The 144,179-nt window shown below is 34.5% G+C and overlaps 1 protein-coding gene across 1 annotated transcript; it reads right to left on the bottom strand.

The window, feature by feature from the left end:
* Positions 1-40,202: 40,202 nt before the first annotated feature.
* On the bottom strand, positions 40,203-104,063 carry LOC132945156 (homeotic protein proboscipedia-like). Its single transcript, XM_061014817.1, has 4 exons — positions 102,844-104,063; positions 61,868-61,903; positions 45,134-45,276; positions 40,203-43,491 (listed from the first exon to the last, which is right to left on the bottom strand). The coding sequence occupies exons 1-4, from the start codon at positions 103,415-103,417 to the stop codon at positions 41,551-41,553; spliced, it is 2,694 nt and encodes an 897-aa protein (XP_060870800.1). The 5' UTR covers positions 103,418-104,063; the 3' UTR covers positions 40,203-41,550.
* Positions 104,064-144,179: the final 40,116 nt, after the last annotated feature.

The raw sequence follows: 144,179 nt of genomic DNA, 5'->3' as shown, positions 1-144,179 counted from the left end.
TTTGAGCCAGTAAGTGGGGGCAACCTCGGAAATTTGCGGTATGTGATCCGCCGCAGTTGCAGCATGTGGGGGCTTGTTCGTGGGTTTTTTGGCAGTCGCTAGCCAAGTGGTTACCTGCACATTTCACACATCTGGGCGGGTGACCGCAGTTGCGTGAACCGTGGCCGAAGCGTTGGCACGAAAAGCATTGGGCTGGGCTGGAGGGTTTGAGGGGTTCGACCGAGATTTCCAAGTAGAACAAGTTGGTAAGGAGAAATATATCCTTGGCAGTCGGGTTGGCAGCGATATGCACGAGACATAAAGGCATTGGTTTATCTGGGGTGCCAAAGCGGCGGACGAATTTTATGGAATAACCCAGGGACTCAAGTTCGTCCTTGAGTTCGTCAGAAGTTATGTCATTAGGTATTCCCTTCAGAACTACCTTGATGGATCGTTCTTCGGGGAGTGAAAAGGTGTGGAATTCGATACCATGATGCAGTAGGGTTTTTTGGATTAGCCGGAAAAGGGTCGCGTCAGAAGTTTGGACGGTGACTTGGCCGTTGGAGGACGATTTGGCGGTTAGAGAGGTAGGGGCAAGGTTTGGGAGGGCGTAGATCACGGGAGCGATCTTCCGCCAGGAGCCGGAGCTTAGCATGATTGGTGGTGGTCTAGCGGATGTAGGTTTAGTCGGAGTTTTTGGTGTGTTTGGTGCGGAAGTAGATTGTTTAGATGCGGAGGTGGTTTGATTTGGTGTGGAGGTTATTTGGTTTAGTGTGGAGGAGGTTTGGTTTTGTACGGAGGTGGTCTGATTTTGTGCGGAGCTATTTGTTTGGTTTGGTTTAGGTACGGAAGTTAATGTATCTGTAGATTGTACGGAAGTTAGTGAGGATCGAGAGTGTTGTGTCGAGGCGCTTGAGTCAGAGAAGGAGTCTAACGTTTCGGAGTCGGAAGTTTTTGATGGTGTTGGAGAGGGAGGAGCAGAACGCTGACGTGCGAATTTTAGTAGGTGGTTGGTAGGGGGGTTACCCCCTTTGCGTTTTTTGCCCATGTTTGATGGGCGTGGGTTTGTTTAGGGAGGGGATGGGTTGCTGTGGCTATGTGAGGGCGCGGCCCCACGACAGCTATAACGGAGGGACGTCGCTTCCGCGACGGCTTACTTGTGGGCGCTGGTGCCCTGTTGGAGAGCGGTGAAAACGGCTGTTTGAGTTGAAGGTTCGTGGTGTGAACCGTGGGCGCTGGAGCCCTGTTGAAGCACTGAGAACGGCTGTTTTGAGGTTGTAGGTTCGTGGTGTGAACCGTGGGCGCTGTTGCCCTGTTGAAGCGGTGAGAACGGCTGACTGAAGGAGCTGCTAATGAACGCTGGCTGCAGAGTATAGTTTGCAGAGGACGTCTTAACAGGATAACTGTTGGCTGGAGATGATGATGTGGATATGGCTTTGCTTTGCTTTGGGAGGGGTGGCTATGCCGTTTACTATTCCAGGCTTGTGCCTCTACTAGTGGATGGATTTTGGGGTTGATTGGTAGGTTCAGTTATGTTAGTCAGTCCAATTTAATGGGTATGGTTTGAGTAAACGTTTGGTGGTTGGAGGGGAGTGGGTTTTACCTAAGAGGCGGATATGATCGTATTCGGAAAAAGAGTTTTTGTAGAACATTGTTTTTGATTGAGAGCAAATGGAATTTTGAATAGATTTGAAGTTGGCTGATTTTAAAAGGGCCGAGTTTCTAACGATAGTGGGCATACCGGTTATCGTGCGTATGCCGATGTTTTGGACGGATTCAATACGTCTCCAATGGGAGGGGCCGATAAAGGGTGCCCAGGAAGAGCCAGCATATGTAAGTATAGGGGTCACGTAGAGTTTAAGTATGTTAAGTTTTGTTTTCAGCGGAACGGGACTGGTACGGTTAAGTAAGGGGTAAAGCATACCACGGACGCGGGTAGCTTTTTTGGTTACGTCTTGAATGTGTTGGTTGAATGTAAGTTTACGTCCAATCGTGACGCCTAAGTATTTGGCCTGTTTTGACCAGTTAACGGGTTGGTTATCGATGGTTAGAGGTGGAATGTGGGTTGTATTAGAACGCCCGAAGAGGACTCCTACTGTTTTGGTCGGGTTTATTTTGATTCGCCACCTGTGGAACCAGTTGGACGCGAGGTTGAGTTGGTGTTGTAGTTGTATGGTTGCACGTTTGGGGTTTTTGTTACTAGTAAAGAACATCGTGTCGTCAGCGAAGAGTGAGAGGTTGGATTTAGGAGTCGTTTGAATGTCGTTAATGTACGTCAAGTATAGCGTCGGTGAGAGACAGGAGCCCTGAGGGACTCCTGCGAGTACGTGTCTGGTAGTAGAGAAGGAGTGTTCGATTTTAGTGGTAAAAGTACGGTCGGTGAGAAAGGATTGGATGATTTTTACGATTTCTAACGAGATGTTGAGTTTGGAGAGTTTTTAGAGTAGGCCTTCGTGCCAGACGCGGTCGAAGGCTTTCTCCACGTCGAGGAAGACGGAAGCAGTGTTTAAGTCGTTGTTAAGGTTTTCGCTCAGTTGGTGGGTGAGTTTGGTCAGTTGCAGTGTGGTCGAGTGTTCGGGTCTGAAGGCGAACTGTTCGGGACGCATTTTGTTTTTGAGTTTGTCTTGTAGGTGGGTGAGGATGAGTCGTTCGTAAATTTTGGACAGGGAGGAGAGGAGGGCGATTGGTCTATAGTTTTCGGGTTGTTTATGGTCTTTTCCAGGTTTGGGAATGGAGATGATGACTGCTTTTTTCCAGGCAAGGGGAAAGTAGCAGATTCTGAAGGCGCTGTTGATGATCCGAGTAAGGGACAGTATAATGTTGTTTGGTAGGAATTTAAGAGCCGTGTTGGTGATGAGGTCGTCACCTGGGGCTTTCTTTTTGCGAAGGTTGCGAATTATGTCTTGTATCTGGCCGGGAGTGGTAAAGAGGTTAGATCGGGTGATGTCAAGGCCTTGTAGGTACTGGGAGTGAGCGGTTACGTCTGGTAAGTCGGGGCCGGGGTTTGTTTGAAATTGACGTTCGAGCGAGTCGGCTATCAGCTCTGCTCGTTCGTTGGCCGGAAAAACTAGGCCGTCGGGGCCGGTTAGTGGGTGAGATGCTGGACGTTTGTGTAAGAGACATTTGTTGAGTTTGTATATTGAACCGTCTTGGTGGTCTAGTGAGTTAAGAAAGATGTCCCCCATTGGTCAGTGTTGTGCGTTGCGAGTAAGGTACGTATGAGAGATATTTTGGCGTTTAGTTGTCGTTTAATTGTCGGGTCGCGGTTTATTTGCCATTCGCGGCGTATACGGTTTTTGTCTTGTATTTCCAGTTTAATGTAGTCTGGTACTACAGTGGACGGGTGTTTGCGTGTCGGTACGTATACGCTGGATTCAACCGCTTGTTGGATATGTTTTGTGAGGTTTTCGATTGCCAGGTCGATAGACTCGCGGTCGTTGGTCGGTTGAGTGGTTGAGTTCGGTAAGTTCGTGAGAGTTGTCGTGTATTTTTTCCAGTTAATAAACCGATTCGTAACCGGTGGAGAAGAAGAGATCGGAGTGCAGAGTGTATCTAGAAGAATGGGGTTGTGGTCGGAAGATAGTTCGTTGAGGTTAGTGATTTGGGTTTGATAGGGTAGTCGTACGAGGGCGATGTCGAGTATGTCAGGTCTGTATCGTGTGCATGTCGGGAAATGTGTGGGAGAAGAGGGAGCAGTTACAGAGTAGTCCGATTGTTGTGCGTAGTCAAAGAGGACACGGCCGGCAGCGTTAGTCGTGTGGCTATACCACAGCGGATGTTTGGCGTTGAAGTCGCCTGCCGAAATTTGCCATTCGGCACTCTTTGTCAAAAGGTCGAGGTCGTTTGTCGTTAGTAGGGTTCCGGGTGGTTTGTATACGGCTGAAATAAGTACTTCGTGGCCGTTGAGTTGTACGAGGATGGAAGAGGTTTGGATGGTTGTGTTTAGGGTAACTGGTTGGTGAACGATACGTCGGTTGACGAGAACGGCCGTGCCTCCGTGGGCGGGCGAGCCCCGCACGGGCGGCAGGTCGTTCCTGTACGTAAAAAAGTTAGGAATGTGAAGTCTGGCCGAGGGTTTTAGGTGGGTTTCGTTAAGTAGGATTATGTCGGTTTTCAGTTTTAGTGCTAAAGAGCGCAGTTCGTCAAGTTTGTGGTTAATGCCGTTTGAGTTCCAAAATAGAATTTTTAAGTTATCCATTTTGGGGGGATAGTATGGTTAAGAATGATTGTATTGCTGTTTGTATCAGGGTTTTGGGGTCCTGGTTGTTTACGATGGCTGTTAAGAGGTTGGTCAGGAGGTTTAAAATGAGGGACAGGTTAATTTGTGGGGCTTCGGGACTGGTCGGTTTTGGTGGTGGTGGTGGTGGGGGCGCTTGGCCGGTGGTGGCTGCAGCGTACGAGCGGGTTTGGGGTTTTATTGTAGTTGTTGGTGGGGGCGGGGGTGGTGTAAAAGATTGAGTTGTCGGTGGCAGGGTTTGAGGTTTGGTTGTTGGTGGTGCGATTTTGGGTTTTATCGTCAAGAGATGTGGGCATCCGCGGAAATTAGCCGTATGAGGCCCGCCGCAATTGCAGCATGTCGGGGTTTGGTCGGGAGTTTTTTGGCATTTAGATTGCAAGTGATTTCCTGCGCACTTGACGCATCTGGGTGGGTGGCCACAGTTACGGGAACCGTGTCCAAAACGTTGGCACGAAAAACATTGTGCCGGGCCGGAAGGTTTAAGGGCTTCTACCGAAATCGTAAGATAAAATAGGGAGTTGAGAAGGAAGATATCCTTGGCGTTCGGGGTTGCCGCAATGTGTACGAGGCACATGGGCATCGGTTTTTCGGGAGTACCGAAACGGCGGATGTATTTTGTTTGGAAGTTTAGGGTTTCTAGTTCGGATTTTAGATCGTCAGTGGTGATGTCGATCGGTATGCCCTTTAGAACGACCTTAAGGGAACGATCTTCAGGGAGGCTGAAGGTATGGAATTCAGTTTTGCTGTCAACTAGGACTTTCTGAATTTGTCGGAAGTGGGTGGGGTCGGTAGTTTGGACGGTTATTTGTCCATTGGATGTGGTTTTGGCTGTAATTGCCGATGGAGTGAAGTTCGGAAGTTTGTAAATGGTTGGTGCGATTTTTCGCCAGGACGCAGAGTTTAAGATTAAGGGGGGTGGCCTGATTTGCTTGGGTTTGGCTGATGTCGGGGTTTGTTGTTCGGATGTTTTGGCTGGTGGAGGTTTCGTAGTCGGGGCGGAGTGTTGGGCGGATTTGTTTGACTCGGTGTCGGAAGTGGAGCAGTTTGACGACATTGATATTGATGAGTCGGTCGACGGAGTTGGAGAGGGTGGGGAATCCCTCTGTGGACCTTTTAGGAAGGTGGACGGTGGGGATGGCGAGGCACGTGGACGTCCCTTCTTGGAACTCCCGGGTGTTTGCGCGGGGCCCTTCCGCTTGTTAGCTGTCTTGCCCATGGCAAGACCGTAACAAACTCAGGGTTTAACACTGTAGCTCTGAAAAGAGCGATTTTCTGGTGGTGTGACGGGTGGGTTTTAGGGGGGTTTGGTTTGGTCAGGGATGGGATTCTGCGGCAATGAGAGGGCGCGGCCCCTCGACAGATAAACGGTGGGAGGTGGATACCCATCGCTTTCGCGACGGCTTACCTTGGGCGCTGGTGCCCTGTCGGAGTAGCGGTGAAAACGGCTGTTTTGAGTTGAAGGTTCGTGGTGTGAACCGTGGGCGCTGGAGCCCTGTTGAAGCAGTAAGAACGGCTGTTTTGTGGTTGAAGGTTCGTGGTGTGAACCGTGGGCGCTGTTGCCCTGTTGAAGCGTTGAGAACGGCTGGCTGTAGAGTAGTTGGCAGAGGACGTCTTGCTCGGATGTGAACTGAACGTGAACTAATGATAAGGTGTGGATATGGTATTGCTATTGCTATGGGTGACGGCCTGTGGCCTAATGGGAAGTACCAGACTTATGTCTTTGTCTTCCTGTATGATGTAATTCTCGGAGTTTTGGCTTGTTTATTTAGGTGTTATTTTTTGAAGTAGAAAGGTCTTGATTTACATATAGGGTCTTCTGGGTCTGGTACTCCTAATTTTTGAATGTGTGGGTAGAGGGATCTTGTGTTTTTATTAAACATTATCGTAGTGGCTTTCCTGGCATCTTCCTCTATTGACGGGATTTTAGTTATTGCGAGTAAGGATTTGTTTGACTGGTATGGTGGAATGGCTGTTATTGATCTTAGTCCTACGTTTTGCACGGCTTCGATCTTCTTCCAGTTTGACCTACTAATTTTAGGCCCCCATGCAGGTGCGGCGTAGAGGAGGATGGGCCTTATATATATTTTAAATAGAGATAGTCTTGCATTAATTGGGATATGGCTTTTGCTATTTAGCAGCGGATAGAGTGCCGCTCTTGATCGTTTGGCCTTGTTAATTATGTCCTCAACATGATTGTGGAGACTTAGGGACTTGTTTAATGTTACTCCTAAATATTTTGCATCTCTTGACCAGTTGATTTCCGTGTTGTGGATCGTAATTTTCTTTAATTTAGTTGTTGCTTTCGTTCCAAAGAGAATTGCAACTGTTTTGGAAACATTTAGTCGTAATCTCCACTGAGTGAGCCATCTCGTTGTTATGTTTATTTGCCGTTGTAGTCTTAGTATAGCGTAGGTAGCGTTTTTGTTGCTAGTGTGAAACATAGTGTCATCCGCAAACAGAGATGTTGATACCTGTGGTTCGGAAGGTAGGTCGTTGATGAACACGGTATACAATAGTGGGGATAAGCATGAACCCTGCGGAACGCCTGCTTCGATTTGCCTTGTTGTTGACTGGTGGTGGGATATCTTGATAAAGAATTGTCTATTGGTCAGGAATGATTTGATGAGTTTTACCAAGTTAATGGGTGTTCTCGTACCGAGGAGTTTGTGTATAAGACCGTTGTGCCATACCCTGTCGAATGCTTTTTCCATATCTAAGAATAGTGCTGCAGTACGCTGTTTTCGGCCTTGGCTGACAGATAGGTCGTCAATTAGTTTTGTTAGTTGTAGTGTGGTGGAGTGTCCTGTTCTGAAGGCATGTTGTTCTGGACGAGGTTCAATATATTTTTTCAGTCGGAACAAGATTAATTTTTCGAGAATTTTTGACATTGTATTGAGTAACGATATTGGACGATAGTTTTCTGGAGCCGAGTGGAGTTTTCCTGGTTTAGGAATCATAATTACAGCTGCGGTTTTCCAGTATTTCGGAAAGTATGAGTATCTTAGACATGCAGTGTATATTCTGGCAAGAGTTATAATTGATGAGCTGGGCAAGTTTTTAAGGGTGGTATTGGTTATTTGATCCATGCCTGGAGCTTTGGCTTTTGGTAATTTCTTGATGATATCTAGGACTTCATTTGGAGTGATATAGTCGTTGTTTGGTGTTTGGTCGTCGTTGATTATTTGGATGGAGTGTTCCACTTCTTTGTTTGGAGGACCTGGATTATTTGAAAATTGAGTACTCATCGTGTCCGCAAAAAGTTCAGCTTTCAGTTTTTCGTCAAAGATACGTATTCCACTTGTTGTTTTCAGTGGAGCGCATGCCGGTTTTTTCCGTAGTAACCTGCGGTTTAGCTTATAAATTGATTTGTCTTCGAAATTTAAAGTCTGAGTAAAGGTATCCCATTCTTCTTGCCTGTGGGTCTGTAATAGTTTTTTAACATAGTTGATTTGTGCGTTGTACATTTTCTTGTATGTTGGGTCATGGGTTTGTTGCCACCGTTTCCTTAGGATGCGTTTAGTTTCTATTTCTAATAATATTTCCGGTGAGATGGGTGTCCTGTTTGGTTGATTTAATAAGGAGGAATTGTTTGAAAGAGCTTTTTGTATGGATTTTGTTAGTTTCTCGATATTGTCTTCAATCTCCTTTGGATTAGTGATGGCTTGGTGTTTGAGTGGGTGCATTGTCATTTCAGCCTTAAACTTCTTCCAGTTTATTCTACGATTTGCTAGAGGAGGTGTGTTTGTTTTAGGTGATTTGTTGATAGTAATTAGGATTGGGTTGTGATCTGAAGAGAGATCGTTGAAATTTGATATTGTCATATCTTGTTGCAGGTTTGTTAGTGTAATATCCAGTACATCAGGGTTGTGGTGTGGTATAAATGGAAAATGGGTTGGTGAGTCTGGAGCGCAAATGGTGTATTGACCGTTCCTTTCCATATGGTCCAGTAGAATTTTCCCCGTCTGGTTTGTTCGTCTGCTGTGCCATGATGGGTGTTTTGCGTTTAAGTCGCCTGCTATAATAAAGGATTCGGTACCATTGGTTAGGGCATCGATGTCTTTGATTTCAATCTTATCTCCTGGACTTTTATATACTGCCGATACACGTACGGTTTTTGCGCCTATTGCCATGGCGATAGTGGTGGAGTCTAGTTTTGTTTTAATGATGATTTCTTCATGAATTATGTTATTTTTTACTAGTATTGCTGTGCCACCAGATGAGGGGCACTCAGGTTTGGGTGGACGGTCTGTTCGATATGTGTAGTAGTTTGGTAATTTGAGAGGGGCTGTTTTGTTTAGGCAGGTTTCCCCGAGTAGTATGATGTCAATTTTGTTTTTCCGAGTGAATTCTGCAAGTTCGTAAGTTTTGTTTGTTATACCATTGCAGTTCCATTGTAGTATTCTCAGTTCATCCATCTTGGTTTAGGGAAACTGAGTCTATTATTGACATTATTGTAGATAGGATGGTTTCCTTGGCAAAGTTGTCTACACAGTCTTGGATGGTAGAAAGGAGTTGTTTAATGATCTTTAGTATTTGGGTAGCGGATATCGTAGGTTCTTTTGCTGTAGTTGGGTTTAGTGTGTTTCTAATGTTATCTGGATTGTGACTTCCTGTTGTATTTTTGGTGACAGCTGAGTATGTTTTGTGAGACGCAGGTTGTTGGCTGGTGTTCAGGTCGTAGGTTTTTGATAGGATTTCAGTGGGTTTATTCTTCTTAAACGAGTTTTGTATTTGAGTGGATTTTTGTTTGACGATCTCTGTATATGAAGGACAGCCTCGGTAGTTGGCCGTGTGGTCTCCATTGCAGTTGCAGCAGGTGGCTTTTGTATCTTTATCTTTAGTGCATGCGCTACTAGCGTGATTGTTGCCACATTTAACACAGCGAGGTGTGTGGCCGCATTGTAGAGAAGAGTGTCCGAATCGCTGGCACGAAAAGCACTGTGCTGGGCCGGATGATCTGTACGGTTCTACTATGACTTTAACGTAAAATAGGTTGCTAATAGTGAAAATGTCTTTAACATTTGGTGAGCGTTTTAAGGATACCATATGTATTGGGATTCTTTTGTCGCCTTTTTGGAAAGCACGTATAAAATTAGGTTCAAATCCGATATCAAAAAGTTCTTTAGAGAGCTCGTCTTCGGTTACGTCGATAGGGATGCCTTTAATTGCTATTTTAAGAGACTTTTCTTGGGGAAGAGCGAAGGTGTGGTAGTCAATCTTGTTTTCGGTCAGGAATTTTTGAACTAGGCGGAATGAGGTTTCTTCGGGACAGTTTAGTTGGATTTGCCAAGGAATTGATGTGGTTTTTGCAGATACTTTGTCAAGGCCTTGTATTGAATACAAGTTTTTCGCAATTTTCCGCCATGGGTTTTCCTCGCATGTTTGAATAAGGATCGGTGGTATGCGGAGAGTTTTAATATCATTAGCAGAGTTGTTCGTAGGTTTGTTTTCACAAAGTTCGGGTGTTGGAGAGCGTGTAGTTGATGATTCGCTTGAGCTACTATGCCAGCTATCCACGGAGTTTACTGATTCAGATGAAGGTGTTGGCGATTTAGGTTGCGTTCGTTGAGGACCTCTTTTCGTCGATGGTGGGTTTGACGATCTCTTTTTCCTCTTGGTCATTGCGCGAGGGGGACCGATTTCGTGTTAGAATGATGTTTTGGGTTTGCCTTCGCTCCGGGGCGAGACCCGGCCACGTGACCTCTCAGGTACACTTGCCTCGTGGTCAGAGGGGGGGGGACTAGTAAAAGTAGTACTTACGTAATATAGTGTCTGGGTTTGAAGTTGGTACAGCCGAAGCAGTGCCGTGTTCAACGCTGAGCGTCACTTGAGTTGGTGACTTGAGTGTTATCGATGTTGTGTTGTGATGTTACATAAATGATACATGATGATTGTGTTGATGGTTGTGTTGATGGTTGTGTTGATGTTGTGATGATGATTTTTTTTTGATGTGTGTGTGGATATGGACCGGTATATACCGGTATATATATACTCTCTGGGTAATCTATGCCGGAGCTGATTGGTCGGGGTATGTGTTATGACATAATAACCACATCGTTGTTTGTTCGTTGCCGTCTAATTGGTGTGTTTTTCATCCGTCATAACGTTGAAATTTATTAGCTTAGATTCTATTTTTTTCAATGTGTCCCCCTTATTATGTGTGCGCTAGTTGTTTGTCATACTATGTGTTTTGTTGGTCTTGAGAGACACCTGTTCCGTAACAATTATTTTATTAAAAATTTAAATTTAGCCATAAAATAATTATATTATTACAAAAGGTGGCAAAAAATTATTTAAGCTAATAAATTGTAGTAATCCCTATAGGATATACATTCGTTAATATCCATATTATATAACTACTTTTTTCGAACTGTGTTTATATTGTATCTATATTCTATATGCTATCATATTATATACATATTCCAGCACTGTCGATTATTCATCTGTAACTTTATACTATATGTATAGTCCAACTATATAGTACGTTGCAATAATATTATGTGTATAATTCAGTTCTTAATTCGCGTATAAAGAGAACAATGCAATATTTTGTTTGGATGCGTCCTAGTGTTTGTCAACTATATACAATAATACACAATAATATTTTAATGCGTGTACTATGTGTATGCTGATCAGGGTATACATACAGTACAGAAAACGTATATTTATGTATACATAATAATAAAACAAAATCGGTCGAACAATGGCACAATACAAAACTTCAAGACATCCAATGTCATTAAATTAATGTGCTCGCTCAGTTTCAGCGAATGGCAACACACTCGCAGAGGGTTCGTCGTAATAATAGTATTTCCTTAACGAATTTCGTGACAGCCCATTCACCGAAAACATACTCTAACGCTTCGAATAAACGGGGTAGTTTTCCTCGAGTACACGAACTAACTTTATAATATTACACGTCTCTACCTATATTGTATACAATATATATTCATATACTAATTTATATTGACATTCGTTTCGCTTGAAGAATAATTTTATTTATATAAAAAAAGTTATCCAAAAACCTTAGCTTAACTTATTTCGTAAAATTTCTATATTATATGACACGGTATTACTATATATATATTATATACATTTAAGGTGTAACTTAAAATTCGCATCGACCCTTAAAAGGCCATTTAACTTCTATTGCGTCCTCAGCGATATATTTTATTTAAGCCATCGCCCTTCAAAAGCATTTGTGACTTTTGAACTTACGCCAAATTGTACATCAGCTGATTTTTATCTGTGATAGATTGATTCAACAATGTATAATGTATAAACATAATTACTAGCCATTTTAAAACTGCTAACAAATTTATACATACATAATATATGTATATGAACCTACTGTAAATTGTATCTAATAATAATATAATATGGTGCAATACAATGTAGGTATACATGATGGTTAAATTCCAGTAAAGAGATCTCCAGGCATTGACCAAATATTATAAATGTTATAGGTACTTTTTTTGACGTTTTATTTAATTTTTTGTCGTAGGTATTACCAATATATTGTGTTGAATGCATATTGCATATAGTATATAGTATACCATACCTATGTGGCATTCATACAGTGTTTGTTTAACGTAGGGCCGTCCACTACGGAGGAAGATGGTACATTAAATTATTTGAAAAAAGATAATGATTGTTATAGTCATTATTTCAACAATCGTTTTTATTTCAAGAATTGCTAAACAAAAATCAAAATAACTACCTATAAGTATTAGATAGACTAATGCATACAAAATACTGACAATGTAGGTACGTTAATATATATGTTATTGTTATAGTAGGTATCTGGTATGTAAATAACTGTATACCTATTATATTATTATATTACAATCGTAGTATTCAAATTAAAAATTAAATACATTGTTATACTGTCTATTCAATTATGATGTCACTCGACACCTACTATTTAGCAGTGTGATGTCCCATATTTTAGATTCTGAGCGAAGTGATGAATGTATTGATTTTACAATGATGTGTGTTTTTTTTTTTTTTTGTGTCTGTCATTTTGTGTCTTTTAGGACAGTAAAAGTGCTTGGATTTTCTTCAACAGTAACTTTTCTGATAGGGAAGTGAATTTAGTTGGTACTTTGGGGGGTAAAAAGTAAAAATTTCCCAGTAGTTTTCAAAAACGACGTGAAAAACAAAAGAAAAATTAAGGAAAAACGGGAATTTTTACGCAAAATCTGTTTTCGAGAAAATCGAATTTGGTTTTTGGTGTAACTCTAAAACAAATGATCTTAAGGACATGAAATTTTGACTGAATGTTTATATTAGCATTTTCTATACACCATAAAATTTTGAAAATATTTTGACATTTTTTGAGCTGTTTACGGACATTGTCAGTTTTCAATTTTTTTAGTTTTTTTTCTATAAATATCAATAAAAATTTTTTTGTTGGGTAAAAAAGAAGGCTCCTGATATATCGTTCTAATAGCAGTTGAAAAATATTAAAAATACATAGGCACAATTTTTTTTTATAAGCATTTAAAGTTCAAATTTTGACAACATTTATCAAATTTATAATTTATTAATTATTTTGTAGTTAAAAATGTATAAAATGTTTAACTTTTATGGCTAAGGATTGAAAATTTAAAACAAGGCTCCACGTAAATAGGTTATATATAAATTACTTTATTCACAATAATATCATCAAATATACTTGGTAATATCATAGGCTGACTGACCGTTTTCACTCAGAATCGTTTTTCTTATACAATGATTTTATATCATTGAATTCAAATTTAACACCATCCATTACAGTAGCACTTGTAACCTACTGTACAGGAGAGCGACATCCACTTATCCACCTTTTTTATAATGTATTTATGTATTATTTTGAATATTTATTTGCTTAAAGTTTCTGCTTATTTTTATGTATTGTATAATAATATATTTATCTTATAGTCTCATATGGGGTTATTAAAATATAAAGTTACACTTTTATTTTAACATACACATTTGAAATATGAAAATATAACGTTTAATAATTTAACATACAAATTTAAACCAATTTGACTTATAGTATTTAGTTATTACTATTATTATATTAAGTATTTTTGAAGCATGTATTGTGGAAAAGTCATAAAAGATGAAAGTAACTGGTGTATATAAGAATATATTAAATACTAAATAGTAAATACCTATATTTTGTTGCCACGTTCGGGAGTTAAGTTTAGTGTTAAAATGTTAAATGTAGTGAAATTAAAATATAACAAGACATTTTTCATCTAGAAATTTAATTTGTCTTATGATCAGTTATTTATTAAACACGTTATGTAACATACTATAGATATGTATCTAGTTTATAGACATTTAGTACCTACTATATTTTACTTGAATAATTATTTTTCTAGACATTTTAATTGGATTATTTCCAAAACGCATTTTTCTGCAGTGTATAAACACATTACTGTAGCAGGAAACACTTAATAATATTTAGTCATATTTTAACAGTCTTTACTTCGCGATTACTGTCCGTACTGTGTAAGGGTACTGCTTTATTAGGGTGTATAACTCAAACGAGTTAATTTATTTTATATCATATAATAAGTAGTATACGTGACGGGTCTTCTATTTCAAAGGGTTGAATTTATCATAATAATGTTAATGTTATTATATTAACCGTTTTAAATAGTTTGGGTATTAGGCCTGCCTATAGTTAGGTTTTTTGTTGGGATCGTTAAAGCGCGACGATAAAATTAACCTGCAGACAAGATTTATCATAATAATATAATAATATACAAATTGTATTCAAATTCAGATTTTTTTTCTTGCCATGCAACCACAATAAGACTATTACGAAAGGCGATATGTCATAAATACATAAATACGAGTCTACATAGATGTAAATAAAATAAATGATTAAGTTAGTGAACGTGATGAATACAATTTGAAAGAAAATAACTTTATGGTAACATAATTGTCAAAGTTGTTTGATACTTTGAATATTTCTACTATTAGATTACCCTTGACCAGAATCTTGGCACTTCGATATAGCAGTAGCAAAGTAGTAGATCTTTCTTTTTCGTTTGTTCGTTTCTGCTTTGGTCCTTTCCCGGTGGATGTTCGGAGGGGCAATGTCCACGAGTTCGTAGATTTTAGGAAGTGGATTATTCTTGAGACAGTCTGTTACTATTGTTACTAATCGAAAAAGATTCGTTCAGTACGGTACTACGGTGTCTATTTGTTTTGCATGTGCAGACCTCTTCCACACAGAACTGGCGAATTCTTCAGCAGAGAAACAAAGTGATAAGGCAGATGTATTCGTAATGTATGAATCAAATATTGATTCTAGTTGTGTAGGCACACATAGGGTTGCCAACTTTGGAATTAAAAAATACCGGCCCAAGTGTACAAAAAAAAAAAAAAAAAGGTCATCATTTTTTAATATTAATATAATAAAATGACGAATAATATAATTAATTACATACGTTAAAATAAAAAAATTAATAATATTAGTATTACATTATGTTAAACTTTAATATTATAAACTTATAAATTATTATAATAACTATTATAAATAAACTATTGTAAACTTTTAAATTTATATTTAGCGGCATTTTTCACGGCGTTTAATAAATGTTTTTCATTTTGTATTTGATCAAAAAACTCTGAACAATTGTATGTTATGTTATTTCTTATGACTAGTTCGGCTTTAACTGTATCAATTCCTAATCGATTGCGCTCATCTGTCCACAAACTATTCATGTGGCTAAAAACGCGTTCAACAAATGCATTGCTACACGGCACCGAGAATACATACTGTACAATTTGTTTAATATTTTTTAATTGTGCAGTAGATGATTGGAAAAATTTTACCCATTTTTCCGAACTAGTGAATTCTGTGTTATTTAGGATATCATTTGGTAATAACTTTATCAAATTAAGCTCTTCATACAGTTCATCTCCATTGACATGAACCTTAATTAATTTGGCCAGATCGAGTAAATCTGTTAATTTAGGTAATTCACTTAATTTCAAACACGAAAACATTTTGAATGGAGAGTTTTCATAATCAAACCATTTTTCGAGGTATTCTAATGCACGTTTGTAAGTATGTAGAGCATCAGATTTAAATGCATCGTTTTCTTTGCTAGTAAGATTAGGTAATCGTGTAGTTACTGCAATTCCAAAGAAATTATCATTTTTACGATTTAAAATTTGAGATCTTAAACTTAACATTACATCATAGACTTCTGGAGCGTTTAAATTATTTTTTTCTAATATTAAAATATGTTTTTGAAAAATGGACAACACATGATGAACAAACCAAATGTAACATTCTCTTAAAGTTAACTGTTCAGAAAGTTCATTTTTCTGATCTTCAATAAATGTCCATATGATTTTATCACATTCATTTTTTCCTTTTTTTATAAAATAAGTTTTAATTGCATTCCAATTTAAAATTAATCGGTCCACGGCATTAAACAAACTCAGCCATCTCACCGGAATATGTCGCAATACATTATGATAGTCCTGTTGTACAAATTCGAAACATTCTTTAAGTTCATCTACTCTTTTGGAGCTCATAGAAAATTCATTAAAAACTTTTAATACCAACGTTTCTACATCGTATTTTATAACTTTCATGGAATGCTTTGCTGCGTTATGAATCACATGACAGTTACAATTAGCTTTAATTATATTGGATTTTTTATTTTTTAATTTTTCGAAGACCGAACAATGTTTTCCATAATTAACAGAGGCATTATCGGCACCAAAAGCTGTTATATTTTTTATATCTAAGCCAAGAGATTCAATTGCAGAAGTAATCGTGTCAAAAATTGACTGTGAAGATTCGTTTGGTTCCTCGTAAAAGTCTAAAAGGTAATCTTTCACTCCGTCTTCAAAATTAAATAACCTAACCGCTAATGGAAAAAATTTTCTATTTCCCTTATTTGAAGCGTCTGTAGATATAGAAAAGGGAATAGGAGTAGGACATTTGAGTTTTATTACTGCTTTTTCAATAGCGAACGGACATAGTACATTTTTGACGATAGCTTCCATTTTCGTTCTACCCAGGTGGACTTTATTAGCTATCGTTGAATCTGAGAAATGTTTCGACTCTAATTTTACTCCACAATCGCTGGAAAGATAGCTATGATGGTGTTTAACTACATGAAAACACTTACTCAGTTCAACGGCTGCTATTTTGTCTTCATCTTTATCATTCTTTGTAGGAAAAAACTTTTTTATAGTGGACGATTTATTTATAGAATTGACGGATTCTTCATGTTTTTTTGATTCTTGATGTGTTTTTACAGCTTTAACGCCATCATACTTAACACTAAAAACTGTCTGACATAATATACATCGTGCTTTATTAGGGTTATTGTGTTTAGCGATCCAATCAGAAAATATTTGATCTTTTAACCATTCATCGTTAAAAACACAATTACGAATTCTTTTTTTCGTTTCATTTTCGTTCATTTTAAAAATGCGTATAATTTTTCAATCAAGTATATACAATGTAAAATTAATAGGTACTACCGAACAGTCCGAACAGAATAACGAAACTAAACTCTATTATGAATCGTCTATCACATATTCACCAACGAGAACGGCATAATAGGAACAACTAACAAGGTACATACTAATCATAGTACTCATAAAAATGTCAAAAAGGACGATAGATATCTGAAGTCATTAAGATAGGTATACGATTTATTGACAGTAACATGTGATAATCAATTTCATAAAAATGATAAAATATTAATATATAATATCAAAACTCTCGATCAGGTGGAATTACTGGGTTTTTATAATTTTACAATATTATTACTTTGAAAATACCGGCTTTTTATAGGTCAATACCGGCAACCGGCTTTTTAAGTCTAAATATGTGAAATACCGGCCGGGCCGGGAAAATACCGGCCGGTTGGCAACCCTAGGCACACATGATACGTGACGTAGATGACGTATCGCTGTTTCTGTATCTATTACCAGCTAGATCTGGATCTTTAACTATGGGTATTAATTTAAAATTTAATCTTTTTAGTATCTTTTACAGCTCTGTGTGCATTATAAATTATAATACTTACAAATGTATTGAATTAGATGGAAACATATATTATTTTTATTGTAAAACCCGCGGCTCTCATTGGGCCGCTATGTTCAGATTATATTCTGATTACCATCTAAATTGTAAATTCTATATAAACATGCAATGAGGATGTAAATTTACTATTTCGGTATTGGTAATAGGTACCTGTTTATTTTATTAGATAAAATATGAATATAATGTACTTCATTACACTTTATAGAAATACTTAGTAATTTAGAACGTCATTTAACTAATAATTAGACAAATAAATATAACTACTAACTATACAAACATTAAGTACCTAAATAATAGACAATATGTTCATTTTATAATAGATAAGTACCTTCTGAGATTCGATGAGGTACTGGTATTATAAAATAATATGTTCATTACGTAATTCAATTATAACTACTAAATCAACAATTACCTATTTAAACTGAATCAAAACATCTATTATACTAATATTGTGGGCTGCATCGAACATTTTTAGATTTTCATATATTTGAAGTTTTGTGTTTTTATTATCAGGTACTTGATTGCCAGGAGAGTACAATAATTTATTATATTACATGTCCATCCGTCAACCCTTGAGTCCTAAGAAAGTGTGTAAATTACAATTATTTGTTATTATATACATATAGTATATAGATTATTTTATTATATATTATATAGGTTTAATCACTTTTAAGTTTTATCGTAGGAGTTCTGGTTCTTAAAATTAAACTAAGGAAAAATTGAGTTTTTACTTTTTACCGTTAAACATTATCGTTAGGACGAAACGCGCACAGTTTAGTGCCTAAATACAGCTAGCTATTATATAGAAGTTCGCTAAATCCTTGAATTATCCAATACTTTAATAACTAATAGTGATGAGTAAAAACAAAAACGCGTGTGTGTGGCATATTTAAAATAAATTCGTAATCGCCTTATGTATTCTAATTTATTATGAAACAAAGCTATTAAGTAACATGCAATAGCTCAATGCTATAATAAAACTTGAGTATAATATACGATATTGTAGAATGGAATTTGTCCATACAAATATATACCTGAGAAATATTTTAGAATTAAAAGAAATGTAAGTAGATTGTCGTCATAATACTATGAGAATTAAAAAAAAACGAGATTCAAATATTCTAAGCCAACCCTAACGTCCCTAACTACCTTATAAATGTCGACTGACGGAAAAATACGATAACAACCCGCTATCGACGCGTGGACACATGGTGAGAAATAAATTACGTTATTTAATTATTATTTTAGAACGATTTTCACGTAATGAAAAAGCGTTTTGAAAACTTCTTGGGTCCACTTTAGAACCTCCCGGTTACACTATATATATATATAGAGCACAGCATGAATAAATAACATACAATCCGTATCCTAGACATACCTCTTATAGATACGACAGCGGAAAGTCTTAATCACGTTCGTGTAACATTAATTATTATTATAAACGCTGCGGCCATCGTGTATATTCTACTTAATAGTATTATTATGTTTGTTAACAGTTTAATTACAATTTACAGGTGACTCCCGGCAGCGCTGACGACGGCTATATCGTAGACACCTTATGGTAATAGTACTCAAGCGAATTACTATAATTTTTTTTTTTTTTTTTATAGACACTATGGCGGCGGCCACAGACGCGAAGCGGACGACCGCACAAGACGAGCGGCGGCGGTGCCTACCTAAATACGTATAGGTATATTCGTCCATAATTATGAGGCATTAAATTAATTTGAAATTAAACTATATGAAAACATTTAATACGATTACTATGATCTACATTGCGGTTAGCAGCAGATTATTTTTTTGTTTATAATTATTGAAAATAAAGGCTTGAAGGCTCAGGCTCATTAGCCTACATTTACAGTACACGTCTTATTTTAACATAGCTGATTGGGACTAATGATCGCATTACATTAAACTGAATATATGATATTATATATTTTACAATGGTTATATCATAATATTATATTTTTATAACATTTTCGTTAACATAAATTCAGCAAGATCCGTAGTGTCTATAGGCTACTTTTTACTTTTCAACACATATAAATGTTGACTCGCGAATCACGAAAAGCCATGTATTAGAATGGTTTAAAAACCATTTATTTTTTTTAGAAATTGCTGCCCTTGGTTATCGAAAATACAATTGTTATTATGATTTGATATGATTTTACACCTGTATTTTTACATTGGTCAAAACAACACAAACTGTGTTAAAAATTTGTGCAGTTTACATTTATCGGGGTTTAAAATGGGATAAAGCCACGGACATTTAATGTGTCGCGACTCATGAGCAACGTCATGCAAGATTAGTTGATATATTTATATTTTTTATTATTATTAACCATTAGAGTAATATTTGTTAAATATATATTTTATGTTAAACGTTTAGTAAATAACTAAAAAAAAATACATCTCATTCACTGTAGGACTGCACATCACAATATATTTTGTGACTGTAGAGTTGTGTGATAGGTTAATACACGGAAGCCGTGTTTTTCAATTTATAGTCGGTAGTTAAATACCTACCTATAGGTAGGTAGTTTAAAAGGAATTTACATGAAATACTGTAGTATGAATAATTTCCATGATTAGCATAATAATTAGGGCTTGGAACTTCTATAAGTTTTGAATATTCGTGACCAATTTTACCATATTATAAGACATCAAGTGAATACCTATAATAGGTGAATAGCAAATGTTATAACTTATAAGTACCTAGTGGCCTTAATGTAATACATATATGGTATTTTTCATTGTGTTCAAGTTTATACACTACACAGCTGTATCTGGTTTGTGTTAAAATGACTATCGACGTTTTGGATAGTTTTGAAACGCATCTGTAGATATGTAAGGGTGATAAATTATAAATTATAAATAAAAATAAATAATATTATAAGAATCCATAATTATTACGTCGAACATATGGTTACTACTTACTACTTATATTAATTTCAGTTTTAGGTTTAAAAATATACAAAATCTTGTTGGGTATACTTAATGATTACTGCAAGGTTTAAAGATTATAGTTACATTTGTTTGTGTTTTTTTATTGACATGTGCATTAATATCCCAGATCTATTAACAAGTAATAATGATTCTAAAAAATCCAAGGTCTTGTGAATTATAACTTGATATATAATCATCAACTACATAAAACGTATAGGAATAGTGATGTAGTTTAATAGTATAGACACTGCAGTAAATACTGACGGTATTGTGAAGTATAGTTAATTAAATATTTAAAATAATTATGACATTATAAAATTCATTAAAGATAATATAGTCTTATTATAAAATGTTAAAATCTATTTGTTTTAAGAATATGAATGTTATTTAATATGTCTTTATTGATTAATGCATATTGTTCACAGAGATGAGGGTAGGAAGCATCATGATATAACTTATGTTCAGAAATTATAAATCATAAGCATGAGGGAAAAATGCAATAGTTTCTCAGAATTCGGATAACAATATTTCCAAGAATCTCCATAATATTTGCATAATTTGCATTTTGGATAAGACCAAATTGATATTTTAGGATATTTCTTAAAGAGGCATATCAAATGCATATTTTAATATGGGCTTACAACCAAGGTCACCAGGCCCCTATATAGCTTTTAATCCAATCTTGGCTCAATGTTGCTGTTTCCATATCAATTTTGTAAATTAACAATATAAATTTTATATGTCCAAGTATTTTTCCATACCTACATCTAAGGTATAGTTAATAGCAGTTATAGTATAATATTCAATACAAATCGTATGTAGGTAATCCCAAATATCATACTATAAAATCATAATAATAATAATAATAATAATAATAATAAAACTACACTACGAATTACAATGTTTGTGAAATTGTCGTTTATCAAAAGTAAAAATTAAATTTAAATTATATCCCAACAAATTAAATTAATATCCAATCTTATTAATATTGTATCAACGCGTATACTTGTTAATAGTGTGAACAAAACGCATATTAGATCCCTATGATATGAAAATGTGTGGTCTCACCAAATCGGCGTGTTCTACCTATATATTATACTTGTATAATGTATTAAAATAATGTATAGTTACGCACAAACAACAGCCGCGATAATAAGACCATATTATTTCGTATTATTATATCGTCCGCGAGGCTACAACAGTAAAATAGCTAGGTAGGTGCTCACTATATTCAAGTAAATTACAATTGCGCGTGTTAAAACTATTTTAAATATTTGTTTTGGCAATTGCATTACGCTTAGTAACCACGGGTCAGACATTTCACGAAACTAAAAACAAAAGTATAATCGTTAGAAGGATCGGGGAAATATATTGTTACATTGTTAACTACTTCACCAATAATCACCATCGAGTTATTTTTCTAATGAATTCGGAAGTACGCATGTACATATACGTAACTTAAAATTTGTATATGAATAAGAATTTGAGTGTAAAAATCTATTCATAATATTAACAGATGCAAATATGCAGTTCTTATGTATTATAGTATTATACTATTGTTTGAATATTGCATTATTGTGTAAGACGATCACTTCTGAACAAAATCATACTAATTACAAAACTCTTGTGCGCTAATCCTCTCACGACTCTATCGATTTATTTCCTATTGAGTATTGGTACAGTTGATACCATATTTTTTAATTTGGTAATTTGGGACTACAATTTATGATATAATAATATAAGCATAAATTCCATAGCCGAATCAAACATCAAATGTGCTCTTACCTGACAATCATGGTGGGTAATATAATAATGTATTAAGTTTCTTATAGTCACAATCCAAGGAGAAATTAAAACGTTCTGATCATAATAAAAGTTGAGTTTATCACGAAATTCCTTTTTTTAAAACTAATACTTTTCTTTCCGCCCCAAGGTGGAATTATCCCTATATAGTATATACATAATATGCGGTACTACCGATATGATTTTTTGGCCCGGCAGAAATATTATTCTGTCATCATGTACTTCACGTTGGAAATATTTCCATACTGCACGTGTATTATACATTACTACTATTTGTGCGTAGAAATTGGATAGGACACGACCCCTGCACTGTTAAACGGCCGTTACAAGCAGTTTCTGCTGTCGTAGTTGTGTGAACCGCGCTTTCCAGCATCCGTCGTCGACGTCGAAACCGTAAGAAAATACTGCGCGGCGGCCTACTACACACGCACGGCGAGTCTGCCGGCACAGATCCCGCGCGACGACCGTTTGACGTTGATTGATCGATCGCCGCCGCCTCTGCTGCCGCCGCCGCCGCCGCCTGCTCATCGCGGCATAGCCGGACGGACGACCGTACGACGACGGTCCGAGCCTATATACATTATCTATACTCGGTCACATTATTATCGAACAATATCGAGCCCGATTGTAGTGCGTTTTAAGGGAACGATTATTGCAAACGCCGCTGTTTCGGATCGAAGATGTGCTCACGGTTGTGGGATCGAAACAATATATTGTAATAGTAGAATCAGGGCCGTCCTTGGGGGGGAGGGGGCCTCGCGCTTTTTACTTACATTTGGAGGCCTCGCGTTTGAAAAAAGTGGTAAAATTGGTTCAAACTTAGTTTTCGCCCTTGGCCTCGAAATTCCTAAGGACGGCCCTGATTGACGAACGCACAGCCCCGAATCAGGTGTGCTCGTATAGAGGGCCCGAGGACATCCGATACTCTTTCGTGGGGCTCCAACGATGATCGAATCAAATACATAATATCAATATGCTGCTATTATATAGGTATCGTGGAATATTTCAACGTTGCGGCGCGACATTTGAGTACCTTCAATTAACCTTTAAGTACGGGTACGATATGTATACATTTATAATAATTTAACCGAACCACTTTCGTTATTAAAATTTCGTATTTACAATATATAGGTAACAGTTATTAACAATTATTAAGGTACAAAAATATCATCATGTTTTGTAATGGATCAAATTATTACACTTACCGATTATGTTCCAAACTAATTACTATTATTATAGTCTTATATCAAATTATAAAATAATATGTCTTTCACTAAAGTGTCCCACTTCAAGTTTTAGCTAAATGAAAGTTTTGACAAATTTGTTTGCCCGGAAACTGCATGGAATGACAAACGTCGTGTTGCGTCTTCGACATAAATATCATATTATGGCTTTTATAAGTACTTACATGCTATACTATATTCATAGTAGTTAGCACGATTACCTCAAGTCGTTATTTCGTGACCATGCGTATACATTCATATTTTTATAACGCGTTTAATACACCATTTAAATATTTTACTGTTAATAATTAATAATATGTAATATAATGTATGACATGCGTTTAAAAATCGAACACTGCACTGTAAGTATGATATATTGATGTATAGGTATCTAATATCTGTATGTCTAAATATTATAATATTATTGTTAGTCCATTATTATAAACTTATAACATAAACTTTGGAAAATATACAACAAGACAGCTTGTGTGCTACAACATATATAATATATTGCCAAGTAAACGCCCAATCACGAAAATGCCATTTGTTATATATTGGTAAAAACAGATTATAAGTGTAATTTTCCCGTCAGATAGCGTGAATACAATATACCATATTCTGTTTTGTTTTCATTACTTATATAATTTAGATTTTAGAATAAAGTTATATACAAAATGATTCACCAATCACTAAGTACCTACCTACTTCACAATATTTTCAAATTCTTTACAATTTACTACTTGTGTTTTGTCAGACACAATCTTCTGTTTTTCAAATGATAACCCTCCATTTAACTGTAAATTATTTAGTTGATAATTTTTCTGAATATATGGGGCTGTTATGATAGTTTGAAAATGTTAGTAATTTATATTAATAAACCAATATTTATGGAGCTTGAAAAATGTATGTTACCTCATCAATCGAGGCGGGTTCGATTTGGCTCAGATTTTTTTAAGGTGTTCGTAATTGCCAGGAGAAGGTTTTTACGAAAGAAAATTTTAGGAAAATCCACCAGAAAAGCAGGAAATTGGGATGTCAAAAATACAACAGTGGGGCCCATCTGCTCAGAAAAAAATAAACTAAATAATAAAAATTTAGTTTATTGTTGCAGATTAAAATAATAATAGTGTATTATATTATATTGGTTTCTATTGGTTAATCGGGCATGTTTGTTGATTTGTATTATTATTTTTTGTCAATTTATAAAAACAGCTGTTCTCGATTTATGAGGTAACATACATTTTTCACGCTCCATTTTTATATATATAGGTGATTTTTTGTGTGTAGATTAGACCTGTAGGAAGAAAATAGGCTAATTAAAAAAAGTTTAAATTTGGTTTTTTTTTGTTCATCGGATTTTAGTACGGTTAGATTTTGTCTTAATTGATTATATTAATCCACCGTAGGTGGAATTAAGTAAAAATGACAAACTTGGTATAACTTTGATACTCCAGAGTTAAATCATAAACTTACATACAAACAGCACGGGTTCTACCTGATAATAATATACCTACTGCTACGAACCAGAATTTTTATTCCGGGCAATGGAAAAGTTAAGATAAGTTTTGAACACCATACGCCGAATATTAAATAACGAATTGAACAATGTTTGAGTCATATAGAGTTATAGTAAATTTAACGGACATACTTTATAAAAATGGTCCGAGTATAATAAATACTAGATCTAATATTACATATATTTTATATTTTTGTTAGGTCATTTAAATGATTATTATCTTTGGTATAAACATTAACATTTTATAACTGAAAAACTACACGTTCAAATTTTAAATTTGGTAGGAACATCAACATTTTCCAATAAATTGTTCGCTGAATAAATTACAGTAAAAAGTGGTGGTTCTCATGTACAAAAAATAGAAGTTTGTATTGGCACATGATGATACTCTTGAAGTAGTATACACATCTCAAGAATTTTAAAATATGATCCAAGTAAGTAGGTACTTAGATTATATAATTAGATATATATTATTAGAATAATATGAAAATTTGAAAATACGGTCAAGTAGGTACATAGATTATTTATAGATTATATTGAAAAATTTGAAAAATCAGAAGTTGAATAAATTAATCATCAAATGGAAAATTGGATACGTTTGTGTCGTGTGTGTGGTATGATGTGTTCGATACCTATGAATATAGGCTTATTATTATTCGATTTATACCCCTTCGAACATATAATTCCCAGCCCCAACCAAAGTCCAAGATTAGTATCTATAAAAACTCTCACATTTTTTAATAATATAATAAACCCTATGTACAGCTGATATGTATTGGATATAAAACATTTTAATTTTATAAACTACCTACAGTATACATACACATAACAGTATAACACATTATAACAATATAGTGACGGGCGGTCTTCAAGAGAGTTTATTTTGTAATACGAAATCCCACTGCATGAACGGCTCGGCGGTAGTGGTGGCATTATGATTGACAACTTGTCAACCTCAAAATAATCGGAAAAGTTAAACGAATTTATTTTGTGTCGGAACCGATAAAAAAAATATAGCAAATAATATCACGCTGTACCTGCTGCTGTAGGTATAATGTGGTATATTATGCCTGCCGGTTCGATACAAACGCACGTGATGTGTATAATACTAATAATAATATAGTACAATGTAAGTTGTAACTATGCATCATATAGACCATATAGTATATACCGCGGCCGACACACTACGTATAGTGTACGTATCGAAATTATATCATTTTTATTATCACAGTTTCGTTTGCGAAGTATAGTACACGTTTTTAATGGTACATTGTATTCCGATATGGTTTCGTAAATCCATAACGTTATACAAACTTGCAACTAGGTAATGATAGGTAATAATAATGACAATGATTTTCATCAAAGAGCGCGCGCGCGCGCGCGCACACACACACACACACACACACACACACACACACACACACACACACACACACACACACACACACACACACACACACACACACACACACACACACATACACACTTATTACATCGCACATATTATAGGTGTATAAAAAATATCAGGACGACAAGACTATACAAGAGTCCATAATAGCAATATATTATTATACTATTACAATGAAATATTAAAAATCACCGCCGCCGCGGACTTCATTCATGTCGTTGTTATTTCCATTCAACAAAACGTCGACCGCGCCGCATGCATTCTTTGCTTTTTATCATCGCCGTCGTATAATATTACTATCGTCTCACCTTCATTCCACCGCCGCAACAGTAGTCCTCCGGAGTCTTCCTGTAATGGTTCGGCATAACTACGATGGCACGACTCGTATTACGAGCATAATATAGTATACTACATCGAGCCATGGGTGGTCAGATGGGGGGATGAATGGATCGGGATACAATATATTATTTTACCTATATACTACCCTCGTGGAATTATTTTTAAGTGTTGAATGTCTTACACACGTTAGATGGATCTTTATTGATAATATTTCTCATAAGTCATTGACGGAGGAACTACACAAACGAAATATACGTGAAATTTTCCACGGCACTCAAATGGCTTACGGCTAAAATTAATTTTTCTACACGCAACTCGTCTCATATCAACATACCCTGATTACCTGATGTATGAACTGCATTTATTTTATACCTAACATCATATCTGCAGTAGCAGAAAGATCATTCAAAACAATAAAACAAATATAAATAAATATTTATAACCTCGATGGCAGAAGATCGTTTGAGTGGTTTATCAGTTACCATTATAGTTTCCACTTAAAAGCAGTCGGTATGGCTTAGAGAAATTCCTTGACAAGCTCGCTCAATTGAAAGCCCGAAAAATTACATCTTAACAAAACCAAACATACATAATATAATATGTTTATTGTGTTTAATATTTTTTCAGTAATAAAACATATATTATTATTATTATTATTATTTTATTAGCTTCTACTATGAGACTATACGCACTGTAATATAACTTATAAGTTATAAGTATCTATTTATTTTCATAATTAAATTTGCATATTTGAGGGGGTCTCCCCTTTTCATATACCCTATGATAAATAACAAGTTCCACGATATGCCACTGTTATGTGATCGAAGAATTTATGGTATACTGTGTATCTGACGACTGACAACCTAGGTAAGTAAATACACGTCTCCGGCCCTTCCTTCACGACACGATGGTAACAATTTGAGGTTCAACTGGTTCAAGTATGAAGGTGTGCTCAAAAAAAATAATTTAACAATAATAACGTCAACGAAAAAAACAAATATATATATTTTGTATGTAAATAATAATACAATACCTATTATATATATTTATTAATTTAATGCGTCGATGAGCTGGTTTGTGATACGAGATGGTCGCGGTGCTCACTTGACCGGTTAATACTTTTGGGCGTTTTTAAATATTTTTTTTTTTCTTTTCACACAAATCTCACACCTCGACGCGTCGACGTCCGCTCCCGCGGCTCTTCGGCGTCCATTAAAATCATTATCGTCGCGGGCATTATTATTATTATTGTACGCATGTATATCTATAATAATAATATAATATACGCGTTCCGTCTGTGTAATCTCAAACATTTTCATATAAACGCGCGTCCTATAACCTATATGACCAACGCTTCGCGGGTTTTCTTTTCCACCGCGCCGCTCTGATGAATAATTGAGCAGTACACTGCACGAATATAGGTACGCGTACCCATATACATATACTGACGTAGCTGCGAGCTCCATGTACACGAAGCGCAGTGTAGGTGTACCCATATTACTAGTGCAAGCTAGGTATATATATATATATATACATCGACAAATTGAATTATTGTTGACCCGCCGAAGTACCCACTCCATGTTCCTATGCGTGTGTGTGAAACAATGAGCCCATTAGCAGTCCGCGTCGTACCGGTGTGTATATACATGTATACAATATTATACCTGCGTATGTAATAACTTACATTATATAGGTATATTATATCGTTATAATATATAAGTACCTAATATAGTGCGCGCGTTGCTTCCATGCCCGTCGGTACCGCCGACAACTTCACCCGGCGACGTGCCCGTCTGTATAATATTATTATTATTATTATTATGGTTATAATATATTTTATAATATACCTACCTAGCTGCGCTCTTTGAACCGGACCGCCTCGTGTATTATTATTTATATTATTATATTTTCGTACACCTTTATACGTATGGATAGGTGCCCGACATATTATATGCGTATGGACTCGACGCGGTTTTCGTGGACGCCGTCGCTTTTTTTTTTTTTTTAGTAGCGGCGTGAGATTTCTGGTTTTCCTCTCGCATGCTCCATTACAAGTATTATTATTAAGTACATAGGGCACCTGTGTAATACACTACGCACCATGGCGTGTACCACTCTCCCGGTGCTCTTCCACTACCTTCGGTGCAGCGGTACACAACATTATTATACACGTTTCCGTCGTAGAATATCACGGACTTACGCGTATATAGATACCTATACCCACCTTGTGTGTACAGAGTTGTATATTACATTGCAGATACGCACCACACATTATATATACATACTATATAGGGTGGAGCCCTGAAAAATGATAGCCCGTGTCCACGTCCCGTTTCACATGACGATAATAATAATTACGCACACGCACGCACCACAACTACTTGCTATGGTGTGTCTGTGTTTTCGGTCGTGTATAGGCGTACATATAGGTACCTATATATATATACATAACAGTTGCCGGGTCGTGTGACGCCATTTTAGATATCTCGTTTCCTCTTGGCCGCCCACACACGTGCATGGTACGCAACACACATGCACACAATATAGTTACCTGTGGTAATATTATACAGCATAGAACTACATGGTGTATGCGCGTATATACGGTACAGCACGATGCCATGCTAATATTATGACGTGAATGTGTAATATATAATATACTGTATATTGTGTGTGCACGTAGTGGCAGCGTGTTGTGCACATAATAATATATATATATTGCAGGCGTAATACGACCCAGTGAACGCGTGGCGAATTAATTGCAAAAAGAGTCATTCGTATATAACGCCCATACTATGCAATATTATATTGTTGTCTATTGGCCAACAGCTATAACATGCGTGTCTATATCTGACTGGACAACTTGACGCTTGAAATACATAAAAGGGGTTTGCAGCAGAAACTCAGAACCACCCAGCATTATAATAACCGTGTGTAAACATTATTTCTCATTAAAAATATAAAGATCGATACCAGTCGATACCAGGCAAACTGCGCGTAATAAGGGTTATTCCGTACGCGTTTTAATTTTTTCAACGGAACACTTAGATTGCGTCGTGTCGCTTCGAATGTCATCGAACACTATTATAATACGCGTGTTATGTATATTATTATTTTGCCACTGAGGATTTGACTTGTGTACATATTTTGTTATTATATAATATCTACATTCGGCACTGACGACGTATATGAATAAACCAATAAGACCGCGCGAGAATAAATATGACAGTTGTTATTATCCTAAAAACGTGAAAGTTTTCGACTGTACGCCGCAACTTTGACGGTATGTTTAAAAAGTTTTGCGAGAGGTTTCATATAACGTCCCAGTGCGCCGTGCAGTATGAATATATCCCCACACTATGTATAATATAAGTATATTAAGCACGCGGTCAATATATTATACTCAGTGTATAAAACACGGTACGAGTGTTCTTCTCACGTGCACTTGCACGTCATATTATTATATAAAATAATGATATTATATTCTATAATTTTTTCTATCAGACATCGCGGTATTAGCGTGCTACAAACTAAAATCAGATAGTAAAAGTATATTATAATATTATGCATATTATCATAGAAAAAGTCCAATACTTAATGAGTACTTCATATTATAGTCATAAATCGTCATAAAACCTTTTTTCCGCGTGTGTGTGTGTGTGTGTAACTGTCTGACTGTCTAACTGAGTAATATTGTTTTAGTTATTTTATTATTATTATTTTTTTTGCACATTGTACACTATTACCACACTTTGTATTTTCTTTCTTTGACTACTGTACTAGGAAGGTACAGGTAGGTAACTCATTAGAGTTTATACTATAATGCAGCTCTACATGATTTTCAGAAAGTTATTTTATTAGGTAGGTACCTATTACCTATACGTACATCAAAATACGCCGCAAACATTTATTAATAATTGTATTGCAAAATATTTTTTCGTCGACAACATTGTAAGAGTTATGTTTATAAATTACTGCAGCAAGTACGTAATGTTTTGCGCTCACAAGGCCTTCTTGACCACGTTTCACTCAGATGTATATTGCCCGAAAACTGTAAAAATAAAATTACACAACGCTGCAATGTATTGGTATATATATAGAGGTGGTACGCGCGTGTACCCGATTTATATAAGTATACAATATATGGGTCACAACTTTGGTGTACGTTGAAAATATCACAAATTACTTTTCAAAGTATCATATCTGCAACCCTGACATATTTATGGTATATAGTATATACACACGGGAAAAAAGTTTTGTTATTCAATATTTATTAGAAATAATTATTTTTTCTAACTCCAATGTTATGTGTATTACGAGGTTATCTATTATTTGAAAATATAAGATATTATACACGCGTTTGCAATTTGCAGTGTTTAATCAATAAATCTGGAATACTATGAATTTAAAATTTAATTAAATTCTAATAATTATTTTAATGTAGGTATACCTTTAAAATAATATAGTGTTTTTTATTTTTTTAATGAAATGTGTGGTTAAAATCAATCAATTGGCGTTATCCACATAGTATATATTATAAAACAACAGTTTCCAAGAAAAGCCATATATTATAGAAAAAAGAAATAGTTAACCCATAAATTATAACAAACAAAATAATTTGAATCCGAGCGTGCAGTTCTTGCCGATCATATTAACGCTGAAATGTTTACAAACAATATTATATCATACTAAATAAGAAGTCTTAATTTTTTTAGGGAATACAAACAAAATAAAACACGTACGATTTGTATACTGCTAGAACACGTGAAAACGTATCGGAATCATATTCACGTGAATAATTTTAATTGATATTGGTGTCAACTAAAAATGTAGGCATATAATTTATTATTTATATAAAAAATAGTTATTCATTTTACAACAAGGAATTATTGTGAACTAATGGTTTATAAATTTTGGAAGGCAGTTTGTAGATATTATACTACCTAATCTATAAATATATAGTTATATTAATTGTGTTATTGGTTATTACATATTAATCAGTTCATATTTATTTCTTATGATATATGAGTAAAATCCACTTTGACCTACGAACAAAAATGAAGAAATATGTAAGTGAAGACGTAAACACGTGAATACACAAATTCGCGGAGAATTTTAAGAAGCGGGTCTCATAAATGAAATTTTACAAAAATTTCACGTGAATACTATTGAAAGTGTAAAGGAGCACTGCACTAAATGTTTTGCTGTGAAATATGGACGGCGCATTGGACATTGTAAAATAATATTAAAATAATATTAAACGAGTATTTTAGTGTGTACATTTAACCAGGAAAAAAAAATCACACACACACACATGTGGTGTCGCGGGGTCGTGAGTAGAAGGCATCCACACGAAAACTTACTGTATGGGTGGGTATACACACGAGAATAACGTGCACGTAAAATGACGTAGCATTTTAGGAAAAACGTGTGACGAAAACGGTTGTCGTTGTGAGGCGGCGGTGACGTATATTATATAATATATTTTATGGTCCCACGCATATAATGGAAGAATAAGACGCGAAAAGTGTGTTTTAATGCTTTTATCGTGCGCGCGATCAGTGCGACCTTTTACCGTGCGCTTTACGCGTGTATCAATGGCGTACGTATGTGCCTACGATAAAAGCGAAAGATAGTGTGAAAATATAAAACAAATGCATCCATGTTCCAATCCTGTGTAATCGAAGCAGGTACACGCCGAAAAGGAGGGTTGCCAGAGGTTGTTGCATTCGAGTATAGGCGAAAATTCGAATATATTGGGCCCGTCACATATTACGAAACGTTGATCAGTGAATATTCCAAGGCCGCCCACGCACATGCTCTTGTCGGCGTAAACCGTAAGATATTTTATATATTATATTTATCCGTTCGTCTTTGCTATTTGAATCAAAATTCTCATTTATGTACCAGCGACTGGAGCAACTATTATACGTTAGGTAAAACTATAATTATATGGTACTTACTCAATTCTATGGGTCAAATAAACAAAACTGCGACGTATAACTAAACAATTTTTTCTGCAATCAATACATCTGGGGCCTTTGTCTTTGAATTAACATTAAATACATCTTTTATATTGACCTATTCAATATTTCAATGATGACAATAAATTGTCATTAGTATCATAAAACCTATACTTTATAGCAGTGCGACAATTATCTATAACAATAGATAAAAAAAAGTACTGATTTACCTAAATGAATTACCTAAAGTAAATTGTCTATAGGCTTTGTTGGGTGCACGTATAGAGAGCAAATATAATAATAGTTATATCGGAATGCAAAATACTATTAATTACCGCTAGTTTGTATATATATGAGTTTTAACTGTATATGTGTAGTTCACTGTATGGTTAAGGAGTTAGGTAGGATCTAAAAAAGATATAAAAATGTGCAAGAACGATTCCAAGATAGGAAGCAAGCATGCGTATTTTTCTGCATTGCTTTCCAAATTCATCTATAAATTAATATCCCTATAAAATTTGGCTGAACATAAAACGTTGACAACTTGTTTAAGTTAAATATAGGTACAACACTTTTGATATAACAACAAACTTATAGTGCTGATCTAAAATTAATTCGTGTATAGATTTTATGGCTAATTTAATAATGGATCTCACTACATAATATTTTATTTGATATAACCTGCAATCATTGTTATTTTAACTTTATTTGATAGTCAATAAGACATTGGTGGCATGTTATTCAGAGGGATGATGAAATGTAATATTTGTTGTTGAAACTACTACAATTTTTTATTCAGTCTTACAGTATAATTTGTATCTAAACCAGTTTTTTTGCTATACAAATAATTAAGGTGGTAAAGAGATAGTGATAAAAATCACCTATAGCTAGACCATCGCTCACTTATTCATAATATCTATAACATCGCATCAACCCTAAATCCACTGCTTAAAAATAAACTTGCTTGTATTAAAGAAAAACTGTAAACCATATACAATATACAAGTTATAATATTTTATGCCTATTACATATTATATTAATTCGTATTTATTTATATTGATCACAAGTAAGTATTGTACTATTGCTAAAATTTAGTCGAAACCAAATTTCTCAAAAGTACATTAAATATACCTATATTATTATATACCTATCATACTTATTGTTACTTAGGTACCTTTATATTATATTATATTATATTATAATATGGGTACCATTATTTTACACCCATTATCCTGGGTATAGAGACATTTATATAGATATGATATACCTACTGAGCGTGTATATATATATAAACATTTATATATTGTATACATCAGTTATACGGTCAATATGCACTCTCGGGTATTTTAACGTTGGTTGTTTCTGCAAAACGATTCGCCGTGCTTCCGAAGACATCGTCTTGACAAGAGGGGGTCGGATGGCGATGGACAGTGAGCTAGAACGAGCGTGCGTGCGTGTGCAGACCTGACGTGCACTAGTGGAGAGAAGAGATGAGATATGTCTCGGTATCTCGATGTGCGAGACGGAGTGGCGATAGCGATGTGTCGATGACGGAGGGGGAAGGGTTGATGGGAGAAGAATAAAAAAAAAAAAACGTATACTATAGTTTCGACTGAAGATATATGTATATATATATATACAGCTAGTACGCTCCTCTATACGCGCGTGGCGATTATATAAAGCGAGGGAAACGGAAAAAGAAATTAGAACTGTAATCCTGCTGACTATATATATAAACTATATAGTATATATATATATATATCGTAGCGGATATAGCGGCAGTGTAAAGGTATATGATATATACCCGTGGGTATATATAGCAGTGCGTTTCTAAAAGTCTCCCGTTCGGAAAGACCCGTCGATCGAATACTATAGTGTATATATATATATATATGTGTGTGTGCGATCGGTGGATAGGGACGTAGACTGCGACGCACGCGGGTGACCGTTTTTTCTTTTCTTTTTTCCCGATTTCACCCCCCCCCCCCCCCCCCCCCTCCCCCCTTTACCATGACACCGCTACCGCCCACCACTTCGAATCTACTCGACGACGCATCCACGTTGTTCTCCTCGTGCATCCCGACTGGGTAGAACGTCGCGGAGACGAGGAAGCGAGGAAGAGAACTGGAAGACATTGTTTTCCACTCTTACAGATTTCCCCTCAGACTTGATTGACAACCGAGATACCGTTTACATATTATAACGTATACCTATGTAGTGTATGTATATAGTACCCACATTGTATATATATATATATTCGAACGCTCTGTGTACTCTTTGTAAAATATATATATATATATAATATAATATAATATGTATGCGTGTGTGTTGTATGTGTGTCACTCGTATACATCTAGTATACCACGTTTACCGCGTTAACCACAGTACCTATACTATATTATGCTGCATTGCTGTATGCCTGTACAAGAATATATAGCGTATATAATACACGAATTGTGTGTGCGACACCCAAAAAACGTTTTCATTACCTACTGAGATTCGATGAAAGTATAATATTTGTATTTATTATGTTTTATAATATTGGTCTTGAATAATTATTTATTATATTCATGTTCATAGTTTATGTAGGCATACCAAATAGGTGGTTGTTATAAAAAAAGTAGTATATAGTACGCAAAAGAAAAAAGTTCTAAAAATAAAACATTTACATTATCGTACACATGTTCATCACACCCCATTGCCGTCACTAAAATAATAACAAAATTCATAGCAAACTACTCGATATTTTTCGTCTACAAGGAGAATGTTTCAATGATAAATATGTTTTTGTCAATATAAGTAACCATGATAACGAAAACCTTACGAAAAATTGGTCAGAAACAAAACATCTTGCCCGAAAACACAATATATATTATTATGTTGAAAACAATGCATTATTAAGCGTATCTATTTAATAGTCGTATTTTTACGTGTAACTTTGGAGCTTCTTAGTCCTCAGACAAACAATTTTAACAAACGTGTTATTGTAAATAACATATATAGATATTATGATGTATTAATATTATTTTTATTTTATATTATCGCATTTCTATTGTACGGTGAATAATACGAGTATTTATATGTTTATATATACCTACGCAAAGAAAGAGGGATTGAAAAAAAAAACGAAATAAACATCGTTTAAAAAAAACCCTTAAAAGTTATATATAAGTATAAGTGGCAGAAATAACGTGCGGCGGTGGAGTGACGACGAAGACGCGACGCTGTGAAACGGGATAAAATTACTTTTTGTCCGTTTTGAACGGACGCCAAGGGAGTCGGAAACTTTTCTTTTCTTTTTTTTCATACTTCGACGGTTTGCAGTTTATTCGTTTTTAACTGATCCGTATTGTACACATTATTATTGGCCCGGTTCGAGATAACATGATGTACAAATTCGATGAAGGTATAATCTAACATATAAATAATTTATAATATAATAAGCTTGTACCTATAATACAATACGGTTAGATAGGTACATCGAATGATAATAAAAAATAAAAACAATGCACGCGGGCATCATGCAGCTATATACTGCCGCATAGACTTCTAATAATTAATATATTTTCATGTATATGTATAATAAATACATACAACGATTTTTTTTTTCAATTCAACACTATTTTGAAATATTTTATTTTATACAAATTGAGGTGAAAATAAAACAACATTTGACCGCGGGCGGCATTTTTCTTGGGGCAAGTCACGGTGTCCGGAGAGAAGTGCCGCCATCCGCCACCCGGGCACGGCAGATACCTACGCGGGTGCCCACTAAAAAAATTTACCAAACTGTGTAAACGTTCTTAAAACCTACAGTACCCTCCCCACAGTTAAAAACCACCCAATTTTGCGGGTTAATTAATAAATAAAAAAAAAAACAATATTTATGAAAAAGTATAGATTTCACTACTTTATCGCAATAATTTTTTTTTAAATATAACAATATACGATTTTAATTTCCAATTCCTAAGCACAATACTTTTCTGAAAATTCTGATTTATAAAAATCATCGAATATGAACTATTAGTTATTATTATTATGATGTAAGCGTTTAAAGTTTAGATGAGTGTAGTGTTGTGATCGTGGATCAATTTACTTGGTACCCGTCTACCACTCAACTTCGATCATATGAATTTTAATGACTTATAAGTTATAACTAAGTAACTAAAGTGACTACTCGTTTGAAATTCGATTATTGTACATTGAAATTCTCAGTAATATTATATTCTGCTTTGGAAAATGGAATTAAAAATATATATTAATCAAAAAAGAAAATAAACTTAAAGAAACATCATTATGGTTAAAAATGCATATTATGTAATGGAAGCTTAAATATTTAAAATAATATACCATATATGAATTTGTATTATATACTGTACTACCCCAATCACGTAAAAACACAAAATAATAAATATAATATTATTATATACCCACAGTCGTTATGTATTTGTTATTCAGATATTTAATAGACACATATTTACACATTATTCGAATATCCTCTATTTTAAAATATTAAAGACTGAACACTGTGGATCATTAGACCATAATATTAAATAATTTGGAATATTCATACATGATTCGAATTAGTTTCAATTTTATTTATTTTTCTAATGATTTACTGAATTAAAAACCAGTAACTTTAGTCTTTAAAGCCATCGTAGCCATTTGATTTATAGTGTAACACCACTATATTACGATGCTATATGCTATTAATTATCATAAGAAAATATAAATTGAATTAAATATTAAAATACGATACAAAAAGTACCGAACACATTGAATTGTATTATTTCCTAATTTCCTATACAGAATCGCTGATGTTTCGGTGTAACAATTGTTTATGTCTAATGTGAAAACAATACAAGAATCGCTTACTCATAGTCTATATACATAGTGATAAATAATATACTTACTGTATTTTGTACAGTATAATGCTATTACTGTGAATTGCTTTTCTTCGGGGTTAATAGTTTCCGAAAAACTGGCGAGGAATTAAATTTTATAAATAATTTGGAAATGGTCCATACTATATTTCTGTGCATATCATAGACGCATAAAATTATTAAAAATAGATAATTACTCGTGAGTGTATTGTTCTAGTTACGTTCAATGGACGTGCGTCTATGCTGACTGTGACCGGAATACGAAGTGGATGTTTTTGAAACACAACAATATGAGATTTTCACAATGTGCAGCTAAACTGTTGAGAACGAGGAACAAAAATAGTCATAGTGAATAATTCTAAACACTACGAATTCAAGTATTATTCTGGAGGTAAACCATCTATATTTCTGATAATACCACATGTTTCTATTTACTATGATTGGTTTCCGACGAGGGTTAAAATGACTATAAACGGAGTTCGATAACCGAAAACATAGCGCGATGCTAGTGATCTTCAGGCAACACCGGTTCATATTTTGGTCGCGTTTTAAACAGTGACCAATGTTTAGACACCTATTGATATACTTATTTTAATATTTAGTCATATTATATCTTTTCTAATTGAAGTAAACAATGTATATTATAATATGATAATCCCAACACTAGCAGTGACGGACAAAAGACGTAGGTATTATAAAGATAATAATAATAACTTAATTTTATTAAAAAACAATATAATCATTGGTATCAAATGTTATTAGAAGAGGTACTATGTGCATGATCAACTCGTGCGCACACGCGGTCGTACCCTTTGCACGCAATAATTGGATCTACACCAGTCATATGTGCGAGGTTCTTAAATTTATTACATTGTTTTCTGCGTCTTCTGCGGCGTGAGTGTAAGATGTGGATATCACCGGAAAGCATTTGATCTGTGCCTAATTTTGTGATACGCGGTTAAATCCTATCATTTCACTATAGTCGCATTTCGCGTACACGACTACCGTGTCTGGAGTGACGACTGCCGATGGCACGCCGTCTCACGCTCAGCACATAGTACAATACAATATTTTACGTGCTGTACCATAATAAAATTATATAGCCCGCAAAATACTACGCACAAACGCGGTCACTGCGGCACGAATAATGATATACTCACTCTTGGATCGCGGGTGTGTGGGTTTGCGTTTAAGACGACAAGCGTTTGTATTTCTATTTCGTCGCGTCGAGTCCTGCACGGGAGGAGCCACAGCTATAACTATTGGATGCGCCTCTGCGTACGGCGAAAGTGTACGTCCGCACGCACTCGCACCGAAGTGTCGGACCGAAATTGACGGCGGAACGATGCGGCCGCTCGGCGTGATCCGGAAAAAAAAAAGACCCTCCGGCCGGCGGCGTGTGTGTGTGTGTGCGCGCTGCAGACTGCAGAGGGGTTGGAATATAGAAAGAGCGAGAATGAGAGAGAGACAGAGAATGAGAGAGGGAGAGAGAGAGGAAAAAGAGTCAAGGGTGAAACGGGGCCGGCCGACGGCCATTAATCAAAATCTCGTGACATATTGCTGTGTGTTACACCACTACTATAATATACGCGTGCAGTGTTTACTATTTGCGCGATACGCACACGCACAGCCTCCTGCCACACGTCTGTATACATCCACAATGCATTGGGCACACTCGTCCGTGTGTGTGTGTGTGTGTGTGTGCCAAAACCCATTGACCTAATCTCCGATAACTCTGTCGATCGATACCTATATATGGGCACGACAATGTATCGTATGATATATATTGTTATGTCCGACCGAACGCGTCGGCCCGAAGACGTGTCGTCGCAACGACGGAAAATGACAACAGTAATATGATATCATTATAATGTATAGTAACGCGTGACGTATTACTTGGGTCGGTAAGAATGCGCGTGCACCGCTGCTACGGCCTTATATCATGATAATATTGTCATCATTACTACGCGCACACGCGATTCCTCAGTTTCCCCGATTTCGTATAAATATTAAAATTATTATTATTATTATTATTACGGTTAGGTTCACGCCACGCGAGATCAGATTATCGTAATGTTTATTATTATTGTCGTGCGCGAACATTTTGTGACCGTTTCTGCCGAGACGGGTCACGCGTATTAACAACAATTATTATAATATTTTGTTACTTTTTTCGGTCGGCGCTTACACGCAGAGACGCGGCGAACGGTCGACGACGACGAATCTTACGACATTTGGCTAAAATTATGACCGTAATAATATGATATATTGGGGGGACGGAGTGGCCGAGCGGACTAAGGTGTCGGCAGCGACGCAGCCGATCCGAGTTCGATACCTTTGCCGCGGGCGGCATTTTTCTTCGGGCAAGTCACGGTGTCCGGAGAACAAGTGCCGCCATCCCCCCCCCCCCCCGGGGCACGGCAGAAACCTACGGGTGCCCCATTAGAAATTCTGCCAAAACACAACACACACGTGTACCAACCTACCCAATTTAAAAACCTACGGTGACCTCCCCCACAGACAATGGCCTATGTTGCTGCGGGTTATCCAATAAAAAAAAAATATATATAATATATTAATGTATTAACGTACCATGCTATAGACTACGGCGGCGTCGGGTGATGTGCTGATGTCACGTGGAAAAATATCGATCGTTACCGTTTCCGCGCCGAGGTGTGAGGGACACGCGCTCGATCTGCTCGAATCGTTAAAGATCGGTAGGTAGGTACAATACGTATTGATGTTTAATGACCGTCAATACTGTAGAACAATAATTTTGACTTGTCGGGTATTCATTATTATAATTTTTTATTTTTTTTGTATAATTTAATCATAAGTTTTAACTACAATTTATTACAATCGTTAGGTAGTAATAATAATAGCAGCAATAATATATTTAAATACATAATTAATAGAAATAAAAAAAAAAAAATGAAAAGAAAAACGTATTGCAATCGTGTCCGTTATTTTGAACCCTTTATACAACTTTTCTTTTTATTTTGTCCTTTGCGGCGTTACAATAAGACGATTGTTTTCTACTATATAATATAAACATTAAACATTAGGCATTAATTTATTCCCCTTCTCAACATATTTCTTAGCGATTCAATTGAAACTAAATAATAATAATAATAATAATAATAGTAATAATATCATAAAATAAAACGCGACAATAATAATAATTTTATATAAGACAACAATTTCTAATAATGTATAATATAATTTAGTAATAATAATTTTTGTACAAGAAATATTTAACACGACCAAAAGGAAACAGTTATTATATTATTTAGTTACAATATTTCATCTATAATGTGTATGTAATGTACAAAGTTGCAATGCAATGCGACACACGGTTTCAAGTGCAACATCTACATCACTGTTATTTTACAACGAACATTTTCTAATCTAGAAAATTAACGGCAAAAAGAATATACAAAACAACAAAAATAATAAATAATAAATCGTCGAAGATAATATTATTTGTTTTTCGTTTAAAATAATATGGTATACAAATGAAACGTAACGGTTGAATAAAAAAATATACTTAACATAAAAACAATAATATTTTAATGAGCTTGGACATGATCGAACTTTGTACAGAAACGAAAATAAATATTTTGTGGCCGACAGTTTTCCGAGTGGACATCCGCTGAGAACCTGTTATAGAATCTATTGTATTCGAAAACCGTTGAAGATCGACGGTTTTTAGATATTTTAGTTTAGTTAAAAACAAAAAACAAATTTAATTGTTAAATGTCGTGATATAAAACACCACTTATTATGTGATGAGATGTGAGTTTTGGGTAGGAAATTGTACGACGGTTTCGATGTATACAATCGATAGGTACGCGATGGCTTGAAAACAATTCCGGTGCTAATTACTATAATTTTGATCGGACGCTAAATTTAAAAAAAAAAAAAAAGGAAATCGTTCGATGGTAGATGGAGAACAAGGCCAATCTGGACGAAAAAACCAAATAAAAATTTGGTGTACAATGAAACAAATAAACTCGAAAAATCGATCAATTCGCCAACGGTCCAGAAAAAACCTGTATCGTGATCACGAAAAACGAAATCGTCGTAGTTTATACGGAAACCGAAACCGATGAGTACAGGGAGTGGTATACTATAAACTTGTAAGTTACACGTACAACGAGGGGTTAATAGTAAAGCGAATCTCAGCTGAGCTGATAGTATTCTGGTACGAACTCGTTGGCCAGGTTGCTGAGAAAGTTGAAATCGGACGAGCTGTTGCTGTTGTCGTGGACGCCGCTGCCGCCGTGGTGATGGTGGTGGTGCGGCGGTTGCGGGTGATGCGCCATCACGGCGGCAGTGGCCGCGGCCGTAGCGCTGCCGGTGATGGGAGCGACGACTGCCGCGGTGACGGCGTTCGGCTGGTGGTGGTGCTGCTGGTGCAACGGCGGTTGCTGGTGCTGACAGTGCGGGTCACCGACCACCGGGCCGGCCGACGTGACTGCTCCTGTGCCGTTGTAGAAGTGATGAAAACTGTTAAAGTGATCGCCGGATGAATCGGCGGCCGCTGCCGCCCGGACGCTGTTCGGTGGTGTCATGGCCACAGACGAGCCATGCGCGTGGAACTGGTCAGCGAACGCGGCCTCCAGTTCCGGTACGGCGGCCACGGCAGTGCCGGTGCCACCGCCACCACCTGCCACAGGATCCACGTAATACTGGCCAGCCGACACCTGCACGGCAGCCGCCGCGGCTGATTTGTTGTACCTGAGCTGCTGCTGCTGCTGTTGCTGCTGATGGTGTTGCGGCTGGTGGTGTTGTTGCTGCTGTTGGAGTTGCTGCTGCTGCTGATGGTGTGTTTGGTGGTGGTAGTCCATGTTGTACAGCTGCGAACCCGAGTGGTGGTCCTGTTGCTGTTGGTGGTGTTGCTGTTGATGATGTACACCACCGCCGCCTCCCATATGATGGCCGTTGGTCGCGTATCCCTGGCTGGTAGCTTGGTACGTGCCGGCGTAACTCAAATGGTGGTGGTGATAATCGTCACCGACACTACCTCCACCACCACTACCAGCGGTACCGCCGCCGTAACCACTGACACCGGTCTGTTGCTGTTGGTATGCTTGACGGTGGTGGTAACCGACAGCAGACGGAACGGTTGCGGTCTGCTGGTACGAGTCACTTCCGCCGCCTGTCTGATAACTGTTATTATTATAACCGTTACAGTATTGCTGTTGTGGTCCATAACCCGCTCCCTGCAAGTACTGTTGACGACAGTGGCCCGGACCGGACTGTTGCTGTACCCTTCCGGGGCTCTGAACGGCCACGGCCGCTCCGGACTTCGACTTGTAAGACGAAGATGACGATGGGGGTGAAGAAGTTTCCGGTGACATGTACCACCGGCTTTGCGTAGTTGGCGGATACTGTGACAGATAGCAGTCCTTGCCGGTGCCGCCAAAATTGTTTTGCTTGTTGTACTGCTGCTGCTGTTGTCTGTAGGCATCAGCGACCCTCGAGTACGGTGACTTGGCCACCGGTCCGCCATTGGACGGAGTCGGTGGTGTAGAAACCGAGTGATCGAGTTGTTGTTGTTGCTGCTGTTGGTACATGACCGCCGCGGTTCCCAGAGGACTGGAGAGAGCGGTGGACGGCGTGTCCGGCGTGGATGGCGTCAAACTTCCCACGGACGTGCCACCTCCCTTCAACGACTTACCGACTTCTGGCGATATATCCGGCATTAGCCTCATCGAGTCTTTCGGGCACATCGCCGCTGCCGATTTTTTGTTCGTCTGCGGCTGTTCCGGTTTGCCCGAGGGCTCCCTCTTGACAGCCATGTGCATTATGCCCTCGTTGGACCTTGAGTCGTCTTCCATTTTCGTATCAAACGAGCTGACGCTGCCAGCACTACTTCCGGCCCCGCTGCTGTTCCGGGTCACGTGCTCCATCATTATGCCGGGTGGCAAGTCGCAGTTCTGACAACTCTTCTTATCGTCCATCTGTTTGTCACCGCCGCCACCTCCGCCTGATGACTTGCCATGTTTGCCGGTCGTCGTACCCGAACTCTGCGAGTCCTTGTCGTCGCCGTCCTCGCCCTGTTTGTTGATGGTTTGCCGCTTGTGCTTCATCCGTCTGTTCTGGAACCATACTTTGACCTGAAACACGTATATTTGACCAAATACAATCACACGTTTTCATTTTTTCCCTCCAGAGTATATATTATAATATAGTATAATCGAAATAGAAGAGACACACATTCATATTATATATTGTTGTCATTATTATTATAATATTATTATATTCTTCCTATTGTTGTGATCAACGCGCGCGGTATTATAATACGTATAGGTATAATATATATACACATTTACCCACACGTACGATCTACTCACCGTGCAGCCCATGGGAGCATGACACGTTTTATTTTTTCCGTTTCGTGTCTGTCCAAATTACAATTTAATAGGACCACAAATCGCATGTATATATATACATAAGTATGTCGTGTATATATATAAGTATATATGTATATACAGACAGGTACATGGTGTATAAAATATTATATTATATGCCTTCTATAGTGTTCGGCGTTTCACCCGAACACTATATGGCCGTTTCCGTTGCGTTTGCACGACATACACGAGCCGTTTACAACATTGTGTTTCGTTGTCGTTCACGCGACACGGTCGGATGACTTGAAACGTGAAATGTTTTTAGTTTTTGAATCCGCGTCAAAAGTCCGACAACAATCGGGTACAATCGCTCTGCCCCACCCACGTTGTCCACTCAATTTAAACGGTACCTTTATGTATGGCTTTGTGCATCTAACGGTATACTGCGGTTAAATGAAAAACACGACTGCTCTTCGATGTTGGACAGAACGCATCGATCGCGTGTTGTAAACAGCCACGTTCAAGTCACAACCAAACGCGCATATTATAATAATTGTATGCACTATAATATAATCGATTAATATAATATTTTTATTTTTCCGACTATTCTAATATAAAGAGTTTTTTTCGTTACCAGTGCAACACCTATATTTATAGCATCTACGATATTTTAAATAGCGATCCATTCGCCACGCACATTATAAACGTTCGAAACATTTGAAAAATACATTTTATTTGAATTCTGTATAATGTTTTAATAACGCTGACAACGAACGTAATATTGTATCTTAATGGCGCAAATATTTCAAAACCGCCTGAAGTCATACCAGAATTGTTTTCCCTTGAGAACTGCCTTCTTATAATGTACTGTACAAAACCATGTCATTTTATTTTTATTTTTGGAAAATATTATTATTATCATCTTGTTCAAGGTCCGAGTTCATTGAAATACAACTGCATTATACATTAAACGCGGTAATCGCTGGGAAACCGATTTTTATAACTCCGAAGAGCATAACATAATAACAACAGTGGTCATATTATATGTTCCGGTACGATTTTACAATGCGAACACACTACACTGGCCGAGACCTATAATTTAATGTCATTTAATTTTTTCTGATGAACACAGTCCTATGTTTTTTTTTTTTATTGCGATTATGCAATAAAAACCCGAATAATTATTTACCAGATGGAAATATTATATTATCCCTGGACATTTCTTGATGGTAATTATTATTATTGTAGGTACATCAATTATATTGTTTAATTTGCATAACACACCGTTTCTTTTTTCAATTATTTTTTGTCTGCTACGATTTGACATATGTAATATTTTTAAACTATGATGAGCAATTGCATTAATTAGTGATACATTATATACAATACAATAATATGTCGTGTATACCTGTCTCTCGGTGAGGTCCAGAGATGCGGCGATTTCTATTCTCCTGGGCCGACACAGATACTTGCTGAAATGGAATTCCTTCTCGAGCTCCAGGAGCTGAGTGTTGGTGTACGCGGTCCGAAGTCTCCTGGGCAAACCGTTTTCTGAAACAAACAGACGAAACGAATAACATAAACGATTGCCGGAATATGGGATAATGCGGGTCATGGAAAAATAAAAATCCGTGTCAACCTCGAAGTTATTAATTATACGAAACCCTATTGGCGGCGCGGTGTTGTTTTCGCCTTCGCATCTGACAAATGACATTATTAACATTATTATAAGAATACGAAAACACAAGACGAGAAAAAAAGAAACATATTGGCCTGAACGTCCCTAATGACCGGCGGCGGCGGCGGCGGCGTAAGAGATAAATTTTGACCCAATGACGAGGCATCCGAAGCGGACGAGGGAAGGCCGACCGCATTTGTTTCCGTCAAACGAACAACGAAACGTGTTTGTTTTTCTTTTTAAAAAATAGCGTGGCTCGCCGACAGCAGCTGGAGTTCGGTTTTGAAACGCGTCATTTCCGTTTCGCAATTTGTACATATCACGTGACGAAATGACATCAAGAAAAAAACATTAAGTGGCGTCGACTGCCAGAAATACATCCACAACAATAACCTCTGAGATTTTATTGATTATTTTGAAATCCGAAATGACGATCGCTGCAAAAGATCGCCTGGACAAAGAAATCGGCGCGCGCGTTCTATATATTATAGATGTTTATGGCGGGCGTAGGTATACGAATATAGGTTAGTCGCACATCTGCGAAGACGTGACTGTAATATATTATGTGATAAAATATTGTATAGTATGACTTTGATATTGGGCGTTCGTTTTCGTATTAGGTTTGTGATATTTAAAATATTTTATTCGTGTGCAACATAATAAAGGTATACGGGTACAACATTTCATTTGAAGAAAAACACTATATATAGTTGAAAGCGGAAAAACGTTTTGTATTGCCATTCGATAAAATGTTCAATTTTTCACCGAATCCGGCGAAAACCGAAACGGCATCTTTCCGAGTGATTTGTGAAGCTCGCGAGCGTGCACGCGGGAGACGTCATCAACATTCAACGAATAGCGGAAATACTTGTGGAGGGACCCCGAGCGTTTCCGAGCGAAGAGAAACCGATCGAACCCGCGGGATATTTTAATAATGAGAATTCAAATCGAGCATACACGACGCCACTCTTCGCCGGAATATAGGTATACGCTCGTACGTGTGTGTGTGTCTCCTCTGAATGTCATATATTATATCATAGGTATATACAAGGTATATACGGTCCGTTGGGGCGGAATTTGATTTTCGGAAGTCACTTCTACCACCCCGTCAACCACCGTCGGTATATAAACTGCAGTGGGTATTGCGAACGACGGTATAAGATATAGAGACGGTCGCGGCGGCGGCGGCGGAATCGAAGGCGCGGGCTGCAAACGAAATATTATATATTATATAGGACGCACATCTCCGGACGAGGGTTGTCGAGACGAGAGGAGCTGCAGGAGAGTGCGTGTGCTGCTGCGCTCGTACTCGTTTATATATAATATAACGGTCGGCTGCGACGAGAAATCGACTGGAGGGCGGTGGGCGGCCGTCGTTCATCAGTCATCGTCAAATCTCATATATACGATATGATATGATATGATATGATATGATATATATTATTATATACGCGGCCATGTGTCGCCAGGTAAAATTTAATATCGCCCGACCGGCAAACGCGCGAGAGTTTGACTGGATGACAATAAGCGGGCGAGGACCGGCGTCACTGCTCCGACTTAAACTGCGTATATATATAATATGCGTGTGTAACATTACTGTTGTTGTTGTTGTTGTTATTATTATTATGTATATGTATATACGGGTGCACGAATATCTTTTACTCGAGCGCGAGAGGGGTTATTGCTGACATCATTTGTTGGGGTTCCGTTTCGGGTTTCGTCCGTCAGTCTCCCGCCGCATACATCACCCGGTGTGTATATATATATATATATAAATATAATATCTATATAGGTATCGCCGACGAGGTTACGACGGCCTGGTTATTGTGGTGGGTCGTCGGTGGGTCGTCGGTGGCGAGCGGGGACGGGGGTGGTTGAGCATTTTTGTTTCTGTCTCGCGAACAAACATTTTTTTTTCTCTTCTTTTCGCTTTTCCAATATAAAACATCCGAAAGTCATCCCGCACCCCTTTCCACGCTCATGTACCCTCCTTCCATTCCACCGACAACCCCCGACACCACATAAAGTTAAGAAAAGTTACCGTATTCCTTTTTTTTTGTTTTTTCCATACGAAACGCTCCCCCTTTACCCCGCCGACCCTTTTTACGCGTTGTGTTTTTTTTTTTACAGACCGGTAAAAGAATTTTTGATTAATGATATTACATTGATTTTTCGTTGTGCTCATTCCCCCTCTTGCGCACGGTTTTTACTTACTTATTATTATTTTTTTTTTTTTAAGTTTTTGTTTTGCATATTTCTCTCGGTTATGGGCGCGCGCGCATCATAACCTTAAGAATTTATGCGTTTGACATGACTGCAGTATATATATACTGTACCTATTCCCCACCAAATACGTATTTAATATATATATATAAACATACAAATAACCCGAACAAACAAATGACTTTTTTTCCTCCGTATTTTAATCGTTCATTATATTATACAGTCAGACAAACCAATGTTTATACTAATCGTATTATATTGTTGTATACCCGCGATGATTCAGTATAGTTCTAGGGGTGTTTCGCACACTGTATGGTACATATAGTGATAACGACTATAGGGTAAGTCGATCCTCAATACATAACATATAATATATGTACAGCCATACAAGGCGTAACAAAAATATTTGAAATTGAACATTGAAATAATTTCATTAAAATGGTTCGGTTCTACCTTATACATAATATAATATCTGTCTTCTGTATAGACGCCTCAGTAACCAGTTAATCCCATACAGCAATATTTACGATGAGTGATTTATCAAAATAACCGCATGCGTACATATTATTATAACCTCCACTGTATGGACTTCGGTAAACTTTTGACGTTTTCAACGAGAGACCGTTTATGCTTGTCAGCCTCGGTCGGTTCGCGACAGGAGTGGGCTCGAAATCATGCACACGGTCGTATACAGGCCGTAATAATAACACGATGCCCTGTGCGCCGGGTAATACCTACGACAATCTCAGGTTTTCCATCGATGATCCGCAAGCCCGCGAGCAACTTGTCAGTCGGCGTTCGTGGATCGGCAATGATATAATATTTTATTTGTGTGGCAGCGTGTGTGTATACGCGAAGACGAGGGCTGCAGAAGGAAAACCCGGCGGCGGCGTGACGGTACAAAGTATATATAGTTGTATACTTGTATACAATGGGGGGGAGGGGACGGATGCGAGGTAAGTATAAAATTTCGCACGGCGGATGGGTAGAAAGGGATCGCGGCGATGACGACGTCGTTGACAAAAGGCTCCGCGACACTATATAGCGTGTTAATAATATAATCTCTCTCATTCAACCGAAATCACCGCGAGTTTGTTATGCCACACACCCAGGCTTGGATGCACCCCGTCAACGGCTATATTGGTAATTTTACACATAATATTATAATATAATATATATGTATAATGTATACGTCATTTGTGTTATGCGTATATATTTTATGAGACGTCATTAACCGTGGCAAATATATAATATTATATACGCGCGCGCGATGTCGTTTTGTATAATCGCGAAAACACGCACTTTATTATATACGACACCGTCCGATTAGGTATATAATCTCATATATTTATGCTGAACATTTAATATAATATAACGAGACAATACAGAGAAATCCGATTTTAAACGACATTTTTCATAGGTATATTTTTTTTAAAACTAAAAATAACCTACCTATGAAATATTATATTATTTATTTATTTCGAATCAATAGAATTAACAAATATCGAAATAATAGGTACTTTACTAAGTAACTAAATGTTAGATATAACTTGCCATTTGTGATAAGAACACATTTATATTTTAAGAACAGAGGGTTTCTTTCAAGAGTTTTTTAGGTACCTAAAACATTGTAAAACGACATAGATAAACTATGAAAAATCATGAACATTTCTCGATTCTAAGATATTATCGGGACCCTGATTTATACACCTCCACAATTACAATAGAGACAACCGCAAAAATACGAAACAAAACCATTCAATTATAAACTGTGGCACGCGAAAACACGTAATTAAACTACTCACATGGCCACATAAAATAAATACAACACAATGAACATATTTGACTCGGGAAGGGCTCAAAGGGGATACGGATGCCGTATATAATTATAGGAGTCCGAAGTACACAGTTTTTAGATGTACCATAGTCACCAAGCTCCAAGACCCTTCACCCCAGACTAAATAAATACGCATTGCACAACTTGTTTCTACTTAAAATGTATTATTATTTTAACACTTTGATATTAATATTTCGATTTTACTGCGTATACTCCATGATATGGAGTCCAGGCGTTACTGAAGGGGGGAAATGTTGAGCATCACAGCGCTGACCGCTGAAAATGTTATACAATATTATTAAACGCGTTATGACAAATCGGCATTGATAATTTAACGAATTTCTCGGAGTAGACAGTGATATTGAAACAGGTGTCTTATATTATGTGCACGTCGCATTGGCTTTTATCGATCACCCGCCTAAAAAACAAACGGTTTAGGTCATAGAAATGTCCCAATAACCACTAAAACGGATTATCGATGGAGTAGCTGTGCAAATTCATCAACCAAACTTATAAAGTACGCACACCGATATGCCCCACGTGATATAGGTAGGTAGTAATAATTATTATTTATTATTTATCATTATATCCTTTTTATTCGGCACGACGATATATATAATGTATACCTATATTATTGTGTATTATGATCGATGAAATTATGGCGTGCTGCAGGTCGGTAGAGTTAATCAACGATGGAGAATATTAAACGCAGTTTGTTGTTAAATGTAGTTAAATGATTATAGATATTATTTACTATAGTGAACAATATATAGTTAACGCTATATTGCCTTTAACAGTGTCAAAAAATACGAGTTGTACCAATAAATTGTACCGGATTTAAGTTTGGTGCTCCAACCGGGTTACCGTGTTGAAAAACACAACAACTGGCGTATATCTCTGTAGTTCTTTTAATAATTAGGTATTGTTAATTTTTACGTATCGATATTTTACAATATTATTTATCTCCGTCGTCTCCAAATATGACTATATGTTATTAATATCTGTGTGTCCGGAATCATTAGAGATTCGCCACAATGTATTGTGAGTGTTATACACGAGCTGCAGTATGATTGTCCGGAAGATCGGACCGAACGGACGTTTCAAAATAATAACAATATTATTATGATGCTGCGAGCATATTATTAATATTATTATATACCTATGTAGTATAGGTACAGACGATGAAACGACACAGTGTCTCGCGCCCTGTACACAGTATATTGTACAATAGTAGTGCATTATGTTATTATTTATAGTGATATTATTATGTCACGGTGTAATGTATGTATTATTATGGTCGACGTGACCGAAAAACATGGCAACCGTTTGGCGCTTGCGTTCATCAGTATTCGCGTCTCGTCATTGGTTCGTTTCCTGCCCCGGCAGAGCTGTCAATCAAACCCGCGAGCACCGTATATATATATAATAATATTTTACATGCACGCACCGACCCTCGGCCCGGGCGGCGTATATATATACAGACGGCGGCGGCGGCGGCGGCGGCGGCGGGACAAAAACACTGCAGCTTGAGTCGCCTGTCATCGCAGCACATCCACTCGGTTAAACGAAATACATAATATTATTATTATTATGCCGAAATCCGCGCGTAGTCGGCGCAGTGTGGGTGTGCGATGTGTAGGTAGGTATAGTTAATTTATTTATATTTTTCGTCTTGTACGGACTCGTCTCGTCCCGTCGTCGCGAATACCGCGTACGCCACGCGTCTTGCAGTAGGGCCCGGCAGATTTTTCGAGACTATATTATAATAATATGAGGTCTACTAACTCAGACTTGGGTAATATTACCTACGTTTTACAAACAATTTACATATATTTCAATTAATTAGGTAACTGTTTCTCGGTGTTACATATATACGTATACATTTACTTTGACACTGCCGCACTCAGTCGTATTTCTTGATCACCCGCCTGGGCTATCACTGTTTAGATATACCTACACATATCGCATAGACGTAGGTATTACATGTGTGTGTCTAAAATCATTTCGCAGATCTGGCCTAGAATATTTTTTTTAATAATTTTCTTATAAAACCACGCCCCCCTCAAAAATAATACTAAGAATTTAGTTTACAAACTCGCAGCGTTCTACTCATTTCTAGAGATATACCAGACCCGTATAGATATTATATGCAATCCTATGCGTAGGTACTTTATACACAAGAGTTTCGAACGAAAAAGTACCCCCCAAATTCCGTCACGTACGATGAAATGCATCATCGTGTAGGCACCTATTTGTTATCACTTTATCAGTTAGCACTCATCACGATAATATAACGGTGCGATGACTTGCTGTCGTGAACACAGCAGCCCAAACCGTCGGCGATCGTTTCACGCCGTTTCCGCCGAATATCGGTGATTGTATACTGTTCGGGAGAAAATCCCGAGTCGACCGTGACATCGCCACTCGCAAGTAGGATTCTTTATCCTATCACCTCCCGGGAAACTCGGCATCGCGTAATCGCGGGAAAACACGTGTCGTCTCTCCGTGACGACTCGGGCGCACAGAAATACAACCATAGCTACTGCAGCTAGCGCCACCGTTCTTCCCGCGGTGTCGTTGTTGTTTTATACCTACATACGGCTATATATACCTGCAATGTGTTACGGACGAAACTTAACCGCGTGCAGCGGTGATCTATATATAATATATATAATAATATACGCGTGTGTGCATAGGTTATATATTATATATAATACTGTATATATATATATATATTTATGCGACACGAACACACACTTCGGTCGCGTTCCTCTACCCTCCTCGTCCGTCCACCACGCCGAAACGCTGCGTCTAACTTATTATTAAAATATGCTAATATTACGTCATACTTCGCTCAAGTACCCGCGCTCACGAGTATATACATATCGTCGCGGGGAGCGATAAAGACGCGCGGCGTGGATATACGTGTAAATGTGTGGGTGTGTGACGCGTGTGTGTCCGTAATATATATATATATAGGTATTCGTGCGGGGTGCAGTATACAGTGTGGAGTCGCGGCTTTCGGGCGAGGGTTGTCGCGTCGTGCGTGCGTAATTTATATTTACGCTCAGCAGTGGTGTGTTTGATCGGGGAGAGGGTTTACTCAAAGTTTACTCCCCTCTCTCCCCCCCCTAAGAAATCGACAGCCGATATGATACGTAACTATCGCTATGTATGCGTATTGCACGCGTCTCGTACTCTCGTGTGTGTCTATATTATCATATATTTCTATTTTACCGCGGCTGGAAATGTGCAATCAACATCACGTTTCCAATCAGATTTCCACTTAATATCATATTAATCCGATTAAAAAAATTTAAATAAATAATTCTTGCGCGTAACATTGGATTTGTGCGCATATAAAATATGTAATATGTATATATTATATACGCCAAGCTAAATCACATTTCGGGGCGCTACCTTTTTTATTTTCATTGTTCCCGTTTTGTTAAAAAATGCGCGCTTTGAGATAGCATGATGGACAATACAATTTATGTATAAGTTATATACGACCAGGTGAAAAATCGCGTAATTCATAACCGTTTATGTGTTATATAAATACTGCCGATTTGTATATTTTACGAGTATTACAACGAAATTATTACGTTTTTGAATAAATAACAATATTTAGGCATTACAATACCTCGCATATATAAATTGTAACATAATATGTATGCTATAATTTATAAAACCTTTTATAAAACTGTCGTTTTCTAACCAGATGACATTTAAACAGGGAGTATGTGATTATGCGTCACGCGTATACTATGCTTCCAAGTTTTACGAAAGTCGAGTAAACAATATAATAAACTAAAAACCACAAACCATAATATAATATTATGCGATGTATTTATGGTATACGGACGGTTTACAGCTAGTTTTTTAGGTAATAAAAATCTAAGTTCATAAATGTTGACACTTAAAACAAGCCCTTATTACGAATACAAAATCATAAAAAACGAAAATCTAACATTCGGATCGTTGATTTCCAAATCGTGCACTACTGCATGCTACTCCAAAGACATTTTTAGAAGTTTTCACGGCAAAAAATCACTAATTATTTGTATAATTATAATTAATAATATACATGTACCTCTAAAAGTGAGCCGTAGCTGACGTGATATATTGAATACGCCATATTCAGCGGTGAGCGTGATTATAATACATAATATTGAATATAATAATTATAAAATTAGGTTCCAGTGATGAAAAATAATATGACGATGGCAAAGAATAAACTTTAATTCGTGCCGATCGACCGCATTATATTATATTATAATAGTAATGATGCGCGGGGTTGACAGCCGATTTCCCCGATGATATAAATACGATTGTGAGAAAATAATGCATATACAGACGGTTTAAGATCTCTCGCGAAATTCCGAATATTGCCACGAGGCCTCGGTGTATATATATATATATAATATAAAATAAATATATATATAAGCGTAGTTATATAAGGACCCTCTCGTCGTGTGCCAAAATAACGACACTGCCGCACACTATATTGGAACATTCTCAACAGACACCTCTGTGCGTGTTTATGTCCCTCTCCCCGCGCCCAAGCGCCGTAGGGCTGTTGCGGTTTATTTTCCTCCGGAGCTCTTTTGAATCCGCCGCAAAGGTTTGTAGTCCCGCAGGAGACGAGCTTTCGGCAAACTCTAAAAGGTTTGTGTGTCAACCGTCGCATTATATATAAAATAAATACTGCGTTTATATATAATATAATATATACACACACATTGCGCACGCCAGCTATAGTGTATTATAATATACTATACGTTTACGTTAAAAACAAAAACGTTAAAAAATGATACGTACATCTAAAGTATTTGGTCACAAGTTTACGGAGTGCCGAGGATGACGTAAAAAAAAATGATTCAAGAGCATATTATTATGTGGCTGTACCTATAAAGCGTATGTATAACCAAATGGTGGTGATGAACAATAACAAACAATTTATCGATTTGATCCTAGTAAAAAAAAAAAATTATATTTTCTTTTTCTATACTCACCTATATTATCTATCAAAAAATGTTTTAATTGAATACCACCAGAAAAAAATATCCTTCCGAAATTAAAGACCAGAACTCCTCACTCGTTATTAGAAATGTATTATTACGCGTCGTTAGCTCATTATATATTTATGGGTACCTATGTAATCACATCATCGTTATTATATCTATGGTACACCGACTGTTATATTTATGTCTGTTATGGTTTTCATTAGACATGAATATGCACGTATCAATAATATAGAAACGGTAATTAATAATTAGTACCTACATGTTTTGTATAGTCGATAAATAATATACCGCGGCGTTATGCTACTTTTTTTTTTTTAATGTCGTGACAATGCATATTCTTATATAGATGTCGACGTTGTGCAATGGCCAGTATAGGCAATGAGTGACATAATATTTTTTCTAAAACGTGCCTCTGACATTGTAGTATATCTGATAGAGTATATAATATTATTGTTGTTAGCAAGACGCGCCTGCGTGAAATGCCGCTGATTTCTGCACTGCACTATTTCTATTTGTTTCGTGGGCGTCGTATTATGCAGACGCACACAGTGGGTTTTTGCCAACAAAAAAAAAAGCGACGCGACGTATAACGAAATATATTTTATACAACGAAATAATATTATGTCTACGCGAAATTCGGTGTAGGTATTATTGTTATTATATACGCAACGTGTATTTGTATATGTGTATATGTATAAACATAAATCTATTCAATAATGCCGACAGATGTGTAAAACGTGTTTCGTAAGAAAAAACCAACCACCTACCTACCCGCAAAAAGGTAGTTTTAGACCTTCACGATATATTATATATATATAGTATATATTAGGGTGGCCCCGAAAAAATTTTTTGTCAGTTTTTTCATATTTTAAATTCATTTTATAATTCAAAAAAATAATATTGTGAATATAATATGAAGTCATTTTATAAACATTAAATAGTATAGGTAGCTCAACGAACTTTAAAATACCAAAAAAAGATAAATGTTATAAAAAATAATAGATACTATTACCTATAGGTACTTGAATTTCTGTACCTAGTCAGATCTTTAATGAAATTTAAATAATTTATGGTGGTTTGTCTTAAGTCTCATTAGAAGTATACCTAATTACTCTCATTTATTATAATGAACAAAGTGAAACGATCAAACGATAGTTATCTGTTCAATTCTGTTACATTTTACAGTATTACAATATTATATTATCAGACGTTCCTATGATCCTCTTCAGTCTTCGGTCTTTTGTAAGCAAAAATTAAAATATTAATAAATTCTACGACGTTAATTTCAAGAGCATTTGCACGAAATCACTACGGATCGTGTTGCATAGTATTTAAGATTTGTATGACACCAATAATCTACCTTAAAATTATTAGATATTATACCTATTCGTTATTATTCGCACCAAACTCAAACAATAATTTATTAATAAGTCTGTGTGGCATGAAAATACGGAATGGAGTTTGTAATTTGTAAATAGGTTCTGGGGATAATATTTTTCAAAACATTATATTGTAAGAAATGTATTAGTCAGCTATCATTACTAAAACATGACGAGGTTTTTTTTTTATTCAAGTTAAAACTTTTAGAGAAATAAGGGAGGTAGTAGGTACCTATATGTATATAGATTAATAAAGATAATAATTTAATTATATGTATAAAAGCCCGAAAGCGAAGTAAAAATGTTCTATAATAATGACATTTTAAGAAGTGAAAAAGACAATATCTCATCTGAAAATAAATGAATGATTCATGTAAATTACATTTATGGCAGCTAGGTAGGTACAATTATTTTATTTCTAAATGCAAATTGTGAACCGTAAAATATAAATGATTTTAGTAACATAAATAATGTAAATATCGTATTTAAAAAAAAAAAAAAAATACTGCTTTTATATATGCAGTCTAAAATAATAATATTGATATTTTTTTTGAAATAGCTGCACATTTGAACAAAAACGAGATTTAAATCAAATACACATTTGTATACAAATGCGAGATTAAAATATTTTTATTTTTTTTTAAAAATAGCACACATGGTAAAGCCTCATAAAGTTTGTACTTTGTTTCGCTGAATATTATAGTATTATAGAGTTATACACTTATTATACCCTTAGACTTAATAAAAGACGGCGGTAAAGCAGCCCGTTATGATGGTGTAAACGATTTAGAAGAGTTGATTTTAGGGAGGGATACATCGGTTAGTGTTGGAGGTGAAACGAAGCGTTGAAAATTATATGACATATTTCGACGCTTATGTATATATTATAATAACAAATAATAATTAATAATATTATATTGTGTATTGTGTCTGTACAATTATTGTTCTCTGGTCGTAGATCAACGTGACTCTGATTTAATACTGATCCGGTGAGGTTTTTTTTAGCATAATACGCCCATTGTTGTTGTACCATATAATATAATATATTATATATGTATATTGTATATATAATATTCACGTGTACGAAAAATAAAGTCAAAAGGTAACGCGTCCGTGCTGAACGACAGTAAAAAATAAATGTTTGTTTACGGTATTTCAATATTGTCGGCGATGCGGAATCATCTGAAAAAATGGTACGAAAAAAAACGAACAAAACGAAACAAAGGTTCGAATGTCGAGTACAAAATACCTAATATAATTACGTAATATTAAATAATAATAATGTAATTACAGCGCTGTATGAATAAAATCGTAGTATAGGTACAACGCGGTATAAACCGTGCGTGTTGTTATACAATGTATCGATACCGCGTTATAGGTGATTTATGATAATAAAATAATAATATATTTTTAAAAAATAAATCATCGTTTATTGTAGCGGTATATTATACTGCTTTTATACTATAATACCATACCTATAATCATAATAATAGCATTATTCTATAATATGTCGCGCGCAATAACGATTATTACGGAAAAATGACAAAAAATCACGAGTGGCAGAAAAAAAAAACTCGCCCCGTCCCCCGACCAAAACTGATGCGTATATATGCTCCACGCTGGTGGGTGGGTGGGTGGGTGGTTGGGGGAAATCACACCGATTGTGTATGTTTGTCCACACACCGCGGCGTTTCCGGCTGAATGACCGGACACTATAATAATATGTACGCGGGCACATGCATTATATAATAATAATAATAATAATAATATTACATGTACGATGGTTACATTCGACGTCCTCTCCGCCGGGCTCGCGTGGTTATTATATACGTATTGCACACGTGATGGAGCTGCGGTATTTGTGGGCATTTTGAGTGTGTGCGGCGGCGGCGGCGGCGGCAACGTGTCGCGCTCGCTATTTAAATTAAAACACTAAGCGGTTTTCAATTTGTTCGCTGCAGCGGCTGTCGCGCGCGCCACCGCCGCGTACGTCCCCCTCGGCGCTTATGCAAAACGAGCCGCCGCCCCGCCCGCACCCTCTCACCAGCCGCAACGGCTAACCCCCTCCTACTACCCCTCTTATCGTGTTCCAACTCGTCGGCGGACGAACGGGGGCAGCGGCGTCGTATAATAATAATCCGTTCCTCTCTCGCGTGCGCCCCGAAAAAATAATGAAAAAAAAAAAAAAAAAATTGTATAACGATGAAAAAATATATTATTATATGCTTAAAATCAAATGTATGAATTCTGACAAACCAAACGAAATCGTTTCGATAATATTATAATCCTTAATAATTATTATAATACCTCGTGGTTTATTATCGGTGTAGCCTATTGTATAATATTATGTTCTGGCAGGAATCTTATAGCCGTCAACCCACGAGTATAGGGTTCACGTATACATTCTCATTAACAGTCTCTATATAAATCTATGATAAAAAGTGTAAATTATAGTAAATTCTAATAATATAAAATATGTATAATTATCTTTGTGAAAAAAGTTAAGTACGAAGTATTTGTCAAAAAGGCAATCATTAAAAAAAAGGTGGGCAAGAGGGTACCGGGTCTGTTGTACATTAAATGTCGTGAGGCTATACAGTAATATAGATGTGTTAAATTTTAATTCAATGATGTAAAATCATTGTTTATAGAAGGAACGATTATACCAGCCAATTCGTCCAAATTTGAACTTAAAAAGTGTCTATAAAAAAAAAAAATGTTTTTTGCATTTTGAATCCATATACTTATAAAAATTGAAAATACTACAAAATAATCTGCAAATGTGCATGGTTTAGATGAATTTATTTAAAAATTGAACTTAAAATGATTATAAAAAAAATCGTGCCTTCGTATATTTAATATTTTTGAACTGACACTAAACCAACTTATGAGGAACCTTGTATTAAATTTTGAAACTTTTTTAAAAAAAATATTTACAATTTAAAATGTTTATAAGTAACCCAAAAAAAGTAAAAATATTTTGAAAATCTCATCATGTATGTGAAATGGTCATGTAAAAATTTGGTAAAAGTTTTAAGTATCTACAGTGATTTGTTTTTGAGTTACACAAATAAAAACAAAATACATTTTTTTTGCCCTACGCTTTAAAAACTACTTGGAATTTTTACTTTTGACCCCGTAAAGTACCAACTAGATTCACTTTTCTACCAGAAAAGTTGTTAAAGTAAAAAATTGAAACATTTTTATTGCCCTAAAAGGTAATGAAAAACACAAAAAAAAAACACATATAATTGCAAAATCAAAAGTTACTTCATATTTTAATTCATTTTGGAAGTCTGACTATAATGTTGCGTATCAAAATTTCTTAGAAAACGTAAAGAAAGAATAAAACATAATAATTTTGCTTCACTATTTATACGTATTAGTTCGTTGGTTGTCAGCATAACAACTACATCATTTCGGCTTTGGGAGGGGGGTGGTTTGTGACATAAACATTTTTCATTCCCTTATTTCGTCCCCTAATTAATTTTCTTTAAAATTCCATCCCTTTTTAGGAACGTTTTGTGACAAATATGGAATATTATAGACATTCGTCTTCACGTTATAGACATGATACCTAACTATTACAATTTAAAATTATAATTTAATTATGATAATTTCAGTACTTGAATATAATACGAAAATAATATACAACAATATCGAATAATAATATAATGCTTAAGACGAAAATACTATTGTTGCGACCAACACCGAAAGTCAACGTGTTATTGATGTTCTCGATTAAATGTCCACTGGGCCCCGAAATTCTAGACACTTAGTGGACCTTTCAAAAGACAACCATTTTCCCTTTAAAAAATTATAATTACTACTTTTTTACGATTATTTATAATAAATTTAGCAAAATGATTACGCAATTTTATATATTGGCATTAGGTGATATTTATATTACGAAATTATAAATTATTCAAGCAGAGATACTATAATCAGGATTCAGGGCAATGACTGACTTGTCAACACTTACCGCGAATAGCTATCGTTTGTAGCCACCTGCAGGCTACAATACTACTGTCACATCACCAGTGACAAATTCATTTAAAAAATATGGCTACCTTACGCGAATAACTAAAAACCTCGTAATATAAATTATTATCACGTACTTTTAATACATTAAACTACACTGTCCACAACTTACTCGGATTTTCATTAATTTACAAAGTTTATTAAATTATTATCAAATATAAATTTATCATGTATTTATCATTTGTTAATTTTTTTTTATGATAATATAAACATTTTTTTATTTTATTTGTACATAAAATAAATATTTTGTAGAATGATACTATACGGGCATCTCTAAGATGCCCGCTAAGACCAATTAGACCATGACCCCGACCCCCCCCCCCCCCTTCACGACCATCTTAATTCGAGCTTGGGTAAACTATATTGTTTCCTATATATGGATATTTCTGATATGCAATTTAATTTCTCACATTACCAGATGCGGATTAAACATTTAAACACCCCAATGCAAGTAACCACACGCCGTCGAAAAATAGATTTTTAAAATAACGACGTCTTATTTACTCCATGATACGCGACAACGATATATAAATATATAACACACACACACACAGACACACACACACACACACACACACACATACACACACATACATATTATTAAATAGATCGATCGAACTCGAGTCGACCACCCCTGCCGCCACTATTTGTATGTGCACGCGGCAGGAGTAGGGGTAGAAAAGCGTTGATTGCGCCATTGGTTTATTAGCGGAAAAGACGCGGCGACGGTCGGGAACGGTTTTTTGCTACGCGCGCGTTTATCTCGACCGGGGCCGGCGCAAAAACGGAATGAAATGTATCGGAAGGAAACTCGCTCCTCCGCTGCAGCCTCTGACTCTTATCTTGGTATTTATATAAATATATATATGTATATACTCAAAGGCGCATATAGTGTGTATAAACCGCAACGTTCTTTTTCGCGGTGTGTCTGTCGCTGCCGAAGGACCCCACTGAGCTCGACGGGCGGCGTGGCGGTGTGGACTTGGGGGTAGTAAGGGTCGTACGTATATATATATATATATACCGCGAGAAAAAAAAAATAAGGGAAGTATACCGCGCGTATCGTCGTCGTCGTCGTTGTCGTTGTCGTCGTCGTCGTCGTCGTTGTTATAATATTATTATATATATTATTATCGTGTGCGGTGCGTGTATATATTATTATATAGAGGTTTTTTTCCGTAAAAATATTGTTTATCTCGCCACCGTTTTTTTACGACCGACGTGTATATGTGTGTGTGTTATGTTATGTATGTTTGTATTTATAGGTTACTTTTTTTAACCTCTATAATACACACTCCCATACCGCCGTCTGCAGATCGTGAGATTCGACTGTAGCCTGTAGGTCCTGTATGCATTGTACCTATATATAGGCACCGACTATGTGTGCCTACCTATCGCTGAAGCAGACCTCCTGGCAAAATTAACCTATATGGTTTACATAACATATGTATAAACATCGTGATAAATATCAGTCACGTATATTATGAATATGTTTAAAATATAGTTTTTTTTTCGTTTTTACTCGATTCATCACGATCACGTAAGAGGCGCGTCGTACGATATATTATTCATCATATTATTATACTATACGCATTTTCTATATAATATAATATATTATTATAAATACTCGTCGTATAAACGGACGATTTGCTCGATTAAAAATAATGGCTTAAACGAAAACAGCAATTATGATAATCGTCAGTGATTTATATCGTACATACATAGTATAATATATTATACGAAGCTATGGAACCTATATACATCGTGTTTCGGACGTCGCGGTCGTAATAATATCATCATAGAAGGTGTACGTACGCGTATAATATAATAAAATGCATAACAATAATATGTCTCTCTACGATACTATATAAGACGGTCAACTAATGCTATCTAAAACATTATTAAATTATTTATATTACGTATGTATAAATATGATATTTTTACTGTTTTGACTTACGTTTTTCATCGAATAAACACGTAGTTTTACGCACTCCTGGAAAAAACAATATAATATCCTTTTTATTTCAAACGTTTTAAGAGTAATAACACCATAATATTGTATTGTTCACCATTACATTTGTACACATTATACATAATATATTTATATTTATATGGTCTTGTTCGGACAATGTCTTAACAACACATCGACAGTATAATAGTGTTTTGAGTATTATATTCATTATGTATGTGTGTAGTCTGTTAATCAAAACTACACGTTTCACATATTAATTATAGGCACATTGCATAATAAAATAATATACACTGAAACTTGTATACACACGTAAACTATAATAATATAATATAATAAACACATGTAAACTTACTCGATTTGAACGAAATTGGCATAATAATATAATATACACTTCGCCGTTCTTAGCCAACTTATAATATTGTATTTCAACGTGCAGGATGATATCGCATAAAAAGTTTAATAATTATTCATTTTGACATTTTTATTGCGTCCTATACTAAAATAAAATAATAAGTGCGTAAATGCAATAACATACATGACATTGTATGTATATAAATATTAAATATATCTATGTATATACACCCGCGTTTGCGTTATGCTAACAGTTTTCCGAACTTAATTTCCATTTATTTTATATTTAAATACATACCTATACGCATAATACATCGAATGTGTGACGATACTATATATGTATATTATTTTATAAAAATAATTTAGTATACGCTGCTTAATATATATTATGTATATATACATAATGTACAATATTACGATATATAGCGACAATCTTAAATGCAACATAATTGATTTTCTACACAGGATTTCCGGTAGAGGATTTTATGTATATATGCGAAAAACAAAAATTCGTGTAATATTTTATGTTGTGTACGCGTATTATACGTTTCCGGCGTAATTAATAAAGCGTCGTGCGCATTCGTTGTACGTTTAAAACGCGAGGGAACGAAAAATGTCTGCCGCGAAAGATTATATTTCAGGAGAAAATTCATATAATATTTGGCGTGTAAGACGATGTATTATTATTATTGTAATATTCATTATTATAAATATTATACCATCGTCCGCCTTGTACCTGCGCAGTGCGTATTATTATATAATATTATGGTTATTGTTATTAACCGTGGCGACCCGGTGTCGGTGCCGGAGAAGTCATCACGCGCATATACTGCTTAAACGTAGGCGCCCGTCGTCGGTTGCGCGTGTAAAGAAAAAAATAAGGTAACTCGGAATAAAAAAAAAAAAACCAAAAACAAGAATAATAAAAATAAAAATAAAAAAAAATGGGAAAGAAAGAAACACGTCAATCGGGACAAATTGCCGTAGGCGTTCCATTTGACTATCCAGTCAGGTGACTTAGACAAATTTCGTGGGCGTATCGTTTGATTTTTAGTTCAACCCGCCCGTCTCCGAGCTGTACTATTAAATAATTTTTCAGGACTTCGGTGGATACAAAACCATACGAACAAAACGTAATTCGTTATAATTAAATTCTCTCTCTCTCTCTCTCTCTCTATCTCCACTTCTATCTCTCTTCCCTCCGTGTCCCTGTATCTGTCTTCCGCTCTTCATCCTTACGTGGCCGACCGCATCTCTAAATATATATGACTACGGTTATAATAATTATTAATCATTATATACCTAGTGGGGCAGGTACGAAGACGGCGCGACGATTGGAAATGATTCCGAAACGTTGATGGCATTGTAGAAGTAAAAAAATAGTTTTTCACTGTCAAAGCATTAAAAAAATACACGGTTCGGATAACACGTCAATATAATAAAAACACTCAGAATTGTACAATTATTTATCACAAACTTATAGAACATATTTTAATTAAAATCATTTTTTTCCGTCTAACATTCCAATCGAAACTCGACAAGATATTCTGAGTATAAGTTTTGATTATTAGAATCGAGAATTCCTGTTTCGGGATTATTTTGCATAATAAATGTATACTTTTATTTACCGTTACTGACAATACAATTTATGAAATACTAATATTATATTATAGTCAAGACAGTTTCACAATTTTTGATTACTTATGATACTAATATAACTTATGTTTTTTAATAGGTACTAAATATATTACGTATATTATTATATTATGTACATTATTTATCGCATGGTGATTCTAGATATTATAATAAAAAATCGATCAGCTTTTTTAAAATATTTTTTTCCCGTCCTTACAACAATCGGAAATTTCTAAGAGTCGTTTGAAAAGCATGCCGAGAAAAAGACAACTTATGGGTGAGACGTTTTTGCTGTAAAAGGTTTATAGGGGTCGGATGGGGGTAAGTTCTTTTCGAGAGATCATAAAATCCGTGCCAAATTATTAAAGGGTGTAGCCGGTTAAAAAAATAAATAAAAATAAGTGGCACAAAACCTACGTTCGTAATTCAAAGGAGCTCATTCCCCTCTAAGGTGGTAGATTTAAACCGAGAAACACAACGGTTTTAAAAGAATGCTTTTTTTTCCAAGCAGTTTGAAATTAAAATATTTCTCCGTAAAATATTCATCGGAATAATAAACTGCGCCAAACAAACACATGCACTATATAAACCGTATTTTGTATGACTTATTTATGTGCGAAAATTATTTTTAGCCAAAAAGAGCTTAGTATCAATATTGTAATAAGTTATACCTATATAAGTACCTACTCGATGATATATTATTATAATTTGAAACATTTCAAAACTTTAATGCGAGTTTTGTCCTTGTAACTTGTATATAAGTATACACATTATAATATCCTTATGTGATCTTACAGATTTCTCGTCAATTGGGTATGAAATTATTATGATGTACAGTTATAAAACTGTATACATTTTGTTCATGCACTAATATTATAGTTAGATATATCGTGTACATACTATATTAAAATAATAATAATAATAACAATATAAATACGTTCTCCTTCGTTACACTCGTAGTTATAATCGCTGGATTTCAAGAGTGTTTGGCCGTATGAACCAAGGTACAATATTATGTATTAAAATTTATAAATTTATATTTTATTTCCCGAGAAAATTATAATGAGTCAAGTATGTTCGTGTAGTGTTAGCCGTAACATACGCAAAATATATCATTATATATTTAAATATATAATTATGATATGGTTGCATTTCATTTGAAATTATAATTTTAACACTATACAGAAATATCTCTAAACACAATAAATTAATAGAAACTATTTTTGTATTTAAGATATTATATATTTATATGTATTACATTGTGTAATGTTTTAATTTAGGCAGGTACTTAGATAATTAATTAAAAATTATTCAGACTGAGGATACATATTGAATGAGTATATTATAATATTAATTTTAATGGACGTTGTAATTATTTTCATTATACATAATTTATGAATACCGTATACCAGGTTTATAGGTACACAAAACGGATGTACATATTGTATATACCTAAGCTGGTATATCACTATATTTATTACAGCTGCAGCAAGGTGAATCCTTATAACAGACCAAAATTACATTTGGATAGTATGATCCATACAACATATACCGGTACCTAACTGTTCAAAAATAAATACATTTATTAACATATTAACGTAACGTTACTCTCAAACACATATTTATCAATAAAAAAATAACATTTTTTCCTGTTTAGATGTAATAATATATTGTAGTGTTTTGCATTTAAATAATTATAATTGAATGATGTAGACATATTTGACGATGTATACAGTGTATATACCAATTTTATAGAGTGTCTATACTATTGCTACTGCAGTGCATAGATTTAATCGTGCGATTCTCACACCTGTGTCCCGTGTTGTTGTTCAAAATGCAAAGCAATGAAATGCAAGTTGAATGGTCTTGGAAAGTCTGCTGCGCGCGTTTTGGGGGAAAAAAACTGTTTTCGTTGCGTCCCAGTGGCCGGCCGCCACACGTCTTCTGCCGACGAGCGTATCTTTTCTTTTTCTTTTTTTTAATTATAAAACGGTCTCGCCCGTGGTTGATTTATATACGTGTACGAGTCGCGTGCACCGTGCCGCGGTGGCCGAGAAAACGTGGAAATTGCGAATAATTTATGTAGGTACGCGCGCGCGAGCGCACATCCACACTCGCGCACACGCATAACTGTGTGGCCCCGGGAAGCAAGGGTTAGACGTTTCTTCTTGGTATAGCGGTCATTCTCGTTTTAATATACCCTTTTCGGTGGGGGGGGGGGGGGTTGAGGGTGGTTGTGGGCGAGGGGGGATTCGTCCTTTTCGTCGGCGGCGACAGATCCTCCGAATAATATAGTGCATTATAATAACACATACACCGTACGCAGACGGACACACACACACACGCATTTGAGCGGGCGTCCCGTGTAAATACGGGAATGTTATTTAAATCGGGAGGTATGTGCGCGTCGTGTCTTTATGTAAATTCGCACACTTTCGGGGTGGCTTTCGCGGCGGGAGGGGACTACCGGACCGGGCCGGACCTTATTAGCGGACTACGACCGCGTTTCTTGCGCGCTCGCAGCACACCACACAATGTGTGTCCGGCCCGCCACGTATATATATATATATGCATTTACACAATTATATACGCGAATAGTATGTATATACATATAAATATTATATACCCGTGCGGGGTCGAGTGCGGGCGGCACACACACGCACCATATATATATATATATTATATGCGCGTATAGGGACGCGGCGACAAGAAAGAGAAACGCTGTACATAATGTCCACTCGACGTCACGCTTAATAAATTATTCGCGCCGGGTCCTCCTAAATTATCGTATATACATAAATATATATATACGCCTCGCGCGTATATACTGCGGCGGTGGTTACCGTTCTTTTTTTCGACTTCTTTTCATTATTATTATTATTATTATTATTTCCTGCAGGTCGACGACGGGTCCCGGATACCCGCGGACGTATATTGTGTATATATATATATACACGTTTAATGTTTATACAGGCGTATATTGTGCGCGCGTATAATGTTATGGTTAAAAAGGAAAAACAAAAAATTACAACGCCGTCTCGTCCGCGCTGTATATGTATACGGGTCGGTGGACATATCTGCACCGTCGTCGTGCGCGTATTATATACGCATTACGCATACGGAATACCTCTTGGAACCACTGTTTATACTATATATATAATATGCTTACACTGGGCGTATAATATATGTACACGAATACATATAAATTATACTCGACGGCGACTGTGTGCCGTTATTGCCTCCACTAGTGTACTTCACTATACGATATTGTTATTTGTAAACGCTACAGACTACGAAAATTTTTCGCCCGCGACACGCCGCCCGCTCGTAGTCCCTCGGCCCTTCCGGCGTTATCCTTATCCTCCGCGGCACTCGACGCGTCGTCTGCATGCGAGCCATCCTTTCGCGGGATCGTAATTCGAACTACCTCGTTTGTACACATACAATTGTATAATATTATAAACGAGGTTAGGATTTTGATGCACGAGGTGCTCTAGAAATATATTATGTAATCTCAAATATGCGATAAAAACAAAATGTTTTTCTTAGAATTACGAATAATTACGAAAAATAATTGAAAAAGTGCAAGATAAAATTATATTTAATCAAACAATACTATATGTGACATATTTTCTACTTAAACGGAGCTACATTTTTAAAATTAAAATTGAATAATTATTATTAAAATTAAAACCATTTCATATTATGTATCGATAAACTTTAATTTGGCTCTTATTCGCCCTACTTTAAAAACGGCTCGTTTTAACAAGATTTGAAATACACGATAATTTAAAACCCGCCGCCCGGATTGTTATATAGACAGACTAGACGTCCAGATAAAATATATGACTGTTATTTAACTATTTCATTTACTTGACTAAGTATCAAAATATACAATATAATATACTAACAATGTAATTTCTGTGAACAGTGTTATTGTTTTAAAACTACAGTATTTTATATTTAATACACCGCGGGAATGAATATCCAATAAACAATTTTCACACGAAAATGTGCATTCCATTAATTTATACTACCAATAATCTAATTTCAATCCGAAGCTCATCAATATCTGCGAACAATATTATTGATAAATGGTTTGATCGAAAACATTTAGGCACATTTTAAAATGTATATAAGTGATAAATTAATCGCTCTCATCCCAAACACGCATAACAATGTTAAATAAAGTTAAAAGTTAATAATATCTATATAAATATTCCGAACAACTACGTTAAATTTAGTAAATTGATTATATGTTATAATTTATATTATATCGTCGAAGTTTAACAAATTTAATCATCTTTAAAACGCGATTTTAATCGATGTGAGCCCGATACCTATAACCTACCTTCTACCTAGGTACTATATAATACACAAACGATTTGTTTTACCACTGAACGCTGTGCAGACGCACAAGTATTGTTATTACGCACCCGATTCATTTACGTGGAAATAATAATAATCGATTTTCTGAAATTCCGTCACGTGAAATATTAAATATTTGCCGCTGCTCCCGAGTGGGATATATGCCTATTATAATAATAATATATATATATTATTCTAGCAGGCACTGCAGTGCACACGCCGTCTAGATAAATCGATTTAAAACCTTATATACACACAAACATGCACCATGCATGTATAATATTATTTATAGTACGAATAATGAAATAAATAATAACACATTATACACGAGTATAATGTACCTGTATGTATGCAGACCCACCCACCTCCCCCCCCCACCAGCATTGCAATGGCGTGGATTTCAAACATTCATATAATAATATATGCTGTCGGGTAATTCGCAAAGCATGCACAACGCAATGTTTTCATTTAATAATATATTAAAACAAATTCTGATAGGTGTTTGGAATTTTAAAATATACTGAATAGATACTTATAGATCGTTCATGTTTTCAAATATTATTAGATTGCTATTGTACAATTTAAAAAGTACCTATTCTGTGTTGGCGATACACAATTATTTTGTTTTTACATATAATCAATATATTTAATATGTATAATTACGTCCAAATTTGAACATAAGATAACTATAAAAAACCTGTTTTTATATTTTTTAGATTTTTAGGTGGGAAAACTTTTTTATGACTGTTCAACTCAAAATAATTTACACATTTTCGTGATTTTAACATATTTTGTCAACTTTTAATGTTAATAAAAAAAATTGTGACTAGGTATGTTTTTTTTAATATTTTTCAACTGTCATTGTAACAATTTATTAGAAGCCTTGTATAAATTGTCAAACTTTTCAACCCAACGAATACAATTTTATGGACGAGTATAGAAAAAAAAACTAAAAAAATTAGAAACTGAAAATGTTCGTAAACAGTTAAAACTTTGAAACAATTCAAAATATTTTGAAAATTGTATGGTGTATATAGAAAATGCTAATATAAACATTAAGTAAAAATATCATGTATCTACGATAATTTGTTTTAGAGTTACCTACACCAAAAACCAAAATTGATTTGGTCGAAAACCGATTTTACGTAAAAAATTCCGTTTTTCCTTAATTTTTTTTTTGTTTTTCCCTACGCTTTTGGAAAACTATGGGGAAGTTTAAATTCGGACCACCTGAATTCGCCAAAACTAGATTCAGTTTCCCATCGAACAAGATATTGTTGAAGAAAATCGATGCATTTTTACTTCCAAAAAGTGACGACCAAAAAGTGACGACAGACACACAAAAAAAAAAAAAATAAATAAATAAATAAAAAAACACACATTATTGTAAAATCAATAATACGCGTTCATTGCTCCGCTTTGAATATAAAATTAAAAGGCGATGTGCATGTTTAGTGAATTACCTAATATTATATAGAGTATATACGAACCTATATAGGTATCAACGTGAAATGCATTAGTTATATTATATTAGTATATCACTTACCTTATCGGTTCTATTCATAAGTCATAAACACATACAGATATATTATTATTATTATAGTAGGTACGGTAAAACTTCCATTCAACAACATTTTCCGTTTAACGTAATATTTTTGAGTACAAAACCAAATTAGATCCAAACTTATTCAATTCTATTTAACAAAATTCTCTGTACAATACGATTTTTTTTATGCCCCAATAGACTTTGGAATATGGAAGTCTTACCGTATAAACTAGATCGCCAACTGTAATACAGCGCCTGTGTAAATTAATTGAAGCTATTGGCCGCCCCCATTTAAATCTAGGCCAATATTCGTTATCCTTATCAGTCGCGTTTATAAGACACGATTTAAGTTGTATACATTTGTATGTTCACAGTCTTTTTTTTTTTTCACCGCGGTAATTTGTAAAAATTATTATTTTTCTAATTTTGTTCATTATCCACACGAAATTAGTGTGTAAGACCCATCGGACTCTTTTTAAATGGCGGATGGAAAATTCCCGTCTCATCACAGTTACCAATCTAGTTAATTCTATTTATTTGTGTAAACCCGTAGGCAATAACCTATTATCATCATAATAAATTAATAACTAATTATAATTTATAAGACGTAGTTAAAATAATATAATTGTAGTCAATGTACGAGCCATTATTATGCGTTTTCAACATTAAGAAAAACCGAGCAGATCATCGGGTTACAAGATTTTTTTACGTCGTTGTCTGTATTAAAAAAACAAAATAAAGATACGAACACGTTTCTGTAGATATTCCCACGCGAAGACGAGATGATGTCATCGCGTATCGAGATTGTGACGTTGACGTGGTGGCAGTCCCAAAATATAATAATACGACAGTGATAAAATTGTAATCTATGTATTATTAATGTATATATAAGACATATTACAATGAAACGACGTTGGTCGAAGAGCAAATCTTTCTGTTCCGGAGGTGATGATGATAATTTTTTTCGTCGATCTTTTCCAACATAAGTTATGAGTTATAACGGATAATACGCGATAAACCAATAGCAATCTTTGAAAACCGTATAAATACAATACTACGTCTTATAATACCTTTTCGAAAATCGAATCCCTACACTCCGCAGCAGCTGTCCTGCACTTGACCCATACTCGGCGATTCGTTCGTCGTTTTCGTGTATTTTAATAAAAATTGTCCATCTTATTCGTGAAACTTTCGACACGTTGTACAATTATTCCGTCGCGATAGAGGTTTCTAATAATATAATAATCATCGGCTACCGCAATATTTACTGCAATATCCCACGACGTACTTAATACTTACCTAATATAGGTTATCAAGATCTAGAAATCGTTTTATTTTTTTTTTATCGAAACTGCACTCAATTATTATTAAGTCCATGAATATTATGATTGTACATATCGATGAGTTTCATTTAGAATCCATAATAAGTGAAGTATAGATATAAAATCCTATTCTCTGCTATTCCAAATATGATCTTTATCTTTCAATATTTGTTTATTTTTAAATTTTTAAACGTTAGTGCACATAATACTATACGCTTATCACTTTGTCTAATGCACATAGCACATTCGAGGAGAAATGACGTTTTATACCATCTGCATTTTTAACATGACAATTTATTATTTTTGATATTTTGCGCGTATTAAAAATAAATCATTGTGAACTTGCCTCATCAAATGCGTAATATTATAGTGTTGCATAACTTGGAATTTTTAGCGCACAAGCGCACGGCGTGGTTTTTAATGTGGAAAATGTATTCAATTCTCGCTGAAGTCATGACTATTACGTAGGTATTGTTATAATTTTTCGGTGAATTACATAATGTCTGTACGCAGTGGAAAAAAAAAATGGACGATTTCCCGTCGGAATACGGACAACATCGCCGCCGCCTGCAGCGTTGGCTCCGCTTACAGTCGAATCAAAAAACTCTACACACATATATATTTAAACGGGGTAAGGCCGGCGGAGCCATTATATATACATATTACACTATATAGTACATATATATATATATATTGTGTGTATATATCATATATATATATTGTATGTATATATCACATATATATATATTGTATGTGTGTATATAGTATATATATATATATATACGTGTGCAGCACAGACTACCCGCGCACCGGTGTGGTGTGCCCGCCACAGGTCGCCGACGGTTTCCTTTCCCCGTAATTACGGGTTTGTGTCGCCACCGTAGCCGAGTCTATTATTGGTGCGCGCGCGTTCGGCCCGGGCGAGTTTCGTGTTCCAATTATTATTATTTCGTTGTTTCCATAATATACGTCGTGGTGTTTTTGTTATAATATCATATGTATAGGCATAGTATAACATTATGTATCTATATACGACGTAGCAGTGGTGGTGGTACGACATGTAAGCGATGAAATGTCTTACTCGCGTACACCTAAATATATATATGTACATCGTAAAGCCCTCCTCGGGGACGCCGAGACGGCGGCGGCGGGAGTCTATTAATTTTACACCAGGCGAATAATAAAAAGTAAAAACAGCACATACATAAATATCATATACACGATATCGCGGCATACTATATAATATAGGAATATAAAATACGAGAAATGGAACAAAAAATATATGCGTCGAGTCGTCGTGTTTTCCGAGTTAAAAATTTGTATTATTATTATTATTATTATTATTTCGTTTGAACCCCGGCCCCCCGTCCGCCGACACCGACACCGCCACCGCAGCACGTACACTACGCACCATCGCAGCCACGGTCGGTTAATTTCTCCTCCACCTCCGCCGGGGTCGAAGTAGGAAAAAAAATAATAACCGAAAAAAAAAATACCGAGCAGAAGAAGACGACGACGACATAAGGCGGGCTGTACGCGATACGGCTACGGGTTTTTCAAAACTACGTATATATACTCGCGCGGCGCAAACCGATGCGATAATAATTCACCGGGCTTGCAAATCTTTCCCCTTTTTCCTGAGGAAGTGCCCGTTTTGCATTTGGTGTGTACGCACACCGCGGGGGTGGAATTATTTTTAATTCTAATATTTGTTGGTTTTATCGTCGTCGTCGTTGTCGCCGCCGTCGCCGTCGTCGCGGTCGTATAGCATATAATATAGTATAGTCGGTCGTCGTCGTCGTCGTCGTCGTCGCCCCCGGTAAACCCACCGCCGCCGAAAAACCCCTCGCACCGCTGCCACTGGTTTGGCCTTTGAAATTTATGATCCTTTTTCCCCTCTCTCGCGGTCCCCTTTTTAAAAAAAAAATATTATATATATATATATATATACATTATACACGCAAACACAGCACGCGTATATATAAAATAAGCGGCCACGCTATCTCCCGTACAAGCGTATATATATATATAACGCGAGCGAGCCCGTTAATGAACTTATATAGTACTATATAACTGCCTTATGTTCGTATTATGCGAGAGGATTGTTTTCGCGTGCTTTTTTTTCGCCGGTCTTCTGGTTTTTTTTCCGCCCGTTTCTTTTACGACGACGGCGGCGCGCGTTATTATATAATATTAAGCTCGCGCACAGATTAAACGGCCAATTATTTCCTTAGGTGCACTCCTCGGTTTAAGTGAAAAATAACTCGCGGGCTCCCCGAGCACGGCCCCATTACCGAGGTCGTAAACACGGCTTTTGCGGACAGCGGATAAGCGCTTATTTGCTTCCCAGACCCATATTAAATAGTAGGTATATATTATATAGTATATTATAAACCACTGTACCGAATACGACTGAATAATATCATCATATTATACATTTTATATACTTGTATAAATATATATATCGTATCCCGAGGTCAATGTTTCAGTGTTCCGTTCGCCGCGGAATATATTATTATTATAATAATAATCTGAGCTATATGATTATATAATATTATACATTTATTGTACAGCACTGCTGCAGGTTGATAATGTTGCAGATGATGGGAGAGAAGGGTTTTGTCGGCTCGACCGTGTATCTGCAAAATAATATTGTCATGTAGGCATATTATTCGGTGTTGTTTCTCTCCAAGGGGGGTTACCTCTCCAAAATCTACCCAATCCTCATCACTATAATAATACATATTTTACTATAAGAAATAAAGTCTAATTGCATCTAAATTCCGTGCGCACTGTCTATATTATAATCACTTGAATTACCTATGCTTGAATACAATCATATACATTTATTATGTCGGAGTAAATGAAGTAGACGATAAATATATTTTTGATGTGTTAACATCTTTACGCGCCCCCCCCCCCCCAAAAAAAAAAAAGAATGTGTGTAAAAAAATTGGTCTAGAGTGAATTGGTAAATTCGATGTCACGAAATAGTGTAACGGAAGTTGCGTAATATTGTTCAACTCAGTAGCCCAAGAAGCTCTATCCGTGGCAACGTATATAATATATACAGTATACACTCATGTATTTTATCAAATTGTTATTATTATTATTATCTGTATTCATTTTGATTATATACATTATCAAATGATATTTTCTTACTATTATTAATCATTGTTATTTATCAAATACGCTTAAATATTATTATTATTATGTACAAAAATTATAATACTTGTTATTTACTTCCCCAAAAGTCAACCTACATTTCATTAACAGGCGCTAGTCGTCGGACTAACTTCTCACCCAGTAGGAGATCGTCAGCGCAACAATTACTACTATACTTTCTGCATTTTCTTTATTTCTAGAACATGGCCAAAACTAGCTTAGAAAGGCTAAAGGCATATCCGGAGCGTAACGCACAAAAAATAAGACTAGCCATGTTGACACATCAAAATTGAGCGTAAGATACAAAATCTGACACACACCACTTTTTTTTTTGTATGCTACTAAACGCAATGTATAGTAGCAAAGTACATTAGAATACGTCAAAAGTCTATATCGTAATTTTTTCTTTAAAAAATTGCATTATAGGTAAGTCGTGAGGATCGTATACAACGCAAAAAATAATACTAACGTCGAAACGTGCGCATATAACGATCGATTAATAGTTTTCTTATCCATAATACCTTTGAATTTGTATTGTGATAATATTATGAATATTCAAGTGCGTACACCTTCGAGGTATACAACATAATATATATATATATATATATATATATATTATATACGTATTAATAAATGTTTTATAACTGTCGTTAAAACGAAACGGAGAAAAAATAATAATTATATACAAACACCGGACGTGACATATTTTATAATATTATGGGCGAAAAATGTTGCTTAAAATTGAAAATTGTATAGTGTTATTAGTATTATAGTATAGTATTTTCATCATTCATCACCATGGTCATAGTATATAATAGACTGCTGCAGCAGTAATGACGCGCGTTATAAATAATAGTTATTGTGAGCCAAAAGAGCCGAACTCGATAATCTATATATATATATATATATATATATAGTCGGACAGAAGATTGGGAGTCGGCGGAGGAGGGGGGGGGGGCACAGTGGGAAATTCCGTCGGCTATATAACGGCGGCGGCGGTGGTTATACCAACTGTTGCCTCGGCTCGCGCGTCTCGCAATATGTGCGGCGGATATTTTTGGTACATAAATCGTGATCGAGGCCGCGGCGCGCTTTTATCGTACGCCCTCAACGACGACGTCGTCACGGGAGAGGAGAAAAAACAACCCCCGCGCACCTCCGCATACGTATAAGACGTGCGTGTAAAATGCATAAAATATCGCTTGTAAAATAAAAAGTAAAGTATACGGTAAAAAGCCGCGACTTGATATTTCAACTGCTGCGACGCCCCGGCTGGATGATATATATATATATATTATATTATATATTATATACGCGCTGTTGTGGTGGTGATCGTAAATCAAACGCGCGCCCGCGATTCTTACTTACACACATAATAATGATATGTATGTACGCGTATAACAATGTCGTACTCGCGCGGTCGACCAACGGGCGGGGTGGGGCGACTCGAGCTTCAGAAAAAAAAAACAACAAACTAACTATGTAGGCAACCTTCACGAAAACGGCAGAAAAAAATTAAATTAAAATACTCGCGCTCGTCAGACATAAATAATACGCGTATATATTAATATATATTTCTCCTCGGAGACCGATCTTAACCTTAAAGCGCCCTCCCCGCCATCACCCCCACCGCCCTCGGTCGACGTCTCGTATAGCGGTGCAAGGCTTCCGACCGCGGCCGAATACGACATGACGTAGGTGCCTATTATAATATATACATAATAAAATTTATTATTTTTATAATCGTTCGGTGGGGGGGGGGGGGCTCCCGTTGAAGTTGTTGTTATATATGTGCGTGCGCGGCGTAAAAACTTGATGAGCCGTCCTTTTTATTGCCCGGATGACATTTTTGAACTTCCGCGCGACCGACTGCGCTGCTCGGGCCCGCGTTTGACATTCAACACGTGCGGCGCATACAGTCGCTCCGACGGCGGGATAACAAAATATAAGTAAGCTCGAAACGGGCCGAAAACGTAACGTGTACCTTATAATATTATGTGTGTGGAGTGTTACTTGACGGAGAGTGATGCATTTTTGTGGGAGAGGCAGCGAGAGCGGGTTTGGTGTTTAAGACACCCTCCTCTGCCGTGTTCCGTCAGAAAATAGATTACTATTGGTATTTGTAAAATATTTCCACCTAAAAACATTTTTACACGGTAACCAGCTTGTACAGTTTAATAATTAAAAACGATTTAGTAAAAGAAAATTGAAATTATGATTTAAAAAAAATTAACACTTAAGTGCTTTTAATGTAAATGTTCCTATCGAACCATTATTATTTTTTTTAAAGTATGTTTATTAAATATTTACACCCTTAACATATTTTATATATACCTAGTAATTATAAATTATTTTATAATTATAAAATGCTAAGATAATACTTTAAGAAGACTCTCATAAGTAACTTAACCATATGTATAGAAGTTGAGTTAAGTTACTTACATTTGTGGCTGCCAAATATAACTACTCTGCAACAGCTGCGTTTGAGATGTCTAGTCAAAAAATGTATTTATAAATATAAGGAGAATTAAAAAAAAAATTGTATTTACACCTCGATACGTGAATAATAATTACATATTATATTCAATTCGTATAATTTATGGACGTGTTTTTCTCGTAATAATATTTTCAATGGGAAACTCGTTGCATAATGTATTACGCTAATTTTTACTTTACATTCCAATAATAATACAAATTATGAAAATCCTTGTACAAAATTATCAACCCTTAACTAATTTAAAATGTTATTTAAGTTAACACCACAATATGATTTACGATGTTGAGTGATTTGGACTATTGTAACAACATATAGACTTGAAACTCTTAGAAAAAAGGTATGTTAACTAACTATTTGGGGTATTTTCCTTCATTTTCCCGCCGTTATTTGTAATTTTTCTCAACTTATGAGAAAAGTACTTAACATTAAAATAACATTCATATAATTGAAAACGCTTAAAACCATCGAAATGTTATGACTTTTGTCGTGTTGTCGGAATGTTTGTACGAGGCATCTTGAACTGGAAGTACTCGCCGTATCGTGTTTTACGTTATAGGAGAAATTCCGAACATTTCCCATGCTTATCGCGGTGGCATGCACTACTTGTACAAACCAGACGTAAATAATAACTATAATAATAAACATACACCGACGCGCTTGAGTGCTGCGGTAAGGTATATTGCTAATTGCTCGCGGCCAGTGTATTGCCAGGATAATCGTATATACTATAATATGTATACAATATAGGTATACATTTTAGGTAGGCAGACGACTTCCGCGAGATACGTAGAGATAACACCGCGACGTATATACGAATAAAACAAGTGCGGTATCGTCGTTAATCTACTACGAGGGGTGGCGGGGGTCATTTTTTCTTTCGCCTCGAAGAAAACGGTCGGCGACGGCGGATAGGGAAAAAGTAAACGTTTCGAGTTTGCGGCCGAGATATAAAGTTTTTCCTCACCGCGCACGACTACTTTATTGTTTTTCATTTCCTCTCCGGCACTCGTCGTCCCTATCCCTCGTCCCACCACCCGCCTACCCACAACAAACCGAGTTTATAATATACACACGGCGGTGGTGCACAATGTACAACGCGCACTCTTCTCCCCATCGCCGCCGCCGCCGCCACGACAGATTCGCGAAATTATCAAGAAATTAGTGCCCGAGAGGGAAAAAAAAACAAAACGAAAAGCAAGAAAAAAAAACTCACAGAGAACCGAAACAGAGAACCAATACCGCCACAAACGCGACCGCCTGGTCTCGCGCAACTCGAGCGGAAACGAAATCTTTTTCTAATCTTAATCTGCATACGAAACGGGGGCGCGGTTCGGGAAAATTCAACAGATAGCTTTTTTTTTTTCCAACCGCCGCGAGAGATAGTTTTTAAGCTTAAGTTAGTGTATATAATATCGTTTCTTTTACTCTCCCCGTCGCGTTTTCGTATTCTTTACTGCGCGCGGAATAAATCTGAATACATTAAACTGACGACGACGGTTCGGCCCCCCCCCCCACGCCCCCGTGAAACATGTTGGCGGCAATTCAATCAGCCGCCGCATGTCTGCTTACGCGCTAGTCGTGTATACACTTACACATATAGGTACCTCGACATATTATAGATAATATTCATATAAACGCTCGTAACGTGATATAATATATAAACGCACACCTAATTATACAGACACGACGGACGAGTAAGAACTACGAGTAGTGTTATATTGAATCTTATATTTTTATCCTTAACACATTACAAATTATAATATACCGTTCATCGTACTATGTATATATTATAATATATAATATTATGCATGTATACATGTTACTTGTTAGTATTTGTTACACCCGTAAATACTACCCGAGAGTGAGGGAGGTGCATTAAGGGAAAGCTGAGAGGCAATTGGATTTGACATTATTTGGAGGGCGGTAACTTTTTGGAAATCACTGCAACCATATAAAAATTTAAATTCTATGGTTTTTACAAAATCAACTGGACATTAATTCATAGATTTTATTAAATTATATACTACATTGTTTATTTATTATTGGTATAATTATCTAGAGAAGTCATTTTTGGGAATTCTCAACTACCTAGTAGTTTTCAAGAAAAACGAGGGAATTGTAGAATATTATATAAAATAAATAGTGTTATAAAATATAACAGTTTTCGGTTTGGCTGCAGACGAGTGTTTTCAAAGTTTCAAATAAAAATATTTCAAAGTGCTAATGGCCTTAAAATATAATAAATAGGTATATAGTATAGGTATTTTATGTAATATTGCGCTACATACATACGTAACGCAGTTACAAATAATATACAGTGAAAAAAGCGGACAGACAGCTGTCTGATTATATTTTTGTAAGTTATTTTTGGTAAGGTAATTATTTTTGAGTCGACTGTAGTAAAAACACTCAAAATCGGTGATTACTGTACTTAGAAAAAAATAAAACTAGAGAAAAAATGTTGAGGGGTGTAATTTTAAGGAAAGACTTAAACATGTCCTAAACCGGTTTTAATACCTAGCCTATTGTTTTTGACGTTAATTATAAAAATACTATACTATATCATGTACTTATTGATATAGTATTACTTAAGTAAAATGTAATCATTATTCGAACATGGTAGTATTATTCAAAAGTTTTATTTTAATACAATGAGAATTGCTCAGTTATTATAACATATTATATACGGTATACGTTTTCAAATACGATTCTAGTTTAAAAGTTTAAGTATTGTTTATATCTAAGTTAACAATTGAACGTGTCAGAATGTGTTTGAATATTATAGTAAGTACTCAGCCCTCAATCAGTTAAGAATTTTATCATTTATGATATCATATACGTGTATATAACATAATTAGTCATAATATTATCATATTAATCAGCGTTATAGATTGACTTAATATCTTTCTCGCGCAAAATTACTATTGATACATGGCTAAAATATGAGTGGCCTAAAATACAAATCATCAAAATTATTTAAAAATATATACAATATAATATAATTGTTGTTACACGTTACAAAAACTAAAGAGCTGTAGCCACATTAGGGCTCAAAAGTCGATTATTCTTATTATGGAACACCGAAAAGGCTCCGCGCAGATTTAATTTGTAAACCTATTGGCCATTAGTGTTATAATATTGTGTTTACACCTGAACAACAGTTTTTATTTTGAATCGAATAAAATTTCTCAGTTTCACGTTGTCAGGTTGAAATCGGTTTGTCGTCAATTTAAAAAAAAAAAAAAATAGATACCTTAACCGACTCACTCGGACAAATGTATAGACAACGAAGACGCGTGTGGTTTTACAAGGGTTGCTGATGGTAGTGTTGGTTATAAATGTAGAGACGCAATCGATTACGAAAACAAATTAATCTTGTCCAGCGGCGGCGAAGACCGTCTGTATAGTATACACACTAACCATGGTCGCGGGGGCGGAGGGCAAGGTTTTTGAACGCGATTAGTTCGATAGGTTCGACGCGCCACTCGACGAGTGTTTTATTAATGAAAATACGACGTCGCGCGCGCACGCATACAAAAAATACAATATATTATATTAAAACTTAAAAGTTTTCAAGAACGATGCGGCGGCGGAAGTTTTTTCCCTCTATGATAATACCGATTCATTAATGCGGCATACACGCGAACTCGTACATAATATTATATATTTATATACGTATAGATGGTACAGACGCGTACCTACGAAATACCCATACGAACAACAAAGCGAATTTTCTTTATTTTGTTATTATGTTATTGCCGAAGAGCATAATATTTTCTATTCCGTCCGTCTATCCTATATTGGAACACCGGTAGCCGCTAAAATGTGTGAACGCGATCTCTCTTGAATAAATAGGTACAATCCGTTCTAAATACAATAGACAATACTTTTCGTAGGTGTGTACATGCGTCGTTTTTTTCCCCTCTGCTCACTCGCATTTGCCATGTCATTGCGCCGCCTTTCACGGAGTAAATAATAATAATAATAATAATAATAATGAAAAAAATAACCGTTTACGGTGGCCATCGGTAAACATCAAGGCCTCCCTCCTCTCGGACATCGGAAGATAAATACAAAAAACGTATAAACATACCTATATTGTATACGCTCAATAGTAACATGGAATAACCGACGCGTATATGTACTATACAGAAAATAATACTGAAGCATTGGTCGTAGCTACATTTTTCGGCCTACAACATAAATCGGTGGCAGTGCGTCCGTAACTATCAAACGTTATAATATAATATATAGGTACACAAGACGTATATCCGTGTGCAGTGTATGTATTATGTTCACGCCTCAAGAAGTCGACATCGGATGAAGGTCAATAACATGCTGCACCCGTGTGCGAGTGCTGACGGCTTGTTCGTGCTAAAAATCAGACTTTGAAAATATATACCCTACACTAGTTGTGCTAAAAAGTCAACAGTCGACATTTTTTGCAGTTAACAACTATATTTTTATACCTAACTATTATATTTTTTTTTGTACCCTCTTTGTTATTATATGCAACATATATAATATCATAGTATATACAACATATTATATATTATTTATTATCATTAAATACATTTTGCGTTTTAGTAAATTTTAACTTGATACAAAGGTCGACCGGCGGGATTATTTTTTTTCTCAAAAATTATTCGGTACCTAGGTAAAAACCGCATCATATAGGTGGAAATCCATTAAAATTTCAGGAGGGGCTAACAGTATTGACATCAATATGAGGGGGGGGGCTTCAATCCCACACAACTAAAGAAGGAGGTAGCTTGACGGACTTTTAAGGGGCTAAGCCCCTGTAATCCCCTCCTGGTCTCCGCCTATGAACCACATATATATTAAGTACATTGGAGTTACGATCATTCGTATTCATTCAATATATCGGATCAAGACTATTAGGAAGTTTATTCTGTAGACTGAAAACGAGAGAAAAGTTCATTGTATTTTACAAAAGCTACTTTTCAACAGTTCCTGAATAGAAAATTATAAAATAAATGATGTGTATCTGTAAAAATATAAACTAATACTAATAGTTTTTAATAAATACTTGAGCACAATTTTAGGCAAAGTTGGCCAAGACTGAGAACAAAACGCCCGCCACAGCGAAGAAGGCCGTATCTCTGTTTTCACAATTTTTTTTTTTTCATGTTGTTATAACTATTTTTGTGTAGTTCCCGCGAAGACGGTAGTAACTGAATTTTATTGTATAGAACGTCTTTGATTGTTTTGTGCTACCATCAAATTCGCGGGAACTACGCAAAAACAGTTATGCCAACTTGAAAAAAAAAATTTATGAAAACAGAGATACGGCCTTCTTTGCCGCGGCTGGCGAAAATATGTTTTAAATTAAAAACCTATCGTCCTGTTCGGGTGTAAGTTTGCTCTCAATATATCACTCTTGTATAATAGACGGACCACATCGGCGTCGGCTGGACCGGGTCACATGTTCGATCGACGATTTGTCCATGGAATTAATCCAATAGTTTTATAAAGTCGACACCTGTGCGTCTATATATTTGATTGGTTCGCGCGCATATTATGCAGATATACATGAATAATGTACGTAAACATATAACATATGCTTGTAGATATACATGTATAACGTACATGTACACATATACTTGCAGTGTCGTCCGCAAACGGAGAGTAGAAAGTCGGTGAAAAAAGGTGAAGAAGAAAAAGTGTACGCGCGCGCACGCGGTAAGTGAACGACGACAACGACGACGACGCGCGTCGGTAGGAGTGGTGTGGAAAACCACCACTGCAGTCGGTGCGCGAGCTTCGTTCGGTTTTATATTATTTATAATAAATATATATTGTATGTATATATATATATTATATAGTTGAGGTCGAAGAGAACGGTCAGGGGATATAATACGGCGGCGATGAAGTTGCACAGCAGAGTGAAAGAGAACGAGTGCTAGTGCGACAGAGAGAGAATATGTATATATATATATATGTATGTATTTATACAAAGAGGAGACGAGTTGACTCAGCAAATTCGTTGATTAATGATGGCTGTTTGCGGCGGCGGCTGCCGTTTTGGGGGCCGCCGCCACACAACGTACACACACACACACACACACACACACACACGCGTAGATCCCTATGAATGCGACTTAACACGAGGCAACTTGTTATGTACGTATATAATGTACGTGTACCGCAGCCGCCGACCGGGAAGCCCTTTTCTTTTCCATTTAAAAACCTTTTACGCCGCTTCCATACGTATACTGTTATTATTATATATACACGAGCTGGCTCGCATACACTGCAAGATGTCTATATATATATATATTATACATGTAGTATGATTATAATGTGTTATAATATTGTAGAGGCCTATGTACGTGTACATGCGTATGATAATATATGTGTCGCATTTAACACGTCCTATATCGTCGGATGACGATGGTATATAATATATATTATATTATTACAAGTGAGGAAATTTCACCTCCATTATAATATTGTAATACAACGCTGTTTATAATAATATTGTCAACAACGAGTCACGAGGGACCGTGACGGTAAAAGGGATTTTTATAAATAATTCAATCATATCCTCCCCCGCCGTCGCGGCCGCCGAGAACGATTCGCAGGAATTCGAGTCCAGAAAATAGGTATAATATGTACTGCTACGAGGCTTCCCGCGGATCGGTTTTTTTGTACAGGAAAACAGAGACAGAAGTCGGGATCTTGTTTTCATTTTTGAAAATATGTTTCTCCCGCACTATCCTAGTCTCCGAAATATATAAGATCCAGTAACCCACTTTGAACTATATTGTGCAATCTTTAATAATATTACGGTACAGTGCTCTGAGCTACCGGTGCCATACGGAATGGTAGTAAATACATAATATAATACTAATATTATACTCGGAATAAACGTTTCTAACTATGGAATCGTCACCAATGTCTTAAGTCGATTTCATTCATTTGCACCGTGTAAAGTGTAAAAACCATAAAAACCTTGTCCGCTCGGTAAAATATGCTTTACATAAAGGTTTTACTCATATTCGACGATTCGTAAAATGTGACCGTGTTTTCTTATCGACCGGAATACGCGCATATACCTATTATATGCTACATTCCGTCCTTGACACGATCTCTACGCTTCGTTATTATTTTCGCAAAATGCAATTCACGTTTTTACGATTACTACTATTGGTTTGTTTTGCAACCTTCCGATCGGTCGATAATCGTATATGTAAACTATTGTCGGTTGCCAAAATTCGAATAAACAAAATATTATTACTCGTCAATGTGCCTCAATAACGTTATAGATACTCCCGACCGAAAAAACTATTGAGTACACGTTTTTATTATCAAGTTTAAAAACTATTATTTTATGCATTATTTTTTTCCCAAGAAATTTCCAAACGATGCACCCTGCCACCCACACTTTGGTTGTACACCAAGCACAATTTGTTGGATGTTAGTTAATTTTGACATGTAGTCAAAAGAGTACACATTGACGACACTTTCGTCCGTAAAATAGTTATACTGTCAAAAATCCAAATAATAATATAAAAATGAATAATATGCGCGACAATAATAATAATTACAAGTTTATGGCTATATATAATGTATATAATATACATATACACTTGTTGGCGTGGAATCAGTGGCAGTCACCTCTCCCTCCGAATCATGGGGCGAATCTGCAGTGTGGCATTACTGCCATTATTATAATATATTATACAATCGAGACGGAAGAGTAGAAAACGACCTAATCTCACGTGATGCGTGTATATGGACGCATTGCACTGTCGTATAATAATAATATATCAATGCGGCGATTGCGTATAAATGATAACGTCGTTTCGATCTGAGTGTTTCTGGATTTCTGGGCGACCCGTGGCACCGCGCTCTGTACTTCCGGTTTTAGCCGATGACTGGTCGGGTTTTCGTCTCAATCGCCGCTGGACCCACCTCCCCTATAATAGTGGTCCTTTTGGCTGTGTCACTCTGTTGCACATCCGTCAACGTCGGACATCGCAGTCCGGTCGTCATCGTTTTATCTCCGGGCTCGGTTACTACGCGTGGCAACAATTTATACAAAATCGACAATCGATACTCGCGAGCCAACGTCCAACTAATTATATAATTATACATAGAATAGATAGTAACAATTCGTAAGCGTAGCATATCGGACAGTCGCGATTTAAAATGATGCAACTCCGCCTATTACGTGTGAACATGTAAAAAACAAAACAATTCATTTTCTGCGAATGAGCCTTTGTACTATTATTAAACATATACCTATACAGTACAACGACCGTTTTCGGTGTTAATGACGGGTCGTCGTCTGCGGCTAACCGCGCTTCTATATACACGTATACAATATGAAGGAAACCGTTCAAAGTGATTCGTTTTTTTTTTTAACGTTCTTACATGTACGCAGTGCAACACATCTGTACCCGTTGCACTACTCTCAGTGTATTATACGTCAGTAGACTACTTTGGTCGTGTAGTGGAAATGTCTGTTAAACTATCCCATATCAACGGTTAATGGACACGATTTTGCCTCGGTTGCAGAAATTCCTCGTCTAATAACCTCTATAAATAGTTCACGACGAAAACGCATAGTGTTGAATTACTGACGAGAAAAAACGGTAAAAAGTAAAACGCTACACCTAATTTTTACCCTTACCGTAAACAAAATAGTTTTTTAAACCTTCATTGACTTCTGAAAAAGTGTACATTAATTATGGAGAATCAAAGCAACGCATTGTTTTATTTTTATTTTTCAAAAGTTAACAATAAATTAACAATATAATATCAAGTAAATATTTTTTTTGAATGTACAGCCCCTACCGAAAAACTAAAATAATTTTTCAAAAATCAATAATTTTAACTCCATGCGTAACTTGTGTAGGGCATAATAAATGGCCTCCCTTATCCGATAATTTAGATTCCGCCCTACTCCATATTGCACCCTTTCGTTAAAATTCATTTCACGCCAAAATAATGAAATTAAAAGACCCTCGGGATACTTTTAAATATAATAATAGTTTGAAGTTTGAATACAGATAAACCAAAAATTGATTTAATGACTTTTTTAAACAAATACATTTTTATTAAGAGTTATAATCCCATTGGCCATTAATGTCGTTTACAAATTGTTTATAATGATTTGCGTTTCTTAAATACATATTATATAAATTATTTTGAAATTTAAAATTTACAAACATAGTATTAATTTGGAGCTTTATAAATTAAACATTGTTAAATAGTATTAAATGTTTACCACTGTGCCACATTAATATTTAAATTACAGATCACAATATTCAGTAGGTATATTTACTATTTACATATTATATTATTTGTTCAGTATGTTTAAAAATCAACGCTATAATAAATCTGTAAAAATAAAACGTTTTATCTAATAGTTTTCTTATATATTTGACAATGTGTGAAAATCAACGGCTGTTTAAAAAAATTATTTTAAACACACATACTTTTCTATACGTTATATTTTTCATAAAACGAAATATCAAATATTATTTTCCTATTTTATTACCTATATCTAGTCATATTCTCTACTAAACCACGTACACATCCGTTTTAGCAGGTGTGAACATAATAACATATATATAATATATATAAACATACATCAGACTATACGTGCCCCTCGCAAAACAATAATAATGATTTCATTTTCACACGTCCGATCGAGCGGTGAGTCGAGGGTAAGCCGCTGAGAAAAACAAAAGTTTGCGCACGCGGACGAATGAAAAATTGACATCATCAACCAACGGCCGTGTGTATATATAGCGGCGGTGCAGCAGATATGCTCGCGTGAGGGTCCGAAAAAATACTAGCACTGGGGGGATGGTAGCGGCGGTGGAGGGATGGCGGGTGTAGGGTGGATGCGGTGGTAGGGGAGAACACGAGAAAAAAAATAGGCAAGAACTGGAAATTCGTGGGGGTGGGGGGGGGAGGGCAAAAACCGTGAAAGATGGACAGTTTTTTCTCTTTGACCATTTGTCTTCGCCCATCGTGGTTAAGGGCTAGTTACCGACAAACAATAAACACTGACACTCTCACACACACACGTGGCGTACCTTCCCAAACTTTTACTTCATCACCCGTAGGAAGTGTTCGCGCGCTAAGTCCATACTCTGTCTATCTACCGTCGGTGTATATTAGAGCGTTATACTCGCTGTATATAAATGTACCGCGTCGGCAGCGGCGGCGGTTCGGCCGTTTTTTTTTTCGCATCATCCGCGATAGCCGCCTCCGCTGCTGTCGGAAACCTGTTGAGCGTTTGTCCTACTCACGGGGAAAAGTGCGTGGGGTAATGTATAGTGTTTGTTTTTACGATTCCGCGAAGATAAAACGGCGGGAATAAAAAATTAACGTTTAATATTCTCGTCATCCGTTTTACCGCGGACACGTGAATGGGCAATGACACAATGAAACGCAGCGTGTTTGATTTTTATTAATCGAGTACATAATGTTATAATATGTATAACGTAATTATCAACTCTTTGGACAGCGTAACTTAATAATATGCAGTCCCGAAAATGATTGCTTGGTGTCTTATTTTTAGGTACCTACTTGGATTCGTAATAATAATCGTTTTTAAAATAATATAATACGCATTGGGTCGTGCTGTAATTTTTAATTTTTTTCGTACTATTATGACACCGCATTGAACTAAATATCATATGAATGTTAAAACTCAGATATTTTTGAATGATAATTCATTCTTTTCGAAATTCCTGAGTGTGTAAAGTATTAATATTTTAAAATGCTCATAAATTATATTTTACTTAAAATTAAAATATCGTCAACAACCACAATGAGAGAACATAGAATTGTCTTAGTATGCTCTATTACAGGTAAATTCATTCGAATATTTGAGCTAACAATACAAAATTGGAACTTCTGAACGTACATTTTGGTATATTACCTATGCGTTAGTAACTAGTAAGACGGGTACAACATATAAGGGTACGACGTCCTCTAAACACATTTTCATGTTTGATAAATAACAAAATATATACCTGCGCAGGATTTGATTTCTAATTAGGTCTTTATCAAACTCTGGTCACAATCACAAAGTAGGATAATATATCTAACATTTTATACAGGAGACATGTATTATGTATTATAATTTATAATTGATATACTACATTGAATATAGTATGATTAATATGTCTTATAAATTATAATACCTACGACCTACGTAATTTGTATATTGACTATAGAATGTGAGCTATAATGTTATATTGTATTAAAGTTCAAGTGTTAAAATTTTAAAAATTAACATTTTTAGCTCGATATTTATATGGTCACGTGAAACGACTGGAACGTTAACATCGTGCATAGACCATCTGTCGTCGTGTTCTAACTTATATAGTTTTAATGCACGTTGCAGTGAAACGTATGGTAGGTATTTTATTTAATATTATACCATGTAATAATAATAATGTAAAGGTACCTAAATAAAATTATTAAAAAAAAAATGTTTGTTTTGTGTTTATAGTAACTTCGTGTGGGTGGTGACTGGCGAGTGCGTTATTTTAGAAAAAAAAAATGTAAAATAATGATACGGTTGAATGGATGCCAAATCGCGTATACGCATGCGTTTATGCAATATATGTACATAGTACCTATAAATATATATATGTATATATGTATATGATATAATACAATTTTTAATATTATATTATTATTGTTCGCTGTTATTATATAGGAGGTACCGTACAATACTACCACACACAAATACACAACAAAACTGTAAACCACGAAATGCCCAGAACAGAAACGACGGTGGAGGACTAAAATAATATAATAAAGTCTCCAACGGGGAACTTTTACGGCGACGCGGAAAGGGTTCGTATTGTAGAATGAAACGAAAACCGAAATTTTTTTCGTTTGTGCGTTTGTACACTAGTCGACTAATGAACGATTCGCGTGTGGAAGCCGTATTACACGTTATATATAGGTCCGCATTATATATGAACTACACAGCGTATACCACCTATATTTATTCATGTATAATATTTTCGCTTTTGTGGATAGTGTTTTACTGCGATGTTTGTGTATGAGTGTTGTGTACACACAACTATATGTATATTATTTTAATAATAATACACCAGAGGTTGTATAGTAGTGTTTTTATGGGTGTGTATTTTTTTCTGACTTCCATTAGGCGACGAACCGAAAACCTAGAGAATATTTTCGATAAGCAAATTAGCAGTGGAGGGGCGTAGGGCTAAATAATAATAATAACGATAGTGTATAACAAAACTTTTAAAAAAAACTCGTACGGGAACGAACAATATACACGCTCATCGGCAATCGAATTAACTATTATAATCTGAGTCCTATTTATATTAAGACTATTTACGAATACGGAACCGCGACTTAATAGGAGTCATTCGAAATGCGTCACGATATATACATATTAACTACATTCTGACTGGTATACTATTATCATATTTATATTTTATAAGTATACTATAATATTATTATATTATAAATATTTATATTGCAAAAGTACAAGTCGTACGTCGCGCATATCACAATATGTGAGAAGACTATAAAGACACAATTAACGTAATTCTAGAGCCAGACCCACACCGTTAACAAAACCAAATCACTAAACGTTAAACCGTTGAGCTAGTGATGTTAGTAGGGAATTTATAAATAATTAATATAATTAAAAAAAATATAATAGGTACATCATACATTGATACATCATAAATATCATTGTTCAGTGTATTACCTATGCTCTTCTACAAGAGGTATTCTTAAATTTGGAACAATTTTTAACAAATCTGCATAAGAAATGTAATTAATGTAAATTTAATTTTAAATTATTGACCTTCGGAAATGTCCTCTTAGAAATTGTATATATAATACATTAAATACACCATAAACGTCGATATAATTTGTATTTACTAATAATAATTTGTTCACTTGCACAGTTTCACAACAAATTATTAAACTGACACTGCAGCATTTCACCACAATATGGGTATATAGTATAGGTGGTTAACATGCCGTGTCAATATATTATTATTATTATTAATATATAGACCGAAAAACTCGTATACGATTTATTATAAATAACGTGAAATTTTTAACTCTTCGTTCACACATACATGATACATAGATTCGACGGCAGCCACGGTGTGTGTGAAAGTGACTGGTGGCCGAAGGACGCATCGGTGCGTTTAGAGGCTTTAAAACCGGCGTGGGGGATGGGTGCGGTAACGCGGTGGAAGGGTTTCCGGGGTACCGGAAGTATATATACATAGGTATTACCTAAATATATATAAGGGCTTTCACCCCCACCCACCACGATAGGTTTTAGTCATCCCCGATACATAATCAATCACTGCCGGAACGCGCGTTCCGGGCCGCCGGGTGCCGCCGCCGCCGTTAACTAAGAAACTTCGCTAGTCGTCAAATTCATTCATGCTAACCGCCACCGCTGCCGTCGCCTTCCCCTCTCAGCTTCGAATCTCCATCACCCTATCTATGTTTCTCCCTCTCCCTCTGCGTTCTCTCGCCGATCTCGTTTCGTTTCTCTCTTCCCCTCGCGTATAAAACCCGCACACCCTTCCACAGGGTGTAGACGATCCAACCTATTTATCCCTTACAAATTAACTCGACCCTACCACCGTCATCGTGCAATTCCGTTAAATTGATTGAACCCACAACGGCATCGGCTTCGGCGGCGGTAACGGCGACGGCGGACGAACCCGACGCACGTATGTACAAGAATAAGACAACATAGAGTGGCGGCAAATACAAATTTCATCGTCCGTTTTATCATACTTACGACGCTGTTATCTGATATATAAGTCCTTCTATAATACGTTATGACAAATGTGCCGAAAATTAAAATTGGTTTATTATATATAGGTACACAAAGCAGTAAAAGGTCAGTTGCTCGAATATTTCGAACAAACTGCACTGCATGCGTATATTAAGTACTACTAAATGTATCATAATATATAAATTCAATATTAAAACACTTACATTTTTGTACCATACAAATGTTATCTATGTATTTCTGTAATATCAATTTTTAATAATTTTTCTAAGACAATAATTTTGGGGGGTTCGACAGAACTTATCGACCGTAATAATTTCTAAAATAAACGTACCCATACTACCTAATAATGTATACTATATATATACTTCAATTATTTTAAATATAATATATATATATAGTAAAATATTACGATTGTATCTTTAAATTTTTTGAAAATCGTAAGTACATTATACATTTATACACAATAAAAATGTATCTTTATAGAAATTAAACTCGTATAAAATATTATAGTTTATGGCACGCACTACGTGTACACACTAAACTCAACGCGAAATTGAATACGTGTATGTGTGTGTGTGTGTGTAAACATTCTGTAGGATCCTATATACAGTCTAAAGAATTTGGATCGGTGCGCTTGAAAACTGTTTCAATGATTTTTATGCCCTGCGACCGCTAATAATAACAATATAATATTATATTCCTACAACGCGAAAATTGAAACGCGCTTAGCTGTGCGTGTAAATTATAATAATATGTTGTGTGTATTATGTATGACGCGTATGTGCGTGTACTCAACGACAAAATTACAGGATTTAAAACGGCCACCGCCGGCGTCGACAGCGCACCATCAGCGATCGGATTACACGGGGGCTTAGCGCAAATATAATATTATATATAAGGACGACAGTATATATACGTAGGGGTGGTGGGGCGGTAGACGAAATATATATGTATATATATATAGGTATATAAATTCACGAGGGGGTTCGTCGAACGCTTGGTATAGAGAGGTGGGATATATTATGTGAGGAGGGGTAAACCGAGGGGGTTTGTTTCTGGTGTGCACCGCACGCGCATATAGGTATATATACGTACACAACACCGGGCTGCGGCGGCGGGTTGACTCTGACAAATCGCATATGATTACGGAGGTACTCGCCCGTGTGTTATTATTATGTCATTAGTGACGCGGCGGCGACTGAAGGGTGCCCGGCCCGGCCTATATATCCAACTATACGACTATACCTACATATATTCACGAGCTCAAGTCTGTATGACTGTATGTATGACGTATATAATATCTATATGTGTGTGTGTGTATGTGTGTGTGTGTGTGTGTGTGTGTGTGTGTGTGTGTATGTTACAGTGTGTAACTATATAGGTACAGCTCTCGCATATACGTTCGTAAATATTATATTATATCGTATACATGCATAATATAGAGAAGTTCTACATCGTGTTCAGGATTTTTGTTTTTAAACGGGTACCAATATAATAATGTCTATTGCTCTGGTGAACAGAGATAACCTCGAAGAGAATACCTTATACCATGGCTGTTCTTATATAGAGTATAGCCGTATAGGTACCTACAATATAATATTTAACATAATACATATTATTATATAGATTATATAGGTACACGTATAGATACCTACACTTTTTGTTCGAACAATTTTAGACCAAACGCAGTTTTCTGAATCGGATCACGTATCCAGGTTAAGAGGTTTTAATCATTCTTCTGTTCATCAGACGACGATAAACTGACGATGGACGGCGTATGAATGTATCATCGATCTCAAAGAGTGGTACAATAATTCGTATTAATTAATAAATGTTGTTTTGTTAGAAAATCTCTGCTTTTTTTATGAACCGTCATAAGGCGTACATTAGGTATAGCGTATAAATATTATACAGTTACCAGTGTAAAAATAACGATTGTACATAAAGTGTGACGGGACTTTTCTTGCGGTGTGCAATCAAAATGAATCAAAATTCTAAATTATTACGGGCCACCTCCTAAGTGCCGTTTCGCGTGTTCCAAACCTTATATCACGCATAATCGAATGGATTAATTGATTTAAATTACGGACGTTTAAACACGCGCTTTGTACGCGTTAAACGAATAGTCTGTTGTCAAAAACTCAAAACAATAATTATTTAGTAATCTTTAGCATATTATTAGAAAAACAACTATTAATACTATAAATAAAATAAAATATAGTGAACGTGACGGCAAATTACAGTGTACGCATAAAATAAACCCAGGACGGTAAAATATATTATATTGTACATTTCTTCCAATAGGAGGTACTTACACAACATTACATGCATATTGTAAATTACATTTAAAAAGACGATTGATTTATACTCTCTGCTGCTTTTGAAAATCGAATTACACTTTTTTGCTAATGAAACGAGTGAAAAAAGGTCTCTCGGGAAACGGTGGCGTGACGCGACATACCTGTCACTCGAACACTTGCATTATATAAAACTATATTATTATACTCTATTTTTCACTCTCTGCTCTCTCTCTCTCTCTCTCTCTCTCTCTCTCACTCTCTTTCTCTCTCACTTTTTCGTCAAAATGCTCGAACCCTCGTTTTAAAAAATATACAGAATTACCTACACGCTTTTCATACGACTGCACGTAGACTGTAGAGTATAAATGCGCCTGTATGTGAGGTAAAATACCTGTATCCAGTATATTGGCCATATTGGTAGGTCCGAAACTAGTCGCTTTTCTTAATTCTCAGCATTCCTCATTGAACAGTCACAATACTGACCATATTGTTATTGTGCTACACCGTATGATTCCAGCCTTCTATTTCTATATATTTTATGCATTACCTGCTCTAGCTGTTTGTTATTGTTGTTTAATTTAATTTGTTACTATTGTTATGATTTTTTTCATGCCTTATCAATTGCCATTTTGGCGTGTACTCTACAAATAAAATATAATCATAACAACATCTACGTTGCTCTGACATTGCGATGACAAAGCGTACGATTCGCACGCATTGAGTCGTGTACTTTTGTACAGTCGTTTTTCATTATATGAATCGAAAATTGCAGCAGCAGTGTGTGACGCTTATATCGTCATCAAAACAATCTTTTATACACATTATATTATTATTGTTCCAGATCCGTTCCCTGCAGTATGAGAAATAACTGAGTGAATTTCCCGACCGGCTAAGGCAAAGCGTTTTGCAGGAGAAAAGAAAAATTTGACATAAAAAAAACCGCTATAATATGGTTTGTATGGGGGTGACGTGAGGGGACGACGACAACGAGTGGGCGAAAAAGAGAAAAATTAGAAATTCAGATTTGTGATATGAAAAATATATATACGACGTGTGTATGCGTGGCGTATGTATATGTACACGAGTGGCGTAAGTGTGCTCCCGGAAGCGGAGAAAAAGAATATGATCGAGTGCGGGTGAGAAGGGGTCTAGAGAGTGGGAAGGGCGGGCGGTGTGCGTTTAGAGCTTTTTGTGTCTGAGGCCGCGGCCAATTTATCAAAAAACATGTTCGACCCCTTCTTCCCCCGGGGGGTCAACCGCCCGTCCGCTGTGTGCGGTGGCGGCACCGCTCAAACAGTGAATCGTATCTTCATAATATTACAACGGTGACATTTCCCCGTCATTTTTTCGTTTTACGACCATTTTTCTTCACTCGCTCTTATACGCAGGCTATACTATGCTGTATATAGTATATATAATACTATCGCCTTACTCTGCAGAAAAAACCCACACCGTTTTCCTTCTCCTCCCCGTCACTCCACGCTGGCACGCACACACACATATATATATATATATATCCAAAAGCCCCTTGGCTTCATTTTTAACTTGCAAAATGACGTGGAAATTGAATCTGCTGCGACCGGCAGCGCGGCACAGTGACTTTTGTCCGCATATACAAAGTAATGTTTTTTTTTTTTTTTATCATCTTTATTGTGCATTTCTGACGTATGACCTTACAGTCGCCCCGTTCCCGTTTCCTTCTTATTTATTTTCGTCGGTATCCATCGTAGTAGCACACTATCTATTTATACGTAGTACATACACCTATATAGTAATATAATATTATACATTTGTGATTTCTGTACGCATAGTGTACATGTATAGATACGCAACGCGGCTGTTGTCTGCAACAAACTATATAATATAGCAGTATAAATATATATAATAATAATAATAATAATAATAATAATAAAAAAGGTATGTCCGTTAATGACACGTCCGACTACGCGATGACGGTAGGTACGTGTAATATATATAAAAGTTTATTATTAATAATATTATGTGTGTTTTTTTTTCTATCGCGCCCAAAATCCGAATCAACGGAAATTGGTACGTCAATCAATCGGGTTGCTGCAGGAAGCGGCTTCGGGTGGAAAACAAAAACAAAAAAGGTAGGTAGATATACGACGACATAACATACTCTACTCATATATATATATATATAAATTTAAGAGTAGAGGTTATTAATAGTCTCCGCGGACCGCGGTATCACCGAGATTAATTATTATTATTGTGTTATACGCTCCCCCTTGACGCCGCCGCCGACGGTTCTCAACAAGTCGTCCTTGGTCACAGACTTGCCCTCCGGTCATCCTCTCCACACCGCCCTCCACCATTGCCATCATTCATATTATATAATATATTTTATACGAAATATCACAATATATATATATACATACATACGCACTTCCTCCCCTCGTGCTTTCCAACCCAATAACATTACAGTGTTTACGCCGCCGCGTCTTTGCCACCTCCACCGTCTATGTTATAACGTTACATTTTAGACAAGAGCTTAGGTATATACGATATATAAGTAATATATTAGTAGTTATAGTGTATACCTTCTTATACATTTCAGAAGCCTTGAAAAAAAAAATTGTTGAACGTAAAAGTAAAAACGAAAATACGCAATGACAACACGCTGTATCTTTATTTATTATTCTTATCAGAGTAGTCATTCGTTATGAAAAAAAATACAGAACTATAAAAATGTTAAATTCATATAAATTATCCATTACATCATTATTTACTATTATAATATTAACATTTTGATGTTCACCGTACTTGCAGAGAACAAAAAAATATTATAGGGTTTCATAAACTTTTTATTTCATATTATTATGCAGTTTTAAGAAAATGCCGTAACCGCATATGTTAGTCTTAATACTATATAATTTCCCTGCAAAACGTAAATATAACATATCAAATTGGTGATCGGCAATATAAATTTTTTTGTTGTTCGCTATAACAGTATCAGTTTATTATTATTAAATTTAAATGTTAAGCCATTATCTGATTATCTGTTTTCGTGCATCGTTGTTTTAATATACAGTCGAGTCTCGATAACTCGAATGTCAAGGGAGATAAAAATTAATTCGACTTATATATTTTTCGAGTTACAAATATTGCATTGAGTGATAGAAATTTCCTAGGGACAAAAAACAATTAGAGTTATCGAGGTTCAAGGTTTTTTTAATCTTTAAGCGAGTTACAAGCATTGTTAAATTGCAATATAGTATTACTTACTCATAAAGTTATATAAAAAAAAAAAAAATATAAAAATTGAAATATAGCATAAAAAAAAATCTACGTATACAACGGAGATGTTTTTTACTTTTAAATTAAACTGTAAGTAAATTCCCTCAATATTAAAGATAACAACACAAAATTGGTTCCGCCTGAATGCACTTTTGCTATAATATTATGTTGTACCTACGTTTGTAATAAGACGGAGGAGACTATACCTACACATGCGGTTGCAGGACGTGATGTCCGATTATTCGATGTTAATTTCCACGCTTTATATTGTTAACACGAGTACAAATTATGTTCTCAATATGTGCTTATATATTTGGTGTTCACTAATTGTCTTAAACTTTAGATAGGGTTAATTTTAAATCACAAGATTATTTTGTCAACTGATTATATTTTGTAGTGGAATTTACTGAGTGCTTATAAGATTGTAAATGTAAATATTAGCATATACTATAATACATTAGAACACGTAAATATAATATATTTTATTAGAATGTCTGTATTTATATAATAAAACTAGAGCAGTTTTACTTGGTTCATAATATGATGTAACATAATAGTAGTAGAATCTGATGAAAGTAGTTTTCGTCAAAAAAACATTTCTTATTTTTATAACTCTATTACACACATGTGGGTTCTCTGAGATTATGATATATTATTATGAAGATGATGGAAATTAAATAATATATATATAATACATAAGTGGTATAACCAATGAACATAATATTATGTTGTATACACTATACACGCATAGTTTGGTCATGAATTTCAATTTATAATGATTTTAAAGTAGAATTCTGTTGTATCCGAGAAACACGAAAAGTTTGACAAAATCATCAAACTGAAGTACCTGCCTATAGCTTACTAGTTACTATATAGATATAGACATATTATTCTGGTCTTATATAATATCGATCTTCTCTTATTAATATTAATTGTTATGTAACAATTATAACTTATTTAGAAGTTAGCAGTTAAATGTATGACTAGATAAAGTTATTATGAACGCTATACAAAAGTGTTATTCTGGTAATTCTTTGTTATGCAGAAAAAAAAAATATTAATTACTTATAATATATATAATAATATATCAAATAAAAACATTTCTTACACATTAACCATTTTATTGTTTTTTATCAATTTAAAAACCAGTCGCATACATTTAATTTCAACCATTATCTGCTAAAATGGACCTACCAACTATTAAAATATGTACTTATATAATATATATTATGTTTAGAACTATTGAATCCTCATTGATGTTGTATTATATCGTAATTTAAATTTAATTGTACCTTTCAAAATATTTACGAATTTATCACAGAAATAGCATGTATGAGCATGACAAAGCAGAAATATTCTACTATCTTTATTTTTCAAAATGTATAGTATTTAATTGGAAATAGCAAATAGCATTAAAGCATAATTCTTGATGTATAAATATATTTACTATGAATTATTTTCAATATATTTAGTATTGATTTAATATTTTTAACTCCATATGAATACGTAGGTAATACAAAATATAATATTGTTTCTTAAAATGTTAATCAATGGAAATAACGTATATTGTTTAAAAATCAATATAGATACTAAAATAGAATGTATGTATTATGTTATTTTTATGTTTATAAAATGAATCAATTTCAATTTTCCATTAATATCCAATAGTCTGCAAAAAGTTAATGTAAAATCCTAGCTGTGCAATTTCATACTCACTCGTTCAAGTCTCTTTTATAACATTTTAAATTATCCTTATCAATATTATAATATTACTTAAGTATTATGATGATTGTAAAATAATAATAATAATTAATAATTAAGATACATTATACTTAGGTATCTATTGATTATTATAGTAATATCTTTAATAGGAATTTCTTAGAATTCTAATATATGAATATAAAAGCAATATTTTTGTTATTTATTCTAAATAATTAATTTTATAAATTGGAAATAGTGGTATGCGTAGCTCAGCAACCTTATTTCTAAATATTTCCTTATTAACCAATACAAAATATAGAATTGTCGACCGTACAATTATTTTGAGTTAAGATTATCAAAATAATTTATTAAATTGTAAGAAAACTATAATAAAAAAAATATTATGGTATACATTTTGTTTATCATTAAAAATATTAAAACACAATTTACATAATATATGCCATATATGTAACCTATGGGTGCCAAAGATATTTTTGAACACTTTAGAGTGTATAGAAAATATTTTTGTTTATTTAGCGAATGCTACAAAATTAATTTAGGCAACATAATGTCAAGTATAGGTATAGTCGTCATAATATTATCAGTTAATATTTTTAACAATAAATTACGGTATTTGGTGGAGAAAGTGTATTGTGTATACTCACATAGTTAATACAAAGTAATATACATAAAGGTATATATATATATATATATATAAATAATTATATTGTATTATTATTTATTACACAATAAACATCACACAATAAATTAATATAGGTAGGTACGCATATTTCAACAAAACAATTCATATCATATGGTTAAAAAAACCGAAAACACCATGTGCTTAATTAAATACTATATATAGTTGCGCATATATTATGCGTGTGTGTGTGTGTGTGTGTGTGTTAATAGTGAAAATTATAGGTACTTTCTTTCCTGCAAATACCGCAGCATGCACATCATGTGCACGATTTATCACAAAAGAACGCGGCAACTTGTCCTACAGCGATAATTGTTTGATCACCGGTTATCATATCGAAAACCTGTTTATAAACTAAAAATCTAATGAATACTCGTCATCGTTGCACGATGTTTTGAACCCAGATACTACCTGTACAGGTAAATAAGTGCGCATTATACATCCATTCAGTTGCATTGAGTTGACCATCGTGATAGTCCTCTGTGTAAATACTATACATAAACAATATTATTATAATACACACCATCTCGTGTAAATTGACAGCTTGTAAAGTACAGCGAAAATTATATTATGCTGCGTAATATTTAGCCGTCTTATTTAATAACCGGATGATCCTTAAATTACTATATTTTGTTCATATACGTTATTTTACATCGAGAATAATTATTCTACGAAACCTGCATATTTTACGGGCAGACAGTATATTATAAAGACGCAGTGTATTGTAGTATTAAAATTTGCCGTTGTAATAATAATAAAATAATAATACGGCGTCGATCTAGCCTACTGTGGCTCGAAATAAGTAAAATTAAGCGTTTCGTGCCGATATGCGTAGGTATAATATAAGTATATTACAATAGAGGTTATAATAATATTGTATTATTATGAAGTCATAAAAAAAAAAAAACTTTTTGACGGTGTATATAGTTTCGGTAAACCATAATAATTTTTATCGTACACGTCGTACAGCATAATTTAACCTTCGTGATAGACAGATTAAAATAATAGTATGCGGACAGTAATTAATGTTTGAACTCCATCGGCGGCTGCGGCGGCGGCGGCGGCGGCGGCGGTGTGTATGAGCTTCCATATTTGACCTGGTCCACCTTTGGGGATCTAACCCCGGCGTGGTTGTAGCCGGTATATTAAAATGTCGGCCAATAATCGTATACTCCTTTATAAACTTGGAAATGTGATTTTCGATAATGAGTTATTCAATGACTACCAAAAACATTGAGAACAACCGTTGAAAACACGATACTGTTGATTTTTTCAATAATTTGTATAAAAGCAAAACGGTCTTGTGTATACAATACTTTATTCATTAGTGTGTTCTTACGTGAAAAGAATGACCCTATTTTAACACAACAAATTTTCTCACATCAACAGGCCTATCGATCATATTCAGTCTGACAGTAGTCCACGTTTCAAAAACTATACACAATAAGTTCAATTTATTCAAAGCGATCCATATAATATTATATATTATGAAGTAGTAAACATTTTTTTTCTTAAAAAGAAGGGGATAGTTGTTCACTTTTTTTCTTTTCAATATAGGTATTTTGTTAGTAAATAACATAACAGATGTGGAGGGGAATTCATAAAAAAATTATGAAATTTATTATTTAACATTTAAAAACGTACATTTTAAATATTATTATTTAAAAATAATATTGTTTTATATTAGTTAAAGCAAAAAGTCCATATTATTACTCTATATTATTTTCTGGTCATCTCAAGATTTTAAACTAATTATTAAACACACTGTTATAACGTTATATTTTGAGTAAAAGTAATGACATTTTATCATAATAAAAAAATAATCGTGTAACATTTTTAGTTAAATATATAAAATAATGATTAATTAAAATTTGTATCTGAGATATGTAAGCAAACTGTTTACATACAAAAAGGATTGAGTACAAAAAAAATAAATTTCATAGGTACATTTTGTTTTATAGTTGGCTGTAACTATTTATTTGAATGTATTAAATTATAAACGATTTTAAATTAACTTGTGCACTTTAAAATTATGAATTTAAATATTTAAGGTAAGTAAGTACCTAATTGTAAGTTAAAATTGATGTACTATTTAGTTTTATTGTAGATTAGTAGGGTTTTATTAACACCAACGTTGGTTTATTTTTGTAACGAATACAAGCACAGTACCGACGTGAGAACAACACAAATTCTAAATTAAAATCCGAAAAACTGTCATTAAACATTCTTCATATAACACATTATAAACAGCTAAAAAGCGAGTCCATCATTGATATACATTTAACATCGAAATGATTTACGATTCGATGGATTTTAGGGGTCGTAATCATTATACTCGAGGGTGAGGGTAACTTGCAGGATATTCGGTAGTCATAACAGCGTTTATTCACGCCACTTAAACGGAAATCCCACAAACATCGGCAAATCGAATCATGTTTTGTTTTTAGCTAGGTATCTAATCGTTTCAATTATCCTTTTTTATTAACAACCTTTTTTGTTAATTTCAACCTGTCCTCTGTTTTATAGGTATAGGTACCTAAGGCGGTCGGCAAAAGCGGCGTCGGCGACGACTACTATAATAGTACCTATACGGTCGGTGAGAAACTCCGATTTATCTGGCGGTGTACGCACAAAAACACGATAATGATAAATCGACACGGTCAAACCCTCAACCGAATGTCAAACACAAATTGATGGGTTATTCGTCTGGGAAAAACAATACCACGCTAATAATTTATACGTACGGGAAGTCCATTTCATACAGAACAATCAAAATTGCTTCCCGTAGTCTGTCTGGAGTTTTAGAAAACGTTTAAGAAGTTTCAAGTCCACGAGAGTTAATTATTATATTAGCGATCGTTTATAATTTCAAATTTGTTTCAATCAAGAAAAATTACATAGGTATACACGTGATAGTCGGTGGCGTCGGCAAGTTAATCACGATTCACGGTGCGGCCGTTATCTTAAATACTGTTTTAATGGTAGTTATAATACCTTGTGTACCTACATATTTTATAATTGAATATTTCGTTCGGTTCACAGTTATTGCGCAGTTATTTTAATATTAGTATCCCTCTATAGATTATGGTATTGTAAATTTTCCTCATGTTTTTGTATAAAACTTCTACGCGTGTAAAGCTGTGATATTATAAAAAATACTATAAAAATAATAATTTGACAACAGCCATTCTTTGAGGGTACTTACTGCGTTTATGTGAAAAGTTACCATATAGAGTATGAAGGATTTTATTAAAAAAAAAAAAACGGTGGTCTTCTCTCCCTTTATATGCGATTCAAACACACAATAAACGGGGTGAATTTAAATTTATAAAGTGATAAATGAAGTAACACATGTATGAGCAGTCGAAAACTTTTGATGTGTTCTTATATCTTATGTGCTTAATGTGGCAGTTGAAAAATTAATGTTTATAGGTATAAAATTACATATAAAGTAATATTAAAACATAATCAGTTTGTAAAATACAAAGTTATTAAACAATACAATTAGTTATTGTCAATATTAGAATAGGGTCAGTGAAAAATTGTTTTCATTATTTACTTTAATATAATAATATAGTATAGCCGTATACCTAGGTACAAATTATAATTATTGGATATTTCTACTAACCTGGGATCCGTCAATATTTAATATATATTATAAAAGATAGAATAAAATAACGTAAAATTGAAATTCTTGAATTTAAATAACATTATATATACATAATTAGTACATGCAATATAATATATTATGCATACCATATGGTAATAATAATATGTATGCAGTACCTACATTATAATTTAGTACGTCATAGGTACTATATGGCTACTAATTTTTAGTTTTAAAGTTTAAGCAAATTATTTATGTGTCTCGACTACTAAAACTGATCACTAAATTCCATTTTACAGAACAAATATAATATGCTTGAGCCAACGACACAATGTGAAACTATACCATTGCTGCACCAGTGTCCCTCGTCAAAACAAAGTTTACGGCCTAAACAATATGTATACGAATTGCAATGTCAAACTTTCTTAGACATACTGTGTGAGTATATAGATACACTTATCCGTAACATATAGATATAATAAGATAATAGTGCTTCGTAGTATGATATACATAATTTGTGTGACGTATAATATTATCATATATTGTCGGGTTTTGAGAGGTTACACGGTAAAAACGAAAAACTTCTCTTACACTTGGAAGGCTGTCTATGAGAACTTGTGATATTTTAGCTTTCGCATAATGTACGTCAAAGTACACGGTAAATGTGGCGGTTATCTTACGTACAATAATCTATACACGAAACTTACCTTGGTGGTTGTTCTTCCTGGTGGTCTTTTTCTCCTTCATCCAAGGATACTCTTGCTGTCCACCGCCTCCGCCGGCGCCGACCACACCGCCGCCGCCGCCGCCGCCAACCTGCTGGTCTGCCTGCATCTGGTACATGGCGGCGGCGGCCGCGGCGGCGGCAGCGACTTGGTGGTGCTGCTGCTGGTGTTGCGGGTCCACCGGTGACACGTTCTCGTTGCCAACGCCACCGCCTCCCATCACGTGGTGCATCATGTAGTCCGGCACGGCGGCGGGTTGATAGTCGGCCGCGTGGTGGTCCATCTGCGGCCCGGCCGCGGACACGGCCGCCATCCAAAACCCGTTGCCATCCTGCAGACCGGCGGCCACCGGCGAGTCCTTCATGGCCATGGCGGTCGCCGCGTACATGTCTCCCTTGCGGTCGCCGCCGCCGCAATCATCGTCGTCGTCTTCGTCGTCGGCGGCCGTGGCGGCGTGCAGGGCGTCGGCCAACATCTGCGGGCCGCCGAACGCGCCCAACATTAGCTGCTGCTGTTTGCCGGGTCGCAGATCGGCCTCGGTGTTTTTTAGCATCATTCCGGACGCGCGGCGACGGTATTTTTCACGCGAAAATCGTTTTGTTATTTTCAATATCACCGCACCACAATATACTATATTATACTGCAGATCACCACGACTGTCGCGACCGATATATCAGCACCGTGCGGCGTGTATAATAATATAATAGAAATGTATACAGTAGTAGTAGGACCTATAGTAAGTAGTAGTAATAGTTGTAGTGGTATTATAGTAATAGTAGTAGTATTTAGTAAGTCTAGTATAGTGGTAGTATTTTACAAATAATTTTACATCGGTGGTAGTATAATGATAATATTGTAGTCGTTGTATTTAATACAATATAATATTTTTATAATGTCAGTACCGATATAATATTTTAGTAACGGTTTTTACGACGCGGCGTGTAACGGCGGCAATTAATTACGAAAACGAAATAAAACTCGCACACATTCATCGCACCATCATCGCGCCCGTACAATAATTACACACAGGTATACAGCACTGGCTGCAGAACAACCGACGGTTTAGCAGACGTCGTGGTCGAACGTAGTCCGCCGACTGTCGGCCATCGGACGCGTATGTCGATGTCGTCGTCGTCGCAGTCGCCGCAGTCACAGCAGAGTGTACAGTGCCAGTTGCGGCGGATGAGGCGATACGCCGACGATGGCGCGCGACGGACCGATAGTTTTATTATTATTATTATTCCCGTTCCCGGCACTACCGCACGCCGCGCGCACCACACGAACCATACGCCGTGCGCCTGCGCCTCAATCGGTACGACGGGGCCGCCTTTTCTCCGCCGCCGCCGCCGCTGTCAGTCACCACCGCTGCCGCCGCCGCCGCCGCACAGCAGCCGCAGCCGATGATTTTTCCCGCGCACCACCTGTCAATCATTACACACACGCGTGCGCGCGCAAACGTTTTACTTTGCACTCTCCGGCCTCCGTATATACGACATAATATAGTATAATATTATTATCGTCTAATATGATATTTTTATATTACAATAATATTGTATAATATCCTCAGTACTTAAACAGTAGTAATAATATTTAGGTACGCAAAATTCGGTTGTATATTTGGCGCCTCATCCTCTCGTCATAATGCCATCTATACCTACCCGGAACGCTCACCCATCTCCGAAAATTGGCGTTTATTTGGCACATGTCTAAATGTTTTGTTCTAAATTAATTATTAAATTTACAAATTATTTTATTTTATCCACTTTTAGGCGTTACAATTAAGAGTTTATTATAATATTCGTGTCGAATTCGATAATACTTCAATTATAGATACCTACGCCAGAACTCAGAAGAAGAATTTTATGTCGTAAAATATATATTATATATCCTCAGTAGGCCCCTTTCGATATACTGTGAAGTGTGAACTTATCTCACAAATGAAATTAACGATTAAACTATATGGGTATAGGGTATTACTAAGACACGGCGTACAATATAATACATTATTATTATACCTATATCACGGCCGCATCAGTTGTTATGCGTACAGATCCATCTAAAAATGGTTTTCTCGAAAATAGATGAAAATTATTTAAAAAATATATATTTTTTTTCAGACGGTTTTATTCGTATTTAGATTACCTATACATGTAAAGTTCTAAGAAAAATATACATTTGCAGTATTCAGTAGGTTAGGTTATGATGTATAATGTATAATTGCTCTGAGTCTCTGGCATATCAAACGTATGAATATATAATTCAGTAATTACAATTTAATTCGTTTGTATTAAAAAACTAACAAAACGACTTGAATCTTGAAATTATATGACCTATATCCCAACAAATAATAAAATCATGGGTGTCATGTGTCGACTATAATGTGTATTGATTTATATACCTAAGTATTCATTAGAACCTACCTAACTATACAATATAATGTGTATGTCTATACATGCAGTGGAAAAATTATCAACAATTTAAATTTTAGGTGTATAGAGAAATAGTGCGATATTAAAATGTTTAATTTAATGTTATCATATTTTTTTATCAACAATGTACTATACTTAAAAATATAGCAATATCTATTTATATAGTATACTATACCTATATATACGACATACCTATATAGGTATGTCGTATGTACAACGAATATTTTCTCATTTTACAATTGACTATAATATTATAATATATAATATGTTGCAGCATTATTTACGTTCCTATATATCACCTGTATGTTTATGCACCAATAAATAATTAATATATTATATTTATTTAAAATAGAGATGTCCCGGGTCGATTATTAATTTATTAACAAACCGGGTATACCGAGTACCTATTGGTCGAGTGATATTTCATATAAATACCACTTGTATTGAGTATTAGTCGAGTAATGTGAAAACCTAGTCTTGGGTATACTCATCGAGTAATAATTTACGTAAAGACCCGGTACCAAGTATGAACCAAAACCGGTCTCAGGTACCGACTACAACTGGTCCTGTAGTAATAATATCAATTAAAGACTAGACTCGGATCTATTATTATGTTATACCTCGATTAATTAATATTGTAGGAAAAAAATTGTATATTCGATTCATCGGCGTTTTAATATTATACATCAGATAGGTTAGTATATTGTAGCATATTGTAGTTCTAGTAAGTTCTAGTATTATACATCTGTAAGTACATTGTACCTATATACGTAACACAGCAGGTACGTTATGTAGGTGACATGACATGTGCATCGTGTATGTATATTCTTTCAATACATTATATTATAGACAATATACGACTAATGAAATAGGTAAATATAATATTAGGTACTATTTACATATAGGTACTCTATAACTAACAAGTGATGTGCCTAAGTATAATGTAACGTATATAAGCCATGAAGGATGACGGTGTGCCAATATTAATATGAAGAAAATAATTAATAAATTAATAATATTATTCTACGAGCAGCGAAATATATATTGTATATGAAGCTATAATAGAGCCATATTGTAGGTATACAACAACTTTCGGAGTGTGAATTTTTTTTTGTTGTTTAAATAATTGTAATTAATCGACGAATTTCTAATAGCGGCAAATGCTTCCGGTGGATGTGTATTTACATTACTATTGTACATTAAAACGTTAAATAATATTTTAGAACTTGGAGCTCGGGCGATATTGTAAGTATTCCAGGCAACGACGACGATGTTTTAAAATATTATGATCCATCGCACACGCACGATCACTCGGCAGGTCGTCGCGGCGTTGTGGCTGTATTTTTTTTTTCTCTCCTGACCGTCGCTCCTTAAAAAATAACACCACCCACCCCCCCCCCCCCTCTCATCCACCGACAACCGTCACCGCCGTAGACAATGAACGCCGCCACGTACAGGTGACGTGCCGTGTACGTGTGCGTGTGTGTGCGTGCGTGGGCCGTGGCGAGGGCCGCGCGGGGTCGGGCCGACCGGCCAATCGGCGACACGCGGTCCGACTGCAAACCACTCCTCCGCCGCGTCGTTCGTCTGTTTCGGTTCCGACTGCGCGCTCGTACGCCGCCGGTATCGCCGCACTATTACTATATTATAGTCGTGTCTTTCGGTAGTCGACCGCACCGACGGTTTTTGGCGAGTCTCACTCCGGTCGAGAGACACACGCGTAAACAAAACGGAAAACGTATTTTTTTTTAGAACGAAGCTCTGTAGACGTATTTTTGTTTGACACGACAACGTACAATAATATACCTACCTGATATTATAGGAATATTATTATTATTCGTTGACCACTTGATATTGTTATAATATTATATACAGCATAGGTTCCTTTTTTGACTAAAAAACAACGACTGTTGTACGCATATAATATACGATATGCCTAATGCCTAGGCTATATACAGCTGTACGACTTACGAGATTATCATATGCGATAATAATAAGATGGTATACTTATATTATTAGGATTATCTATCATATAGTATAATATATTATATTGTAGCATAACCGGTTTGAGTATATATATTAAATAGGTTAAATTCGATACTAAGTCTTACCGAAAAGTCTACTATGGACATACCTATACATAGTCACATATAGGTATGTCACCTAAGTATTATACTATTTTCATTTACGAAAAATTTTATGACATATGTGAAATATTGTGTATCTATATGGAAATATTGAAAATAGCTGCTGTTATGACGTATAGGGTGCATTATAATATTATGATGCACCCTCCGAGCATTTATTGAATTTGTATCGAATATATTATATGATATTATATATATATATGTGTGTATAATAATGTAATGTGTTGTATATACTTTTCCGGTTTCATATCGAAATAGCGGCAATATTGCAGCTTAATCTAATGTAATACATTATTAATATGCATATGTATTTATATGGCGTGTTTTCGTAAAATAGAATTAAAAATATATATATACAAAATGATTTTTTAAACATGCTCACAGCCATTTTTAGGTTAATATTACATTTATTCAATTTCTGATTTTTAGAATTTTTAAGTAAAAGTACTAGAAAGACCAAATTATTTTCATATTCCTGATATTTTTTTTACTACTTAAAGAGTGTCCCGTGGCAATAGAATCATCTATTTTCAAATAAGACCCCTCCAACTTCTACTGCAAATTATTTAGCGGGTGATTGTATTAAGAATCTTGATGTATCTAAAACAAAATTCTTATAATTATAGTTTCTGAGTTATTAAAATGTTTGTTCTAAGGATAATAATCCTTAAATATGGTTTTATAAAAATATAAGCTATATGCCTCTATATATATAATATGTACCTATACCTACTTAAATACTTAATATTAGATGTAGTATTCACTATTCATTAAACTTGGATAATTTTTACAAATTATTCATATTGATAGATAAATATTAAATAGTAATTTCTAAAATTTTCAAACAACCTAAGCTCCCAAATTTACTTAACTCGTTACCATTAATACATTACCCTTTATGCATAAAGTTATATAACTCATAAACAACTTCTTCGAATTTTGATTTAGATACATCAAATTCCTCAAAAAAAAATACCTGCTAAATAAATATAAATGTGAAAAAGGGGAGTTCCTATTTGAAAAACGGAAGTTTGTATTGTCATCCTTAATAATGGTACAAAATATCTCAAGTTTTCGAAAATATGGTCTCCATATTTATTTAAAAATTCGAAAAATCACAATTATAAATTAGTATATATGTATAATTTAAGTATAAAAATAGGGTGAGCATGCACCCTGTATTATAGGCGGTATAAATAATTTCTGCAATGTGACATCTGTTCGTATATTTTGGGTCAAATGATTTATATTTTTATAAGTAAACTATTGTTTACATATACTTTATAATCTATATTTTACCTGTATGCATGCAGTATTTAGATATTATTTACCCATATTATTTTGTAAGTATAAGTACACACATGTTATAATGAAAAACGTGAAAATATAGGTGTAGCAAAAACGAAACAAAGAAGTCATATTATTCAAAATATAACGTTTTTGATATCAGTATAAATACCAATGTATAGATAAATAAAGGTAATTACCTATTACTCATTATTATACCTACCCGTAAGAACGTAAACCATATTATAGTCACATTTTGAAATATCTATAGTAAAAAAAATGCCCAAATAACTATACATAATATTATATAAGTGATTTTTAATTTGACTAACATATTATATTTATATTACTGTAACCACCAAATGTATACCTACTTAAAAAAAAAAAAAATTATTTACTATTTGAAAATATATATTCAGACAGAATGTATTAATGGACAGCTGCAGTTTCAAGGGGGCTGCATCAAAATAACGGTGCCAGTGCGTCATATAACCTAGAGATATGTTATTATATGCGCGTATACGTAGTTTTACTTACTATATTTAATTGGATTGTGAGTCTTGTGACAACAATCAACCCATTTGAAAAATAATTTCGAGTGAATTACCTAAAAAATATAATGGTTTTCTAGAGACAGGTGATACGCTATTCGCGATCAGCTATTGCTTTATAGATCTTAGAATTATTTCTATTACCTATATTCCTTTAGTGTCTTTATATTATATAGGTCCCTATTTATGACTCACTAAACATGATTATCCTATAGTTTTATCTTTATTAATTCACTTAATTCCTCACTTACTCAAATGCTGACATTTAAACAAAATGTTTATTATACGCATATAGAGTCTATACTATAGATTACATATATATAAGGCCTCGCATAGTTACTTAACCCATTACCATAGACATATATTCCCCTTAGTAGGTACACAAAGTTATATAACTCAAAAACTACTCACTCAAATTTTAATTTAGATACATCAAATTTCTCCAAAAAAAAATATCTGCCGAGTAATAAAAAGTGAAAACGGTGGGAGAGGGATCCTAGTTTTTATCCTCGAAAAGTACAAAAAATTTAAAGTATTCGAAAATATGGTATCCATGTGTATTTAAAAATTCAAAAAATCGAATGAATTTCGAATATATTATGTAAAGTTGAAACATAAAAATAGGGCGAGCATGCTTAAAAAATGACCCTGTATATAGATTTTACTACGAAATTTATTATTACTCCCATATAATGGTACCTACATTAATATTATTTTTATTTTTATGATCATTGGTTTATATTGTTTGAAATAAAATGTTGTTATTGTTTCGTTAAAAAATATTATTAACATACCCGTGTCAAGTCATTTTATATATAACTTGTGAAATATATTTATTTTTAAAGCGTAGGTATTTATAACTCAATTTTCAGACACGTATAGGTAGGTACATACATACGATTTTTTTTATTCGCAACTCTTAAATACACGTAGGTATAACATTTAATAATACTATAATAGCAAATAATATTTAAATGTACAAATATACGATTTGCTTCATTTTACAAGCGGGGTATACGTTTATCCGTTTATGTGTATATATTATATGATTATGTTTAACAATTTTAAATGCATATAGTTCACTTGTACTCGTATTTCCCTATATTGTTATTAATTTAATTGGCGTGTAATTGAGTTGAAGACGAAAAGAAATGAAACACGCAGACATTAATATAAATTTCATATATTATGTGGTATATATATATATAAACACACACGGAAATATGGAGTGAGAAGTTTCACTGCAGCGAGAGATACAGACGCCGTGGATTGGGGTTGTTGAGAAAGTCAAATAACCATTAGCCACTTTAATACGATGATTTATATTCGGCCGTTTTAACCCTTTTTTGTGCTCAAATTGTCTGTTAATCGACTTCGAGATGCAAATAACAAACTCAAAGAACTGTTACATGCTCGCGCGACTTTACAATAATATAATATATACACGTTACTATAATATTGTACACATATTATATAATGTACTCAAAAAGTAACAGCACATAATATTGCACTAATGTATATTGTACAGAAACACAATATATTATTATATATTATGCAGTTGTACCGTCTTTTGTCGCACTGTATATACAGATAAACGGGCCATATTTCAATTCGGAATCGGGACAAAACTTATACACGTGGTATATAAAATATAATGTTCAAGGAGAGGGATGTGAAAAAAAATCGGACCCTCTGTCGAGGCTGTCGGCTATTACAAGCCCATAAATCCACTGCGTATACGTATGTACAACCCCTGTATCACGTACACGCACTATCGCCCTGTATACATACACGGTTTGGCCGATATATAATACACCTATTATAACTGCAGCACGCGTATACACATCAGAATTATTGCTATGCGAATTCACACACCCACACCAACAGGCCTCCCATGTGTATAAATAACTTGTTGATCGCCGTGGTTGAGCACATTATGTTTATAAATATATATATATATATATATAATATGCTTACCTAATGACCCCACGTGGACTCAAGACGGATGACAGTTTGCGCCTTTGTGGGGCAACCAGCGGCGACGGCCGCGGTAATTATTATATTGTGCCGATTTTTATCTGTCAAAAAAGGACGATGTAAGTACCTATGTAAGTACTTAGATCCCGTTGTTAGTTTTATTGACTGGGATAATTTGATTTACGCTATTCTACGTGACTGATTTTGTTCTCAAATATTGAAAGTTTATAACGGTAAACTATAACTAATAAAATATCAACTATGGATAGGTATCATATTATTATATACTGAACATATTTTATACTTTATGAATTCTTACAAGTGATTGTGTTGGTACTCACGTCTCACAAATACAGATCAAATATTAATACAATCAAACCAAATTTTAAAACATTTTCAATAATTGTTTATAATATTATCAACATAACTACATTATATAGTCTCATATAATAGTCGTATACAATATTTTGAAGATTTCAAGTATATAATGTAAAACTCACCCAAATTTTCTACAGTAGGCACATTATAAGTTCAGTAAGAAAGTTTTTTAAATACAAATTCTTCTTTGCTTGGACACCATTAATAGGTATATTATATTGATATTCTACAAAAAAATACATTTATATTATCTATTTTAAAGGCGTATGATAAAGGCCACTGGCGTACAATAGTATCAATGCCCAGACAAAATAAAATATAAAATGGTAAATAGTAAATACATATAATAAATGTCTGCAAGCCTATATGACCAATACAAATATTATTAACGAAAACGTATAAGTAAATAACCTTAAATAATTCTCCGAATTCTACTTCAAATTTCGTATTTTCACAGTTCTTTCAAATATAAAGTAGAAAGATAGCTAGTTATATGTTATAAAATAGTTAAGATGAAGTCTTAGGCCCGTAATGAAGCCTGTAAAAGTACCCATCTCCGGTCTGCAGGATATGCGTGAATGGACTTTTATTCGATAAAAATGTATATTTATATGTTTATTTATTTATTCAAACAACATAAATATTCAAAACGGTATACTTAGTGAACGCGTTGTGAATGTACCGATATAGGCACTTCCAATAATAGTAATACGTTATACAGCACTATTATAATGTTTCTTGTACAAATTATACTGTTACAATAATACTATAATAGTATAATATATTTATTACTTAGGTATTAGGTATCTAATTACCTATACGAATCATAAACTAAACATTATGGTAGATATAGTATTGTTTTAGTGAGTAGTGACATATTATAATATATACTAACCTATGTGGCTATGTATATATTCTTGTAACCTAAAGTGCTATTAGGGTTGCATACATGATATCATATTTACTATGACAAATGTGAAATTAATTTTGCAACAAGGGTGGCGTGTGTCTGATATAGACATAATGACTAAATCACTCCAAATTAATCGGACCCCCTCCCGATTAATATTCCCATTCGATGAAGGGCCAGCAATAGTAATTTTCAATAGACTACTATCGTATTTGTAACTCTAAATACACACGTCATTTATTGATTTAGGTATGAATATAAAACATATATATTTTTAGTTAAAACTTTAGGAAGACAAATGTTTGTAGAGATTAATTATCACCAACATCATTGGACATTGGTGGTATTTAAAATAGTTTGGATCTTTATTATTTCAAAGTTTTTATTTAATTCTTGAAGAATATAATATGCATGAGATAAAATACAAGAATTACGTATTTATATTTTATGTATTAACACATATTCCATAGCCAAATTTTGTATAAAATAGCTATTAATTTCGCTGATTTTTATTTTATTTCAATTTTTTTCACAGAAATTAATTTTTTAATGTTTTATATAAGGTTAAACAGATTTTCCCCTCCACGTGTCAATTGTATTATAAGTTAGGGGGATTTGCGCACTCAGTTTTTGTTTTTGTTTTATTATTATTATTACTATTATTTTTTACTTATACAAAAGTCTGAGGTATTGTCTATATAAGCCGGTGTAGGAGCCGTTTGATGGTCCCCTTTCAGTGGGTGGTCTCGGCACATAAATTTAATTGCACATCATCGTCGGTTGAGGTCATAATAAACGTCACTTCCGGTTTTTTTGCCTTCTTTATACTCTTCCCCTATACTGTGTTTGTAAAAAAGAGGGGGCACGCCTATGCAAAGAGATCGTTCGCATATATTCAAACCTAGGAAGCTCAACTTCCTGTTTCCACATATAATATATATATATAATATACCCCACGGTCGGACGATAACTTTAAATACCTATGCATCCTTCCTCTTCCTAATAATAATTTAAAATATTTTTGTTTTATACTGTCTGGAAATATATTTTTTCGTACAACTAGTAAAAAGTTGTTATATATACTCTCAAACTTTATGAATGTTTTACCTTAAATATGCTAACTTGCTTGATACCATATGCTCGTCTAAAGAAAATTTGAATTATTTTCGTTTAGCAGTTGGAATAATCGAAGAAAAATTATAATTATTTGGTTTTTTTTAATAATTTGAGTTATTTTTCAAATTTAACGAACAAACGGTTGACAGATCTTTTAATTTATTTAACTGTTTACTTATTCCTATTTTATTTTTTAAAACAATTTTCGAACACATACATAATGTTTTGGCAGTATTTATTTTTAATATTTTTATATGATACGCATGCCTAAATTTATAACTTAATCAGTTTTGAATCTATATATTTAAAGACTCGGTATTATGTCGAACTCAAAGTATTAACTAGGTCACACATAAACATTTATCAAAAATAAAACATTTTATGCACATTTTTAGTTTTATTCATTTAATTTTATTCATATTACCTATAGATGGGGCTGAGACACGATTGAGCATATATTGTCGGCGTATCAAAGGAAATTGTAATACAAAAGATAATCAACACGATTTAGCATAAAAAAACTCTGCAACGTTGCCATTTTCAATTTTGAACTGTATTATACAAAAATATTTATTTAAATAATTATAATAATTCAAAATAATAATAATAGTTATGACTTATGAAAATAACAAAATCAAAATATTTATTAGTCAATAATAGTCTCAATAGTAGTCACATTATAATATAGTATAATGAGGAAATGAATGCCAAACCAAAAAACATTTTCAGCCATTTCCCTATAGTTCATTACTGTTGTCCATGTATGTTATTCTGAGCGAAGGTTCGCCAACAATCTACAAACAAATTATTATAATTTAGTAAAAAAGTACTATATTATATAATTATTTCTTACTTTTCTCTACCACGATTGTCCTAAATGAAATCTACATCCAATTATTTTAATATTTCCAAACACGTCTGTAATTGCCTGATGAGCTCCAATTTCAAAATCAACATGAAATGTGTTAATTTGCAATTTTTTTTCGCATAATTTTAAACATAAATTATTTAAAAATCGCCACAATTTAATATAAGTAGACCTAGTTTTATTTTGTAAAAAAAAGTAAACAAGTGGTAAGTAGTATCCATTTTTATATCCATGTATTGTGTACAATTGAATAAAATATTTTGGAGCATAATTAAATGTGCCATCGTCAAAATACTCGGTGCAATTATTTGTCCTAAATTGTATATTTTGTTCCATAGTTAAACATACAAAATTATCATCAGTCGGCATGTAAATGAATTGTTGACCCTTATATTTAAAACATTCTTCATTTTGTAAGTCACTTAATTGATAAATTACTTCATCCAAAGAAGTTGATAATTTAGGATGGGTCTGCTTCCGTTTATCATACGTTGCTTTCCGTACATTTCTTACGAAAATTGATTCTTCAGCTTTTTCTCTTGTAGTTTTCTCTCAAAACTTGTGTTTCTATTTTTTCAATAGAATTTTGATCGTGTTTATGTTGTCCAACAGTTTCAATCATTTTACGTTTTTTTAAACCTGAGAACATTAATGCTGAACATGTATTATTCGTACACCTCCATCTCAGTAGATTATCTTTTTTCCGCTCTCCAATTAATTTAGATTTGTATAAATTCACTAAGGCCAGTTCTTTGCCTCTTTCTGATAAAATAATTGTTATATCATTTATATCCATATTAAAAAAAATAGAAACTATAAACGCACTTATACGAAACGCACAATACACGACTATAGGTGATCGAACACTGATATTATATCCATAATAATTTTGGAATTGTATCTTAATTTATTATCTTATATTTTCCCCCAATTTTAAATATTTAAAACGTCGGAACTTTATTGCTCCGGAACTAATTTATTAATCGATAACATTGTCGATAAAGCTGGGCTCAGCTCACGGCTCGCGTCTGGTATCATAATAATTGGTATAATAATACGTGAAAATAGCAAATTACAAAATTTCGGCCACGTGAGTGTGGCAACATCGCATAAAATATTCTATGCTCAATCGTGTTGCTAAAAAGGTCTATGCTCAATCGTGCTTTACCGATAGATGGGAATTGCAAGGGGAGCTAAATTTGACCCCCCAAAACTCCCACTGTAGGTACTTATTATGAGTATGATGTATGTAATATATTAACATTTGAAATACCTATATTTTTTCATTGATGATAAATTTTGATTTTTGGTGAAGATTTCGACTTTATAGACTGTTGAAAGCGGTCGTTTTTTTGTCGTTTTTTTGTGCATTAAAACCAATAAGCGGAAGATAAATTCACCTAGTACAAGTAGCCCGATTTTAATTTTGAAAACATATTTGAATTCCTTATTCTCTTCTCTAAGTTATGTAAGAAATGTATTTTTTATTTTTTTTATTTTTTAGTAATACTAAAGTAAAGATGAATTTTTAAATAAAAATAAAATTAATTTGGTACTATACTAATTGAACAATAGCTATAAAAAATCGAAAACCCATTTTTTACATGACACAGTAAATACAATAAGAAATTCAAATATGTTTTCAAAATTAAAATCGGACTTTTAATTGGTACTGCGGGAATTTTTCTTTCGCTTTTTGGGACTTTCATAATGAAATTTTTTTATCGAAAAATTTAGTGATGTGTGACTGCGCGTATGTACGTCACTGATTTCCAAGAATCTTAGCCGTAGTTTATCTTTAGTTACATCAAAGGCTCAGGGAACTCACGCACAGTAATGACCAGTCACTACACACACAGTCACACTTGACTCACGATATATAATATATAATATTGCATTATTGCCTAAATCCGATCCCTAAAAAATGGTTTGATTTCAACAGCCTTAATATTATAAAGAATAATTGTCATTTAAAGTTTAAAATTTTCAAAAGGAATAAGTTTTAATATTTAAAATTGTATTACTTATATTTAATAATATTCTGTTTATGTATTACCTATCTATTTATTCTATTTTTCTTCATCATTATCACACTTATGTCACTCATCATCTTAGTTTGGTTTCTTTGTCGGATTTCAGGTACCTATTTTTGTAATTTTTTCTATCTAACTGCTATTATATCTCATAACTTTAAAGTTTCACAATATTTCCCCATTCATTTATTTCCTTTCATATTCGCCAATTCAAAAGTAATTATAAATGAAAAATGAGCCTATGCACTTAATGATGTCTATCACCAATTCGGACTTTTCAAATTCAATATTATTATTTTTTTTGTTTATTCTATTTTAACTATGGTTAAACATTTGTTATTATTTATATTATTATAACTATTGTTATTTTATATAAATTGTATATTATACAATGTTTGTTCATAGAGCTCAGCCCGTAAATCATAAATAAATAAATAATGATATGCGTTGAATATATTCAAGCTAGTTATTCCTATTTTGTTTAATAAATAATATAGTTTATGGAAAAATAGTGTCAATACTGAAGCCTCTACAAAATAAGTTTATCAAGATTAGCAAGCTATGTATATCATGGTAGCTGAAGTCTCCAACCGGGTTAATATCAGTCCATATATGTATCGTTTTCGGTTTTTTCTTGCAATATTATAATAATATTATACATCTCCATTTTATCGAGTAAGGTTAAAAATCACAGATTATAAAATTTAAATACTTTAACTACATTTATAAAACACAAGATAAATAAAAAAAATAATATCGTAAATATTTTCACTAGTCCAGTTTTCCATAGCTATTGTATAAACGATCACGTAAGAACAGGTATAGCCTATAGGTGGCACATTTAAACAAAATATTCAATTTTCGTTTACCTAAACAAAATTCGTGTGTAAGCCGGCGTTTAAGGGTTGAATTCCGGGATGCAAAATACCTATATAACGTAAGCCTTTGCAAGATTGTATGTAAGGAACACGTAGAAAAATTGTTCGATCGTAATATCATCAGACCGGTACGCTAGGGCTGACGGTATATTTTTCGGTATAGCGGTATACCGTTTACCAAAATAATTTAAAAATACCGGTATACCGAAAATACCGTCAGCCCTAACCGTACCATTCCGGTGTTTGGGTGTACCGAATCATTTCGGTTTCGGCGTTCCGTTTCAAACCAAAAATTATACCGAAAATATCGAAAATTATTTTCAATACCGTCAGCGTACCATACGGCGGTACCTATAAATATTATAATTATATCACCCCCCACAAAAAAATGCATTTACAGCTTCGATTAGGTATTAGTATATTATGTAGGTATAGGTATAGATTATAACGCTCCGCTCGATAATGTCATACTATATAATATTAATGTGCAATGACTCTCTCGCGGGGGCGCAGGGAGAAATCGATATAGCACGTGCGGCAGACTTATATTACTGGCAAAGGGGTTAAGTATTAAGTGCAGGCGGCGGACCCGATAAATTTGGTCGCGGTCTTCGGACAATAATTACGAGGCGGCGGCGGCGGCGGCGGCGGCCCGCTGCAAATACGTATACAAACGCCGTGCGCGGATGTACACAATAATATAACGCACGCGAGCCGGCTCGCACTGACCGACTTGACTTTGGGACAAAATAAGGAGCGAGCACATTATAATATATAGCGCCCCCGTACATATATATATATGCATACAGGGTGCGTATATATATCCCCGAGGACTACTGCCGGTGCGGTGTGCGAATTCCGCCGAAACGCTGTGGTCAAGTCCCCATTAAGTTCGCGCGCGCAAACTTTTCCCGCCCGCGGCGTTTCGCTTTTTGGATATTATTTATGCCGGGCAACACATGTTCGATATTTTTAATCCTTTCACCGCGACCGCGGTATCCGGCCGTGTATAATATACGCGTATAGGAGGTACCCACGTTATATCTGGTATAATAATATCTACATATATAACTATACCTAAGTGTGTAGCGCGTTTGCTGCAGCTGCAGCATGGGTGGCCGAAATACTGCGACGGTGCGTAGTAAAGCGCGAGCTCGAAAACGAAATTTATAACTCGTACACCAGCTAGGTAGGTATATTGCAATGAGCGTATAATGTTACAATATTATTGTGGTTATGCGGGTGGTACGGGGAAAAATGGGATTAAACGTTTTATTTTCTCCACATTCCTCACGCTGATTTGAACGCGGTTGTATTTCTCCTCAATTTTTGAGTACCCATAAATAATAATATTATGTAGGTACGTTGGACATTCGACACCGGCGCCGTTCATTGTATACTGTAACAATTCGACGAGTGTACGACAAAGCAAACATAATATTACACGTAAAATAATAATAATTGAATATTATTGTATAATCGTATTGATATTAGTATACTAACCACTAAGATAATATACAGTCTATTGTCTATATAACTCAAAACAATATTGATGTCCATGTGAGAGATCATTACGCGTGAAAAATATTTTCTCTATTCTCGGAAGGCGATCATAATATTAGTGTCGTCCCCGCATATAGGTATCAATCACTTTAGAATTACCTACCAAATAAATTGAATCACAAATAACTTACAAATTATTGACAGTTTTTGAAGAACTCTTGATATAAACAATGGAAGAGGATAGATCTCGCGTTAACTTACTCAACAGCCCAATATTAAGTACATCATTAATATTTATAAACATTTTGATTTCTACAAGATTTAAACGATTAATGCAAACGATTTATTGGCAATGCGGTAATTTTAACTATAACAATTCATACGTTATTATCAATAATTAATATTATTTTATTATTTTGCAGGTTGTGCAACGTAACATAAATATTGGTACTGAGGGGCAACTATAATATTATTTATAATTATTATATAAAGTGACACTGACGCGATGACGCGTCGAAAAGGAAAATGCGTGAGCAAGATTTTTCTTTATTTTCATTCATAATGTCGCGGTCACCGCTGTCGACCGTAAGCTTTTATCGTGCATTGTAATTTAATTAAAACGAATCGTTTAAATAATATCTTCATATAGTATTCCCGTGTTTTTTTTAACAATAACTACCTATCGTGTGCATATTATTATATAATGTTTAAAGACATTTAACGATTTTATAGAAGAATAGTATAAAATGAATATTTTCGGTACTCGTAGTATATTGTATTATTTAATTTTACTATTCATCATTAGTCTTTATTATCAGAAAGTACCGACTACATCAAATAGTATATAATGATCCAATAGGATCGGTTTATTAAGTATGTCGTATATCTACGATACGCTGCCCTGCGATCAATTGACAATTAGATGGTCGTTTAGTCGTATCGTAAATATATATAGCATCTATAAAAACATCAATATTATTATTGAGAAACACGTAACAATCACTTTTTTTATGTATTCGTCCGCCGCCCAGCTTAGTACGAAATAATAGTTGTAGTAATAATAATAATAATAATATGTATACAATATTATAGTCGTCATCTCCGGAAGACGTTTGAGCGAAACGGCTGTAGTCGTATTCTCGTAAAAAAAAAAAAACCGATGGTATTAAAATGTACCTAATGAGATTGTGTGATACAATAAAACAAATCGAAAATGCATTGCTCAGCGAGGTCATCGTAGAGTGTCATCGTATATTATACAGGTTTCACTGCGTGTATATAGTATAGTTTATCATGACGTATAGATGGCCGTATATCGTTGCCACACGGGGTTTTTTCGTTTCTCTGTTTTGGACGATTTGTTTCATTTATGTAAATGTCGGATTTATGTATCAGTGGCGGTGCGAGCTATATATATAGCTAAATCGCGATCCGGTATATATGCATTATAACGCCGAGCTATATACCTGCCTTCAAAATATATACATCATTAGTGTGTCCGAAGTTCGACTGCAGTCCCGATTAAAATGTTATAATACAACTATTGATTTCTAAGGTTTCCCCGAACCCTAACAACAATATTTCTTAAATTGTTTTTAATTGAAATACCTATATTCATTTTTGTATTTTTTTTTTCAGCGCTAATTTTTTTTTATTGTAGATGCAATTATAAATTCATGAAAAAAAATACCAAGACCTAATCCTTTAACAGTATAGAGGACAATCCACCCATCACTCCCTTCAAGTACTGATATACATATTATGCAAATTACGGGATTTAGCCGTTCGAGTGACTTATTAGGCAAAGGACGTCACCGCATATGTCTAAAATAATTGTTTGTTAAAAATGGCTTCATACGTGCGAGAACTACTTTGGCTATCGTCCTTGCAAAGAAACCATATTTACACCATATAATAAGAGAAGAACTTTGACTAAATTGATTTTATTTTTTAATACTAATAATAATACGAAAAAGTTATTATATAGTTTTAAAACCAGCATTATTTTCTATGTTTTTCAAACTTGAAAACTTTTTTCGTATAAATATTATCGATGGAATAAAAAATATATTGCACTGTCAATGTCATACTTTTTATGGTGAAAATTGTGTTTCTTATTTATTACTGCTTAGTGTCTCATCGCCTCTTAATCTCGACTCTTTCCCGCGCATAATCGTTTTTCTCTATAGTTTTGTATAACAATTACTCAACAACCAAAGTAGATACTTGAGTAGGACCACACATGTAACTATGTAAGTTACTTTAAATTTACAGTTTTCCATAAAACTTATTAAAATTGCCTATATCAAACCCCTTAAAAAGTGGCGTAATCGTATCTCGCGTCTATATCGAACGAAGTAATAATACCTAACCTACCTTAGCCATCGCATGAAGCCCTGTTATGTTGCACCACTGTCTGCAATACGATACTACAATATATTATATTAAATGATAAATGATTTCGTTTCCCATTTCGTGACATTTTTTTTTTTGTTCGTCATTTTATGTGCGAGTATATAATATATATTAGGAAGATAAATTCGCAGAGGGTGCGTGCGCAGTAAAAACCAATAATAATATAATATTAGAACGAACAAGTCCGATGTATAAAACGCGAAATGATGATAATGATAACATATTATTAACGGGCAGTAAAAAAAAATAATAAATAAAACTGCGTCAACTTGCTTCGGTGGTATGGTGGTTACTGGTTACCGGATGGTCGTGACGACCTATACATAATATGTGTATACGTACCTATATAAATTCATATATATATATATATAAACGAATACGAGGCGACGATATCGGCGGCGGCTTCAGTTTATGACGCGCTCGTCGCCCGCTCGCGACATATACTCGCAATATACGCGGTGCACGTCGTTACGTCGCATAAAACCGTCGCGGACCCCTAGACAAACACAATGTCGGTACGTGTGCTTGGGGCCGACAGAGCAGTAAAAAAAAACTCGCGTATAAATTGAATATATTATATATGTATATACATACGATGATATATTATTATTATGTACCTATATATATATATTTATGTATATATATTATATGCGGCACGCGCGAGTGATTTTGACGTAAGACACACGCGCGTTCTCGGGGTATATGTTTTTTGTTCTTTTAAATTTGCTCGTGATTTTTTTAAGTTTTGTAAAAAAAAAACGGAATTCTAGACTTTCGCGTTTGGCGAGATATAACGGGTACGTATATTTTTGTAAAATACTTACAGTCCGACAGGGTTACGAGACTGCAGCAATTGAAACAATAAGTAAAAACAGAAAAACCAAATGTATTATACGCGTGATTTTAAAAAGAAAAAAATCTATAAGTCACATTAATTTGTCGAAAAAGCGCGTATATACTTAAGTTATTATAATGTTTGATTTAGGAATACGTGATAAAATGTAAGTAATAATATAAAAAAAGCGTAAACGCAGTGACCGTTTCGAATGCTGAAGTTTTGTTTATCTTAGCAAAATAGAAAATAGAACACTGCAGTTACAAAATCGCAGATTTTAAATGTTTATCAAAAAGTATATTTTGGATTTTTGAATATTGATATCATGTGTTTTTTCAAAACAGTGCTAAAATTTAAATCTGTGCAGGTCACGCATTACGAGTTCCCTATAAAGCTACAAAGAGCTTTTTATTTACAATATAGGCGACCCACGCCGTAATAAAAACGCACGATGATGAATGGGGATCGTTCTGACTTAATGTCGACTTCCATTGTTGCGCTAAAAATCCGACGACGTGACGCGTGTTTTAGATCATTATGTTTGCTCGGCAAGTGGAAGAGACGACGATAACATCTATCCCGCGCGTCAACCGCTGGTCCGCCGAACATCGGTACAGCGACCGAGCGGCTGACTAAAAAATTGGTTGACCGTAAATAATACTTATATTATATAATATAATAATATACGGTATACGCTCTGCGGCCATTTTCACCTGAAATCACCTAAAAAAAATACCATCAACAACAGTTCCATCGGAATGTATCGGATGCGATTTTCCAAGACCAAGTCTAGGAAAAAATATAGGTTTTACGTTGCAGTCATAAACATTCTAATTATTCTATATAATATGACGTATCCCGGACGTTTGCGGTTTGCCACACACTCGACGTATCGACGACGTGCAATATATTTGAAAAAGAAACCGTAATATCTATAGTGATTCGAAATTATTGTATTTGATTTAATGTTTAAAATTTTCTTTGACTGTGTACGACGCGTACACAAAGTGCATATAACCCAATCTGTACCTATATATTATATACGTCTCTCGGGCAAATGGGCGATAACGCCTCCAGATCCATTTCGACTGCGGGTTACACATTATAATAATGTATAATAATACACGCCTTCATTATGCCGTCTGTTGTATAATGTATATGATATATATATATTTAGTTGATGTAATACATCACGTGTCATCGTCGCACCCGAACAATGCGCTTGCGAAATGCAAATAAATGTAATAACGATAATAGGTACCTATATGCGTATTATTATTATTATTATTATTATTATTATTCTCATTGTCGTGTTACCTATACACGAAAACATTGGTCGACGTGTCAACGAGTCGCACGTCGGTCACTCGCGATCTGCCACCGTGCGCTGTATAGAGATGTGCATTTGTCCGGCCTGTCGTCCGTTGATTGATCGTCTGCAATATACGTTCTCGCGCTTTTTTCTCGCGATCGTCTGACAAACCATAATATTATTATTTCTCTATCTCGCCGTGTATATCGGCGGTGGTCGGATGACGTGAGAACGAGATACAACGGTATAATATCTATATGCACTCGATGCACTATATACACATCCATCGTTTACTCTTCTAAAAAAATGTCTCAGAGCGTATAAATTCTTTCACAATTTTTAGACAAACTGCATATATAGTCATTATCGTGGTTTGGAACTTTGGCAATTAATGGTTCGATTTTCAGGAAAGCGTTTTTTTTTTTTTTTATTTTAGTTTAGTTTTTTCTACCTCACCCACCGCCATCACGCAAAAACTCGAATCGACATTAACGATGTAATGCCCCGAAAAGGGTTAACGACGAACGCATCGTTTGGCTGATCAAACGCTATTGGGTACCTATATACATATAATATGTCTACGTGTGAGGGGAAAAAACAGCGCTATAATATTATGTTGCAGTACGAACGATGTCGACTTCTTCAACTTTAGATTTGCTGCAGCGGTCGTCGACAATATAGTAGGTATCTATATAATATGTCGTGTGTGCGTGTAATTAATGCGAATGACGTCCATGAGTGGAGAGTTGTAGTATGCGTGTGTATACATATAGATTTACAAGAAGAAAGTATTAATTGGCAGAAAAAAGGAGCGTCTGTCTTGGCCGGGAGTGAGTCTAATGGCCTATGCAATTTTCTGCGTTTTCTTCTTGTTCTTGAAAATTAACTCGATCGGACCCGGTTGTACCACAAAATCGGCGTCTGCGCCGCTTATTAGCAGTTCGTTCGACGTTTTTATACTTATTTAGTAATATCTAAGTACATACTCTATATATATATATATCAGAGGAAGACCTGAGGAACACAATTTTATTATAGAGCGCCTTTGATATAATGTATGATGTAAAATCAAAAACATCCTGTTATTGGTGGTTAATATATTTAAAATACGTACATAAATGCAAATTAATCACATATTAAAATTTTATGATATATGTGAGGGTTAATGTGATCAAATCGTTTGGGTGAACGCTTCGATTTGTAGGTATATAATAGATATATTTCAAGCACCGTTTGTCATATAAAACTGTTACGTTATAATCGTTACAAGACAGAAACCAGCTACGTTAATGACTGATAAAATTTAAAATAATATTTTTGTATATTATATTATTTACGAGTAACTATTTTTTTTAATAATAGGTATTATACCTATAATAATTTTAAAATATCAATAACATTATAATATTATTACATGGCCACCGACATAATCTGCATTGATGTAATAAGCATAAATTAAATTTAAGTAAAATATTATATAGGTACGGTTAACACAAAAAGAGGTAAAACGTACAAAATTGTTGTTGCAAAAATGCAAATGAACTAACTGACCAGTGTAAAAAAGAGGTACATGTACCTATATATTTATATAAATGGGGATTAAGGTATTTTTACAAAGATCCAATCTCTAGTGTAATTAAAAACGCATTTTGAAGGGAAATAAAAATTATTCACCTAAAATTTATAGGACCAATGAACATCAAGAGATATTTTATAATATATTATATTATATTATAAAAATGAAAACTAAACGAGCGTTATATAAAAACGTTACAATATATTGCGTCGTACATGGTACGATATAAAAATATAAAATATATAATTTAAATTATTGCAATACACACTGACGTTACTGTTTTCCGTCACTGCAGCACTATATAGCGTTATCCAATATAGGTTAAGTCTAATCGCTATAATCGCTTTTGCAAGTCGTTGCACACGATACGTCAATAACAACAGGCTTTTTACGAACGGGATAACCACCAGTGTATATATCTCCCAGCCGAATTTAAAATCGAAATCCAATCAATACATTTAAATATTATTATTATCGCGTTGCACCGTGCAGAGTTCTGGCGAACGCACCAGCGGTGTCTTGTAATACGTATAATATATCTATGACTGCGAGGACAGTACCATAATTAATAGACCTCGGTGTCAATCATCGGCTGGGTGTGCGCTTATGAATCGCACATTTTTAGTAGTATAACTTTACTCACTACACGGGCTGTAGACATCATTATTTAACAGTTGTGCACGAGGGTCGGAAGTCGGCACAAATCGTCCGTTTAAGCAGCGGCCAGGGATTTTGGGGATACCGTCTGTCAGGTCCGGAAAGATGGAACGGTCCCCGGAGAAACGATGCCAGAGATTTTTTTCCCCTTTTTTTCATGCTTCTTCTATATCGGAAGTAAAACAAAAATAGAAGCCCCGCAGAGATATGAAAAACTTATATAGTGATATCAGAAAACAAATTTAAGTTTCTTTTATTTTCTTGAAAGTGTATATTATAATATATTATTTTATATACACGAATACACAATAATAATAATATAGTATTTCCTATTTTGGTTAGGAGAGAAGTATACAAGTAATATTCACAAATAACATTGTTATCGCGCGTTGGTGGCTCAAGAGTTTTTATGATAATGGTAACTGATAACTGATAAGTACTTATAAATGTTTCATACAATTAAGTTGAATTACTAGTACTTATCAAGTCTATCATCTCATCAGTTACCTACCAAGTTTGATCAATGAGATTGTAAATATTATTGTAAATATATAGTTACCAAAATATTTAATATGTTGTTACTAATTATCACTTGTAAACTGCTACATACCTCAAAATTGTTTTTTCATGACTTCTAATGTTTTCTTGAAATTATTTGAAAATTCAAATTCAAATTCAAAATATACTATACACACGCAGAACAAAAATACTCTATAGCATATAGGAAATAAGCGTGTATGATATACATTTTTCTTATTTTTATACACATTTGAACTTGTTATTGACAAATTAATAAAAAAGATACTATAAGACTTCAACTATAATATTTTCTAGGATACAAAATGTATAACTATATAAATATAAAATACTAAAGATTTGACAACAGTTTTAAAACACACATATTTAATATACCTATGTAAATAATTTACTGCGTATATTATCTAATTTAGTTAGGAGAAATTCTAACTTATTTCTAACTGACTATGTAAGTACATTTTATACCGCTAAAAATATAAATTCAGAATATGGTAGGAGCTTTAATGAAATAGTATTTTAATTTTTTTATAAATGAAAACAGTATAATTTTATCTATAGTTAAATTTCAAAAACTAAAATTATCGTTGTAATATAGTAATATAGATTGTAATATTGTAATTATGTATTGTATAATTTGGATTTTTCTAGAACATTTTAAAGTTAATAATATAATATAAGTGCTAATATTTTTTTATAATCAAATTTTAAAATGTCATAATTATGATGACTATATTGTCACTCGATTTATAATTAAGAAGTTTTTTAAAATAAGGTGCAACTGTTTTACGAAAGTTATTGATATTTACGACTTTCCAAATAAAATATTACCCATCCCTTATAGTAGGTATCCCAATAAGTGTTCCATTTTATTGTAAGCGCGTTATCGACGTCTACACATCGTTTCAAATCATTACGTAATGTCTTGTGCAGTAGAAGAGGGAAGACAATACTGTGCGCATTTCCAGAAGGACAACGTTTCGGGGGTGATCGGATTCAAGACGATGTTGGTGTATAAGTAATAAATGCGAAAGACTTGACGGCGTGTAAATGGCCGCAGTTGGGAGGTTGGGGGATTTAAGGGGTAGGAGGTAAGTCGAAAAAGTAACGGAAGAAGGGAAACCTTAGTGTGTGTGTGTGTGTATATATATATAATATAGTTGAGTGGGCCAAACTTGGGGAACATAAGGCGCGAGAAATTTAATTAAGACGATCCGCTGCCGCCGACTGGCGCGTTGTCCAAAACGCTGTCGGAGAGTTTTCGGGGTCCAAAAGTTTTCGTCTTCATCAAAAACGACCCGGACCCTGTACTGGAGTACTTCTCTTCCATTCTACTTCACTCTCTCTCGCCCCGCTGTAAGTCCCCTATATAGCTTTCTCTTTCTCGTTCCGTCCCCTGCGTTCGTATTCTTACCCGTCAAAATGATTATCGGACTATATTAAAAGTTCCCGCTGAATTGAAAAGCTCCGACGACGATGCTTTTAATAGCTAATTTATTTCTCTTCGAATGGGTCGCGTCGATTTAAAGATGAAAAATAAAAACGAAATTATAAAATGCGAACGAAACATCGTGACAGCAGCCGTCGACCGTCTTCCGTCGCCTTCATTTATCCATGCGAGCGCTACCAACTCAGTACTGGTGCCCGATGAGTTGCATCTGACGATTATTCAAGGTAAACGCGTTTGTTCCCAAAACTGCTAGATATTTTTTTGAAAAATTAATATTAATTTTTAATAATTTAATTAATATTATTACAGCGCAATGCTCGTATAATTTTATGGTTAAATATTAGGGTATTCTCAAGTCTCAATTTGACTTGTTTAATTTTTTGTATAAATCCGATCAATTTTAACCGCTTAATATAAAATAAATATATAATATTATGTATACCTTATGGCTAATGTTTTTGATAATTTTTAGATAGTGAAAATAACTCAGAAAACGGCAACCTTTTCATCAATATTAAAACGAATTTACAATATTCTATTTTATTTAATTGATAAATTATTTAATTATACCATGTTATATAATATTATTCGTATTGATGTTTACAACTCAAGTGTTACATAACAAAATGTAATAGTAGTTTATATTTTGACAACCATTATCACAAAATAAACATTCAAGTTTTATAATTAAATTGTAAATGTGTTGTGAATTTTTTCAATGATATTTTATAGTTTAAAAGTCAACTCGATGCGCACTGTCCGCATTATTTTTTGGTGACTGTTCATCGCACCCAATATCGGATTCGGATTTCTGCAGATACGCCGACCATATTATCTGCCGACCACTATAATATGATAGATTCCGCGCGCATAGTACCGACGCACTTTGACGCACTTTTGCAAACGGACTAAAGGGTACACCGTCGCACCGAACGAACCCGACGAGGGTATAATATTATAACACGGGAACGAATAAAAGTGTGAAAAACGTGTAATAATAATATTATTATTATGACGTTTGTGTACGATGCGAAGTTCACCGAACTCGTCGTCGCATCACGCACAATACAATGCAGTGTATGTGTTGCGACCGACGACGACAAGTCTTGATTAGTCGTGTATATGCGGCGCGATCGGTCCGTGGTGAAGGGGTGTCGTCACGGTGCGGTCTGTGTGGAGGGTACTGCGTGCCGAATACAAAACGACGTCTGACGTCACGTCGTGGCGGCAGCCAGTAGTAGTATAGTAACTCGGTCGCGTGAATGATGGATGGGCGGCTGTCATATTTATCCGGCTACTGGAGGGTGAATGTTTTTTTTTTGTCCCCCCCCTCTCCCTCTCTCACTCTCTCACCCTCTCTCTAGCCCTCTCTCTCCGTCGTGTATACCGTCACTCGTCTAAGCTATATTTCTCTTTATATTTAATTTAGCCACTGTTGTGTGTTAAAATAGGAGGTGGAGGGGGAAGTAACACAGAAATATACATACATAATATATATAATGTATATATATATACGTGTGTGTGTGTGTGTGTATGAAAAAGGGTTTAAATAAGGGTTGGTGGTGGCGGCAGTGGCGTAAAGTGTAAAAAGAGGGATAAAACACACGCCGACAGCGTCTCAATAAACTATGTCAAGACGGATGATAAGCTCTTTTCAGCTTCGGCGTTTTTTTCTCTTAATTTTTTGTATACATTTCAGATATATCACCGTGGAAACTATATAGTCGAAGCCAAAAACCATGTATCTTATTAACCAACTCGTCACCCTTTTATTTTGCGCACCCGCGAGCATAGACCCTTAAATTATGTCATCAAAATGGAAATTATATTATATGTTTAGGTACCTTCTTATAATATAATACGTGTCCCGTCAACACCGACACCTACATTGTGTTCTCTATTCTCGTTTCGTCTGCAAAATAATTTGTACAAACATTAAGTGCCTAGTGCCTACCTATTGTAATTATTGTTTTGTTTCGTTTTTTGCAATTATTTTAGTGCCTTTCGTATTTTTGGTGAAAACGATTCGATTCTATAAACCGACACTATATATAGTGTATACAATTATTATGCTATACACCTGTACAGACTACAGAGACGAACACACGGGAAAAGAAGGTGATGAATGTCCAAATTTCCCCACCTCCTATAGACCTACAAAGATTTTAATTTCTTAAATATGAATAAAAATAACTCCGCTGTTTTGATATTTTTTTTTTTTATTAAAATTGAATAATTATTTTCACACCACTGGTGCTGTATAATATTATTCAATAGTTTTCAAAAAAAATTTTTGATTGTCATATTTATAATATAGATATAGTGTATACCTACGGTTTAAGCCGTTAATTAAAAAAAATCATATTTGTAAAACTTTGTTTTTGGTAGGATAACTTCTGCGGCATAGCTAAACGCGATGTTTCTTGATCGAAACGTGGCTGACTTCTTGATCGGTTATTATTTGAGCACATCACGACTACAAGCAATCATTATATTAAAATATCGGACTTTGTTTATAAAATTTGTATCAAGTATTGTGAGGGTTATTATGCACACATATTGCGGGGTCACCCTAGGGACTTCTTGTATAAAATAACAACCGTGGTTTTCTTAGCGCACAGAATGATGGCTTTTTTCCCTCTCTTCTGGTTTTTCTTTATGTATATAATATATATGTATATCATTTTTTCTCGTTTTTTTTTTCTGGCATCCCGTTTAAAAACGTTTTTTTTATATATAAGATTAATGACCCAGTAACTTCAAGAACATAACCACTGTTTATAGATCCCTTAACCCTTGTTATAAAATTATGTACGTATCGGATATACATGGGCTAACAAAACTTAAGAGAAATATATTATAGTAGCTGCGGCATGCGTATCCAACCTATATATATATATGTGTATATACGTGCTGTATCTTATATCATAAAACGTGTAAACATATTTTTACTTGTATTATAATAAAGTTATTAAAACTGAAAATGTAAGTGTTTAAAACAAAAAAATAAAAGTATACACCCAACAAAATGATATTCAAATAATATAAAGATTTGTTGTTCGTAAACAATAAAATGAATACAATCATATTTTATTGTCACTAAATACCTTTATTATTTTGAAAAATAAAATTACAATAGACTGCTTAATGATGATATTTAATTTAAACATTTAAAACGAAAAATTCGTTTAAACGCTTTTCCCTCGGTAGCATAACACGAATACCAACGCATATTGTAAACTGCATAAAGCTATCTGAATTTTTTTTTGCTTTTTTGAAATTGTGATGTCCTATGGTTAATTACGTTTAACCTAATAACCATATCTCTAGAAATAATTTAAATCGTATATATTATTATAATATTGCGATGCCAATATAGAAATGAGTATAATACTATAATCTGCAGTTTATTTAGAGATTATAATTATTAAATTTGTGTAATTTTCACAGGCTAATAACCTCAGGAGTTGAAGCCTTATTTAAATAAAAAAAAAAATTATTAAATTTATTATAATTATTAATATTATTATTATTATTATAATTATTGAAGTGGATAGTGGGTTTTTTATTATTATTTATTTTACATTACAAAATATAGGTATGAATCCTTTAATTATATTTTATAATATTTTCCTATTGCAATTTATGTATTACGTAAATTTATGTATTGAAAAGTTAAGTAATAATTGTATTATTTAGACATGACTCTAAATGGTTTATAAATTAATTTCTAACTGTTTCGTTTCTAACTTTTAAATAAAAAAGTCTGAGGCACTCGGAGACTGTCGCAGTTAAGCTATTGCATAGCAATTTAGCTATGTATCATTGTATCATACTATCATATTGTAATTATAACTATTTATTTTTGTATGATATATTAATTCAAGTTACACTTTTTGAGCGCTACGACCGAAAAGAAAATGACAAAATTAGTTTTTTTGTTAATAATGGTATAGATAAACACCGTACGGGAACATTTAATTTGTGACTTTATTTGCTTAGACAACTGGTTAGACTGTAAATAACAAAAATACTAATAACATCTAACGGTCACGGCTTTTCGTTACGAAAATTTTTTTTTTCAGTCACCACGCCAGGCCCACGATAAAATTAAGCTATGCGATAGCTTAAAAAAACACGGTGATTCGGGACTTTGCAGTAATTGGAAAAAATTCAACATAAATCTAAATGCAGTTTACAACTAATTATTCTTAATAATTATTGCTAAACAGTTCTAAACTATATATTATAGGAATTTTAAAAATGCATGCCCTTTAGAAAAATATGGAATGCAAATATTGTTGTATTACTATATATTGAGGAAATGCACCATTCAATATAATAATAGTCGACGATCGAATTTTTGAATGTTTATAGGTTCCGAGAATTCCAAACTATTTATTAAAATATTATTATTATTTATTAATCGGTTCTTTCAATTAGGCACAATACAAAGTAGTATAAGTACCTAATGATAGTTCATTTATGTAGTTAGTATACCGAAAAGTGTGCTTCGTACCGGACACTATTGAATGGAATGCTCGTTTTATTCTTTTTAAATGGGTGTGTGCGCATTGTGTCGATTAAATATTTTGCAAATGATCCTTCAACTGTCAATTTCAATGGGCGTGAGAAAATTGAGTCGATTAAATATCCCATATTTTGCAAATAGAGCGACAACTGTCAATCAAACTCAAGAACTCTAATTTATTTTTTTTTTTTTATTTTAAGGACCAATAATAATCTATTTAATAAACATAAATTAATATCATATTAAAATGAGAATACTTTTAAATTATAATCAATTGCATTACCTGTGTCTACGACTGTACCTTTTGTAAACCATAAGCAGGTAGATACAATGTTATGAGTAGTAATTACGAAAAATGAACTAATGACTAAAACCTACTACTAAGTACTTACTGTCTAAGAATAAATGTAACATATATATTCTATGTGTAATGTAATTTTGTTTTCCGACGTATAACTATTTCTTATTATTTTAAGTAATTTAATAAATACAAAAATGATCATTTTAATGTGCCAAATTATTTGTTAAAGATAATATAATATTTTTATGTGGTATCTAATACACAAGTTTTCTTACGCCTTTTAACTAATAACTTCTTGTAATATGTTTCTGGTAACAATAAAAAATTATTCATCTAAATGTAAAGATTCAATTTTAAGGAAGATTAAAAATTATTTTAAATTTTCAATGAAATGTATTATTTAACACAGTGGCTCATGTATAATAATATGTTAAATTCAAAATAACCATGTCGATAAGTTTTATGAATTTAACTATACCTAGTTAAATAAAAAAAAAAACCAATATTTCGTAAAATCATCGTGAATTTGGTCGATTCTCGATTGAACTTTTTATTTTGTTTTATTTTAAACTATTCTATATTATTATTACTTAATTACTTAATTACGGTCTTCATTTTAGTATAAGTAGGTACAGGGAGAAAATGAATAACTGTTGTATACTTGTACATAATAAGAATTAAAAGTTGAGAACGTTTGAAATTAGAAATGTGTTTTGTGCCAACTGCCAATAAAATAGTAAGTGTTTAAATACATATACTTATAGTATAATAATTATTGTCATTTACTAATATATATATTTTATTATACTATCATTAATCAATATTATAAAACATCATACCATAAGCATACCATAATAATTACTTATCAGTAATTAGTATTATCAATAATACTAATAATGCTCAATATAGACTTTATACTTGCGCTCAATGGACAATGGTCCATATTTCATAAAATTCCACTAGCAAAGTGAATTTAAAAATGGTATGACATTTTAAGGTAAACACCAGCAAATCACTTCTGTCGTATATGCAATATTGAATAAGTACAATTAATACATTTTTATTGAATTTAAATTAATATACAGTATAACGTTATGTGTGAACAAGCTATCGAACATTAAATTGTATATTTTGTATTAAAATTCACCGGAAAAAAATTACTTGACCATGGTAAAGCAAGATTTGATGATTTATAATTTATATTTTCTAATAGTTTCTTGATAGTAAGACATAATAAATAATAAATATTGCAGAACAAATATAGAAAAAATTAAAACAAAATTATTTTTATCAAAGTAACATAACTGGAAGAACAATGTTATACTTAAAATGTGTGTGTGTGTGTGTGTGTGTGTGTGTGTGTGTGTGTGTGTGTGTGTGTGTGTGTGTGTGTGTGTGTGTGTGTGTGTGTGTGTAAATAATACTACCTACATTATGATCAAGTTCTATTTTTAATCTAATCCATCTAAGTAGCTGTGTGTACATATCAATAACGAATTAAAATTCCAATTCCTATATATATATATTTATTATTGTCGATTTTGTTTCTCGATATTATATAGTTTTTCGATACACGATACCTATGTCCAAGTTGTGCACACACGAGATCCACTTAAAATATACAGACCGAATTGATAGGTAACATAAATGACAAACATAAATCATAGTAATGTAATATTAAAAGAGACAAATATTAACATATCGATTTGATTTAAGACTCTATGATATAAAAAATAACCCTGCAGTGTCGACATTACACTTCGTTGTGATTTATTGCAATTTTATTTTGCTACTTGTTTACATCGATATTGGTATAGTCGGTATGTACTTAGTCATATTTTATTTATTCAATGTATATCTAACAACACCGCGCGGGTGTAAAAACTAAAAATTAAAATAATGCCACAGGACCACTATATATATATTGAAATCCGATATTATTATAGGATATTAATAAGCTCCATTCAGAATCCATATTAAAGTACATGTGAAAATATTTTACAAAACGATTATACCCGTAATTTCTCGTTCGAGAAGTTTTTGGGTCATATTGTTGTTGTAACCGATATCTTTGGTGTGTCGAGTGTAATAATGACCGACGTCCAAATCTTTACCGTTATGATATACCTATATTTATATGACTAGTCGTAATCGTACGTATATATATTATTAATTAACAAGTGCAGAGGAAGAGAAATCAATTCTATACGTCAAATTATACACTTTACAGTTATAAGAAACTACCCGGAAATGTGATCATAGAAATATATTGACGGAATTAATTTTATAGGACTATAGGTACTCATTTTTTCCCTGTAGCATTACCTAAATTACCTAAATGTTTTTATGCATTTTTAAAAAATTTGATTTTCAAAATACAAACGTAAAATAATGATTTTCTTCAACGAAAATTAGTTATTCTGTTGTGATTTAAAAATTTCACTATTACTTATATATTATACACAGTGAAATAATTTAAAGTTATTTATACCATAAACATGTTCATACCATTCTACAGTACATTGAGTTATAAGTTATATACAAATACGGTTAGCAAGAATTATTTTAACCTACCGAATTATCGAAACATTAATTATATATTACAAATATTAAATACCCCTCAACATTGAGGAACTATAGCAGGTATTGGTATGTTCTTGAATATATAAAAATAATTACCTAACGTAATCGTCACGGAGAAAGCAGACGTTTGAGAGGTGGCGTTATATCGTTTACAAGATAATGATTTAATCTCATTCTGTTTTACTACCCTATATGTTTTTTTTTTTTTTTTTTTATTGGTCTTGAAATCTATAAAATTTCTGCTTCGACAACTTGGTCATTAGCATGTTACTATAAATAATAGATACATAATATTTATAGTGGGTAACAGATCTAAGAATTAAATACAAAAAGATACAATAGAAACAGCTACCCTATATGTATGAATTATATATAATACACAAATACAATTTTATTTAAGGTTTTTTAGGTTACGTTACAATTTATTTACACGGTTTGTTGTATTTTCTAATTGCATTTCAATTTAACGTAATCTGTTCACTGTTCAGTAAACAACCAAAATGAAAATTTCGTACTTTAAATAAAATATTAAAAGTACTGATATCGTATCTTCAACATTTTAATTTAAAAGTTCTCAACTTTAAAGATGTAAAACCGTACGTGCCCCAATAGCATACGTCTTACCTATATTGTAGTTTATTGTATTAATTAATATTTAACTTGTCTTATGTTCTATAATCGTCTTTCCCTAAACGTGTGTAATAATATAATAATATTATATAGCCCTTCGTCTTTTATAATATTAATACTATTAGTAATGAAAAAACATTGTCATTATAATATATTCTTGAAAAATCTGCAGAAAGCCCCTTTGATTTTTTTCTCGTTCTTTCTTTTCATTTTCATTTTTTCATTTTTTTTTTTTTTGTTACCAGAAATAACTATTAATATCTTGTCATACCCGTTTTTTTCCCCTTGACGAAAGCCCCGGCGACTTTTTACTGGCTCTTTCAGTACTCAGTCGGCCGCCGTCAGCGGCTGTTTGCGGTTTTTTTCCCGCACCCTATTCCGCCACAAGCTTCTATATACGTATTCCTTCCAGGACATTAGCCGCGGCCCGCGTCCGCCACTTTTGTATTATTATTTTTCTCTCGCCCAAGACATTTTGTCCCAATAACATTACGCGGGCTTAACCCTCCCACGCTCGCCGTCCGCTACACGTACGACGACGTGCCTCGTGGTTTTCTCTCTCTCTCTCTCTCTCTCAAAGTCGCCCTCCGCACGTACGTAGGTCCCAAAAATCCTTCACCGTTGATATGTGTTGTTTTTCATTTTTTTTTTACTTTTACTTTAACTTTTTTTCGTCGTTTCTCGGTTATAACGTTTTTCCCAGTCACTGGCGAACGATTTATTAAAAGATAATTTCTCGATTGCCACCGCGCGCCACCGTTTTCTTTCCTTTTGGCCTTCCTATTTTTTCTCCGTTTTTCTTCTCTCCCTTCCCTCACCCGTTGCTGATATCCGAGTTTTTGCCAACCGACTGATACGACCGTCCTCCCTGCGGCGGCGGGTCCTTGTTTTACACCGCAATAATAACGCCCCATTAGCAAACACTCCTGCGCCTCGGCTCTCTGCTCACTCTGCTCTCTCTCTCACCCATGATCTCTCACTCTCTCTCTACCTCTATCTTCTCTTGCATTGCAGCAGTCCGCGTACTCGTCCTGTGGGGATTATATTACTATATATATAGTACAAAGTCGAGAGGACGGCCGGGCAGCGCGACTCTAATGACGGTGTACGGCGGCGTGTGTATATAATATATATTGCACTATAGACCACATGCTGTTTGCACGTGTAAAACGGTGCAACATTATGATTATTATCATCTTCATTTTTCGTCCGATTAATTGCCGCCAATTGTACGGATCGCAATATTATCACTAAATTACCAAAATACATCATTATCATCGCGAACGCACACTACACCAAAATATTATGTCCGAAATGCGTCGAGTCCGTGGTATGTAGTTATGTAGATATCTATATGGTAACGATTTCGTTGTATTTTTCTTTGGCAGGCATTCACCTAATTAGATCGTGGACGTCATTAGTTAAATGTTCACCTGACCAACACAGGAATGTATGGCGTATAAATACCTTTTAGCGTTATAACAATTGGAATTCGTTTTGGTAAACGATGACTATACTGTCATAAAAGTGTCAAAAAATATTATCAAGAAACTAGTGAATTCCACGAGTATTTAAGTCAAACATATAATATATATTTTATGCAAATCGTATTTATGCTGAAATCCCCGGTTTTGTGACGAGATGGACTGACAGTGTCTACAGCAGTATCTATATTATTATTAAAACTTCTAATAAAATTTGTTTTAAGTTTGAAAACTCTTCGTAATTTATTGTCAATAATATATATTCTTTTTTATCGTCCATTATTCACTTTTGACAGTACATAAACGTTACCCAAATGAATAGCTGTTTATTCATCAAAGAAGTAACCAAAATTAAAGTTCATGACTTAACGCCTTTTATTAACAATATAATCTATCTTAACATAAAACATAGCTATAAAAGTATAAACATATCTTTCAAAATTACCTAAACATTTGAAAAGAAATAATATGCCAACAGCGTACAATTTTCTTATTTTTAAAATAAACTATGGACGATATTATTATATTAAAACATATTATTCATTTCATGGAAGTGATTTCACCAAAAATTTCGATTAAACCTTTTCATAAATAAATGATAAACAATGAAAGATGGTTTTTTATTACATTATTTTTCAAATTCAAATGAGTTATTTAACAACAATATTACTTGAATCCTTCCACCAGACCCCCTTATTGTTTTATTTATAACACAATTAATAATATAAGTGTTGCATATTATAATCATATATATAAATCTGCGACTATAATATTCGCTTACAATATAATTTACTAATTAAAAATAATATTATGTGAACTGTCGAAGATATTATAATCTATAATGTGCAGTTATATAATGCAGAAAATACCCGACCCGCAAACGAAATAATATGGGCGCGGTTTGGAGCGCGAATATAAAACTACGTAAATTGTAAGGATCTACTGTCGCTGGGGAGTGGATTATTAGCATAATCGGAATAATTCGGAGCAGCTGACAACAGACGATGGAGACGTTATCTCGACTGCATTTCTTAGCCCGTTTTTATCACGCATTTTCGAACCCCCTCGCTACACTGCGGCGCAACGCGCGTCCGATCACTAGTCGAAAAAAAAATGTCCTCCCTCCGCAGGTCCTCTTACTCTCTCTCATTCCTCCTGCCCTCTCAGAGTCTCTCACACGCTCTCTTATTAACGTCCTCGTTGAATTGTGTGTTTTTAAACGGGCCGCGCTCCTCCGGGCGTGGGCACGGTTCCAAAATCTTCCTCGACATTCGAACATCCGAGCACGTGAGACGGAAGGGGATAATACGAAAAAAAAACAAATTATGTATATATATATTTATATAAGTATGCCGAATTAAATCCCTATGACGGTAATATAATAATATGTATATATACAGTCAACGAATATTTCAAGATTTTTTACTCGTAGAAAAATCGCACTCCGTGCATAATATAATGTATTCGTTGCTTGCGCGTATTATTTCTTAATATTATATAACAGTCTCCTTTAAAAATATTTTTAACGTACCACCTTTCACGACTCCCATGTATGTATGTATGACTCTATATATGAGACAACAATACATACTCAGACTTGTTTTATTATAATTATTTTTCTAGTGACCAGAGTCGTAAACTATACGGAGGTCGAGACTCGGGAGGTATATTAATTAAGAAAGCCCATTAAAATAACGGCCAATACGTATATATATATCATATTGTTTCAAATTGTTTCTAGTTAAATGCTACGTAATAGTAAATAGTAATATTATTTAGGTATTCGTTACGTTTTTCGGTTTAAAAACCATTTATTTACCTACCGAAGAATAAAATGTAATATGTTTTTGTAATAGTATCTATAATATACTTTTTATGTTATGTTATGCACTTAATATAATACATAATTATTATGTATTGTGTATTCATATATTACTTACGTTATCTAAAAATTACAATAAATTAAGGCAATATAACTGTATATAGGTAAGTTATTATAAACAACTTTTCGTTAAATTGTATATTATACCAACCAATATTTTCGAAACCGTTTTTAAAATTCTCCAATAATGTGCACTACTCTACGTCATCTCTATTTTGGTGGATTGACGTACTAATGGAAAATGTTTAAGTCGCAGTTCTTGACGTTTCACAATGAATAGAAACTTTGATGATTCATTTCGACATCTGAAAAGAAATTAAAAACGATGTCAAATTTGAAAACAAAAAGTTTTTTTATTTAAAAAAAACTCGTACATTACTGTATACCGATATATTTTTTCAATTTATTATTATTTTAAATGCAATTTTATCATAAACATCGATCGCAAAAGGACACACTGTCATATATTATATAGAACTGCATGTAAGATTTTTAATTACAGTTTGTGTATTTTACAATTTATCATTATAATACATATAATATATGTATTATATATTATATAATATATACGAACATATCTGTCCAAAACAGACGTTCCGGTTTTGTATATACGCAGTACAAGTTGAATAGAACGGAATCTGTTTAACGCGGAAACGGAAAGCATTTGCCAACCAACCTCGTGGAGTAAATATCATTTGATAAAACGGAATTTCCGATAGCATAACGGACAAGATAAGGAGCGGAGCAAAGGCTTAATATACAACGGAGATACAAGTAGTGCGAACGCAACTATAATAATATAGCCGTGGGAGAAAGCTCTGTTAATATAATATATACACATTTGATATAAGATCGATTTCCGAACAGTATAATATAGTAAGTATGTCGAAATAATCAATTCCAACATCTCGATAATAATATAATATACTTTACATTTCGTGAAATTTATTTTTATTAAACCACACAATATATGTTCCATTATAATATATACAGTTTACTGTTTACATTTTAAACATAACCCATCGCTTGGTGGCTGCATGCCTGTATAACACTATAATATATATAAATATTTATTTGCAGAAGATTAAAGTAATTATATTACGGTATTTTAAAAATTATAAAAATTAATGTCCATCTATTCTGTATGTACTTCAAATTCAAACGATATTGACATAACAGTTTTTGGGTTTAAACCTGAAAAATTATAAATAATATCATATTATGAAGATTAATTTACCTATACGTACAAATGCACGATTGATAATACTTTCTGAACTCGAACATCCCATTTTCTTTTGTATGAAATTAAATTATTCAAAAACAATTCGTTTGTAATGATTTTTAAATAACGGTATGTAGTTAAAGGTTTGAGTATTATCTCTGTATACGACTCTGTCTCTCCCTCTTACACACACACACACGCACGTCATATTATAACAATCACTACAATGTATTATTTTTATACTATTTTAATCGTTCTTCATTTAAATACTTAACAAATTTATATACCACCATTTCAAGGGAAAAAATAATGAAATCAACATAATAATAATGTTATAGCAATTTGGAAAAACAGAAACTGAAAGTTTTTAACTTTTAAGTAGAAAATAATAGTTACCATAATATGTGTAGTAATCTGTGTGTGTGTGTGTAACTAGGTAAGTATCTCAAACATCCATACGTATACCACCAAAATAATCTTATAAATTCATAAGATAGTGAATTCAATTAATTTTATTATTCATTCGTATATAACTCATATATGCACGATGTACTGCATGATCATTGAAACATTATGCTACATACATTTAACTAACTTTGTACTATTGTATATAAACAATGTAGGTACTATGATACAATATATTAATATGACAACAATCAAATTATTTATTTAATATTACCTATTGCTATTATCACGACTATTTTAGTAGTACAATGTTTCACTATCTAGTATCTAGTATCTACCCTAAAATAATAATATACATATAATATCATTATTAAGTAAACGAAAAACATATCCCACCAAAGATCTATTTACTGAATTTAAAGTTCTTACGACGCAACAATTATTTTACAGAAATGCCCTATATTACACATACAAATTTAATTTAATAGAGTTCAAACCTAGACCCTATAATACACGACAAAAAAACAACTTAGAAATACCTACTGTTCGTATATTGAAATCTAGCCGATGTTTTTCGCAAGTGGGTTTGAAATTATTAAACAATATTCCGCTGCAAATTATTAACAGTACGTCCTATAAAATATATAAGCAATCTATTAAATTATGGTTGTTAAATAATACTAGTGACATACACCCTATGTAATATACCAGTGTACCTATATAATGTAGTCTATTTATTTACTTATTTATAAATTATATTTTTGATGTACTTTTTTTATATATTATATTATATCTACTTATTTTCTGCAATTTATGCTTTAATTACCATAGTTGTACAGGTATGTCTATTTATATATTTATGTTTTTGAATTATAGTCAGATATGACGCAATTTCTTACGAAATACCTAAAATATTATAAAAATTGTAAATTTATACCAACCTAGCTCTGAATAGTACTCCATCATCACCGATAAGAGGTTATCCTCAGTGGTGAGATGGGCCATCTAACCATATTATATATATAATCATTAATTACTTATCGAAATTGTATCTTTCTCTTGGCCAATAAATATTATTATTATTATTATTATTATATTATTTATTTGTATTATATCTTATTAGTTATCGGCATATCATTATAGGCAAGGCCGTACTCAGAACACATTTATGGGAAGGGGGGAGTGAACTCTTAAAACCAACCCCCTTCCCGGGCCACAGGTACTACCTTTATTATATACTCTGTTCCAAAAGAGAACGGTCACTTTTCGCGCATACAACTGACGGCTGCGGCAGTGCAAAGGCCAAACTTCCCCCACCTTGCTAGCCGACGTTTCTTGAAGACGTTGACGATCGTTGGCTAGGAAGGCGGGGGAAGTTTATCCTTTGCACTGCTGCAGCCGTCAGTTGTATGCGCGAAAAGTGACCGTTCTCTTTTGGAACAGAGTATATTATATTTATAGTATATTATATTATAGGTATATAGGTATAAGTGAATAATATTATAAGTCTTAACACACATATTTCGACCTTAAAGTACTATTGGTCTGAAGATATGATACGTTGGGATCACCGGTACAAATAAGTATTATTTGGGATATCGTCTTTGTGAGATATTAACACAATTTCCCACGAAAAATCACTTGTTTTTTCAGCACCGAATATGTATACCATAATAACTATTACATTTAGGACGCAATTAAAAAAAAAAAAAAACTAAAAACAAACACTACGTGTAAAGGACTGAAGTGGATACAATGCTTGGCATTCACGTCCACAAATTAGAATATGATTTGATCGTAAGTCAATACGGGGTACCGGTTTAATAAAAAAACTTTGGTGCGCGCCAGTTCAAAAACGTGCTAGAAACACAAGCGATTTTATACTCACTCCCCGTTTCTCACTCCTTTCGGATTTCACGCGCACGCAATAAAAAAAAATATATCCAATAATGTATACACACACACACACACACACACACACACACACACACACACACATGCACACGCACACAGACGCACATGTCTCGTATTTTTTTTTTCGACTTCACGTGTTCGCTCCCAATTTAATACCGCTCTCGCGTCTATTTCGTTTGCCCTTAATGTCTGTCACGTTCGTCCTCGCGTGCCCTATGGCCGCGGCGCGTATATACGTGACATAGGTGAACGGAGGTGCAGGGAGCGGCGCAGTGTACAGGGAAAAAAATGTGTGTCCTCGCAAAACGCCACCTGTTTTTTTTTCTCCTCCGTACTCGGAACGGTATATATACATATATGTATATGTGTAGTGCGGCGAGGAGAGACGATGGTAAAGAGAGGGTAAAAAGGAAACCGAACTTTTTCTATCCGTATACGTGCACGTATATATATGTATATTATATACATATATATACCACGCGCATAATATTAGCGTCCGGGAAAACGTCAGAAAACGATATAAAAATGTTAATGCACTCGTTTTGGACCCCTGCACCCCTCCGTAATATATAGATATATATGTACACGCATATACCTACGTCCGCACGCAGAAATCCGAGGGAATAAAATAATAAAAAATAAAAAAAGAATCCCAAGGTATAACCCTCGGCGCGTACTATACTTTTTTTCTTCTTTTTTTTTTTTTGTTGCCTCCCAAGTTTTACCCATCTCGCGACTGGCGACTATATACACACAATATATACAACGCGTATACGGCGTACAGTACTACACAAATACTATTATTATATACGAATATATATACAGAAAACATGTGCTGGCCCCGGCCCGGCCCGGCTGCTCGCGGAACAAGTGCGAATACGTGGCTGGAATGTCCAAAACGGTCGGGGAGGGTTTGGGGGAATACCAGCCGTCGCGGGAGGGTAGGTATATACCGTGCTGCAGCTACACTCCTCGACTGCTGCTGCTACGGGGCTTAAAGTTTATCAATTGTTTTTTTATTCGACATATATAGCCATATGCGCACCTATATGTATGTGATGTTCCTAGAATGTGTGACCCGCGTGCCAATCGTTCGGAGCCCCCGACCACCCCGGCGCTTTTCGCTCCAACTCGAAGGTCACTCCCCTCGGTAACGCATCGGCGTCGTAACTCGTAGTCATTCAATAACTCCCCCCTCTGGGACCTTTTTTCGTTGTAAACACTTTAATCGCACGTGATTGTGTATACATAATGTTCGGTTTTCACCACGGTTCTAACTTGTTGTTAATAATCTGCAACCGTGACGTTGACGAATAAAATATATTTTTATGATAATTGATAACCATATTGTTGCATATTCACATCACTTGATTAACTAAATATTTTTTTTATATTTACCTATTATTTACGAATGTACCTATATTATCATATTATGTAACTACCTAGCTATATATATTTTTTCAAAATTAGTTCGAACAAAAGAAGACCATATATATATTATGTCGTTGAT

Source organism: Metopolophium dirhodum, chromosome 5, assembly GCF_019925205.1.
Source record: "Metopolophium dirhodum isolate CAU chromosome 5, ASM1992520v1, whole genome shotgun sequence".
NCBI classification, from domain to species: domain Eukaryota; kingdom Metazoa; phylum Arthropoda; class Insecta; order Hemiptera; family Aphididae; genus Metopolophium; species Metopolophium dirhodum.
Note: the sequence above shows the minus strand (reverse complement) of the source record. Positions and strands in the feature narration are given on the sequence as shown.

Coding starts and splice junctions, on each gene's coding strand:
- LOC132945156 (XM_061014817.1), bottom strand. CDS start 103,417: ATGATGCTAAAAAACACCGAGGCCGATCTGCGACCCGGCAAACAGCAG. Junction 45,277..61,867: donor GTGTTTATTCGATGAAAAAC/GTAAGTCAAAAC, acceptor TGTTTGTTTCAG/AAAACGGTTTGCCCAGGAGA. Junction 43,492..45,133: donor TGGACCTCACCGAGAGACAG/GTATACACGACA, acceptor TACGTGTTTCAG/GTCAAAGTATGGTTCCAGAA.